The 144179-nt window shown below is 38.6% G+C and overlaps 1 pseudogene; it reads right to left on the bottom strand.

The window, feature by feature from the left end:
• Nucleotides 1-24840: 24840 nt before the first annotated feature.
• On the bottom strand, nt 24841-125405 carry LOC149257073 (glutamate dehydrogenase 1-like; annotated as a pseudogene).
• Nucleotides 125406-144179: the final 18774 nt, after the last annotated feature.

Genomic DNA, 144179 nt, shown 5'->3' with positions numbered 1-144179 from the left:
ATTCCTAAATTGATGTTTTGAGGAGCATTGTCAGTGCCTAGATTTATTAATTCAAACCTAAGGGTGGAACTTTGAAGCTTTGCATTAATTACAGGTTTAAACCTGTCTTTGATATCATAAAGGTCTTCAAGCTTCACCACGGGTTTGGGAATTGAATTTTCTTGAGGCACTTGTTTCATCTGTAGATCGTGATCATCTTCCTCAATGACTTGATTGTCATAGGATTTTTCCGAAGTTAGAAACTGCAAGATATCTTCGTCATGGTTAAATACTCTCCAATTAGTGACATTGTCAGGAATTGAAGGCCTAAAAAGTAATTCTACAGAAAATCTATCAAGGCTGTAGTCTTCGGAAGGTAGAAGCTTAGAAGCTACATTGGCTAGTAGGTCGGCTGCTGAATTTTGTGACCTAGGAATGGAAGAAATGTTGAAGGCTGAAAAGTGTGAGGTAAGATCCTGCACTAACGATTGATAATGCTTAAGGTGAGTCGAAAGGCAATGAATTGCATTTCTGACTTGTTTAACAATGATTTCCGAATCACCGAACACTTTTAGATATCGCACTTCAAGGCCGATTGCTTTATATAAACCCTGGACCAAAGCTTCATATTCGGCTGTGTTATTAGTACACTCAAATTCTAACCTACAAGACATCATTGTCTTTTCTCCTTGTGGGCTAACCAAAATGCAACCTGCTCCTGAGCCTTCACTGGACTTAGAGCCATCAAAATATAAAGACCAAAATAAAGAAGTATTAACAAAAATATCTACATTTTTCTCAGCATCATTAAAACATCTGGACTTATCTGTTTGTGAAAAATTTTCAATTTGAGATGTAAAATGATTAACTGAAAAAGGAGATGGTTGGGCAACAAAGTTGCCAAAGAATGATTCGGATGAATAGTTCCCCAAAATATTGTTGTTGAATGCCACAGGTTGGTTTTCTTGCTCAAATTCAGTAACTGTGTGGGTCATATGCTTCTCCTGATCGATCCTTATTTGATTCGGCTTTCCCTTGTAGGGAAGCCACATATGTGACCAATCTGTGGAAATATACCCATGTAGTTTTTTGGACCAATCTCTGCTTAAAATCAAACCATAAAATTCAGGTATGTCGGCAATTAAGATGTCAATCCTCTGAACAATTCTGGGGTCGGCTGACAACCGGATGGTTACAGAATTAATTTCTCCCACAACCTGCACCTTAGTCCTATCCAACTGTACAATATGAATAGCAGACTTCTGGGGTTCAATGTTCAGCTTAGAGCAAACTGAAGCTGGCATTATATTAGATGAGGCCCCTGAATCAATTAAGCAGTTGTGCAGGTTTCTATTATAAATCTCATAAGTCAGCAGGAAGGGTGGAGTGTGAGAATTTGATTTATCTCTGATTAAAACTGAATCGGTAATTTCAACCATACCTGCAGGAGGTTGGCCTGAATCGTTGGCAGCTCTTGCACTAGGAAGGGGAGTAGAGGGAACATCATTTAATTCTTTGAGAAGTAGCTTTTGTTGATGTTTCAGTTTACTAAGTTCAAACATGGTTATATTTGCCTTAGTCTTCTTCATGTCATCAACAATGTTATATTCCATTGAATCGGATACCACTAGAGTCTTGGATGTTGAAGGAGAACTAGAAGTTGAAGGCTGGTTTTGAGGAACTACTACAGGTGACTTTTTTGGGGGAACTTTTTCCTTTGCTGTAGTAGCACCTGCGCTTCTCTTCTTTGAAGTTGCCTGGGCGGGTTCAAGAGTACTTTTACTTCTTGTAGTAACCGGAAAGGCTTCTTCTTCATTCTCGGTATCAGAGTTTGGGAGTATAAAATCCCACATTCCGTGGCATTCAGCTACTTCTTCTTCATCATCGGTCTGTGAAGATGTTTCCTCTTCGTCTTCTTGTTGGTCTGAATCAGCGTTAGATATAACATTGGGCGGCTTTGATTCGGTTTTCTTAAAAGTTCTGAATGGTCTTTTGTTTGAAGTTTCGGCCACCTGCTTTTTTATCTCAACCATTTCGTTAGACAATGTTTTAAGGACCTTTTGTAAACCTTCCATGTCATAGGGGTCCTTCGGGGTTTTCTTCTTGGAATCTTCTTTAAACGAGACTTTTTTAGCTTTTCTATCCTCCAGAGCAGCTTTCTTTTCTAGAGCATTGATGCGCTTTTCAACAGCAAGTGCCTCTCTCATGTTTTCAGCTAAGGTAGGTTTTCCAGCCCTGTCTACAAAAATAGCTATGTTGGCAGGTAGGGCAGTGATATACCATTTGCTTCGGATTTGTTCACTTGGTTTAGAAGCGGTAGGGATTTTATTCAGTAGTTTATTAAATCTAGCATTAAACTCCTTTATTGGTTCCCTGTGCTCTATTCTCAAATTGGAGAGGTCATTTATTAAAGTTGCTAAGGACCTATCATCTCCATATTTGGTAAGAAACTGCTCTTGACATGTGTTCCAACTGGTAATTGAACCAGAAGGTAAGGAAAAATACCAGGATCCTGCTGATCCTTGTAAAGTGTAAGGGAAAAGTCTTACAACAACATCTTGCTCTGTCACTCCTTTTAGGTTAACTGCTAACATAAAGTTGTTGATGTGTTCTTCAGCCTGGGTCCCATCATCTGGATTGAATTTAGGCAGCCATTTTTCGGGATAATCGGGTAGATCATGCAAGGGTGCAGGCATATTGACTGCTCCTAGCCTAGTCCATGGATCTGCCATTATGATGGCAACAGCGGTTGAGACTACTGCTGGGATTCCAGATGTATGGGAAGGGATTAAAGATGAGGAGTGAGTGGATTGAGATATTGAGGCTTCTGACCCCTGGTGAACGACAATTTGTAATGGGGGAGTGGATGGTCGACCTTGCAGTGGAGAAAATGCAATGGAGGAGGTGGATGAAAGCCCTTCACTATCAGATCCTTCAGTAATTTTCTTTGCCCTTTTCCTTTTCGGTAAAGGAAACTCAGTGGTTTCAATACCGAGTTTTTCGCTCTGAAGTCTGGTGAGAGGGTGAGTGAGATTGAACTGCGAAGTCGCACTGCTTTCTGATACCTCAGATTTCTGTGGTGAAATCGAGAAGCTCTGAAGTTTATGGATTAGAGACTGAACTTCAGGTGATTCAAGACTTAATTGTTCTGTGGTATGATGGGTTTGAGCAGTGGTAGTTGATTCCTCTTCTTCTTGTTCAGGTACCGGCGAACCAGTATACAAATGGGAAGATCGAGGGGATTCGGAGGGCGAAGTACTCTTGGAATGGCTTATAGGTTTGGACTTATGTTCCATTCACAGCTGAGGCCCTCCTTCTAGCGCCAATTTTGTTGAGGCCTCGAAAATCGCTGCCACAACAAAGGGGAAACCACCCGGTCCGGACCTTAGTACAGCTCCTTTTCCGTTTGGAATAGTGGCTCCGACTGGGGATAATGGGACCAGTTTCCCAATAATGAATGAAAGTGGGATGGACGAGTAACTTAAGAGGTATGATAGTGATAAGGGAACAACTAAAACTATCAGCGAAATATATATTAACTATAATCTAATCCCGGGACTTATCAATCTTTCCAAGCGTAGCGTTTGATAATCTGTGCTTTAAGGCAGGCATATAGATGACTCTAACACTAAAGCATAGACGTTTAAACCATTTAAGATTGCTCTGCATAATTAGTTATGCAGAGCGATAATAGCGAATTACTACACATTGTCATTCATATCATTGCTACATGCATGATTAAAAGAAAGGCATATCACAAAACATCCAATAGTGGAATGAAATGAAGATTTGCTGTTACAGCGCATACATGTATTCAACAATAGCAAAAGATAATAACACAGCAATTCATATGAAAGGAGAGAGGACAGATGCAGATAAAAGTACCATGTAAGCTGCTCAACAATCCATTATGTAAATCGCTATGTCGCAGTCCTTCCTTCAAACCAGAAAGCATTCCAAACAAGAGACAATAGTGCACAAATGCATAAAACAACCTTCTCGTCAAATAAAGGACTATTGGTCGAGTTTCACAAAAGAATATAGGCTGAAGCACAGTAGTGCAAACTTCAACCTTTAAGTCTATTACAAAATTTTACGACCCTTTCCAAAACAATGAAAGGGTCTATAAATACTATTCTAATCTAAATATCTAAGAAAAACTGAAAAACTATTAAATTGGCATCAATAACTATTTCTCCATCTTTCTTGGCGATCTGGCAGTCGGCAGCAATGCTTCATTCGGTGGGCTCTTTGCCTTTAAACCTCAACTGACATATCGCCAGCATTGGCTCTACTTCCGGTGGAGTGTTAAGACGCGACGTGAGCTGGGCATCATATGTGGCATCCTGAAAGTCGGGGATTAGGCACTTGAGAGCATCTGTTAAACACTTAAGAGCCGACCTTTGAGTGTGCGGTTTGATTAGAAAGAGCCAATATGCGTCGGAGGTTAAAGTTTTTACTCCAGCGATTAACTTTCTCTTTTCCTCCAGTCCATGATAACTTGTTTGTTCAATCATGTTTGTCGTGGTTATGCTTCCAGGTGTACACTGAGAGATCATGTTGGCCCAATAGAGTGTATTGTTGACCAAATCAATCATATTGTTGGCAATCATTTTACACCTTGAAGCTGCCCTTTTCGCTTTCATCAACTGAGTGTTCCATTCCGTGAAGAGTATGTCTTTGAATGGCTCATAGATCCTAGGCAAGTTTGCTTCTTTCCCCACATCAGTATCTTGCCAATCAAGATATGAGGTTATGGTTTCTTCGGCCTGATCTAGCTCATTTCTGGCTTTTTCAATTTGCTGACATACTGCTGCAGATACTTCACATAATGGCTCAGCCTCAGTTAGTTGTTGGCACAAGAGTCTAACCTGAGAAATTAATGCATTATTTATTTGAGCTGCCTCTGCTCTGAAATCTTCGACTTTCTTAGTGCCCTTGATATCTTCGAGCTGTGCTAATAGTCGAGCGATTTGCTCATCCTTTGACTTCGTCATTAGCTCGTTTGCCGCTCTCAATTGTGCCAATGCCTCCGTTAATTCGTTCTGCTTCTGGATTGCGCTCTGATCAATCCTCTGTTTTTCAGTCTGCAGTTGCTGGGTTAATACATTGTTTGCTTGCTGTTGCGCCAGCAACTGCTCTTCTACCTGTGCTGCTTTGTTTCGCGCCTCGGCTACTTCTGCTTGCAATGCATAAATCTCATGGTCCTTAGTCTTTAACAAAAGACTTACCTCCGATGCTTTATCAATAGTTGCCGCAGAATAAGCTCCCGCATACTGCGATAGCTTAGTTAGATCATCAGAGGGGTCCAATTCTTCCTTCCAGACTACATTCCCTGTGACTGTCTGCTCAGGAAAGATGGAAGGTTGATCAAGCCTTCGTCTCTTCCTTGAGCGCTTAACAACTGCTTTGAGCCTAGGGCTGTAGAAAACGTCCAGGGGAGGAATATCTTCCACCTGGAGCACAATCTGATTGGAAGGGTCTTTGGTGATTACCTCGAGATCCTTTGAAGTGGGTGGGCCGCTGGTTCCGCTTAGAACTTGAGAAGAAGTGGTGTCTGGTGCGTCTTTGGAGCCTTCCTTTCCACTAATAATGGAATCGAATTGATTCCATTGTTTCAGCAATTCAAGATCTATGGAGGTCTGGGATTTACTCTTCTCCTCTTCTTGTTCCAACCTCTTTTGCTCCTCCAACTCTTTCTGCTGTTGTTCTTCTAACTCCTTTCTCTGTTTCTCTTCTTGCTCTCTTCTTTGCTTATCCGCTAATTCCTTTTTCTGCCTATCTGCCAGTTCTTTCCTTTGCTTTTCTTCTTCTTCCTTCTTCCGCTGTTCCTCCATCTGCTTCTGCTTTCTCTGTTCTTGTTCCTTCTGCTCTTTCTGCTGCTTATCCATTTGCTCCTTTCTCTGCTTTTCTGCCTGCTGCTTCTCTTGCCTTTCCTCCTGTTGTTTATTTTGTTCTTTATTTATAACAGGAGGTTGTCTTGTCTGTTTCTGAGCGGGCTCGCTTGAGGAGGACGCTGAGGTTAATGACGATAAATCCAGAGGCAGAGTTTGCAATCTCTGCTCTCTGAGTTTATTGAACTCAGTTAAATTCTCATCATTGTATCTCATCTTGGCAAGCTGCTTGGTTTGGCTGATTGAATCAGCAGCTGCGAACAGGTCATCAAACTCATCCTCTTGATGGTCAATCTTAGTCAGTTTGGCCTGTTCTAGGGCATTGTAGGCAGTTTTATGTGGATCATAGAGTCTGGCTGGCATAGTGGGCAGGGATAAAGCTTGCATCTTTATAGCCTCCTTTTCTGCATGCTGAAGATTATGCAGAGTAAAAACACCCATCCTTAAGGGAAAAGAGGGCCAGCCCCTCTTCTTCTCTTTCTTGAGTGTTTGGGTTACACTCTCGGCCATAATTTGGTAGGATATCTCTCGGGCTAACAGTTTGTCTGGAACATATAGAGGGAGAACATGTGGTTTGGCTTGGCTTCCATAAACCCTAATATAGGTAAAGTGTTCTTCTCCAAACCATCCTGCTACAGCTCGTAAGTCGAAGGAAGCGAGATAGGAGATTTTGGGAATAGGCCGATCAAAAATGGAATAATGAATTGGAACCATAAAACCATTGCAAATTTGATACAAATGGTCCTTGTAAGAGGACTTCCACAATTTCCGATGATACAAATGAATGGGCGAAGGGTCTTGGGTGGTCCATCTCCAACCGAGGATGGGAAACTCAGAGTTAAAACACAATGTATCCATAATGTAGGCACTATAATAAAATGGGGGGATTTTCCTTTCGGTGACTACAGATTTAGCTCTAAAATCCCGAACAGCTACAGTCAATTTATCAGAAAGAATGGTGGCCCAATCCATGATAAAACTATTAACAGTTTCTTCCATTAGGGGAACCATTTCTATATCGAAATTGGCAGAATCATGTAATCCCCATAGCCTACACATCATAATTACCGCATAGCAAGAGGGAGAAGCCAAGGAATCGACGGAGTACTTACCCGAGCTTTCGTGCTTGTGTTTGGCCGGGTTCTGCCTCCAATCCCGAATGGGCTCAGATGGTACTTCATTTTCAGCTGCAAACTTATCCACGAAGTCTTTGTTGTAGATTTTCTCTGGCTCAGGCAGATGATACATTTCCCTCAGGTGCTCTGGCTTGAACGACCCGAAAATCCGTCTGTCTCTTGTGTGGAACGTTCTGTCAATGATTGGAATTTCCTCAATTGCCCATCGCACTACATCAGTGTAGGGAAGGACTTGCTCTCTGGCAGCTATTCTGTGAAGAAAGGAATCGGCCAACTCTTTGAGAGTTGCGTCGGACTTTTTGAGTGGGTCTGCAGTAGCTACTGTCACTGAAACTTGTGGTTGTTCGGCCTCTAATAGATTATATGTGCCCTGCCATGTAGTCTTGTTAAGACCAGTTCATGTAGTATCTGAAACGAGGCCTTTCTTGCTATTTGTAGTAGCTTGACCTGCTACAGGTGTAACAGTAGAGCCCGTAGCCCTCTTGGATCTTTTCCCCATCATGATTAAGCTTCTTTCGAAAGACGAATTCTACACAACTGCAAGAGAAATCGTAATAACACAATAACAATAACGCTTCACGGTGGGATAGATATATTATTTGAAGCGTGTCAAGATTAATTGTCAAAAGTGGCTGCGGATCCAATCGCTAAGGGTATATTGCAGATGCATTAATGGTGATTTGAGGCCTGCTACCCATTAAATGTGATGATTACACCGTTATCCGGGTGAATGACTCACTTAAGCGTGCAACAGATATTCTGGCGGTTAAACGCAGGTGTTCATTAATCGAAGGGGCAAAATCTTTTAAATACACACGCATTACCTTATCTCTTGTATTAACGGCGTTTTGGGATTCGCGCTTTGTCAACCGGATATGAATATAAAATTAAAGCTTTAAGTGATGGCTTTTAAGACTTCCGACCACCGATGAGCGATATCGCATCGCTTCGGGGAATAGGTGCTGCACAATTATCACCAAATGATCGTGCCGACAGCCGATAAGCGATATCGCATCGGGTTGGGATTTAAATCATAAAGCGGTTTCACATGAGGTATCGCCGATAGCCGATCGCCGATATCGCGTCGCGTCGGGACATGAGTTATGTGCCGTTAGTGGTGTGCTTGTAACATTGCCGATCGCCGATAGCGATATCGCATCGGCGGAGATCAAAATGCCATTTGAATGCGTCTCTCATGTTGTTGCGATATGCGATCTTGCGATCGCTTTATCGCAATAACAAAAGATTATTTATTATTTGAAATATTGATATCCCAAAAAGGCTTAAATACCTGAAAACTCGTTTGATTGTGTGGCCTTCTTTGAACATGCAAGCATTGATGCCAAAATTTTAAAAGGGACCCATTCCATATGTTAATTTTTTGAAAAATAAGAATGATATGAAATGGGGGGTTGTTGTAGGGCACAACACATCCTTACTTGGTGTGCTTGCATGCTTACTTGGTTTGACTTTCTTGCTCGCTTGCTTTTCTTTCACTTTACTTCTACTATTTGCTTTCTTGTTTTCTTTGCTTGTTTGTACCCGTAGGTTAGCCCCACATGAAATTGTTTTCGGCTCTCATGAAAAGCCGAGAAAATATAAGAGGACTTGTACAACTATCAACATTTGGAATTGTGTTCTTGAGCTTTGCGCAGACCTATTCAACCTCTTTCCTGGTAGCTTGCAAGTTTTTTCCATTTCCTTGTTCTCGACCATCAAATACTCAGTGTTTGAATTTGTTGCACCTATGAAGTCCAAGTTGGCTGTGACAATGGAATTGGGATTCCTGCTAGTATCATCCATAATCATGATTTCTCTCATAAAAGCAAGAGATGCAAGGTCATCTGGAAAATGCTTTCTTTGTGCTTGTACAATATTCTTCTGAATTTCATCATACGACATATTGTACATTTCCATTACCATATCATCATCAAGTGGAACAATTTTCCCTTCCTCGCTTGGAGCTAACTTTTCTACTGGGGGTGGTGAAGACTGAATGATGACCTGCGGTGCAGTCAACACCAGGTCATCATCTTCATTTTGCGGTTCTGGTTCCGCCTCCATGTATTTGATCTCAATCAACTCTTTAATATGCTGAGAAAGTTGCTTACCCTACATATGTCTGCTCCCTTACTCTAACTGTTGGTTATGTTGTTGTTATTCGATCTATCTTTATGTTGTTGTTTCTTCTAATATTGGCAAAGATCTTCACCTTTCTTCTTCTTCTTCTTTATTTTTCTTCTCCTCTTCTCCCTTCCTCTTTTACTCTTGTTTTTCTCTCTTCTTCTGTTCTGCTCTCTACATCCTTTGTTTCATCTTAGCATATGTTTCTAATGCCACTTTCATAATAGCTAGATCTGCTTTTATCTTGCGACTTCATTCTCCCCTTGGACTATATGTAAACTTTCTCTTTCCTTTATCCTACACAAGATTGTTGCCTTCCGTTGGTGATGCCTCTCGAGTAGGTTCCCTCTACAGAGTAATCCATGGTGTACCCACAAAGATGATTGTCTCGGCGGACTTGGATGCATTATAAAAATTCTTCCATCCTTCCTCCCCATGCTAGTGGAAGGTCCCACTTAGCCACTGAAATGGATTCTTGCACAATGGTGTTTGCGAATTCAACTCAGATCATACGGATTGAAGCCTTTTGTACCAATTGAAAATTTATTTGTCGCTTTCCCTTCGGTATCTGCAAATGAAAAGTTCTTAATCTTGTACAATCTGATCTCCAAAGGAAGCACTGGCCAAGGTGATTTATTCCTCCTGTGCATAGATGTTGATAACCCTGTGGAGATATGATACACAACTTATTGCATGATGAACTTGTTGGTGGCATACCTTGGAAAAATATGTGGTGACTTCTATCTGCCGAACATTCGAAGGAATGTGCCATCCAGTGAGGCAAACCAATCTACGATATGCGACACTACTTCCATTACCTCATGCGACATGTAACGTGGCTCTTCCTCAAAGATCATCTTCTATAATGGAATGAGGAAGTGATCATTCAGCATATCCATTACTCCTTTGTGGCTAGAATTGGAGAGTGGCTTACAATGAACATACATGGTAGGTTCTCGTGGTGTCCAAGTCTATTCCATACCAAGGAAAGTATTGTGTGCACAGATTGCATCTAGTAGATATGCAAATATGTAGAATCTAGTTTTCCAACCCTTAGGAGGATTCAGGGTGTTAGCTACATGGATCTTCAATTGTCGATCCAACACATATGACTAGTTTAAGGTTTTTCCATTACTTACAACTTGGTTCAGAAAGAACAATCACCCTTCAGGGGAGGTCTCAATGCTCTGCTGACTGTAAATTCTACAAGCTAGGATGATCAACAACTGATAGGTCCTCCTAATTGATATTGTCTTGTAAGTGTTTGATGGAACTTTGTTGGTTGTTTCACCCAGCCTTGGACTATATCCTTCGTGCTCAAATAGATGTTAGTGGCATAGAAATACGAGTCCATAAGTGATTCTGGCTCGGGAAAATGGTACATAAGATGATAATCTTGTGCCAGAATATAAGAAAGCCTCCGTCCACTGGTACTTCTAAGTTTCATGGTATTTGGATCTATGTTAGACAGTATCCAGTTGATGACATCTACACGTGGAAATGTTGGGCACCTGCATGCAACCATGTGAAGCCCTGATATTTGGACATTGACATAAACCTTCCTATCTTCTAGATCCACCTTGAAGGTCTTTGCTAAAAAAATCTCATTCACCTTCTGCCATGTTAGATCTTATTCCTTTTCCACAAATAGTTGTGTGTCTGAATCAACTAGCAGGTGAACTGGCATGCTCTCAACTACCTCCCCAACACTGCTCTCTGTAGTATTCTTTGAAGAAACTCTCTTGTGTGGCATGTTAACAGTGACTATTGAAGAGAAGTGTTGAACATCTGCAATACCTGTGGGAGAAAAAGGCACTCATGGCAAGAATAAATTAGCTTTAGAAAATCAACTTTTAAATAAAGATCAAGGAGAAAACTGATGAATTGATGAGTAATATTGACCAATTTATGGGTTCAAGGGAGGAAGACTGGCTGAGGGAACTACGAATTATGTAGTCTCAACAGCAAGTGATGGAGCCTGAGGCTTGAGACTTCACAATGTGCAGTTCAACCTGGGCAGTGATAGGGAGAGACTACGCATTGAGTTGTCTCAGTGGCCAAGGTGATAGGACTAAGCCCTAGAACTATGAAATCCATATTTGGGCCAACCTGTACTATGCATTTTGTAGTATCAGAGGCCAAGCCTTGGCTTGAGCATCAGACATGCACAATGCCCAATTGGACAAGATGGTGCATGGCCACTTGATGAGTAGATCTACCCGGTGAGGGTGTGGGAAATAAGAATATCTAAGTGATGGTGCAAGTTAAAGTGCATATTTGACTAAGTATGGGTATATTAGTGTGAATTGAGTGCATAAAATGAACATGAAAAAGGAAAAACGAACATGCATGGAGGGTTGCCAAAATGATGACTTTCTAAAGGGAAAAAACAAGAAAAATGATGTGACACTTGTAAAAGGAAAACGACGGACCAAATAAACACTTATACAAGATGATATGAATTAAAATGACAAGAACCATGAAGAAAAATGAGCAAAACAACACTCACAGAAGCGAAACAACAAAAAGCGACGGAAAAGGCGATAAAATACGACAAAAGAAAAACTCACCTGGAAAAGCGACGTAAAGTCGATTGAAGGCTCCTTGATCTCCTCAGGAATACTAGAGATCCAAGATTGAATGTGTAAATGAGCTCTAGAGGTGTCTCTTATATAGATATGAATGAATTAGAGTTTACGACACGCATGCCTAAAATCAAGGAAAAAGTGACATTTGGCGGAAATTTCCAAAAAATAGCACTATGCCACTTCGGGAAACTAATAATAATTCTCTATTTTCTAGGGATGATTTTTCACTTTATGATTTTTACTTTTTTTTTTTTTTTTATTCTGGAAACTTGTGATGCACACTGTTAGGGAAGATTGCACAATTCTAGGGAACTGGGCAACTTTTTGGCTCAATGCATTGCATAGTTTATGAGCTCAAGAGATGGATTACATAGTTTCTGAGCTTAATGTTGGGTTGTCATCCATAATTGCACAATTTTCAAGCTTAAGGTTGAGCTTCTAGTCTGGATTGCGCAATTCTTGCCATCAACGCTAGCTTACCCTCAAGGATTGCCCAGTTCCTGGAGGCAAGCCCAAAACTGCTGTAAGGCGAAGTTAGGAGGTTATGTTGTGACTCAAAAAGATCATATAAGTGTGGAATCAAGCAAACATAAGCACATATGTAAAGAATAAGTCTTGAACAAATCAAGAACACTTAACGACAGTAAAAGGTAGGCTCTTATGGATAGAAGGGAGGCTCCAAAATCAAGGCATGGGAAAAATTTTGGAAGGTGCTTGTAGTAGCTATAATAGAACCGTATCAAAGAACTTAATTAATGTTAATTAACAGAAAATTAATTAACAAACCTCACAACTGCATGTGCGCATAACAACCATATTCAATGAATGGTTTGGATTAGCTCTGATGGATCCAACGATGTACAATAACACAAGGCTTGTCATAATTTAATGTGATGAGTGGTCCTGGGAAGCAATTTGAAGAAAAATTCTCAACACGTTAATCAATGGCTCACATTCATTATGGGGGCACCTAGACTAGTTTCAAATACCATGATGTATGGTGTCGGGGTGGTCTCCAAAACCACCAGTCCTGCGCACTATCAATTAGTCCCACACACTAACTCCGACCAGGTTGGATCCACCAACTCTGTAACTCATCCACCTCACACATTCATAGTAGGAACTTGTCCACCTGGCAAAATTCCAATGGAGTTCAAACCAGGCATAATGGATCATTACTCTAGCATTTTCCAAACCTCGCCGCCTTGATACCATTATGTAGGCCCATTGAAATCCATAATAAATCGTTATGTCATTAAGTGAAATCATTCAACATTTATACAAATAGAGGATAGTTACCAGATCACAACCATTTGGTTGTTTTTGCTAACTGTAAAACAAAGATATCTAAACTAATCAACTCTAAACTAATAATGTACAATATCCCGAAGGATTAGTTCTCTCTCTCTCTCTCTCTCTCTCTCTCTCTCTCTCTATATATATATATATATATATATATATATATATATATATATAACACTTAAACAGTTTGGACAATTGTAGCTCTAATCAATTAAAAAGCTCCATTACATTCCCCTCTCTCTCTCTCTCTCTCTCTCTCTCTCTCTCTCTCTCTCTCTATATATATATATATATATATATATATAGATAACACTTAAATAGTTGTGGACAATTGCAGCTCTAATCAATTAAAAAGCTCCATTACATTCTTCTCTCTCTCTCTCTCTCTCTCTCTCTCTCTCTCTCTAGTTCTATATGATATTTCTTTGAATTTAAAATTTTGATTGTGTGGAGAGGTTTTGCAGTTAACTATGAAAAATAAAAAATATTGTAATGTAATATTATGTTATTTAAATAAAAAATTAATAATAATAATTATTAATTATTAATAATTAAATTAAGAAGAGTCTTTTCAGTAGAAATCACATAGGAGAAAATTTTGTTGATGTTTTTTGAACTAGCTAGTGTGGTTGATCATTAGGACCAGATGATGAAACACACTAGCTAGTTCGAAACATATTGACAAAATTTTCTCCTATGTGATTTCTACCCGAAAAACTCTTTTTAATGTAATATGGATCACAAAACCCTGAATTCAAAAATAATTAAATAATAATAACTCATTTTTAATAACTACAATCATGAATCTAACATAATTTATATATCTTAATAAATAATATAACATAAATATAATTAAATCAACATTTAAATATATTAATATATTTTTAAAATTTTAAATTTTCATTTAAGAACATATTAATATATTTAAATAGATTTATTTGTATTAACATAAAAATAAAACAAAATTTATATCATAATTAATTTCCTTAATTTTCCTTAATCAATGAAATAATACAACCTTTGATTTTCATATATATTAATTTTAACTCAAATATAATTAAACTTAAAGTTAAATATATTAATCTACTCTTAATGTCATATTAATATATTTAATATATTTAAATTTATATATGTAAATCATTTAAAGCACGTCATTATTAGGAATGTAAAAATTTAACTTTGTTTTTGGATTATGATGATGTTGATGATGGTTAACGTCCACTAAGACCAAACTTTGGTCTATCAGACCTAAAGAAATGAATTATTTAGTTTGATTTAAGATTTTATTCCTATGCTCAAAAAGCTTGGAGAGAAGCCTTCTAAGCTCACTGTAATTTAGACGTCCTAAAAGGCTAGGAAGGTTAGTATTGCAATAGAGATTTTGAGACTGAGATCTAATGTGGTTGTACGTGGGGCACTCTAAGAGGAAGTGATTTTCATCCTCGATGTTCGTATTCTCACAAAGATGGCAGAACTTTTCCATCCATGGTGTTTTAGGAACTGTCCAACGACCCGTTTCACTCTGGAGCTCATGAGGGTTCGTTCTAATCTTGGCTATATTAATTTTCTTCTTTGATCTAGTTAAAACAGAGAGATACCTTTGATCTTCTAGGTTGGGGTTGATGACCTCCTTATAATATCTTAATTTTCTTTTAGTTGCTAAATCTTTCTCACACCACATTTTTTCTTTGAACTTAGAAGTAACAATATTTTTAATGTTATTAATGTTTTGCAATGCAACATTCTCATCGAACCCCCAATGGTTTAACCAGGACCTGGTGTCTTTATACCAGCCTCGCTTGAGCCTTAGGCAGTTTTTCCTGGAATTTAAAGCTAGCTTAGGAAGTCTATGGTCTCCTATGTTACTGAGTTTGTGCTTATACAACAGAAGCCTAGTCATAGCTAGGTTCTCGATAGGGAAAAGACCCACTTCTATAAGGAGAATATGATAGGGTGTGTTGCTTTTAATTTTGAGGTTATACATTATAAAACGCTTCTGGATTTGCTCAATCTTTCTCCAGGATTCTCTAGAGATGATACAACCCCAAACCTCACATCCATATAAGATAACCGGAGTGACTAAAGTTTCAAAGAGGAACTTCTTTCTATCCCACATTACGAGGTTTGTCTTTTTACAATTATTTTCAAGACCAAAATAAGCTTTCCACCCCCCATTAATCCTTTTCTCATTGTTATAGCTCTAGTTGAGCTTGTGATGAATATCAATTCCTAGGTACTTGTAGGAAGACACTTCCTCCAAGTTACTATTGTCATACATAAAATTAGCATAAGTGTACTTCTTGGATTTGATAATCATAACTTTTGTTTTTTCAGTATTAACAATCATACCCGTGGTAGATCAGAAATCCTTAAGAAGTCAAAAGTTCTTATCAAGGTCAGATGGTCACTTTGCAAGAAGGCTGATATTGTCAGCGTAGAGAAGAAGGATGATGACTATCCCAGCTAAGATCGTGCCAGCACATCGTGCTTCCTCTAAAAAACCTTCTAGCTTGTCGATGTAAATGCCAAATAGGGTAGGGGAGAGGGGGCAACCTTGTTTAACTCTGATATTACACTTAATATCTTTAAACCACCCCTCCTTGCTCTCAACTCAAAAGGAACCTTTAGCTCTTCTAATCTATTCCATGGGTTATTTCTAGGAACCATATCGAAAGCCTTTCTAAAGTCCACAAAGCAACAGAAAAGATTGGATTTATCATTGCGGCATTCCTCCACAATGATCCTAAGCATAGTGAGGTGGTTTGTTGTTGAGTGCTGCCTAGAAACCCCTTTGGCCTTTAGCCTGCTTACCTTCACTTTCAAGCCATATGCTCAACTTCTTTTCCAAAATAATACCATATAACTTGGCTAAGGAGAGGGCTGATCATAATTGTTTGATAATTAGAGGGGTTATTTGTATCCCCACTTTTAAAAATAGGGATAATGAGGCTTTGAGTCCATGGTTTAGGGTAACCTTGCTTGACCGCTTGATTGAAAAGCTTGTGGATGTGGGGGATGAGGATAGGGCTTCCAATTTTTAGGATTTCCGCCTGGTAACCTTCAATCTCCTTAGCTTTCCCATTAGCCAAACGATTAATCCCAAAATCAATGTATTCTAATGAGAAAACTTATTTTTTAGTGAGTAGGGTTTCAAAGTTATCCATGACATTTGGAGATTCATAAAGCTTTTTAAGATATGAATTCTAGTCGTGTAAAGCAATTTTATTATTATCTTTAGTTTTCCTGGTTAGAATATGCCTCCGGAATTTCTTAGGGGCTACCTTAGAGAGGTGTAAGATATTCTCTTGTCTTTTACGAATATACTGCCTTTTTTTCCTTTTAGTTAGGGCTTTGTATATTTTTATCTTGTCAATTTTAAGAGATTCATCAGCAGCTTCCTTAATTTCTCTCCTTGCACTTTTACAATCTTTGTCATACCATGGGTTGGTTTTTCTATTTCTTTTATTACTTGAAACTTCAATTGAGAACTTGTTAATAGAATATGAGAGGGTTGTAGTAAAACTATAAAAGAGTTCTTCTATGTTGTCTATACTAGATAAAGGAATCAAATTAGTTTTTAATTCATTTAGAAAGAGATATTTTTTTATTTCTATCAAAGATTAAGTTCTTTTGTCTATAAGTATTATCTTCAATGGGATCTCTATTCATGACAAAATTGAGAGTTATAAGTAAAGGCCTATGATCGGAGTCAGGCTCGTGGTTGTTTAAGATGTCAAAATTTATTATTTCGTTGTATAAAGGGAGATCAGAGATAACATAGTCTACCACGTTGCTACCAAGCCCATGGATGCAGGTCATCTGGCTAGAATTGGGCCACTTCTTTAGATTGTTGTAGATTATGAGATCTTGAGCACTACAGAGCTTGACTAGCTCTAACCCAAACAAATTCTCCACACGATCTTCAGAGCTCCTCTTGTACCGACTAGCTAGAGGAAGATCTTCGTCTAACCAAAGAGGATTAGGGTTGGAATGATTGCTTAGAAGGATAGCTTGGTTGCTTGAAGTTTGAGCATTAAAGCCACCCATTAAAAGGATATTACCTTCATTCCTTAGGCTAGAAATATCATTCTCTAAACCATTGTACGGACTATTTTTATCTAGATTCTTTTTCTTATAAAAGTCAGAATTGCTGGGGGGAAAATAATAGATTGTTGTGTATGTATTTTTATCATAAATGTCAGTAATCTCTATCCAACTATATTGGTTGTAAGGGTCGTTTTCATAAATCCTAGCATGGGGAGAGATGTTCTTCTTAATGTAACAAGCTATACCCCCAATGCCTCTACGGGAGGATCGCTTGTTCCAGGTAGACCATAGTGTAAAGCCATCTAGGTTAGGGACCTTAGATTCTTCGTGCTCCCAAGTTTCAACAAGAAATAATATCAACATCATTCGAGATCCAAGTTAGCTTGGGGCCTTTGTTCCATGGAAAGCCTCGACAATTCCAAGAAAGAGTCTGGAGCATGTTGAATTGCTATTTATTATTATCTTCTTGGTTTCTATCTTGAATAACGGCTTTTCTATTTCTAATTATTGCCCATTTTCCTTCCTTCCTAGCTTCCTTTACCTTTTGAACCTCCTTTCTTAATTGTGCTTGATCTTCTGGAATGAGATCTTCATTTATAAATATTCTTGTTCCTTTTAGACTTGAGGTTTTACTAAGTATGTCATACTTATGGTTAGTAGAGCTCACCTTTATTCGGATCAACCTTCCTTTATTCTCAGTTAGTTTTCCCAACCTTGTTGCTTCTGTGAGACACGTTGTTTCAATTTGTAATCTATTATGTAATTTTTTCTGGGCTATGGGTAAAGTATCCTCGTCTACGGTCTCCTCTTTCATACCGAATATTATAAGGTTCAAGGCCCTTTTGTTATGCTCATGGTCTAATTCTATCAATTTTTTCATTTCATCTTTAATTGGTTTGATACCTAAATTACCTGCCATACTATTTAGGGTGAGGCGGCTATTAACTTTTTCTTCTAGATCTTTAATCATGTTCTTCATTTTAAGACTCTCTAAAGTATCATAATCTCCTTCCTAGGATGTTTGGTTCATATCTTGGTTTTGTTTTTCTATAAACTGCAACCTAGTCTCCATTGCCTCCATTTTATTCTCCAATAGTTCTATTTTATTTTCTATTTGTTTTTGGATCTTGTCTTCAAGACATGTGAATTTATTTTCCAGCATGGCTACTAATTTTTTTTGTAGCTTGACTTCTCTTTCTTCTCTACGTTTCTCTAAAGACTCTATATACTCATAGAGGCTCTGTAGAGTAACTGTGCTAGGTCTACCTTAGGTAATCTTTGGTAGCTGTGGTGAATTATTCACACTTGAAAATATATGAGCAGATATGTATTAGAAAGGGATAAGAAATGTGTGCACCTGATATCAGCAAGCCGGACTGCAGACCCAGGTACCCCGAATTGGATCGAACCGCAGCCCACAAAACGGATTGGATCTCTGATCTCTGGTTGACAGAAATTGATACCGAATATCTTCATAGAATCTGCAAAAAAGCCCTTAAATTTTTCTTCAGGCGGAGACGTGGAGATTGATCCTCGCAGTGAATCTTCGCCAAAGAGAATGGTTAGGGTTTATGTGACTTTGAAATCTCTCCAAAGAAATTGCGAACAGTCGATAGTGGGCACTTTATTGACACTTATTAATGTTGAACAGTCTTGCAACTTCGTTGAAAACTTGATGCTGCGATATCTGTTGTTGTTTGGGATTATAACTGCGGTCTGAGGTAAACATGCCTGCCTCAAAAATTATGTCGAGATGGATCTTTCATGCTTGATTAATTACCGCTTCAAAAAGATATATTTGCCTCGACAACATCAAACACACTCGTTGACTATAGCTTTCAGGGCTTCTCAACCGCGCTTACTATAAGAACTATAGCTTTCAGGGCTTCTCATCTCTTTGCAGAGAAATGAATAGATGCTTATCTGTCCCTCGTCTTGTTCCCAAGCTTCCAGGATTTGATCGATACATATAGGAAAACTTTGATTCTATACCATATGGGCCCGCAGAAAAAGATATAATAATTTAAAATATAGTTTAAATTTAAATTTAAATATATTAACTTAACTTTAAGGTTATATTGATATATTTAAATATTTTTAATATATTTAAACTTATATATATAAATCATTTTAAACTCAAGATAAAATTAAAAGCAAAATATAAAATATAATATAATATAAAATAAGTAAAAATGTTAATACATATTAATTAATTATCATTCATCAATTGTTTATGACTTGTTTCTATTTTTTTTCTGCATTCTATATTTTTTTTTCAACTTTGCCTTGACTATAGGTTTTGGTGTAGACTCGAAACGTCAACAGTAAAAAAATGTTCCGATATCTCATAATCAATAATTAAACTAGTTTAAAATGTAAATTTCTTTTTGAGTATAAAATTTCACAAAAAAATCTACACAAAAATTTTTCTCTCACAATTTCCTAAATCATTATCTCTATTATAAAAAAAGAAATGATGTGCATATTGAAATTAAGAATGTATTCATTTTATATAATGTAAACTTTGAATTTATATATATATTAACGATGGTGTGAACTTTGAAACTAGGTAAGATCCTAAATCATTATCTCTAATATGAAAAAAAGAAATGATGTGCATATTGAAACTAAAAATGTATTCATTTTATGTGATGTAAACTTTGAATTTCTATATATATATGAACGATGATGTGCACTTTGAAACTAGGTAAGTATGGAATAATCCATGTATTTCCTTGTTGTTAATGGAGAAGAGTATCTACACGAACCCATAAGGTGTTGTCCAAAAGGTGATGGTGCCCCCTAGTTGCACCCGCACTCCTTCCTCCGCTAGGCTTCGGCCTCGCATTTGGAGCATTTTTGAATTACTTTATTTATATGCGAATGATGAAACCAAGTACATAATGATTAAAATGTACCTAAAACAACTTATATTATTAAATTATTTTTTAATATTTTAATATAAAGTTATACACGTGAAAACATCTCCTCTATAAAAATTTCATATAAATAATTAATGTTATGAAATGCGAGACAACAAAAGGCAATTCATCCAAAAGTAAAAAATATAAAATTACTGGTAAGTCACCATGATTCCCATAAAGGTACAACCCCTCTTTATGTATTCCACTGTTCCAATAATCCAAAACTATAATAATAATTAGAGGGTATGCTCCATCACAGTATGTAACACGAGGATCACGTCACTGCAACTTTCTTGTTTTCTTTTTGGAATATTAAATAATATTGAATGGATCGTCAATTATATCGAAAGGATTCTCATCAGGTACAGAAGTGCTCTTTTTAAAAAGCGTTCAGTTAGGTGTGTAATTCACCTTTTCCTACCATTCAAATGAGAATGTGATAGTTGTTAAATCTTGCTTTTCGTTTGAAGGTTAAAAAATAATAGATGGTCAGCGATTTTGATCACTATATACTTAGCAGTCTGCGTGTATAATAAAATTATTGTTAATATATAATTATTATTAATATATATTAACAATGGTATATAATTAATATATATTAACAATTGTATCGAGAGGTGCAAAGGAATACTTATAAGAGGAGTGGGAATGTGAATAGTAATAATCAAGTTAAATATTTCGACAATGAAATATAATTAAAGTTTGAGTCTTTATATTTCTTCTAAAAAATGTTAGAGGAAGTTAAATGCAAGAAGAAATTTATACAAACATAAATGTCTCATAACAATGACAATCATTGCATGCACAAGGTACATAGTATGGGGTTTTACTTTCTTTGGGTTTTTTTAATGGCATGAAATAAATTCTTGTAAGGAGGGGAGGGGAAGCCAAAGAGGAAATTAATTTGAGAAATTAATGATATGGGGAGGGTTTGTGGTTAAAGATTAAACATTTGAATGAGAAGCTTCAAGAATAGTTTAAGTTGTATCCATCTTCATGATTAAAGCTATCCAGATTTTGAGGGCTTAGTGGATGATTTGGGTGGAATGAAAGGGAGTAGGGGGTAAGGTTTTTAGCTTGTGGGAATCAAAACATGTCATTATTTCTTTAAATGCAAGTGGCCCTTGATAAATTAGCCAACTAGAGCCCATAACAATAGAGGATGTTATTTTAGGCCCCAAGAAATATGTTGGAAAACTATAAATTTGTACCCAATAACTACTAAAAAAATGGATTTTTGGCTTGAAAAACGATACTAGTAACTATCACATCATAAAGACTGATAATTTTGCTAGCAACAATATGATATTCAAAAGACTGCGAGGTTAAAATGGTATACAATGTGGTTGACATGGAGAAAAGTGTAATGAGTTGAATTATTGAAACTATGAGACATGAAGAAAGGAATCTGATGTTTATACTCGGATGTATTTTAAGCTTCCCGTCCTCTTAGGAGAGTGGCACGGGCAACAGAATTGACTCCAAGAGTGAAATCCCCCCTTCAGGGATCACAATCATGAGTTATACACATTTTTGTGAGATGTTGAAAATCACTTGTCATATAGTTTTTCAGCTCGCCATTAACCTTCTACTCATCCCACATAAAACACTCAATGTTCTACAAGAAAAAATGATAGAATCAGAAAGTGTTGAAAATGTAACTATGTTATGAAGTATCTAGGATTGATGCACTATTACCTGGGTCTAGAAGTATGGTAGAGACCTCAGGAGATATATTTGGAAAAAAGGAAAGTACATTATCAAGATGTTGTAGAAATTCGGGATGATGGATTCCAAGCTGATGACTACTCCTATGATCACCAATCTCCAGAAGTTGATGGGATCTTACTCTAGTCTTATGGATCCTACCTCCTATCGTCAGTTGCTAGGATACCTAATGTATCTGGCAAATACTAGGCCAAATATATATTTTTCAGTAAACATTCTTAGTCAATTTTAGTTGGAGCCTCGTCATGATCACTGGATAGCTTCCAAACACATATTGAGGTATCTTCGTAGCACTATACATCACTGCCTAAAGTATGATAGTAAGGAAGTCAAGTTAGTTGGTTATACAGATTCTGATTGGGGTGGCAGTGAGACCGATGGAAGAAGCACTACCGAAGCATGTTTTAGTCTAGGAGTTGTTATGATCTCATGGATGAGTAGGAAGCAAGATATCCTTGCTTTAAGTAGTGCTAAGGCAGAATATGTGGTTGCATGTGAAGTAGGAAAAGAGGTTTTTTGGTTAAGGAAGCTTCTGACAAATTTGTTCGAGAAGTCTCTGGGGCCTACTATGATTAATTGTGACAATCAAAGTTGTATCAAGATGTATGGAGATCCTGTGTTTTATGTTAGAACAAAGCATATCAATAATAAGTTCCATTTTATTAGGAACTTGGTGTACGATGGGATCGTGAAGTTGGAGTATGTCTCAACAGGTGAACAAGTAGCAGACATACTAACAAAGTCTCTTCCTAATAAGAAGTTTGAATATTTGAGAGACATGCTTGGTTTAGAAAATATTCTTGATTACATTGATGATAAGAGATTAGAAGAGATTTGTTGAGGCTTTGCGAGTGAAGCATTTCCTGGGAGGACATATGGCTGGAACTTTGTGTTGATGTTTAGGTCCCAAAGTAGGGAGGGTGGCATGGATCATAGAGCTTTGACCGTGGATATGCACCTAGGTCCTTAGGTTGGTGGTTAAGTAAGCCTGATGGTACCTAGAGAGGCTGAAAACTTGAGTCCACCTTATTCCCACTTAGATTGCCCTGGTCAGGAATCTAGTTCATGGCATTGCGGTGCCTAAACTGTTGAGAGACCAATGGATAGATTTCCCTGGTCAGGAATCTATTCCGTGGCATTTTGGTGCCTAAACTCTTCATTGTTCATATAGTTTAAGATCTTCCATTGTATTTGTATATAATTAATACCTCCCTAAGAGGGAGTGTTGGAAACTATAACTAGGTTTGGTCTTCATTAATGTATTTGAGTCATCATGAAATGTACTTGTAAAAAGAGTAAAGAAAATCATTTTTATTATTGTATCAATGACATATTAAAGCATGGTTTTCATGTTTGGGTCATCATTATATTAGTCAAAGTCCCCATTGTGGAATTTCGAGATTAATATTGAGTCTATATAGTCATTGTACAATTTAAAGAGACCCTTCTTGGGCTTTTGAATCATGTAAAAAGGTTTACCATTGAGGCAAAAATAATTTATGTAAGCTCCATACCAAGTCGGCCTAAAGGAGAACAATTTAGTCTAAGGACACCAATTTGACATCACTTAAAGCCTATAAATAGAAGGAAGTCAAATTCATTTGGAGTATCTCATCTCAAGCAAGTTGAATATCTCTAAGGAAGTTGGAAAAGTACGAAGTGGGTCAAAAAATTCTAAAGGAACTATGAGTTGGTTCAAGTCTAAGGAAAAGAAGGAAGTTGAAGTTTTGGAGCTACTCTCTCTCTGTTTCATGCCCTGGTTTGGGAGATCAAATTTTTCTAAGTGTTTTTGTTGCCATTTTCTGCCTGATGTCGTTAGTTGTTGCATAGTCAAAGTTGTTGGGGTGGAAGTGCTACTACAAAGAGGTAGAAGATCGTGAAGGCTGACTTGGTATGGAGGGAATGTTTGGTCTTTGTTTATGTTGAAAAGTCTCAAAGAATACTATTGAAGGAAGAGATTTTTTATTGGGTTTTTTGTTTTGTGATCTTCATACACACATAATATGGTAATTTCTTGATGAAAGATAAGATAATAAAGAAGTAAAAGAAGCTAACATAACTCATATGTAATTATCAAGAAAGAGGAATCAAACCCTAATCTAATTTCATTGATTTCTCAACAGAAAGAAGAACTAAAATTAAAAAACTCTCCCAAAATTCAACCACCTCACTCAGAACATGATTATGCCAACTTTTTACTGAAAGGTAGCACTTGAAACCCATCACCAAAATCCTTGTCACATAATAAAAAGCATAGATACAGGCGAATTAATGAACTTTGTAATTTTCAAGATCACTAATATAAATCCTTCACATTTATATGGGGTAGAATTGCAAGAATATAACAGTCAGTACTCAACTCTACAATCTTTTAAATCCTCAATTTACCCAAGCCAACATATATCACTTTTCAAGAACTGAAGAAATAAGTCCAGCAACAAAAACACGTCTACTTCAATCTAGTAAAGCATCAACTCACTAAACACACTAATAGAATCATTAAAAAATGGACAAATGAACAGAACAATAATGGTAAGAAGCATGTATTTCTGTTGGTCATTTTCGACATTGTGGGAAGCTTATTCTTAGATGGTAAGACAACAATTCTTTTAGTTGTTTCCTATTCTATTTTATATATTTTGTTTTCTAAAGAATATAAAAGGAGATAGACAGTGCACAACATTTCCAAAGTGCAGTCATGGAATATGTTTTTTGTGTATCATGTTATAAACATGTAAGAAACGTGATTTTTTTCTCTTTTGAATAAAAATTGTGATGTTTTTATTGGGATCAAAAAACAAATTGGCAAGTTTATCAATTCATATGAGGTAGTATTGCAAGAAATGTAATGGATCGTCAATATTCAATTCAGTATGCCATCAATGTACCCAACTCAACCTATATCATTGTTAGAGATTTGAAAATAATTCAAGCAACAAATACAAGTCTATTCCTATATTGTAAATCATCACTTTAGTAACCTCAATAAAAATATCATCAAATAACAAAAAGATAAACACAAGCAAACTGACAAGATAATCATATGTAGATGAAAAAGCATCATGACTGAAGTTTGTATAATCAAGTCCAAAAAAATAGTTTCCTCAAGGATACATACCTAAACCCACTCAAATTAGCTAGCATTCACACCACCAACATTTGCATATATTCCTGGTAGTACTGCAACACCTTTCTTGTATAGAATCTGAAATGCATGTGATGCATCCAAAATTACATAACAGAGATGAATTTAAGAAGCTCGAGAGAAGTCAAATTACTCCAAAACCTCTACAACTTTAACTAATTTTCTAATTCACCTCATCAAATTCTGCATCTGTGGGATGATTGGCTGCCTCTATAATGAATTTCGCGTTTACTTCACTAGCATTCTCCCTATGACTAGTATGCAATAGCAGTCAAATTACTAAATTAGCATCTCTAAATTTGAAATAAAACTGATTATGGAATGTATGTATCAAAACTAATTCTCAACAAAGTAGCATATGCAATGCAGTGCATTGTCAATTGAATTAAAAAGTATTTTGAAATCCCTGTCAACTTCCAAATTCTAGATGGTATTATGAAACTTAAATTGAGTGGATACTGACTTGTTTAGAACACCACTTAAAGCAGCATGGATGAGCACGTCACAATCTTCAAGCAAGACGGTTTTTGGATCAATTGAATCTACTGCTTCAAATCCTTTAAGAACACCATTAATCTTTGTGTGCTTCATTAAAGCTATAATGTCAAGGCCATTTCTATTCTTTGTAACTCCTAAAATGTCAATCACTGCTACAATATTTCCACCTTTTTCATGGATGAGTCCAACTGCCCAAGAACCGACATTTCCAAAACCCTAAAAAGGTCATAGAGGTTTTGGTTCAAGAATAATGTATTTCAGTCTGTAATGGTTCCAATCCCCTCGAATTGATGTTATTGCCATATTTATGGAGCCAATTTCATTTCATTTAGTGTCTATAGATATCCTTTAAGTAAAGCAAAATCATGGTAATGAGTTTCTTTGATGCAATTATTGTAAGTAGTAAATTCAAAGAAAGACAACCAAGATGGTGTTTTTTTTATGTGGCTAGACTTACATTCACAAAAAGGTTGAAGAGAAAAAAAATCTACCTAGATTGCAAAACATTTACCTAAGATTATTTTACCATACTCGAATAACAAAGCTTATGTTGCATACATAACACCTATACCAATTGCAACATCCCTGCCAAGGGATCCACTTAGATCCTACCCATCACAAAAGAATATCTCTAACATCAAAATGCTATGCAAATTTTAACACACTCAAGAGGTTAGAGAGGTATTTTGGAATAAAGTTTTGTATACTTACAATAGGTTTTCCACTAACAATTGTAGGTGAGTATCCATGGAATTTTGAATACTCATCCAACATCCAAGACATTGTTTGTTCACATCCACTATGTAAGCATAGTGGATATTAAAGAAATATGTATTAAATATCATAGCTAATAAATATAACTCTTTGCATAGGAATGAATGAAAAGACCTATGAATTTGTTCCCGTGTGAGGTGTTATAACATCTATGTGGACTCCAATCAAATCATGGATCTTCTGAGTAAAGACATGAGTAAGAATTTCTAACTCACTGAAACTTAAAATCCGTGGGTCGCAACCAATACCACCCTTTGTTCCTCCATATTATATGTTAGCTACAACATACTTCCATGTCATTAGTTGCGCTAAGGCATTTACCTCATGTGGATCAACCTGCATACCACAATGATAAATATATTATTTATAACATTCTATGAAATGATTTTTGCAAACTGGATGAATTGTAAAAAGGGTTATGTTAATAGCTCAAATTACTACTATCTTAAAATGGAAGTAAAATTCAAATTTTTCCTTGTGCTTTATACTTCCCATATTGCTTCATGTTAAAATAATGAGTTAAACAAGAAGAAATCCACCTTTAGAATTAGAAAAAGTACTTTAAAAATATAAGTCTTCCACTATGGAAAATTTAGTGCACAGACAACCATATATGTTTTTGAAACATCACACTAGAGATAGTGTAACATCAGGTATCTCAACCATAGATGTAGTTTCCTCACTAGGAGAGACATAAAAGATTGAACATGTAGATATTGCCAATCGTTAGCAATTACTACATATCAATGATCATAAACTCACCTTTGGATGGTAGCGTATCCCTCCCTTCATGGGTTGTCGGGCATTGTCATGTTGTACTCTAAAGCCTACATATGAGGCTAAAGTTCCATAATCTTTAGGAATGGTGCACTCAACCCAAGGTCCAGTTTACAAATGAGAAAATAAGCCAAAATAATCACTTTAGAAACCCTCAAAATGCCAAAAGAAAGAAAATGACCTAAGATGAAACAACAAAAAAATCCTTGATAGGAGATGTAGAGTCCAGAATTTCAAGCAATAAAAAGCAAAGAGATGGAGAATGAAATTAACATAATACAAATCTGTTTAGTTAATGAAGGAAAGGATAAATTTTATATGTGTTAACAAAATAAGGGTGTAGCATCCGAAAAAGTATAGCTTATGACTGTAATTATCACACTAAGGGATCAAAAGTTCAATCGATGAGTTGCAACACCTACATAGACTATTGTATATGGACCTCAACCACAATAAATGTACCCACGATATAGAACTAAGATCTAAATTTCTATGGAATCTCAGATCACAGTTGTTATACGAGATTTATGATTGCAGACAAAAGTATCTCCCCTAGGTCCATGGCTAACCTAGAACAACATAGAGACAAGGAACGCAATGATTTTCCTTAAAGTAAATAGATGGAGTGAGGCCTACCTAGAATCTTTCACACACTTCGCTCCTTCTTTAGCTTGGAAGCTCCAATCCCAGCTCTAATTGCCAAAATTAGACCCTGCATAGTCAAATAACACAAGGCAAGAAACTACGAGATCTATGCAACATCACCTAAGTACTTCAATCAATAGGTCAAGATGGTATTGAAATAAGTGAAATAACAACATCACATATAGGAAAACAATGAATTCTTTGCATTACTATAAATGGAAGGAAATTACTACCATAAGTAGTAGTTGATCTTGTAGAAGAGCTCCTCCAAGTTGTTGACTTGTCCTTTCCTTGTCACAATAAGCACCTCCAATCACCCTAAATGCATGAGAAGATAACCACTCACTACAACAGCATAAGGGAAAAATCACTCTCCAAAATCCAAAGAAAATTTTAAGGATGGAAAATTTTCTTGAAGTTTAAAAACATTGGCGAATCTCACTAATCCCTAATATGCAAACTATAAAATGTTTATTGATATATTTGTAAAATTATTCAGATTTATAATGATTTTATATATAGTATCTATATAATGTTGGTGATTTTTAAGGTAAAATAATTTTATATTCTAAAATTTGGGCGAATCATCATTTATAAAATTGGAAATTGGCGAATCTTTTTTGTGGAAAAATCATGGAAAATTAGCCCACTCAGAAAACATTAGCCCCTAAAATTTTCCACGCCAAAATCCAACCCCCAACCACATAGAAGGCTGGGAATATATAGAGAAGTATGTTAAGATGGGAGTTCTTATCCAATTACCAATCTAGGGTAAGAGATCCACCTTTGATGGAGGGATAGGATCAAAGGATAAGTGGTGAAAACTCCAATGTAGGGAAGGATAGGATCTGAATGTTTTTTCCAAGGTAAGTAGTTGTAACAACTTATGGAAACTCGTAGAAGGGGAAGCTTCCAGAATCCCGACCATTCTCTCAGATTTCTAAAACCAACGCATGTGCAAAGGGGAGAAACCTTCTGGTGACAAACGCAGGCCATAGTGGAGCAACTTGCTGGTGAACACACCCCAGTAGGCCTACATGGAGTGTTGGTCCTCAAACTAGCTCAGATGAAGAAGTTCAGGGTTGAAACTCTGAGAAATTAAAGGTACATGCTTAGGGCTTTGTGCAAGATGTTGAAAAGGGGGAATAAGATGTTGATTGATCCCATTAGGAGGCTCATTAATCAGATGTGACAAAATGGGCTATAACAGAACGCCCCCTAAAGCACAAAGTCAGAGGTGATGACTGATGACTGAAGTGCTTTACCTTGTGAAAAGTAGGGATCAAGGAAAACTGGCAAGCTTCGTTTGTTACAATACATTTACAACGTGACAACTTTGTTTTCTGAGGGAGGAATACCCATACTCAACTAATAAGCTAACATAACATGTATAATGATCAAAAGACGTGTCCATAGATGCAATTGGTGGACCCATAACTGGATGGATATGTATATGATCACGGCCATCATACATTATGATTTTTGCATAACTCGTGAAATTGCAGCCTGGATGGATGAAACTAGATCCAGGATCTTCTATCTCATTCAAGCGACAAACCAATGTAAAAGTATAACCATGTGAATCAGAGAGCTGGAGTCGAACATGGTAGACACCATCTGACATATGTGAGAGAAACCATCAATGATGTTAATGGCTCTCAATGTACTCAAGTACAATCTGTATGGTGTGAATAAATGAGTTGATGTCGAACACCACACATAATCTTTCAGTTGAAGGCCATTGATGTAAACATGTCGCTGAGAGTGAGGGAAATTTCCATTGATGTATGCAAGCACCAAGGTACCAAAGGTGTGTGTTTCTAAGTCAACTTCCTAGATGATGTGCTACCCGTCGAAGGAGGGCCTTGATGTATCCCCCATCAACGACACTAAATGGGTATGATGATTGAGATAGAATGATCAAAATGATGCTGACACGGAACTGGATCAGGAAAGGCAAACATGAAATGAAGTCTTAAGAGTATTGTAGCAAAGATCAACTGAATGACCTCTCTTGAACACACCAATGACACTGAATGGACTTGGCAGCATTGACCCAAAACCAAAATGGAGGCTCTGAAAATGGTATGATAACCAAAATACAAGCATATTACCCAGCCCAACATCCACAAAGATGAAGTGGAAGAGTGTTGTGTTCAAGAGCGACTCCCTACCATTAGCAAAATGGAATCCCTTTTTCTCCCAATTTCCCCAACCATACTGGTCAGTATCTCTTTATTTTTTAACAAGCTTGAGGCGGTGTCACACGGAAAGAGTCGTTAGTGTGGACACAACCGACCTTCCTAGAAGCCTAAGACTTTCTAATGACAAACAAGACAAATAAGAGCAATCCTTCCCTAAATATGCGTTTATAATATGAGAAATCAAGTGTTTAGATCCTACCTGTCATCCAACGCGGTTGTAGTAGTCCAGCTTCATTGATCCGGATGAGCTCCTCCTTCCCTTCGAAACCTGCATTCACTAACAATCAAACGATTAAATAGCACCTGAATATCACATAAAATAAAACATATTTAACATATAGACCAAGGATTATATGAAACAACTCATAAATAACAAATTGTTGAGAAGAATGGACTAATTTGTATTAAAAGGTAACAAAAGGAACCATTACAACCTGAGCCTTGGTGTTGTGCAAGCTCCTCCCAGGGTCCACAAGAGTTCTCCTTTACTCTGATCAGCTCACCCACTTCCAAATGAAACAAGCAAAGATGGTAATCTCTCCTCACAAGCTTCTACAAGGAAGTCCTAATTCCAGCAGCATCTACCCTTAGGAATGTTCAGCTTTCAACCTCCCCTCCCTTTGGCCCAATGCCTGTATTTATAGTGCTCTAGAGGAAGTTATTCAGGTCCACCATCAATGGGATAAGCCCCTCTTTGGATGGGATAGCTCCCCTATTGATGGGATAAGTTCCTCTTTGGTAGGGATACATGAACCATCTGGAGGCGCTTCATACACGTCAAACAAGCTTCTAGAAGACTCTAGAAATGACCACAAGTAACTTTTTTAAGATGAAACTCGTGCCTTTTGACCTTTACAAGGGTACGCACCCACCCCTTTACATACAAAGCGTACAAGTACGCAGGTATTGTGAACTTGGGTTGCGTACACGTAGGTAAGGCTAAGAGAAACTGCATACCAGAGATAATTGACTTTAAATGACTTTTCTCTTTTTCTTGAAGTTTGACATGAAGAGCAGAGGCATGAGACTTGCCAAGGAGGATAGTATGACAGTGGATGGAGCCATACTAACTACAATTAGTCATGGTGACATTTTTTAGTGTAACAGGCGGATAACATATTCTTGATCTATAAGTTCATCCTTCAGATGAATCCCTTTGAGTATATTTAACGAACCGTGAGAAGGAGTGGTTCGTCATTGTCATGTTTGACAAGTCTATCACTGTTTGATGTTTGAACGAGTCTAGTGAATGTAAAACTTAACATCTTTTTCATGTTTAGATATTTTGAAAAAGAGGCAAAAAAGAAAACTCCAGATGTCCCTTTTTGTAGGTAGTCCCTTAGGTTCGAAAAGGTAGAAAACAATACCTAAGAGAACCTCTTAGCCATGTTCGACTAACGTATTCCTTTTTCGTAGCTAGTCTATCTCAGTGTAGAAAAGGGTTAAACTTATACTGAGTAGATGTCTTTTCATTTACTTTTATGAGTTCAAAAAGATAAGTGTTCTAAAATCTTTTCATATTTTGGGAGTCTGAAAAGAGCTCAAAGAGGACATGAGGGGGGTTCCTTTTTCGTAGGTTCATAGAGCCCCAAAAAGTGATAAAAGTATACTCTGTGGTCAAAGTAACCTATTCAAAACATAATGAAAACCTGTTAACAGTCGTCAACCTGCTCAAAACACCACAAGAAGGATTAATCATACCTATTTCATAGTAAAAATGAATCATATCTAGGTCAAAACACTAAAAATGAATAAAATAATCAGAAAATGACCATAAATATTCAAAATGACTTGTTATTTTTACCATTTCACATTTTACCTTCAACATTAATTATTTGGAGACCTTTTTCCCTCGATCTTCTACAACTCATTGCGGCCAATCCAGGGAACCATTTCAAGTGTCGTTGCTTCCAGGTAGGAGTTGAAACCTTTCTCTATCTTTCTACAATCCATTTTTGTGCTTTCATGTAATAGTTTTAAGGTTTTGAGGCCCCTAGGGTTCATAAAAAATGCCTTGGGACCAATGCACCCCACTGTGTCAAAAATTGTGTTTCACCTAAGCAGGGGTACACTGCAGGTAGAGGTGCAACACTCTAGTAGACACTACTGGGGTGTGTTGGGTGCATTTTCCTAATTTATTTCTCATTTTTTCCTCAAATTTTGTCAGGTTTTATGCATAGGAAAGAGCCTAATGGATCCCTTGTTGATGTTTCAGGTACCCATCAACACAAAATGGCATTCATCTAGCGAGAAAGAGAAAATAAGGAATAAGATTTGAATGTGGCAAAGGACCTTGCTACCATCCAGGCGCTTAAAAATTGTGGGTTATTAAAATTCTTTTGGCTTCCTAGGATGAGGCAAAAAATGGAGTTGTTGAAGTACCTTGTCTGTTCATGGGATATTCAAGCATGGGCATTCAAGTTTGGGGAGAATATTCTCGAAATACAGGTAGAGTACATTTACTTCCTAATAGGATTGTCAAAGCGAGGTGCCCCCGTCTCTCTTCTAGGTGGAAGAAGTGGCAGTGAGATGGTGAAAGGCTATATCGCTACCTATTGCAAACCTCGAGCCATTCCTACTAGGGATGGGAAGATCAACATAAATAATGTAACCCAATTACCCTTGAGAATGATCTTGTTCATTATTGCAAGATTGGCAGGCAGCTTGACACTACATGTAGAAAGAAAATCATACATTTAGTATGGGATAGAATGTCTAGAGATGACAATATTCAACTGAAGTGAGTGTGTCTTGGTCAATTTGAAGCAACAACTTATTAAAGAAAGGGAGGGGAATTTTGAAGAACTTTGGTTATGGTGTGATCTTATTCTCTTTTTCTCTAGAGCAGGTGCCACTACTACGGCCTCAGTAGATTGTACTTGATCCCATTGATATGAGGACCCCACGAATGAGGAGGTGGATAGACCATATGAGTTGACATCCAAGCCCATCAACAATCAAATTTTCACCAACCTTCTTTGGGTGGTTATGTAAGCAATCCATCATCATTGATGATTATCCTTACGCGGGGATGGATTTCCGTGATGATCCCGAGCTCGAATTGCCTAAGGGTGAGAAATGGGATGCTTCAGGTAAGATAATTTGACCATTAAGTTTTGAAATTTTTATGATTTTTTTATGTTTTTTGATGTTCCCAAGACTAAACTATTTGATGTTTTCATGTAGAAATTGGACTTGTTCAACTAGTGGGTGCTACATATCTCCATCGCACAGAGAGACGGCCATAGGAGGAGGAAGTTGGACCAATATAGGTCATTGCAGTAGGATGGGATGCACTACGAGATCTAGATGTAACAGAGATCCTATCAGAGGTGGAGTGCCACATGGAAGGACTGACACATGGGATTGATGAGATCGTGGTTGATCAACTTCCATTGTGACTTCAACGACACACAATTAGAGTGCCTAGTCGTATTGGTCGATTACTGCGCAAGATAGCTCGTGCAGTGTCATTTTATCATGAGCACCACTGATTTGTCTACTTAGATGTTTTGCATGTAGTTTTTATATGGACGATGTAGCCATATGTGTCTCAGGGCACACATTTTGTAAAACCAAACTTAATGTATATATATATATATATATATATATATCAGTGTTTCCTAGTTCCTATTCCTCTTTCAATATGATGTGATGTGAATTGAAAGTTATTTACATCCTTTGCAAATGTCAATCTAAAAAAAATTAGCTAGGGCATCTGCTCATGTGTTCAAATTTCTAGAAATATGTTATTATCATATGAAATCGAAATGCCTTTCCAGAAGACGCACTCTCAAAAACCATGCAAAGGATGGTGGGATTTCTCACTGAATAGATGTTCATGGGTTTTAGTACTACGAGATGTGAGTCAAGCCTGATGACTATACAATGGATACCATGTGCAATAGCATAAGAAAGTAACTCAATTATTATGCTATACTCAACGATGTTATTAGTCGATCGACCAATGAAAATCCCTTGCATACTCACAAGTTCGCCATTTGGAGCAAAGTTAGCCCACATTGTGGAGGATAGATTCCGAGTACTATGGCTAGCACCATCGGCATAATCAATATACATTTCGAGAGAGGTTGACATCTTCAATCAAAAAGTAAACAGAATCAATAGAAACGATGGGAAACTCTGAAAAGCACACTCCAAAAACAATCAACACACCTATAGACAGTATGTACACAATGTACCATGCACGGGATCAAGCATAGTATTTTTTGAGGTCCAACCCAGTTTTAGGTTGTGCCAATGAAACTCCATCTAGATATACTAACTCATAAGCCCCTTTTGCAAGGAGTCGCTTGACAATGTATGAGCCCAGCCACATAGGTTGGAACTTTCCTTGAACTAATTTGTCACCCTCCTGGTCATATAAGAGAACGAGATCTCCTTCTGAGAAGATTCTAGACTTGACACTTTTGTCATATTGCACTTTTATGCATCTTTTATGGGCTTCATTGGCTAACGCGACATCGCATAGGGTTTCATCAAAACGAATGAGATGTAAAATATGCTCCTCCTCTACGGAAGTAGCAGGAAGAAGTTCAATAGCTAGTGATAGTGATGGAATTTTGCATTCGAAGGGGAGGATCACTTCCAGACTATACACCAACTAGAAGGGTGTGAATCCAGTAGCAGTCCTAACTGAGGTTCGATATGCCCACAAGGCAGCAAAGAGAAGCAATTGCTAGTGTGATTTGTGGACCCCTATCATACGTTGAAGAATAGTCTTAAGAACTTTGTTGATTGCCACAACTTGTCTGTTAGCCTGAGGATAATAGGGAGTGGAATTTTCATGTGAAATTCTCAGTTTAGCAGTTAATTAGGTCATCATATGATTCTGAATGTGCTTCCTGTGATCCATTACTATTGCTTGCAGAACACCAAACTTAGAAATCACGTGGTTGAAGAAAAAGTACGCAGTCATTTCGTTGGTATTATTGAATGTAGGCATCACTTCAACCCACTTCGTAAAGTAACCAACAACGACTATGATGTAGCCACCCCCCTCAACTAAGTGAGGGTTACATGTCATAAAATCGATGCCCCATTTTGTAAAGGGACCAAAATAGGATGCAAAGGAGTAGGTAAAGCGCAAAATTTTTGATCATAGACTTTTCTAGACTGCGAGGATACAGTCACAAAAAATGGTGGGCCAAAAGTAACCGACACACAATAGTTTTTGCATAGTAGCATAACCAGCTAAATGTCCACTACATGCCCCTAATTGGCATTCATTCAATACTTTCTCGACCTCCTCAAGAGTGAGGCACCTCTGTAAAATCGTATCGATACCATGACGATAAAGGGTGTCTCCGATAATCACATAGTTTCGGGATTGGTACCGAATACGCCATTGCTCTGAGCGAGAGGTATTAGGAAGAAAAGTCTAGGTCTAGAGATAGATGAGAAAATATATATACCATGGATCAGATGATGAGATCAAGAACAATGACTCATCTGGGATGGAATATTCAGATGTAGACTCAACATCAAGGGAAGGGAGATCGCACATTGGCTCGACAAAAGCTAAGGATTTCTTCAAATTGGATTTGATGAATTCTAGGTCTAACTCTCGGAGAATAACGATCCACTTAAGGTATTTCCCCCCCTAGCAATTGATGTGACAATATGTATGTCATAGGGTTGCAATGTGAAATGACCATAGTTTTGTGACGCAAGATGTAATGGTGAAATCTCTGGACAACTTGAGTGACCGCCAAAGCTAGCTTTTTCAAATGAGTATACAAGATCTCAGTATTGTTGAGGTTTCGACTCAGATAATAAATGGGATGTTCAGTCCCCATATCATCTTCTTGGACCAACACCATATCTATAGTCGAGATGGTGACAACAAGGTACAGGAAAAAATTGCGCTGATAGTTGGGAAGATATAAAAGAGATGCCTGAACCAGTACATCTTTCAAGGCATCGAATGCTTTCTGGGTTTCATCATCCCAACAGAAGGGAACCTGTTTTTTCAGTAAGCGAGTAAATCCTTTGGTCAGTTCAACGTAGTTAGGGATGAACCTCCTTAGGAAGTTTTCCTTCCCTTGGATACTTTGTAACCGAACAAGAGTGGAAGGCGTAGGCAAAATAATGATTGTCTGTACTTTTAAAGGATCAATACGAATTCCTTGTTTTGAAACTATGAAACCGAGGAGTCGACCAGAACCGACACTGAACACACATTTGTGTGGGCTGAATCGAATGTTATAATGTCTACAACGGAGGAAGATGGCCCATAAATGCATGGGGTGATCAACCCGATGCTTAGAGTGAGCATGGAGATTGTCCAAATAGGGTTGTATGATGTTCTTGATATCATGAGAAGTGTATTTCATCACACATTGAAATGTGGCCCCTATGTTCTTTAAACAGAATGGAATATTTTTAAAAGAAAAGGTACCCTAGGGACAAATAAATGTGTTTTAGGTTGGTATGCTCGAAGAATGTTGATTTGGTTATAGCTCGAGAATCCATCCATGAATGAATAAATATCATAGTCAGTGCAGTCATCAACAATCTAGTCAATAAACGGGGTTGGGTATTTGTCCTTTAGACAAGCTCGATTCATGTCTCAATAATCAACACATACTCAGATCCTGCCATGTTTCTTCATGACAGGGACAATGTTTGATACCCAATCACTTAAAGGAATGGGGTATATGAAACTAGCCCGAAGAAGCTTTTCAATTTCAACGTTTATGCCGGCAGCCTTCTTGGGATGGACCAAATGGAGGCATTGTTGGACAGGTTTGGCATCAGGGTATGTCTTCATTTTGTGCACTATGATATTTGTGTCGATACCTGGAATTTCCTCATATGTTCGAGAAAATATTTCTTCGAACTCACGAAAAAGGGCCCGATAAATCTCAACTTCATATGAAATGCAAGATGCTCCGATGTATAAATTTTTTATTATTCATGTTTAATCGAAATATTGAGAGAAATGGTTTCTTTGATATTCAAAAGGTTCTTTTCAGAGTCAATCTCATGAATGGAAATGAACTTTGTAAAGGGTTTGATAATATTAGGTAGTGTTGAAGCCCCAAAAATCGGGTCTACAAAAAGGGGGATACCCACCCAGTCCGGACCTTGGTTAGTAGCTCCTTTTCCGTTTGGTATAGTGGGTCCGACTGGGGATATGGGACCAGTTTCCCAATTTATGTGTGTGTGTGAAGAATTGATATTTCCTTTCTAACAGTTCCTAAGTGAGATGCTTTAATTCTAACTCTAATCTAATAACATGAAAATTGTATTCTAATAAGCAGAAATATCTAAGTCTACACTAACCCAGGGTGTAATCCTTCTGTTATGCGATCTAAAATGATTTCAGATAACAATTGGTAATAAAGATCATTCAACTGTTATGAGAAAAGAATTCAATACAGATAAACCACTTCATATAAAAAGTTAGACGAAACAGTTGTGAAAGGCATATAGCATAATAAGCTACTCATACATTAAGCATAAATAAATAGCTATCACCGTAAAAGTTCCAAATGATAACTCAAGCATTCGCGCATCAATATATAAACAACTGAACATGAATATCACTTTGACACAAAGGCAGAAATAGTTAAGAGATAAAAGTACCATTTATAACTAGTTCTACTCATGAGCTTCAAGCGATAATGATTTATCTCTTCTTAATCCAACATCCACTAAGAGTACAGAAGTGTAACATCAATAGCAGATATCAAATACAGATATCAATAAATCTTGTTCCATTCGTTCATCAAAACCTCCTCAAAGGGTACAAAAGTGCATGTTCTGGGGATAAGTTTTTGATAAATTTCAGGACCCTTCTCTAAATGCATGAGAAGGGTTTAAATACTACTAACTAAATCTAAAAATAACTTATTACAAAAATGTAGGATGTGGTTTAAATGACCGTCCTCATTTCAGGCAAAAATAAAACAAAATTAAAACTAAAATTGAATCTAAAATTAAAACTACTAACTAATTATTTATGTATCTACTCCTTGAAATCGCATGCATTCAGCATTTGCTTGAGAAGAGTCGGTTGGCCGACTTCCGATTTTAGCTGTGCTGTGAAAACAGAATCGGCAAGAGCTAGCGCCATCTTCTCGGCAGAATTGATGATACACTTGAGAGTCATGCACTGGCTGTGTGGTTTTACCAAGTATGCCCAGTAATAATCCCAATTCAACTTGGTTAACCTTTGGATTGATTTTTCCTTTTCTTGAGTCTTCTGTCTCCAGCCTGCTTGTATTTGCTGTGCATATATATATACCATTTTGAAGATATTTCTGACAAATACCAATGGTTTTTAGGATTCAAGTTTACTTTTTTACCTCTATCGTTGCTTTCTTACAAATTTCTGGGCTTACAAGTGACTGAGCAATTAGAAGCTTTCCTTTTCAAGAAGTTTTGCTCAGCGATGCGCGCATCAGAAACTGCCTCTGTTTCTTGATCCGGGCTTCCTTGATGCGCTTTTCGCCTTTTGCACGTTTTCTTTTAGCGGATATAAAGCTCAAATTTTGTGAAAATAATGATTCCGTAAGCTCTTGACCCTGAGTTTTAAATTGTCTATTTTTGATGTCAACGCTGTCCAGTACCCATTTCACCATGTCTGTGTATGGGAGAATTTTGGGCCTCGCCGCTATCTTGTGTAAGAACGAACAAGCTAGTTCTGTAATGGATGCCTCAGAAGAACTATGTGAGCCTGCAGTAGCCTCAACTTCCATCCTTCTGGGATTCTCTTCCTCAAGTAGACTATACATGCCTTCCCATGTAGCAATACTAGCGTCTCAGTTACAGGCGGTGTCTGTATACAAGGGCGCCATTTCTTTCTCTTCAGAGCTCGGGGCTTTGCCTTTCTTTCCCATACTTTCTTGCGTACTACTTTGTATATTTCTCTGTTCTCCATTCCTGCAATTTACAAATGAGATGAGAGTCATGATAAGGAAAAGGTGACGAGAAAGCTTTAAATGCTGAAGACACATAAAATATACCACCTTACGTGAAATGGCTCTTCGATAAGCACAAAACCATATTCCATTAATGACTGGAAACTAACTCAATAATTAGCATTAAAGCGCATAACCGTGTCTCGGTTTATGGAAAATACTTTTTAGAACGATGAGCCCGAAAGATCTGCGATGAAGCGATTTTGCGATTTGCTTCGCAATATCGCAGATCGCAACATCGCAGAATCGCAACATCGCAAGGTTGCTAGCTTGCTATATCGCAATATCGCTTTATCGCATTATCGCTTTGCTGCTCTATCGCAAAATCACAATATCGCAGGAGCGTGGCATATGACAATTTTTTGTTAATCTGTTTTCTGTGAAATGTGATTTACGATATGCACCATCACATATCAGCAGTTTAAGATTTTTCAACGTAAGCGGTCCTTTAGACATGCGATGCAATAAATGTTTTCTTAATGTGTAGTTTCGCATCGCGATCTCGCAATCTTAGACTTCGGCTTGCAAGGAGGTATCCATTATCTTTTTTGCGATGCGATATTTCCTAAGGAATAGTTCTACTTTATCATAAAAATTAGGTTTTTTTATTTTTTAAGGGTATTTTCCTAAGTTTATGATGGTAAGTTTTATTAAAAAGGAAATACAAGCACTAATTAATTTTTTACATTTTTGACTAAGGGTCCCCACTTATTTAGTATTAGTAATAACACCAAATAAGAAGGGGGGTTGTTGCTGGCCACAACAATTGGTGATTCACTTGGAAGAAACAATTATCTCTGCTTTTCTTTTCTATTTTCTAAACTTCCAAAACAGAAAATTTTCCAGAAAATTAAACTTTATTATAGAAAGACAAAGTACATTATGCTTTTACCTATCAATGATATTTTGTTTCTTCTATTTTCAACTTTGATTATTTACTCCCTCAAGCTAGTCCTTGCATCTACATCAATCATTACTTAGTTTATAAAGATAAAAACAAAGCCTTCTCTGTAAATCAGTTTTGAATATGCTCATTTGTCGTAGGTAGAGTCTCTGCTGCTAGCAATCGTTTATGGCCTCGACAGGGTTACCTGTTACTCAGCAATGATCCCCTATCCTACTTAGAGAAATTTACAACTTTCAAAGAGAAATCCATATCCACACTTATTGCTTTCATTTTGTTTTTTACCGTTAAAGAACAATGTCTTGGTTTGGTAGCCAATTTATGACATAGTCATTCACTTGATTTATAGCTTTGCTGAACAAGTTGGCTCGTGATGAGACCCCTTGCATTTTTATTGCAAAAATCTTAAGTCATTGCCCTGTTGTGGTATGCAGTATTGGCAAAGTCAGCAAGCTATAATATCTATGATCATGATAAGTTGGCTCGTGATGAGACCTCTTACTCTTTAAGTTAAAGTGTATCATTGGATTATTCTCTAAACGTTGAAGTTTCCTAGGTGGGGAGGAAGTCATTGTTTCCTTAAGATGGCTCTGGACGACAATGGTAGAGTTTTTGGAAAGATCTTTTCTACAGAGAATCTTCATTTTTGTTATTGATACCTTTCATTAGACTGATACAAAACAATTTCCCACTAAAGGTTGCTTTTTATCAAAATTTACAAAGTCGAAACTAGTATCATTTCTAGGCCTAGAGTTTTTTTAACTGTATCTTTCAATAATAACAATCAATTTTCTAAAAGGATTCTATTTATACAAGTGAAAAAACAAAATCTAAAATAGAATTTGTGTCTTTTTCGTAAATTCCTAATGTAACCATTTACAACTGGTTTTATTATGAAACTAAAACAACTACTCTACAAAATAGAAGAATGATCTCCTATGGAAAATATTTTTTGAGGATCTATCCATTAACAGGTAAAGAATCTCTTTTTCCTGTTAAATCCTGTAACATAAAAGTAGACGGACCTATGACTTCTACGATTCGAAAAGGGCCAAGCCACATTCGTTCAAATTTTGTATGTTTCCATTTTTCCTCATGAGCCTTGTCCCATTTCAAAACTAGATCTCCCATCTGAAAGTCTTTTCTGGATATCATGTTTGAATCAAAAGAGGCTTTTACTAATGCTTGATGATGAGCATGAGTTATTTTGGCCTGTTCTCGTTGTTCTTCTAACTTAATTATTTCCAGCTGCCTTAGTTGTAAGGAAGAAGTTGGGGATTCATCAATATATTGAACCAAGGCTAAAGAGGGAATTTCCAAATGAGTTGGAAGAACCACTTCTTTCCCATAAACTAAATTGAATGGGGAAGTGCCGATGGAGGCTTTCTGCGTTATCCGATCTGCTCATAAAGCATATATTAAAGACTTATGCCAATTTTTATGATTTTGGTCAATGGTTCACTTAATAATTCTGATTAAGTTCTTATTTGTAGATTCAGCTAATCCATTCCCCTGTGGATAGTAATTGGCGGAGTATTTAAGCTTGAAACCCCTTTTGAGTGAAAATTCAGTCATCGCATTACTAGAAAAATATGATGCATTATCAAACATTAAAGCAGAAGGCAACCCAAACCTAGTGATTATGAACTGATCTATGAACTCGATGATATGTTCAGCATTAGCCGTCTTGAGTGGAACTGCTTCTACCCATTTACTAAAGTAATCCGTTGTTGTAAGGATATATCTATGCTGTTTAGAAGAGTGAGGAATGATCTCACCTATTATGTCCAATCCCCACTGATTGAAACGCTGCTCAATGTTAACTGGTTGTAATGGCAAGGATGATTTCTTTTGTCTCCCAGCAGCGGTTTGACAGACTTGACATTTCTTCACGTAGTTATGTGAGTCTTTGAATAATGTGGGCCAGTAATAGCCTGCGTGTAAGATTTTATGAGTAGTAGTGTCTCCAACATAGTGTCCACCTGCTGGCCCATCATGGAGTTCCTGCAAGACTTTTTCAGCTTCAAATTTCTCAAGACATATAAGGAGAACATAATCATAATTTATTCTAAAAAGAACATCGTTCACAAGCTGATATTGTTTGGCTTTCAACCTTAGAGCTCTTTTCTTGGTATGATCGAGGTTTGAAGGAGCATATCCATTCTTTAAATAATAAATGATATCAGCGTATAATGACTCAACATCGTTTAGGCTTACCTCATACATTTGTGTCTCTGCAGATGGAATTTCGGACATAAGCGATGCTCCGGCCAGCATTTTCCAAAAGCCTTGACCTTTTACAATACTTGCTGGTTTGATTTCTACGTCATATTCCTGTAAGGCAGTAACCTAATTGGCTCTTTTCTCACCCACATCCTTCTGTACTAGAAGATTTCTTACTGCTGGAAACGGTACTATGATTTTTGTATGTGTTTTGAGTAAAAAAGGTCTGAAATATTTAATTGCTTTGAAAAGAGCATAAGATTGTTTCTCTACATCTGAATAATTCAACTCAGCCCCTTGTAAATTGGAACTGAAAAAAGCAATTGGGGCTTCTACCTTTTCTTGATTTGCTTGAGTGAGTATCACAGCATATGATTTATCAGAGGCAAATGTATATAAAATAAAAGGATCAGAAAAATTTGGAGTTGCTAAATATGGAGCATTAACAATTGCTTGTTTGATCAGATTAAATGCCTCATGTTCATCTTGGCCCCATTTAAAGTTTGAGTCCTTTTTAATCATTGCTTGTAAAGGAGACACGATTCTTGAAAAATCTGGAACAAATCTCTTTACAAAGTTAATCTGGCCAAGAAATGATTGCATGGCTTTCTTGTTGTGAGGTAGGGGTATCGCGGAAATATCCTTGATTCTATTAGGATCAATGTGAATTCCAGATTTTGACACTATGAATCCGAGAAGTTTTCCTTCACTTAATGCGAAAAATGATTTTTTCGGGTTAAGTGAAATTCCATACCTCTGACAACGTTGGAAGATTTGTTTTAAATCTCTAAGATGATTGTTTCATTTCTTGGAATATATAGTTATATCATCCAAATAGATTACCACTGATTTATTAACTAACCCCTTGAATGCGATGTCCATGGCTCTCTGAAATTTGGCACTAGCATTAATCAGACCAAATGGCATCTTTTGATATGCATATGTGCCCCATTTAGTTCTAAATGTAGTTTTTAACTAATCATCGGGATGTACCAAAACTTGATTGTATCCTGAGAATCCATCCAAGAATGACATTAATTCTGACCCCGCAACTGCCTACAGTATTTGTTCCATGGGAGGCAAAGGAAAATTATCTTTTTGGCAGGCTTTGTTAAGATTTCGAAAGTCAATGCAGATACTAATGTCTCCGTTTTTCTTTCTAATTGGGACCATATTGGAAACCCATTTGGATTGTCGAATGGGAAAATTTATTTTGGCTTTCAATAACTTATTGAGTTCAGATTTGATCTGGTTTTCTAGATTGGGATGCATCTTTCTCAACTTTTGTTGGACAGGTTTTTCTTCGTCTATCATTGGAATAGTATGTTGGATGATGGAGGTGTCGTATGTTTTGAGTTCATCGTAATTCCAAGCGAAGACACTTTTGTATTGTCTCAAGAGACAAATATATGCTAATTTTTCTTCAAGAGCTAGACCAAGGCCTAGATTGATATTCTGTGGTTTGGTATTAGTTCCTAGATTTACTAATTCATAGTTCAAAGTTGAACTTTGGAGTTTTGAATTGGTAGATCTTTTAAACCAATCTTTCAAATCATAAAGGTCTTATAACTTGACTATTGATTTAGGTATGGCATTGTTAGTGCTATCTTGTTGCAATTGTCGGTCATGTTGGTCTTCGTCAATTATTTGATTGGTGTAGGATCCTTCAAATGTGAGGAAACTCACGATATCAGGATCGTCGTTGAAAATCCTCCAATTGGTAATGTTATCAGGAATAGATGGTCTAAAAATTAATTCAGTTGAAAATCGATCAGGGCTAAATCTTCTGAAGGAATGAGCTTGGAAGCTACGTTAGCTAAGAGGTCTGCACTAGCATTCTGGAGTCTGGGAATTGATGAAATATTAAATGCTATAAAGTGTTTAGTCAGATCTTGAACTAAAGATTGGTAATGTTTTAAATAACCTGATAAACAATGTATAATATTACGTACCTGTCTGATTACAATTTCAGAATCTCCGAAAAATTGAAGGTATTTGACGTCTAATCCGATTGCTTTGTATAACCCTTGGACTAAAGCCTCGTATTCTGCGGTATTGTTGGTGCAATCAAATTTGAGTCTGCAAGTTAGCATAGTTTTATCTCCCTCTGGACTTATTAACATGCATCTTGCTCTTGCTCCTTCGTTAGACTTAGAACCGTCAAAAAATAATTTCCAAAATAAAGATTTATTTACAGGACTATCTATAAAATTAATACATTTAGAACTATCTATTTGAGAGAAATTTTCTACTTGAGATAAAACAGAATGTTCTAAGTAAGGTGAGGTATGAGCATTAAAATTTCCTAGGAGGGAATCTACTGAGTAGTTGCCAATGATGTTATTGATGTATGATGCTGGTTCATTTTCTCCCTCCAGTTCTGTTACTATGTATTTCTGATGTCTTTCCCGCTCAACTTTTATTTGATTTGGTTTACCATTGTAAGGGAGCCACATGTGCGACTAGTCAGTTGCAAAGTATCCATGAAGTTTTTCTGACCAATCTCTGCTAAGAATTAAGCCATAAAATTCCGGAATATCAGCAACTAAAATGTCGATAACTTGACATACCTTTGGGTTTGATGACAGCCTTATGGTAGCTTGATTTAATTCGCCAATCACTTTGACTTGCGATCGATCTAATTGAACTATGCGCATAGCGGATTTTTGTGGTTGAACGTTCAGTTTTGCACATATTGACTTTGGTAAAATATTCGATGAAGCTCCAGAATCCACTAAGCAATTATGAAAATTTTTAATGAAAATTTCATAAGTAAGAAGAAATGTGGGAGTATGAGATCTCGACCTTCCTCCAATTAAAGCAATGTCGTTTGGATCAACTTTATTAATCGCATTGGTTGGAGGTCTTCCCATGTCATGGGAAGCTTGAGAGATTACAATGGAGGACAAAGGTGCAACTGGTACACCATGTAATTATTTCAAAAGTATCTTTTGCTGGTGTTTTAACTTGCTCAATTCATAAAAAGTGATATTGGCCCTAGTCTTTTTCATGTCTTCTATGATATTATACTCCATTTCATCCGAAACGATCAGTGTTTTAGATGGAGTTGATGGGTCTGTTTGGACTGGGCTGGTTTGAGTCGCTTTAGGTGTTGTTTTCTTGGCTGCAACTTTATCCTTAGTCATCGAGCTTGCACTCTTTGGCTTAGGTGTAGGTTGAGGAGGATCAAGTTGATTTCTACTGCGAGTACTAACCGGGGATGCCTCTTGATCCTCTTCATCTGGGAGGATGAAATCCCACATGCCTTGTAACTCTACAACTTCTTCTTCATCGGTATGTTCTTCAGTAGCGATTTCCTCTTCTTCTTCTTCGGATTCAACACTTGTAATAGCGTTAGGGGTTTGGGAATCGGTTGAAGGGTTTCTTTTAAAAGGTCTGTACGGCTTTTTAGAAGAAGTTTCTGCCACTTGTTTCTTAATGTCGACCATCTCGTTAGACATGGTCTTCAAAACTTTTTGCAATCCTTCTAAATCGAATGGATCTTTCGATTGTTTTTTCTTGGGATCTTCCTTGAAAGAAATCTTCTTAGGTTTTCGTTCTTCTATCGCGTTTTTCTTTTAAAAGAAAAGGTACCCCAGGGACAAATAAATGTGTTTTAGGTTGGTCTGCTCGGAGAATGTTGATTTTATTATAGCTCAAGAATCCATCCATGAATGAATAAATATCACAGTCAGCGCAGTCATCAACAATCTAGTCAATAAACGGGGTTGGGTATTTTTCCATTAGACAAGCTTGATTCATGTCTCAATAATCAACACATACTCAGATCCTGCCATGTTTCTTCATGACAGGGACAATGTTTGATACCAAATCAGTTAAAGGAATGGGGTATATGAAACCAGCCCGAAGAAGCTTTTCAATTTCAACTTTTATGCCAGCAGCCTTCTTGGGATGGACCAAATGGAGGTGTTGTTGGATGGGTTTGGCATTAGGGCATGTCTTCATTTTGTGCACTATGATATTTGGGTCGATACCTGGAATTTCCTCATATGTCTGAGCAAATATTTCTCCAAACTCACGAAAAAGGGCTCGATAAATCTCAACTTCATATGAAATGCAAGATGCTCCGATGTATAAATTTTTTATTATTCATGTTTTAACCGAAATATGGAGAGGAATGGTTTCTTCAATATTCAAAAGGTTCTTTTTAGAGTCAATCTCATGAATGGAAATGAACTTTGTAAAGGGTTTGATAAGATTAGGTAGTGTTGAAGCCCCAAAAATCAGGTCTACAACAAGGGGGATACCCACCCGGTCCGAACCTTGGTTAGCAGCTCCTTTTCTGTTTGGTATAGTGGGTCTGACTGGGGATATGGACCAATTTCCCAATTTATGTGTGTGTGTGTGAAGAATTGATATTTCCTTTCTAACAGTTCCTAAGTGAGATGCTTTAATTCTAACTCTAATCTAATAACATGCAAATTGTATTCTAATAAGCAGAAATATCTAAGTCTACACTAACCCGGGGTGTAATCCTTCTGTTATGCGATTTAAAATGATTTCAGATAACAATTGGTAATAAAGATCATTCAACTGTTATGAGAAAAGAATTCAATACAGATAAACCACTTCGTATAAAAATTTAGACGAAACAGTTGTGAAAGGAATATCGCATAATAAGCTACTCATACATTAAGCATAAATAAATAGCTATCACTGTACAAAAGTGCCAAATGATAACTCAAGCATTCGCGCATCAATATATAAACAACTGAACATGAATATCACTTTGACACAAAGGCAGAAATAGTTAAGAGATAAAAGTACCATTTATAACTAGTTCTACTCATGAGCTTCAAGCAATAATGATTTATCTCTTCTTAATCCAACATCCACTAAGATTACAGAAGTGCAACATCAGTAGCAGATATCAAATACAGATATCAATAAATCCTGTTACATTCATTCATCAAAACCTCCTCAGAGGGTACAAAAGTGCATGTTCTGGGGATAAGTTTTTGATAAGTTTCAGGACCTTTCTCTAAATGCACGAGAAGGGTTTAAATACTACTAACTAAATCTAAAAATAACTTATTACAAAAATGTATGATGCGGTTTAAATGACCGTCCTCATTTCAGGAAAAAATAAGACTAAATTAAAACTAAAAATTGAATCTAAAATTAAAACTACTAACTAATTATTTATGTATCTGCTCCTTGAAATCGCATGCATTCAGCATTTTCTTGAGAAGAGTCAGCTGGCCGACTTCTGATTTTAGCTGTGTTGTGAAAACAGAATCAGCAAGATCTGGCACCATCTTCTCGGCAGAATTGATGATACACTTGAGAGTCATGCACTGGCTGTGTGGTTTTACCAAATATGCCCAGTAATAATCCCAATTCAACTTGGTTAACCTTTGGATTGATTCTACCTTTTCTTGAGCCTTCTGTCTCTAGCCTGCTTGTATTTGCTGTGCATATATATATACCATTTTGAAGATATTTCTGAGAAATGCCACTGGTTTTTAGGATTCGAGTTTTACTTTTTTTACCTCTATCGTTGCTTTCTTACAAATTTCTGGGCTTATAGGTGACTGAGCAATTAGAATCTTTCCTTTTCAAGAGGTTTTGCTCAGCTAGCGTGAATCGCGCATCGGAAACTGCCTCCGTTTCTTGATCTGGGCTTCCTTGATGTGCTTTTCACCTTTTGCGTGTTTTCTTTTAGCGGATATAAAGCTCAAATTTTGTGAAAATAATGATTCCGTAAGCTCTTGACCTTGAGTTTTAAATTGTCTATTTTTGATGTCAGCGCTGTCCAGTACCCATTTCACCATGTCGTGTATGGGAGAATTTTGGGCCTCACCACTATCTTGTGTAAGAACAAACAAGCTAGTTCTGTAATGGATGCCTCAGAAGAACTATGTGAGCCTGCAGTAGCCTCAACTTCCATCACTCTGGGATTCTCTTCCTCAAGTAGACTATACATGCCTTCCCATGTAGCAATACCAGCGTCTCAGTTACAGGTGGTCTGTATACAAGGGCACCATTTCTTTCTCTTCAGAGCTCGGGGCTTTGCCTTTCTTTCCCATACTTTCCTACGTACTGCTTTGTATATTTCTCTGTTCTCCGTTCCTGCAATTTACAAATGAGGTGAGAGTCATGATAAGGAAAAGGTGATGGGAAAGCTTTAAATGCCGAAGATATATAAAATATACCACCTTATGTGAAATGGCTCTTCGATAAGCACGAAACCATATTACATTAATGACTGGCAACTAACTCATTAATTAGCATTAAAGCGCATAACCATGTCTCGGTTTATGGAAAATAATTTTTTGAACGATGAGCCCGAAAGATCTGCGATGAAGCGATTTTGCAATTTGCTTCACAATATCGCAGATCGCAACATCGCAGAATCACAACATCGCAAGGTTGCTAGCTCGCTATATCACAATATCGCTTTTCCTCTCTATTGCAAAATCGCAATATCATAATATCGCAGGAGCGTGGCATATGACAATTTTTCGTTAATCTGTTTTTTACGAAATGCGATTTGCGATATGCACCATCGCATATCAGAAGTTTAAGATTTTTCAACGTAAGTGGTCCTTTAGACATGCAATGCGATAAATGTTTTCTTAATGTGTAGTTTCGCATCGCGATCTCGCAATCTTAGACTTCGGCTTGCAAGGAGGTATCCATTATCTTTTTTGCGATGCGATATTCCCTAAGGAATAATTCTACTTTATCATAAAACTTAGGTTTTTTATTTTTTAAGTGTTTTTCCTAAGTTTATGATGGTAAGTTTTATTGAAAAGGAAATACAAGCACTAATTAATTTTTTACATTTTTGACTAAGGGTCCCCACTTATTTAGTATTAGTAATAACACCAAATAAGAAGGGGGGTTGTTGCTGGCCACAACAGGTAGGTACACACCACTAATATTATCTTCAATGGTATCTAGGAAGGAGGAATGATGATGCTCATCATCACACGACACATCATCTCACATCATGATCTCCATGATGCTTTTGTTGGTAGAGAATGTACATGAGAAAGGATGAGAGGCCATGCCATAATCTTGTGATCTATCTACCCAATTAATCGAAGAAAAACTAAGGGCCACACAAACCGAGTAGATGGTTTCGTAATCTTGCTCAACGAGGCTAAGCGGCATCCGGTTGTCGAAACTTTTGATGCTAGTTCCATCAGGAACAATCCATGGATTGGCTAGGATCGTAGATGATGATATCATGTTGATATAAGCAACCGAAGTGGAAGAGCTGGGAAGGGGAGGGGGAGGAAGAGAAAAAGTTCCCATAAGTGATGAATCCTTCAATAAACCAAATCCAACATGCCGATAGGAATGTAGGGCTTCACCTACAACAGGGACACTTCCAGTAACATTGGAATCAAAGGCGAAAAAGGTGAGTTGATCTATGGCCATGATCTTGCCTTTATGGGGAAAGGTGATCATGCAGATGTAAGTTGAAACGATGATAGCTATAACATAAACCCATGTACATCCTAGTATAATATTATAATTCAATGTTGCATCAATAAATTATACTTCAACGGAGACGGCTTTGCCCCCTAATTCCACTTGGAGGAAGTTCATAATCCCACAGGTTTTGTATGTCCTTCCATAAAAGGATTTTAATGTGGTGGTTGATTGACTCAAATGGTGTGAACCAATCGTCTTCTAGGAAGACAAAGACATGATGCAGTTCAAGGCTCCCTCAACCACAATAGAACGATGAATGTTTTTACCATGGACAACAACCTGGATCATAAAAGCTAACTGAGCCGGAAGTCGAGGGGTATTGTTTTCATGAGAGAAAACCACTAGGTTGGAATCCGATGGATCCACACATCCGATAGTTGACAATAAGGCATTATTTTGGGTGGGGAAGCTTTGCAACACCTCAAGAGTCAACATAGCCGAAGGGGACTAAGCCAATTCTTCAACTATGTTGTAATTTTGAGTAGCTCTCGAATGAGGGTTGAAATCAAACTTATGGATAACACTCTTTAGACACTTGACAGTCAATTTCGTAAGTACCAAAGGTGCAAAAAGATAAAATGAAGGTGGTGTTTAATTGGAAGGTTGATCAGTAGCTTGGTCGTTCGATGGATTCGCATTACCATAGTCCTTATTCCGAGTGGCCACCATGACATCATATTTCAGCTTTGAGGAGGAAAGCATGAAAACTGTGTTAGAGGAAGAGGCATCTCGGACAACCATACGAGTCTCTTGATTGGGAAATGGGTCGGTCAGAAAAATGGGAGAAGTGGATGATTTAAGGAACTGATTCACTTCAGTGCAGTGTGGACAATCACATGTAAAGTGATCCTCGTTACAAATCAAACATGGGTATCGAGGCTTTCGTTTCTCATGGGAAGAAAAATTTGTTTGTTTATCCTATGGTGAGGAATCTTTCTTTTTCTTACCTTTACCTTTCTTCTTTCTTCCAATTTGTTGTTGAGACTTTCCTTTATCATATGAGACGACATTTATCTCGGAAGTAGAAGCCGTAGGAGGATGTGATGGAGGGTTTTATGCAGGAGCGAAAGGAACAATACCAGATGGTTTATTCACTGACTATGAACTAAAAGAACCTATAATGCCATCGATAGCATAAGAGTATTTACGAGGTGGAGGAGGAATAGTATTCAAAGGTCTCAGAGAATTTGATATTTTATCATAGAGTGTGTCAATTGGGTATAGACAATATCTAAATATTGAGCATGAGAAATAACTTTCTCTTCCATCCCGACTCCACCTTTGGCCACATCTTCTGTTATGGGAACTAACAGATATTTGAAAAACCATTCCTCTAACAACTAATCATGAACATAAGTCTTGACCAACCGGCGACAACGTCTCCACTCATGAATGTGATCCAAAACGTGAGTAGAGTCTGATTGTTTAAAGTTAGTCAATAGTTTTGTTCTAGTTTTGTATTTGATGGGCAACTAGAAATATGTGAGGAAGGTAGTGGCTAAAGTGCTAAAGTCATGAAACGATGCTCCAGGTAATTCAATATACCATTTAGTTGCGGTACTCATAAGCATTCATTGGAAAAGACGAACTTGAATGGAATCATCATTAACTGAATTGGATGAACACAATCGATGATACGTCATAACATGCATCGACGGGTATTTTCCAGCATTCCCATTGAATTTTTGGATATCATAGGGCAACTTAGTGGGAATAATCAACCACCATGGCGAATGAGTAATGGGGTCGTTAGTAAGACGAGTTAGATCTTGTAACTCAGGAGTAGCCACAAAAGGAAACTGCTTGTTAAAGTCTCGAGGTAGATGACCTGGATATGAAGGGATAGCCTGGGTAACATGCACCTACATTCCTGGATAAGGAGGGTTTTGATGATAAGGAACTTGGTTACCAGAATATGGGGGGTTCTGATAACCAGCATACAAGTGGGGTTGTTCCCCAATCCCAGGATGGCGATAAAGTTGATGCAATGGTTGGGTTTGAATTTTTTAGCCTTGAAAAGGAACTTGATATGATCCATATTGTTGCCTGATCGGGGTTTTCATTGGCCCCTGGTATGGTTTCGATTGAGAGTCCACCAAATTTTGAATAATTTGGCCAAACGAAACTTGAGGAGTACCTTGTGCAAGTAATTGAGAAGGTGAGGAACCTTGTACACGTTGATGAATCGGGATCTGGGGAGTACCAGACACTGTTGGAATGGTCTGTATAGGTTGGCTCACATTTATTTGAGCTTGTTGAGGTGTTGATGGATAGGTAGGAATTTTCGATGAAGATGGTACAGTTTGAGAATTCAATAATCGATCCTAATATGAACCAAGTTGTACGGGTAAAGTAGGTTTCCAAACATTGGAAGCCATTCTAGGATGAGGAGGACTATAATTAGGTGGATTACCATATTGAGGTATACCAACAATAGGTTTCCCCCTAGCCATGGGAGGAGGGGATGATGGAGGCAACTGGAGTCCAGATGGAGGATACCCAACATAAAGAGGGTTGGGTTGTTGAGGGTAGCTTTCCCAACTGGCATAATGGCTAGCCTGCTGCTCTATTGTAGGTGTAGATGGAGGAAGACAAGTAGACTATGTGGCATTCATAAGATAATTATGAGACATTATTCCCGAAATGGATGTCATGGGACAGGTCCAATGACTGGAAGCCATAATAGAAAAGGTACCAGATAATGACTGATAGCTAGGTGGGATAGATAGGCCACCATATAAATGAGCTTCTGTTGATGTTACAAACATATATGAGGATGTAACGCTTGATGTCTCAACCATAGTGGTGGACACAGTCTGGGAGTCTGAATCAATTCTAGTCATGGTTAATAATCCCAATGATGATTGCTGCGAGAAATCTGTAGGTAAGCCCAAAGAATCAAGTAAAGGAAAGTGTGTCTGAGGTTGAGGAGATAGAAGAGGATTGGTTTGATAAAAATGAAGTCCTTCACAATGAAAAGAAGTAGAAGGAAGAGACTCTTCTTGAGGGATCTCTTCAATACTCAAAAGTCCATATGGAAGAGGTTCACCTTCAAGCCCAAGATATATTGGTTTTGTCTAAGACAAAGGAAGAGAGGAGGAAGGTCCCAAAGGCTCAAGTAAATATGGTTGAGGCTCCTCAGGTTCAATAATCTTAGGAAACAAAGTTTCCAACTCAGGGAGATCAAACTCAATGACCTCAGGTAACAAAGTTTTAGGGACTTCTGTTTCAATTTTGTCAGTGTCACCAAAAAAATAGATGTAATCCCGGGTTTAGAAATCAAAGGGACAGATATTTCTACATGATCAATATTTCTACATGAATGACGGGGAGGGGGATTTTGTTCTTCCATGTTGGGCAATAAATTTTATTAACAAAAAAAAGAAAAAAGAGGGTATTCAAGGTATAAAGGGTTACCAAGCAATTGTGAACTGCAATATACACCTTAGCGAACAAAGGACTTAACGTACGGAAACAAATCTCCCCAAATGTTGTGTTCAGTGTATTATGATATACAAGGTGGAAAACTCGGTTACCTATGTATGGATAGCAACCTATTGGGGACTCCCAAAATATACACGATGATACATGGGAGTGTAGTCTATAGTAGTGTTGTCTAATGTGTAACCATTCAATGAGAGAATTCCCATATACTTTACGTTCATGGAGTGCCACCAATATAGCCGAAGGTATGTGGAGTACGGTCCTATACACTCACATACATGGAATAGGATTTCACCCTTGGGATGAAATGTTGAAAAATAATGACAACTACTATGTTTAAAGATGTCAGAACACATTTCTAGCCTAGACCTCTAAATGTTTACGTTAATGTTACAAATTCTCCTTAGGTTGATTCAATAAATTTTACTGTTTATCTTTGATTATGTTTCAGTTATAGGGCTCACCATGAATGTCACATGAATATCCTAAAATGAAAATCTACCATGAGAAAATAGAAATCCTTTCTCTTTCAATGAAAATCTAGTCAAGGAAGGGAAGAAACAATCAAGACGCAACACACAATATGCAGCAAACAAAATTCAAGATGCAATTTCCTTTCCAACGCAACTGTTCCTATGCTAATGCACATGCAAACCCCTAAATGATGATGCAAAAATTTTCTTTTCACTACACTAAATTTTCAAAATGGGGAAAACTAAGATGCAAATGTTCAATTACTGATTCAATTACACTTTTCAGAATGAGTAATAAAACAAAAATTCATCTAAGCAATCAACAATCCAACACAAATGAAAACCAAATGGAGGCTTTAGAGAGATCACAAGACACTGAAGACTTGGGGAAGTTCAGTTGGAAGTAGGTTGACCAAAGAGAGGCTCAAGAAGCAAGTAAAAATTATGCAAAAACAAGGGCCAATGCTGGTGCAGAAGAGGCACTATTACGTTGCAACATTGATTCAGAGTGGGACAGGGTGTGGTGCAACGCTCATTCAAAGGCACGGTGGGTGCGTCGGGCCTAGGAAAGAGAATTCTGGGACAAAAATTGAAAAAAAGGCTCAATGAAATCACTTCCTAGGTTTGTTCTGAGTTGGATGATACAACAAATGTCTATCAAGGAGGTAATCAAACATAATCGATAAGGAAACCACCAAAGGAATACTTCGCTCCGAGTATGGTCGCTAATTTGTTATATGGGATTTACAATTGCAGATAAAAGTATCTCCCCTAGGTCTGTGGCTAACCTAGAACAATACAGAGACAAGGAACACAATATTTTTCCTTAGATGATGGAGTGAGGCCTACTCGGAATCTTTCACACACTTCCCTCCTTCTTTATCTTGGAAGATCCAATCCTAGCTCCGATTTCCAAAATTAGAACCTGCATAGTCAGATAACACAAGCCAAGAATCTACGAGATATATGCAGTATCACCTAAGTGCTTCATCCAATAGATCAACATGGTATTGAAATAAGTGAAATAACAACATCACATATAGGAAAGCAATGAATTATTTGCATTACTATAAATGGAAGGAGATTACAACCATAAGTAGTAGCCGATCTTGTAGAAGAGCTCCTCTAAGCTGTTGACTTGTCCTTTCCTTGTCACAATATGCAGCTCCAATCACCCTAAATGCATGAGAAGATGATGAATCACTACAACAACATAAGCGCAGAATCACTCTCCAAAATCCAACCCCCAACCACATAGAAGGTTGGGAATATATAGAGAAGTATGGTAAGTTGGGGGTTGTTATCCAATTACCAATCTAGGGTAAGAGATCCACCTTTGATGGAGGGATAGGATAAAAGGATAAGTGGTGAAAACTCCAATGTAGGGAAGGGAAGGATCTGAATGTTTTATCCAAGGTAAGTAGTTGTAACAACTTCTAGAAACTCCTAGAAGGGGAAGATTCCGTAATCTCGATCATTCTCCTGGATTTCTATAACAATTGCAGGTGTAAAGGGGAGCAATCTATTGGTGAACGTACACTAGTAGGCCTACAGGGAGAGTTGATCCTCAAACTGGATAAGATGAAGCAATTCAAGGCTGAAACTATCGGAAATGAAAGGCACATGCTTAGGGATTTGTGCAAGATGGTGACAAGGCGAAATATGATATTGATTGATCCCATTAGGAGGCTCACTGATCAGATGTGACAAAATGTCCTATAACAACAGTGGTTCCCTATTATGAAAAAGGAGAAGATAATTTGTTAAGATCCATGCATTAATAGATAATAAATTCAACTACGAAGTTGAAAATTTCATCCTAAAAGGGATATTTAAAGAACATCTTACTCAAAGGAACCACATTAAGCTTGAGCTCCTCAGCCAAATCATTTCAAGTATTGTTTATGCTATGTTGCATTTGCAAATGATATAGCAACTAGAGTCCTGTAACTACCAATTGGCACATATATCCATGAACTAACAAATCAAACCCACTCCTACAAAGCTAAAGAATAAATATTTTATGCCCGATGAAGACCATGGATTTAGATGAATTACAACTTCCCTTGATATTATGAGAGACAATTAAACCAAAGATATCAGACAGAGTGAAACTTTGTAACTTGTAACTGACATGAATTCTATCCTAACACCATAGTTGCAGATATTTGAATATCCAATGCAATTATTATGTAGCTCATAGCTTAACATGAATTCAATTGAACCTTAAACTTATTTCATATGCATTTAGCATGTGGCTGTAAGTATGAGATTTTCTGCAAAGTTATTTTGTTGGGAAAAAATACTGAGAGGGGAGGTGAATCAATATTTAAAAACTCACAATAATAATTTTCTTTTCTGAAATGTATACATGACTTTGATGAACCCACCTGCTGAAGGCTACAACCTTCATTTGTTCTACAACTCCTACTAGAAGGGAGCTCCAACCCCCTGTTAACGGGAAAAGTGTCTATTTAGAATGACCCTATCCCACTAAGGTGTGACAGTGACCTTAGAAACAAACGGAGAAAACTACTTTCGTATTCTTCTTCATGAACTATAAATGAAGAGGAATAGGATGAACCAACTTGTGTCTTGCGCTAGTCCTTTGATCCAATCTCTCTCCTCTTTGACAGCTTCCAGCTACCTGCTCCCTTACTTGCCCGGCTTCACCAAGTTACTGTAAGATCACAGAAGAAGAAAACTACACAAGGACATGGATTTATATTCATAAACAGCTTAGGATCAGATTTAAGCTAAACATACAAATGTAGCAAACATCAATGATACACAAGCATGTAGGAGAAACTCAAATACTTTTATTGATATAACAAGAAGATCCAGGAGGAGTTACAACCCATGATTCCTGATCCAGCATCAACCTCCCAGCAAAGAAGCCCCTCTTCACCTCCAACCAAGCATAAATCACCCAATACTATGATATCTATCTCAAAACCAACAACAATTCTCTGCCATGTACAAAATTCCAGCCTCTGGATCTCTGGGATGAGGGATCCATATATAGATGTATGCAAAGAGGATGAGTCAGCTTATGATTTGACTAGTGGCTTCCCTCTGTCATTTCTTGCTTCCACTTGGAGACTGAGAGCCTCTTACTCATCCTTGGTCGAACTCAGTGAGGCAAGCGTCATTGGGGAAGATTCTGGAAGCTTCCATTATCTTTCCACCTCGCAGAATGGCACTGCCATTTGTCATTTCCCGCTCAACGCACCCTGGTAGTGCATTTAGGTGCGTTGCAACGCACCTAGCTAGTGTATTTGGGTGCTATGCAACGCAGCTAGCCAGTGGAGCAGCTGAAATGATCCTGATTTGACTGATTCTGAGCAGTTTCTGGTGGAGAACTTCTGGGAGAAGCTGTAATTTGTTGACCTTGTTCCTTTAGGGGTCGGAACAACACTTTTAGGGACTTAGGATCCCTTGGTTTATGGACATTTCATGCTTAGAGCTGTAAGGTACAAAAATGTCTATAACAGTTGCCCTCTAAAGTATGAGGCCGTTTATCGGGTGAAATGCTTTATTAGGAGGATCCGAAGTTCTTTCAATGCTGGGAGGAGACCTGTAATAAGATACAATACAATACATTATCTTCATACTATTTTTCATGATCTAGCTGAGGCGGGCATTCCCATGCTCAGCTTTATAAATTCATTTTCATGTACATAGGACAGACAATCGTCTAATGGTAGACTGATGATTCTGATAGAGCCATCATCCTTTTGGTAGGATGATTATCTGTGCTGCAATTCTGTACATTTCAATGTCTTTATTTTCCATGAATATATATCGCAGCCCGTATGGATGAAACTAGATCCGGGGTCTTCAATCTCGTCCGATCTTCACTCGAAGTACAAGTCGATCCATGTGAGAAATGTTTTGAAGTCGAACATGGAAAGACATCGCTTGATTACCAGTCAATGATGTAAACCATTAACAAGCGCGAGAGGAATCACTGATAATGATGATGACCCTCAAGGTACTGCAGTACAATTCACGTGGTGTGAATAAAGGACTTGGCGTCGAACACCACGCAAAATCTTTCGGTCGAAGGTCATTGATGTATACCTGTCGCCGGAAGTGAGAAACTTGCCATTGAGGCATGCAAGCTTCAAAGTACTAAATGGGGTGTTCCTAGATCAACTTCTTGGATAATGAGCTGATGTCGACAAGAAGCGATCCGTCAAAGGAGGGCCTTAATGAATCCCACATCAATGACACGGAACAGAGCAAATGATTTTGATGGAGGTGAAAACAATCTGATGATATACGGTTCAGGATGGCGGTCATGAAAGAATGAAGTATAATGTATGGTAGTGGATGGGACATAGGTGACTTCTCTGGATGACTTCTCTTAAACATGTCGGTGACACTTATGTGATGGATTGGTAGCATTTACCCCAAATGTGGATGGTATCGCGTGACCATGGTGATGTGACCGGTGAATGAAACAACCCAACCCGATTCGGACACGGAGTGGAAGTGTCATGTTCAAGAGCGACTTGCTACCAATAAAGATTCTTTGAGTTTTCTTCCCAATTTTTCCCCAGTCATTGCTGACCAGTACCTCTTTATTTTTGTCAAGCTTGAGGAGGATAACATATGCTTGTTCTATAATTTTCCCTTCGGGCAAACCCATCGCTATGTTTTAACGAGCCTAGCGATAGTGAAACTCGTTCTCGTCTAAAGACAAGTTTGTCGCTATTAATCTTTTTAACGAGTCTAACAACAAAGATAACTCGGTCCTTTTCATTTTTAGAGAGTCTGAAAAGGTACGTAAAGTTAACTCCAAAATTCCTTTTTCGTCATCTAATCCCTTAAGTCCGAAAAAGTATAAAACAATACAGAAGGGATGAATTTTCGATAGTTTTAACGAGCCGAACAAAACAAGCGCTCGATCTTTTTGTGCAATAATCCCTCAGGTCCAAAAAGATTAAAATCTAGAGGAGGGATAGCACTTCCGGTCGCTTTAACAAGCTGGAAGGCCAAAACTCGGCAATCTTTTCATATTTTACGAGTCAGTTGAAAAGAGCTTAAAGAAGACTCGTCTTTTGAGGAACGAGTGATAAAATGGGTAGCAGCTGATTCCAGGTAAGGGTTGGAATTTTCCAATCACGGCAGTGTCACAACGATGGCTAGTGAAATCACTCTTCGCAGCTGTTCCTCAAAATGGGTAAACAATCAAATGGAGGTGAATGATCGACCAATGGAAAAGTGGAGGTGACGGTGCAAACACGACCAAGGCTTTAATGGCTGAAATGCTACATTCACGGTGGTTATTTACCGGGGAATACTCCATTTTTTAACGAGCTTAAACGCGGGTGGAAACATTTGCTCATGTATTATGTTTATTTTTTAACGAGATTGAACTATGTGTTAAAACTACTCGATTAATCCAGTCATATGATAAGAATGTCTCATATAAAAATGGCAATTTTTAGATTTTTGCCCCACATCCTTTCTTTATGCAAGTTAGGTGACGACTAATCCTACGAGTTTAAAGGGTTAGAGGTCCTAAAAATTTAAAAAATAAATAGCCGCCCCTCGCTTGCACTCCAAAAGGTTTGCATGCCCCCAGGTATAAAATATGGTTTCAAGGTTACCCCTCAATTTGCAGACAAAACATTTGTTCTATCAGGAAAGGCCTACCTCTTACAGGTTACCCAAAGATTGTTCTATTCGCGGTGCAAACAAAACACTTCTTCGGCAATGTCTACCGAGATAAACAATGGTGAGCGACGATGCCCGCCAACTCACATAACTTTGACAAGAGAATCTTATTCTAGAATAACCCCTCTTCCACTGACGGACGGGGTATAGACTAGTCATATTCTCCCGCGGAAACCTACCCTATACCCGAAGTTTTCCTGCCGAAGCAGACTAGGACGCATGCCCCCTGGGTTTCAGTCATATCCCTTTGAATTACTCGCGCTCATCGGGAGGACGGACTGGGGATTGAGACATTTCTTGCGTGAAGAGACCATTTAGGGATGGTATATGACTATTTGCTATGCGTGATCTGGGAAATGAAAGCTGGTCCACGAGCTTGACCACTCTTCCTTCGTGCGGAAAACACATTACTCTAAAGAGTGAGGAGACGATGGCTCCCATGCAATAAATATAGTCTCATCCAAGGAGTAGGTTATAATCCAAGGGTCCTTGAACTACCATTACGTTCATGCGAACTGTCTTCCCTCTAAATGTTATGGGCACATCGGGAAGGATCCCTAAAGGTCGACTGGTTCCTTTATCAAAGCCTGTCATATTTCTCATCTCAGGAAAAAGCGATGGTGAACCAAGCACTTTCCAAGCAGTGGAGGAAAGGATACTCACAGAATCCCCCTCATCTATGATGGTACCAGCCATGACCATTCTATATATTTGAACGATAATTCAGAACGGTATGCTTGCTGGTAAACAGGGTCTGCCTATTTGATTCTAGTCGAAGGAGACAACTAGGTTGCTTGGAGGTGGGACCGAGTAGATGGCCGGGTACAGCTCTGACGAACTTCCTTCTTGCGGTAAAGGAATGGGTAGATTGCCCCCATGTTCGTCGAAGTCTGTGTTGATGAAGAGAATTTGGACAGTGTCATCCTTGTTCTCTTCAGTGACTGTATCATCCGAAGATAAAACCTCTGAAGGCAAGACCGGGTCAACTGCCGCCTCAACCTTTTGACTTTCGTCTGGCATGGATTCAGTTGGTTTATCTTCAATGATAGGCACTTCAGCCGACCACTTGAGCGGGCTAGCTGGATTCTCAACTAGCGACGGACTCGGCAAGAGTTTTTTATATCCAGGAGGAAGTCGTAACGGTGAAACCGGACGATCATCCAAAACTCTTTTCGCTTCGTCTAAGAAGGGACAACGGTGGATGGCATGATTGCCTTCGCACAGTTTACAAGAAAATCTAGCTTTCCCTTTTTGTCCTGGGGCTTCACTTTCGCTAGTTGATGGTGTGCTTTCAACATGATCATCAGAGGTTGATGACACCGGATTGTGCAAACGAGGAGACCAGTCCCTTAGTATCCGAGGGATGCAAGGACAATCTCTGTGAAAGTGGTCTCCTTTGCAAATGACACATGGCGATTTAGGCCTGGTTGGTGCAGTGTGTGGATTTTCGTTAGACGTCACTCGTTTTCCCCCATTCGCCTTTGGCTCCTTCTTCTTCTTCTCTTTCTTCTTCTTTTCTTTCTTCTCCTTAGGAACTTGACTTTTACCAGTTCCATCAAGCGAAGAGGAAGGAGGAGAGGAAGAATTAGAGGAAGTAGAAGGATGGTGGGCAACTCTGGACTCGTCTAATTGCTGATTCGATTGTTCAGGAATAGTGGTGTTCTGAACGACATTGGTTGAGAAGAGCCATACCGGCAAGCCAATTGTCAGTCCTGGAAGCGACATGTGGCCATATGGGGTGCACCAACATCTCCCCAAGAGGAGAAGGGACTAGGATTTCCACCAAGGGGAGTTCCTTGGTTGGTAGACTCCATTTTCTCAACCTAAGATCAACGTAGGAAAAGGGTAATGAATATTCCGTTTAAAATAAATTTTTAGACGCTTTGACACAACTTGTTTTTTCAGTTTTTAAGAGTCGAGAAAAAACTAAAGATGACTCTAGTCTCCTTCGATTTTTAATGAGCCTGAAGTGACAAGTGCTCAGATGGACCTTTTCCGTTAAGGAGTCTGAAAAGGAACGAAAGGGACTGCTCTGGAGATCTAGGTAGAGGGAGTACCAAACCAATCGCAAAACTGCAGAATACTTTTTACGGTACGGCAGTCAATCTTCCCGAATGCTGTGTTTCGTGCATTGCGATCAGTAGGGCGGCCGACATGGCTTCCTATGGATAAAATGTTTTAAGCCTATAGGGGTCTCCCAATATATACTTGACGGTACGTGGGAGCACAAGTCCGTACTGGCACTTATCGTCTCAAAGTGGAGGAATCACCCAACCATCAGTGAGGACAAGAGTTACTAGGCTTTACGACGCCGGAATACGTCTCTAGCCTAGACCTCTAAATGTTGTGCGTTAAGTTCCAAAGCGTTGTTAAGTTCATTCAATTTATTTTAAGTTGATCTTTCTTATGAAGTTTGCCTTTTGGGTTCACCACGAGATGTAGATGTAATTCCTAAAATGCAATCTAAAGATGATAAGCAAACTTTTATCTCTTTTCAGCAATGAAAATCCTAGCTACAAGGGGAAAAGAAAGACACAATCTTTTCACAAAGAGCAAAGAGCACACTATAAATGCACTTTCCTAAATCAAGCCAAACAGACTGTCAATATGCAAATGCACATGTGCATGTATTTGTTTTTCACTTTCTTAATATTGATGCCTAAAAAGAAAGTTGATGTACAAATTTAAATTTGCTTTCAAGTGACAAACACAAACAAGTTTTTTTTTTTTTTTTTTCGAAATCAAAAGGTAGAGATGATTACGACACTTTATGATTTTGAAATAAATACTCGTTTCGACACTAGAAAGTCACAAATTCAAACCAAAGGCAAAAGTAAAAGCATAATCGACTGTCAACAGCAAATAAAATTTCTCCTAAGATCAAAATCGACACTTGTGACAGATCTAAATCAAAGGAAGACAGTATGACTATTCTACTTTTGCAATGGAAAACTGTAAATGATGTAACAAACACACAAAAACATCTACAGTATTTTTGTACAAAGGAGGCGGAATTACGGCAAAGAAAAGGGGTTTTTAAACAGACACATACATTGATCACAGGCTGCAAAAATCAGAGACAAAACTGAAAAAATGAAGCAAAGAACCTCAACTGCACAAGGCAAGGCTGATCAGCGCACCTGTTATACAGAGAAACTGGATTGTAGCGCAGGTAGCCCTCTCGGGAACTGCGTTGAAATGCAGAACCTCTTCACAGAGCCTGCGCTGGGGCAGAAACGAGAATTCTATCCGGGTTCTGGGTCACGGTTTGCAGTTTAATCTATGGTTTTTGGCCGAGTAAAAGCAATCAGTAATGCATAATCAGAGGGTAGATTTAAAGGAGGTCTAAGAGCTATCACAAAGGGCAATCAGATCATTTCTGAATCAGCTGTTCAAATCATAAATAGATCCAGTGAATGGATTGAAGCAATAGATGTCTACTTTGCATTTGTTAATGGCAAATGCAGTTCGATTGCTACTTCTAAGTTTATGAAACAAACAACAAGAGAAACACAAACAAACTAACTAGACAATCGCTCCCCAGCGGAGTCGCCATTTTGTTAACGGGAAAAGTGTCTATTCAGAACGACCCTATCCCACTAAGGTGTGACAGTGACCTTAGAAACAAACAGAGAAAACTACTTTCGTATTCTTCTTTATGAACTATAAACGAAGAGGAATAGGATGAACCAACCTGTGTCTTGCGCTAGTCCTTTGATCCAATCTCTCTCCTCTTTGACAGCTTCCAGCTACCTGCTCCCTTACTTACCCGGCTTCACCAAGTTCCTGTAAGATCACAGAAGAAGAAAACTACACAAAGACATGGATTTATATTCATAAATATCTTAGGATCAAATTTAAGCTAAACATACAAATGTAGCAAACATCAATGATACACAAGCATGTAGGAGAAACTCAAATAGTTTTATTGATATAACAAGAAGATCCAGGAGGAGTTACAACCCATGATTCCTGATCCAGCATCAACCTCCCAGCAAAGAAGCCCCTCTTCACCTCCAACCAAGCATAAATCACCCAATACTCTGATATCTATCTCAAAACCAACAACAATTCTCTGCAATGTACAAAATTCCAGCCTCTGGATCTCTGGGATGAGGGATCCATATATAGATGTATGCAAAGAGGATGAGTCAGCTTATTATTTGACTAGTGGCTTCCCTCTGTCAGTTCTTGCTTCCACTTGGAGACTGAGAGCCTCTTACTCATCCTTGGTCGAACTCAGTGAGGCAAGTGTCATTGGGGAAGATTCTGGAAGCTTCCATTATCTTTCCACCTCGCGGGATGGCACTGCCATTTGTCATTTCCCGCTCAACGCACCCTGGTAGTGCATTTAGGTGCGTTGCAACGCACCTAGCTAGTGTATTTGGGTGCTATGCAACGCAGCTAGCCAGTGAAGTAGCTGAAATGATCCTGATTTGACTGATTCTGAGCAGTTTCTGGTGGAGAACTTCTGGGAGAAGCTGTAATTTGTTGACCTTGTTCCTTTAGGGGTCGGAACAACACTTTTAGGGACTTAGGATCCCTTGGTTTATGGACATTTCATGCTTAGAGCTGTAAGGCACAAAAATGTCTATAACACCCCCTGATCTGATCACCAGCGACTACTGGAAGGAAGCTACGACTTCCTTACTAAAGGCTCCAACCCTCAACAACATCCATGGACCATGTTTCATAAATTTTCACAATGGATCCAATATCAAAATTTATGCTAAATCATCACTGTAATAAAATCATCAATCTCTGACACACATAATCAACCAATCATTGAAACCCAATCAATTAACACCTAATCAAAACTCAACCAATGAATTGGAATAGTCGGATCACTGTAACCAATACACAGAACTGAATTCAGAATACTGCATCAACACACAGAATCAACTGCAACCTTGATCATTAAAATGACAAAATGTATCATCTACTTCTCTTAAGGCAACCTGCATGCATACGAGATTTTCTATAGAGAAATCCGTGTACAGATCTTAATATACTGAAAACTGGAAAATTGTAATTCTGAATCAGACACAGAGTTGACCAGAGATATTTTGAAATATTATGTTAGCTTACAGAACGCTCATACAGTCAATAACATCAATAAACTTTTCAACCAATCAACATGTAAACAAATTCAACTTCATCATTCAATCAGTTCTACTTCAGACATTATCACTCAACCCAGATCAACATGCAAACATCACTGACAAACAAAAGAGAAATAACAACATTTATCAGGTTGATCATTCATTTATGAACGTAAACCCCTTACTTTATATACACGACTTTAAAGAATAGAAAATGCGTGTATACACACTTTTCCCCAGACCAACCAGTGTATAGATCTGCAAATTATTGTGCAGCTCTTCAAAACTTTAGAAAGACCCAGATCATAATATTCAGAGATAAAAACATGAGTAATTTCTGAGATCTAGTCAATCCATCAGCAGATCATACAATGAAAAGTCATTTTAGGTCTCATGATCTTGATCCATCATTGTATTCATTGGTGCATAATTATTTAAGATCTATGTGACAATTATGGCTCTTACAATGCAAATATACTTTAGATTTAAGTATTCATCAAAAATCATTTCACTTGCACACTTAGCACTTTGATCTTCACCTCTTAATATAGTTTAGACCTTTTGCAATACCATGGGTCAAAAATACACTAGTGTTGGTGGTAATCTTTGATGGGATCAATATCCGTTGTCACACTCATTGCTATGGGCCAATACCATGGTAAGGAACCTTGGTATTTAGAATACCATGGTGAAAAAATCATATGCTACGTTTCTTTACTAAACTCGCGTCTATACATGACTTGGCCTTGATGAACCCATGTATAGATTCTTAAATATTCACCTGTATCAAACTTCTGATTCTTATTTGTAAACCTTTGGCCCATCATTCTGGCATTCTGTTCCATCATTCTATCACCTCTGAACTGACCTATGGATTCATCTAGTTACCATATACTTGTTATGTTACAAGTGAGTTGCCATCAAGGACAACACATGCATCATAATGCCAACAATATCCCCCTTTGGACTTGATGGAAACCATGTTGGTGTTGATCACCTCAACCTGTAGAAACCTATTAGATACATCAAACACCAAGATATTCTCCCCCTTTGACATCAAGGGCAAAGGGTGGACCAAAGCTCCCCCTTTGGAGTTGATTTGCACTATACTATCCATGCTCCCCCTGAGCACATGCTGAATCTTCAGAAAGATTTTCAAATGAAGAACATGACTCTATAACTCAATTGAGTATGACCTTTCTATCACCAAGGACTCATACTTACATCAATTACCCAAACAAGTGGGGATATAGATTTGACTCAACCACCCAACCAAGTGGGATTACATATTTGACATGGCCTCAAAAAGTCCATACATGACTAAATATGACAATTATTACATCATAGGTCTCCACATGACCTTTACATTAAATGACAGATATGACATTAATAACTGAGACAAAATATCTTAAATGTAGCATAATTCAGCAAAAAAATATATTCTGCAAGGTTGATGTTCCCACTAAACCTGTGCTACCTGTTCATTTTCAAAAAATCATTCATCAAAGCATATTCATCAATAAGATAAATATCGATGAGAAAAACAAAACTCAATACCATATCGACAAACTGTACTCCTCAACACCAAACCAAGAAAATTCAAATCATAGCTATTAGAAGTATGTCACAGGCTGATCTAGAGTCTGTCCCACTATTTTTCTATTAGAGAAAGACATACGCAACTGTCTGCAAAGAAACTCGTGTATATACGCGACTATACCTCATGAAACCCATGTATAGCCAACAACTTTTTCAATTTTCACATGTGGACTGAGCATACTGAATTAATAGCAAAATGAGGCAGAGATAACTCCCAGTTTCTGTCTGAGATATTCAAATGCTTCTCTGCGAAGGGGTTTAATAAATATATCAGCAACTTGTTCTTTGGAGGGAACATACTCCAGTTTAACCTTTTGTCCAAGCACTTGTTCTCGTAGAAAGTGATACTTAATAGGAATATGCTTGGTCTTGGAGTGCATAACAGGATTTTTTGAAATACTAGTAGCACTTGTATTATTACATAGGATGGAGATGGGTGGAGAACATTTGATTTGTATATCATGTAATGTTTGCATCACCAGAGAAGTTGTGTGCAGCAAGATGGAGAAGTTACATATTCTGCTTTTGTTGTAGATAAGGAAATAGAACTTTGTTTCTTACTGAACCAACATACCAATCTAGGCCCCATGTAAAATGCACCTCCACTAGTGCTTTTCTGGTCATCAACATTTCCAGCCCAATCCACATCTGTGTATGCATGAAGGGTAAGATCTTCATCTTTAGGATACCATAGACCAAAGTCTTGGGTTCCTTGGAGATATTTAAATATTCTCTTTACTACCTGAAGATGTGATTCCTTTGGATTGGCTTGGAAATGTCCAACAATCCCAACTACATGCATGATATCTGGTCTAGTACTTATTAGATAAAGCAGATTGTCAATCATAGATCTATACTCTGGTTGGTTTATTGTGGGAGAATCATCATTAGAAATAAGGCTGCATCTTGTCATCATGGGAGTACATAGAGGTTTGCAATCTTCCATCCCATACTTCTTCATAATTTTCTTGAGATGTTTTGTTTGTGAGAGAAAGATGCCATCTTTTGCTTGTTGTACTTGTAGACCAAGAAAATAGGTTAGTTCCCCAAGTAAATAGATTTCAAATTCTTGTTTCATAACAAACGCAAAGTTTCGACTCATATATTCTTCATTACTACCAAATATGATATCATCAACATAAACAACAATAATTAGCAGTTTATCACCCTCAATGTTTGTCTACAAGTTGTTGTCTGCGGATCCTTTTTTGAAACCTTGTTGTTGAAGATATTTGTAAAGACGATAATACCATGCCCGCGAAGCTTGTTTTAGCCTGTATAAATACTTTTTGAGTTTGCATACAAGGTTTTCATCATTCCCCAAAATGAATCCTTCTGGTTGTTCAATATATACTTCTTCTTCTAGATCTCCATTACGGAAAGCAGATTTTACATCCATCTGATAAACTTTGGAATTTCAAAAACTTGAAAATGCAAGAAACATTCTTATGGCTTCAAGTCTAGATACTGGCGCAAATGTTTCTTCAATGTCTATACCTTCTTATTGAGCATAACCTTTACAAACAAGTCTAGCTTTGTTTCTAATGACCTCTCCATTTTGATTCAACTTATTCTTGAATATCCATTTTGTCCCAATAACATTTTTATTATGAGGCCTTGGAACCAATTACCAAGTATCATTCTTTTCAATTTGATCAGGTTCTTCATTCATTGCCTTAACCCAACATTCATCTTTACTAGCTTGATTTACATTTTTTGGTTCAATGGTGGATAATAAAGCTAGATAACAAGGAGATCCTACAAGGGTTCTTCTTGTTTGTACCCCAAATTCCTTTTCTCCTAGAATTTGAGTTTCTGTATGATTCTTTTGAACATACCTAGATGGATCCTTTTCTTATCTGATGTATCTTCTTCAGTTGCTTCCTTAGTTTCTTCTTCTATATCATTTTGATTTGATGTGGGAAATCATTCATCATGATCATCCTCTTTTGCTAATGTTACCTTTTTGGGCCCTATGCATGCTTCATCAATCACAACATCAATGCACTCAACAATTTTCCGAAGTTTCTTATTGTAACATTTGTATCCTTTGTTTCTAGATGAGTAAGCAAGAAGTATTCCTTCATCTGCTATAGATTCAAACATACCAAGTTTTTCATCATTATTTTTTATGAAACATTTGCTTCCAAAAACTCTGAAATGCTTTACAGTGGGAGGCTTACCATACCAAAGTTCATACAGAATTTTATCACTATTCACACGAACATGAGCCTTGTTGAGAATATTTATTGCAGTATGTGAAGCTTCACCTCAGAAGGTGCCAGGAGTTCCAGACTCATCAAGCTTAGCATGAGCCATTTTTTGAATAGTTCTATTCATTGTTTCTGCCATGCCATTTTGTTGAGGAGTTTTAGCTACATAAAATTGTCTTTTTATGCCATGTTGTTCACAAAAATCAAATAATTCATTTGATATGTATTCTCCTCCTTGGTTAGATTAGAGACATTTAATTTTTAAATCTAATTCATTTTCAACTAATGCCTTGACGACTTTAAATTTATCAAATGCTTCATATTAATGTTTCAATAAACCGATCCAACACATTCTAGAAAATTCATCAATGAATAAGATATAGTATTGTTCTCCATGAGGTGACTTTTTCCTTACTGATCCACACAAAGCAGTATATATAAGTTCAAGATGCTTACTTGCTGATCCTTATTTGGCATTGAATTGAAATATGGTTTTCTTACTAAATTGGCTTCTGATATGGTGATGTACGGTAGATTACGAACAACTTTGAGCCTGCTTGATTTTCTTATTTGAGAGAAGCTTAGATATACCAACCTTTTGTGCCATAACCAGTTTTCTTTTGCCTTTCCTAGGTAACGTTGTTCTTGGCTACCTTTCAATATATACAAATTTCCCGAGGCTACTGTTCCTTTTATTATGGTCTTTCCTGTGTCAAGTTCATGAACCACACATTCTTGTGATTGGAATACTACCTCATTTCCTTGATCACACAGTTGGATAACACTCAACAAGTTATGGTTTAATCCATCAACATACATAACATTACCAACTTTAACTTTTTCTTTTAGAAAAACAGAACCTTTACCCTTAATGATAACTGGCGAGTTATTTCCAAAACTGACATTCTTTTCTTTCTCTAAAGCATTGTATGAAATAAGTTTATCTTTATCACCTGTCATGTTTTTTGAGCATCCACTATTAATGTACCATTGATTTTCTTTTCCTTATGCAAACAATTCTATGCCACAGCTTTCAGACTGTAACTCCTTCCTTTTCCATACCTTAGAATTTGTTGATATTTTCTCCTTTTGAGATGTTGGTTGTAATTTTCTCCTACATTCAGATTCTTCATGTCCAAATTTATTGCAAAATGAGCATTCAATTTCATCTATAAGAGGTAAGAAGATATTATAAGTGTTCTTCTTGAATCCTTGCTCATTCCTTTGTTTTCTTGCTTCTCTAGTCATGATAGTTTTGTATGCAACACATTGAGCAACCTTATGACCAAAATTATGACATGAGAAATATTGTCCATTAAAGAATAAATTTATGTGATCATAGAATATTATGGTGTTTTTTACCTTTTGATTGGTGCTTCTGTTGTTTTTCATCCTTGGATTGGAGTGAACATGATTTACTTGTGGGATGCCTTTATTCTTTTGTTGAGGACTGAAGCTTTGCTTACTGGTTTTCGCTGCATTACTAAAGCTTTGCTGACTGATTTTTGTTGCATTACTGAAGCTTTGTTGACAGGTTATTGTTGCATTTAGATAGCTTCCGGTGGTGTCTGAAGACGTTTTTGTTTGATATGTTTCTCCAGTGTATCCAAGACTCGTCTTCATAAGAGGAGAGCATTGTACCTTTATAATTTCATCTAAGGTTTTAGATATTTTAGCAAATCTAAGATTCATATTTTTTATTTTCTCAAGTTCCTTTCTTATACTTACTACTTCACATTCTAACTTCTCATTAGCTTTTCCTTTTATATGAGTTGATGCTTCAAAGTATCTATGGATAATCTTTTTTCTTCCAAGAAAATTTTGAGTTGAATAATTTCTTCAAAGAAATCTTTTTCCTCTAAAGCATCCACAAATTTATCATTAGTCTCATTAGTATTTTTTCAAAAGCCATGAGTAATTTAAGATCTTGATCAGATTCAAGTTCTTCACTATTTGACACGCCATCACTATCTTCATGAGTATAATAACTTCTTCTACTGTCAAACCGTCTCCTATTACCTTTTGCAGTATCCTTCCCTTTGTAATGGTTGTCTTCATGAGGAAATTTAGCAGCATAATGACCAACTCTACCACAAGAAAAACATTTGAAGGGAAGCTTACCTCTAACTCTTCTGGTGCCCAATTGAAGTTTCTTTACAAAGTTCACACCATCTTCTTCTAATATGTATCCAGATTCCTTGCATTCTTACTTTTCTTTTCCTTTTGTAGATGCCTTAAATGTGGCTTCTCTAACTTCTAAGGCACCTCCTTTCTGTTGGGCCTCTTTTTTGCCTTGCTTTATATCACCTTTTACTCGAAATCACTCATGCTTTTGTCTAACTTGACTAGTCATTGTCATAGTTTTGTGCATTCTCGGAGATAATAAGGAAGTATTTTCTATTCCTTTGCTTTAATGAGATTTAAACATTAAAGGCATATTTAATAATAGATTGTGTGTTTGCAGGTTTGAAAGTTGGTTATATGTTTATTTTGATAGAGGTGAAGTTCCTGCACCACACATTCTTACACTAGTACCGAAAGGATTCCTGCAGAACACATTCCTACACCAGCATTGCAAATTAATAAGTCTGCTCAAAATCCACATAATTTCTAAATGGCCAAGTTTGACCTTGGTTTTTATGCAAATGGAAGTGAATTATGGAAATCTGAGCAAATGGGTTCTTCACAAATATAACCAATTACCCATAACCGAAACCGTTTCCTAAGATTCAAAGTATTCCAAAAGTTACGAACAAGTCTTTGAAGCACTTTTATAAAAAAGACTATTTTTTCCAGAATCCTAGAAAACACAGTCAACAAGTTTCCAGACTACCAACTTCTACCTCGGTTTTTATACAGATAAAGGTAAATAAAGAAATTCCACGACATGGTTGTTTTTCCCAGTATAGGAAATTGAGTAAGACACGAGCCATTTTCCACAATACGTAATGGTTGAGGAGATACGAAGGGCACTCTAGAGGAAGTTTGTTAAAATTACCAAATTTTCCAGAATTATTCTAGAAAAATCCCAAAATTGGAAAATTCGTATTAAATCTTCATTCTTTTAATAGGGGAATCGTTGTACTATTATACTATGTAATTAGAATTGGTTAGGATTCAATCCCAATATTCCTTGCAAAGGAACAGCTTGTTTTAATCATTATGAAAGATTATAAAAGGAGGAATGATGCACATAGAAAGGAGGACGGTGGAGGAGCGACGCTACAACAATATTGTTTTGTTTTGCTGGTATTGCCCAAATCTGGGCTGGACTCTGTAATTCATCATGTATTTGCCTTTATGATTTAATAATAAAGGGAGCTCTGCCTTATGTTCATAAATCATGTTTTCCTTATGTTTGACAACTGATGAATTGATATAGTGCTGAGCAGCGTTTCTATTTGAAAGGGAAACGTGCTGGTTGGCTAGGGCCTAGCCAACCTAGTACTTTCTCCCTATTTTTTGTTCTTGTAATTTATGTTTTAAACTGCCAAGTGTGATTTAATTTACAACATCTGAATTTCTGTTTGAGTGAAAGCAGATCTGCAGCGTGAAGTAGTTAAATTTCCTTTCCCTACATCTAATTTTGGATTGGTTTTCCCTGCCTGGTCTGAGCAGGAGAAATTACCTGCACCAGTGCATCTTGGTGTGCTATTCACTTTCTGCACGTTTGGATTGGTGTTCCCCACCTGGTCTGAGCAGGAGAAATTACCTACACCAGTGCACATTGGTGTGCTATTCACTTTCTACACGTTTGGATTGGTTTTCCCCACCTGAACTGAGTAGGAGAAATTACCTGCACTAGTGCACATTGGTGTGCTATTCACTTACTGCAAGTTTGCTTTGGTTTTCGTGCCTGGTTTAAAATAGAAGAACTGAACCTGCACCAGTGTAAGATTGTGCGATGCAGTAAGCCTTTTTAGTTTACTTATAACAACTTTCTTGCTTTCACTAATATCTCATGACATGATAAATTATAAAGATTGTTTCTCTATTTTTTGTACTTTGATAAACTCAGAAACATTCATCTTTTTGGTATGCAATTTGGCTTCATAACACTTGCAGTAATTAAGCATTGATTTCAAGAATTAAAAGTTAAAGTGTAAGAAGCTCTCATCTGGTACAAGAACCAGTTTCTTGTTACTAAATCTGGGTGATTTGGACTTGAGAATGTTCAAGCCCTTGCACGAAGAAAAAACTCTTTTAGTACAGACATCATTTTACACCTTCTACATAAATCATTATTCTTGCACTAGTGCAAGATCGATTCTTGCGAGAAGGATATCTTTACATAAGCAGGTTTGAAGGGCCCATCTATTGAGACTGCTAAAGTGTCTCTGCTAAACAGAAAACACACTCAATAGTTAATCAATAGTCAGCTAGAGTGATTGCTCCCTTATTTCTAAAATCTCTTTTGCAAATGCATTCTTTCTTGTTCCAGCACTAGATTACTTTGATGATTCAATTATCTTTTACTCTTTCGATTTTGCAAGCTTTTCTTTAAAGTAGGAATTTCTATCCGGAAAATTCATACCATCTCTGGCATTGCCTGTGCTTCGTCTCTAAGTTTACAAATCCCCCGGGTTGACAATTAAGTGTTGAGGAGCTTGCTTAAGTGCAATTCCTGCACCCAACACTTTCCTCATTTCAAAAGTAGTCAGGATCCCATGAAGTTGAATAATGGTAAGATTCTAAAGATCTTTCTTTTCTTCAATGGCAGACACTTTTGACTTGAATTTAGGAGTTAGAGATCTTACTATTTTCTCAACTAAAGTAGTGTCCTTCATATCTTCACCCAGATTTCTCATGTGATTTACAATCTCATCTATATGTAGAAAGAAACTGGAAATACTTTCATCATTATGCATTCTGAGAGTTTCATATTGAATTCTAAGAGTTTGGAGTTTAACACTTTTTACCTTAGTATTTCCTTCATAGCTTTGAATTATTTTGTCCCATATTTCTTTTGTTGTGTTTAGCTGCATAACTTTGACAAATTTTGATTCTGTTAGAATTCCTAATAATGCATTGACAACTTTGGCATTGGTTTCATATGTCTTCTTTTCTGCTGCATCTGTAGGAACTATAGCTGGATATTGGTAACCTCCTTCCACAATTACCTAAACATCTGCTCCAAGAGACTGAATATAGGATCTAGTTCTTGTATTCCAATATATGAAGAGTGGTGGTCTGATATATGTCATTCCATCTTGATTGCTCATCTTGGGAGATCTTCCTTCAAGTGATCAAGCTTCTTTTGAAGGACCTGTTCTAATACCAATTGTTGGGAAAAAATACTGAGGGGGTGGGGGGGTTGAATTAGTTTTTTAAAAAATCACAATAATAATTTTATTTTCTGAAATGTATACGTGACTTGACTGAACCCAACAAGCGTATATACACGACTGTTGTAAAAGAAACTATCGTATGTTCAGTAAACTTGTAAAAACAACTAATTATTTATCTGTTAAACTTGAACAAGAATGTAAGATATTTATCAGGAATTTGATAAGCAGTAAACATTAATAATATAATAAAGTATCACACATAAGTAACACACATGAACATCGGGATTTAAGGTGGAAACTCAGTGTGAGAGAAAACCATCGATGTTGTCATCTCAGTCTTCAAAACTTATTAATATCAAAAACTTCTTACATTCTTGTACTGGTGTAGGCTCATACCAGTACACAGGCACCCACCTACTAAAGGTTACAACCTTCATTCATTCTCCATCTCCTATCGGAAGGGAGCTCCAACCCCCTGATCTGATCACCAGCTACTACTTGAAGGAAGCTACGACTTCCTTACTAAAGGTTCCAACCCTCAACAACATCCATGGATCATGTTTCATAAATTTTCACACTGGTTCCAATATCAACACTTATGCTCAATCATCACTATAATACAATCATCAATCTCTGACACACATAATCAACCAATCACTGAAACCCAATCAACTGACACGTAATCAAAAATCAACCAATGAACGAGAATATTCAGATCATTGTAACCAATACACATAACTGAATTCAGAATATTGCATCAACACACAGAATCAACTGCAACCCTGATCATTCAAATGCCAAAATGTATACGCTACTTCTCTTAAGGCAACCCATGTGCATACATGCTTTTCTGTAGAGAAACCTGCGTACAGATCTTAATATACTGAAAATTGAAAACTTGTAATTCTGAATCAAACACATAGTTGACTAGAGATATTCTGAAATATTCTGTTAACTTATTGAACCCTCATATAGTCAGCAAGATCAATAATATTTTCAACCAATCAACATGTAAACAAATTAAACTTCATCATTCAATCAGTTCTACTTCAAACATTATCACTCAACCCAGATCAACATGAGGACATCATTGACAGACAACAGAGAAATAACAACATTAATCAGGTTGATCAGTCATTTATGAATGAAAACCCCTTACTTTATATACGTGACTTTGAAGAAGTGAACCCGTGTGTATACGTGCTTTTCCCGAGACCAACCAGCGTATAGATCTGCAATTTTTGACCTAATATTGTGCATCTCTTTAGAACTTCAGAAAGACCCAGATCATAATATTGAGAGATAAAAACATGTGTTAGGTCTGAGATCTAGTCAATCCATGATCAGATCATACAATGAAAATTCATTTCAGGTCTCATGATCCTGATCCATCATTGTATTCATTGGTGCATAATTATTTCATATCTATGTGACAATTATGGCCCTTACAATGCAAATATACTTCATATTTAATTATTCATCAAAAATCCTTTCACTTGCACACTTAGCACTTTGATCTTCACCGCTTTATATAGTTTAGCCCTTATCCAATACCACGGGTCAAAACTACACTAGTACCGGTGGTAATCTTTGACATGATCAGTACCTTTTGTCACGCTCATTACTATGGTCCAATAACATGGTAAGGACCCCTAGTATTTAGATTAGCATGGTGCAAAAACTATACGCTACTTTGCTTTACTAAACTTGCGTGTATACACGACTTGGCCTTGACAAACCTGTGTATAGATTCTCAAATATTCACCTGTATGAAACTTATGATTTTGATCTGTAAACCTTTGACCCATCATTTTGGTATTTTGTTCCATCATTATGACACCTCTGAACTGACTTGTGGATTCATCTAGTTACCATATACTTGTTCTGTTACAAGTGAGTTACCGTCAAGGACAACACATGCATCATAATGCCAACATATTTAATCTAGTCAAAGGATGCCACAACCAAAAGAATTTAATCTGAAAAGTACATAAAAAGATGTGGAGTAATCGAAGAATTCATGAAAGGATTCAAACATAAATAAGTTTTATACCTTGGATATCATGTGAGGTTGATGAGATTTTGACTTGCAATTTCTAACAGGACCTCAAAAGCTTCCGACCATTCCATCCCATCCACATATACCCAACTGTCCAATAATAAATTACGCTATATTTTCTACCTTTGGGAAATGTCCCCAGATCCAAAAAGTATTGCTTCTCCTTACCACTAAGGATATCTATACTTGTTTCCAAACGACTAAGAAGAACGTCTTTTTGATCATTAGAAATAAGTTCAGATTCGGAAAGCTTATCCTCGTAAAATTCCCAAACATGTTGGGGATTACTGTGCAAATAATTTCCAATCACCTTGAGGGCAAGTGGTAAACACTTACACCCTACTGTTTGCGAGAGAAATCTCCCTTAGGTAAGGGTTGACAACCTCAACAGGTCGAAGGTAGACTATCAACAAGAAGAAATCATTCAAGCAAGAAAACTATGAAAACTACTAAAGTTGGGTTTGTGAAGACTACCTGAAGGTCTTACATTTGATGTTGATCCCGTAGGGTCCAAACCCTCTGCTTCCTCCAAAGTGTTCAGACCTACAACACAAACCAGAGAAGCATATACATAGCAATTAGTTCAAAGAATGTGCATAATAAACATGTTAGATCATTAAGTATAGATATATAAAGAATGATATATTAGACATGAATTAAAAAAAAAATGAGATGACAACATTTCAAGAACAAGATAGAGCTTCTTTATTGATATCACCAAATAGGAGTGGAATAATACAACTTGATCTGACCATGACACCAACGAACCTTCCTCTGGATCCATCCAGCCCAAGCCTCCAAGATCACCTGTCAACATGTGCAAAGAGATGTCATATAATGGAATATGAACATCTCTGCAAGGAAACAAGGGTTTCCTATGACTAGGAGTGCAATATGCACAGGGAAAATCAGACTTGATCTGGGGACAAAAGGACTATAATGTCGATATCCTATCTCCTTCTATGTTTTAGGCCTTCCCATGAGGTGTATAAATACCACCAGAAATCAGTTGGTTCAGTTAGGCCACGGGCTTCTATAGTGTTGGACACCTAATCCTCAATGGGTTAGTGTGGAAGTCGAATGGACAAAAGGAGTCCAAGAGACCTTGGGATGTGAAACCCAACGGTCAGATATTGTACTATAAATGTAAATCATTTGTTAATAAAAATTGTACTGCATGTTTTGTCTTTCATATCTCTCTTGTTGTCCATGTGTGTTTAACATGGTATCAGAGCAGGTTTATTCCTACCCTGCATAATTAATTTGAGCCACTAGTTGTGGCCTCTCTGTGCATGTCAGTTCTGCGTTCCTGAAGATAGAACTGTCATTATTGTATGCATCCCTATTTCATGCTGCAAACTGTCTGGCTGATACGCACCTGCACGCCTGCCTATTCTGCCCATGCTCTGCATTTCTGTAGCCTGACACATCTGCCCTCTGCGTGATAATTAGGGTCTGCCCTCTGTGCTATAATCTGGGTAACGCTTGAGACTGTGCACTGCCTGGTTTGAACGTCGTCGGGGATATGGAAACCATTTCCGTTTTCGTCCGCAATTCCCACGCTCTTCCTCCTTCCCCTCTTATGGAGATCATGGAAAAGAGGCAGTAAGGATTTGAATCAAATCACATTTTGAGTGCGGTGAAAGTGGAACTTAGTGTTGAGGAAGAAAAGGAATCGGCCATTCTCACGGCTGTGGTTGTTGTGAGTCTTACGCTCTATACATTCTGGGCAGCAAGGAAGGGGCATCTGCAGCTTATAACAAAGCTGTGACACGGCTACGTGAGTACCAGTTGGTGGATCCTCACTTTGATAACATTGCAAGGCGATACCATGATCTAGTGAAGAAGCTGGAAGGCATCCAACGGACTATCCGTCAAGTGGAAATGGATTTAAATAATGCTGGTGATCAACCAGCATTGTAGATCTGCTTATAAATGTGCTATTGTTTACTTCATTTTGCAAGCCACTGATGTAGTTTTTTGTTGTAACTTTATATGTAACTAATAAGTGAATTTCTCTCTGTAGGAATTTACAGGGTAAGTTCCACAGAAAGAATACCAAAAGGACACCGCTCACAACCAGATCTCAAATCAATACACCAGTATTTTTGACGTGGTTAAAACCCTCAGAGTGCAAGGAGGGAAACAGTCCACGGCCTGTCCCAACGTGGGTACTACAGGCAATTTATTAATCAAAGAATGAAAATTTACATAAGCTTCTCTCATGCACGGATTACCCGAACAATGACCCTCCATGCGCTTTAAATAGAACTCATGGACCAATCGGGTGTCAAGCCACGGATCAAATGTCGGTAATACCGAGGTGAGAGTGAACCGTCGGATCACTACATATCATGACCGTCGGATTGTAAGTTACAAAATGTACAACGGTAAAGAAACACACTTTACCTAACTCTAACCTAACTCTATACTAGACCAAGTTGAACTTAACTATATCCTATGTGTCGGAATATCCTAACATCCCCCCTTAAGAACAACTTGGGATAGGATTGAAGGATTTACAAATATGACACAATAGGAGAAGGAAGGAGGCACTAGAGCCTATCCCCCCTTAGTGACAACTTCCTGAACTCCAAGCATATATCGAAGTTTAGTGAACTTCGCCTCTGTGAGAGCCTTTGTGAAGATGTCTGCAACCTGATCATCTGTTGGACAATATTGCACTTCAAGAACATGGTCATGAATGAGCTTTCTGATGAAGTGCATGTGTAGTTCAATGTGTTTGCTGCGCTGATGCTGGACTGGATCTTTGCATAGCTGAATGGCACTTTGATTATCACACCAAAGTGTGGTTGAATGCTGCTGCTCAAAGCCAAACTCTGATAGGATCTGACGAAGCCACAAGGCTTCCTTACTAGCTTCCACGGCACCACGATACTCTGCTTCTGCGGACGAAAGAGAAATGGCAGCCTGTTTCTTACAAGCCCATGTAATAGGTCCTGAACCAAGAGTGAAGACATAACCGGCAGTAGACTTCCGATCATCAGGGTCACCAGCCCAATCAGAATCAGTGAAACCAACTAACAGAGGAGCTGCTTTGGCACTGTAATGAATCCCAAACTGTACTGTACCTCGAACATAACGAAGTATTCTTTTAGCTGCTTTCCAATGACTTTCACGGGGGTTTTGCATAAAACGCGCAACAAGGCCAACAGCAAAGGAAAGATCAGGACGAGTATGGGTTAAATACAAGAGTTTTCCGACAAGTTGACGGTATAAGGTAGCATCAACTTCAGGAGAGGTACAAGAGACTGAAAGTTTGACTCCAGACTGAAAGGGAGAAGGGGCTGGCTTACAGTCTTCCATGTGAAAATGACGAAGAATATCACAAGCATACTTGGACTGGGAAAGGAAAATACCCTCTTGGGATTGCAAGACTTGAAGACCGAGAAAATAGTGTAAATGTCCTAAGTCTGTCATTTCAAATTTCTTTTTAAGGCTGGACTTCACATGGTTTATAAGGTTGGGATCACTACCAGTAAGAATAAGATCATCAACATAAAGAACAAGGATGATAAGAGAGTTGCCCTCTTTCTTGGTGTAGACAGTATTGTCAGAATGACACCTAGAAAAGCCAGATTCTAAAAGAAAGCTATCCATTTTGGCATACCAAGCCCGAGGAGCTTGCTTGAGGCCATAAAGGGATTTCTTAAGTCGACAAACAAGGCTGGAGTCTGTTTGTATGAAGCCAATGGGTTGTTCCATATAGATTTCTTCCTGCAAGTCCCCATGCAAGAAGGCAGATTTAACATCCATCTGATGGACTTCCCATTTTAAAGAGGCAGCAAGGGAAAGAACAAGGCGGATGGAGTTCATTTTGGCAACAGGAGAAAAGGTTTCAGTGTAGTCAATGCCTTCAACCTATGAAAAGCCCTTAGCAACGAGACGAGCTTTATGTTTATCAACTTTCCCATCTGGTCCATACTTGGTTCTGTAAACCCATTTACATCTAACAAGTTTGCGTCCCTTTGGTAGAGGAACAAGATCCCATGTATAATTTGTCATCAATGAATGATATTCTTCATTCATAGCTGCTTCCCAATGTGGATGGCCTGAAGCTTCTGCAAAAGTGTCAGGATCATGATTTACTGGAGCTTGAGCCAGTAAAGAAGAGGCTCTTTCAAACTGAGAACGTGTACGTCGCTGATCTGTAGGATCACCGGCAAGATCACCTGCTGCATCCCGAGTGGCACGGACCCATCTTGGAAGTTGAGGATCCTGAGAAGGTGGGGGAGGATTATCATCCTCGCTTTCATCATCTGAAGAAGAAATGTTTTCAAAGATAGAAGAGATAGGAAGAGGTGGCACATCCGCCGGACTAGGCTCGCAGGCCGATTTATTTTCATCAAATTTTACATCTCTTCTAATGATAACATTTTTGGACTTAAATGGAATAAGTCTATAACCTTTTACATCTTCAGAATATCCAACAAAAGTACATTTCTCACTTTTAGGTTCTAAAGCTTTATGCTTTTCATCTGGAATATGGGCCCATGCTTCACTTCCAAACACACGAAAGTGACTTACATCTGGTTTAATGGAACTCCAAGCTTCTTCTGGAGTGATATTCTCTAGAACCTTAGTAGGAGTGCGATTGATTATATAATTTGCACAATTAATTGCTTCGGCCCAAAAACTAAGACTGAGTCCTTTAGATTGCAGCATACAATTAGCCATTTCCTTTAAGGTGCGATTTTTCCTTTCAGCTACACCATTTTGTTGTGGAGTGTATGGAACAGTATGTTGCATTTGAATTCCATTTTCGGTGCAAAAGTTGATAAATGTGTTTTTAACATATTCTCCACCATTATCAGTTCTTAGCTTTACTATTTGATGTCCAGATTGTTTTTCAACAAATGCTTTGAAGGCCAAAAAAGTGGTAAATACTTCGCTCTTGAGTTTTAAGAAGTATACCCAAGTGCGTCTGGAGAAATCATCAATGAAAGTTAAGAAGTACTTGCAGCCAGAGAATGAAGCAACAGGAAGAGGACCACATAAATCACTGTGCACAAGCTGTAAAGGGGCTGAGGCGTGCCAAGAGGCACGTTTGTCAAAACTGTCCCGATGATGTTTTCCGAGTACACATCCGGAACAAACACCATCTCTGCAAGATACCATAGGAAGACCTGTCACCATATTTTCTTTACATAGATGCTGAAGGGAGCGATAGTTTAAGTGACCAAATCGCTCATGCCAAAGTTTGCTCACTTCATCATTATGAGCAACAAATACTGAGGGAAGATTGGATGACCCAAAGTTGTGAAACTTATACAACCTTTTGGAATCATCAGCAAGACCAGTAGCTAGAATCTGTTTAGGATCTTTTAGATCCTTGATTACAACATCATGAGGTGAAAATTCAACAATTTTACCTTCACCTGAATGAGTTATCTGATAGACAGATAGAAGGTTGCAGGATAAGGTTGGAACACATAATACATCATTAAACTGACCATTGTCTAGATGAACAGTTCCAGTCCCTACAACATTAAGAGATCTATCATCACCAATATATATATTTTTGGTGTTACAATCATTTAAAGAAGAAAACATGGCTTGGTTTTTGGCCATGTGACAAGAGGCTCCAGAATCAATGAGCCACTCATGAGAATGAGAAGAAGAAGAAGATACATTTAATGCATAACCAGACTGAGATGATTGACAATGAGATGCAGAAAGTGCCATTCCGGAAGTTGAAGTTGAAGTAGGCTCCACATGGATGTTATGTTTCTTCATTGCGGCTTCCAAGGCTTCCATCTTCTTAAAGCATTTAGATTCTAAGTGGCCATCTCGATTACAAAAGTTACAATGTCTGTCAGTCTTCTTCCATTTGTTTTTATTGGTCTTATCATTTTGCTGAAATGATCTTTCATTTTGAGGCTGAAATGGTTTAGGACCATTCTTTTGAGGATATGACTTCTTAGGATTCTTTGAATTTGGTTGCTGCTGGGCGGCTAACGCTTTTGTGGAAGAGTTTCCAAGATTAAGAAGACCAAGGTGTAAGAGTTTTTCTTGTTCTCTTATTAAGGAATCACAAAAGGAGTCAAAGGAAGGGGGCTTGTAGTCTTGTCCTTGACAAATGAAAGCTTCTCTTGTAGAATGGAAAGTGGAAACAAATACAGAGTAGGCTGGTCCCAACTTAGTAAGGATGGAATAAATAAGGTTACCATCATCTTTCTTAACTTTAACACCTTCCAGGAGATATCTAAGGTTCTTGAATTTGGACAAGAAATCTTCAATGCAAGAAAAATTATTAGGATCCAAAGTAAGCAGCTCATTTTCAAGTTGATGGGCTCTAATTTCATTTTTAATCCCAAAAACTTTAGCAAGTTTTTCTAATGCTTCATGAGGAGTCTCAAGTTCCGCAATGTGGAATCTAAGATCAGGAGAAATAGACATCCCTATCAAACCACGTGCTTGATCTTGTCTATTTTCCCATTTTGCCGCCTTGTCTTCATCTTTTGGTTTCTTCTCTTGGTCTGTGGCTATTCTGAAGAGACCTTTACTTCTAAGTAAATCTTCGATGTAGGCTACCCATTGGAAGTAGTTAGTGCTGTCAAGAATGACTTGGCATGGGCTTTCCATTTTTAAAAAAAAACTGAAGCTGAAGATGCTGAAAGTAAGTGTTCCAATGGATAGATCTCGAAAAAATAGGTGGTTTTAAAAAAAACGGCTCTGAAAAAGGCTTCCGGATGAAGAAGATATGGCTTTTTGAAAAATAATTGTTGAAGTAGCCGGCAAAGTGCGCGAATGTGCGGGAATGAAAAAATCCGCCCCCACAAAATGGAGACTTGAACCCAAGACCTCTACTCTCTTAAAATAGCTTTGAACCAATTGATCTATACAAAAAATTTGAGAGAGAGAGAGAGAGAGAGAGAGAGGGGGGGGGGGGGGGGGGCTCGGTTTGCGTGCTTGCCTTGAGAAAGCTCTTTTTCCCTACAAAACACAAAACCCAACACGAATATGCAAAGAAAAACGAACCTTGCGGCTCGAAGTTAGCTTTAGCCAGAAAAAAAATCTCAAAGTTAGCTTTAGCCGAAAAACTAAATATTTTTCTCAATGTTTCTGATTTTCCGAGATCACACTAAGGTGCAGGGAAAAGAGCATACGCATGAGAAAAATCCTTCCTTTCTGTTTCTGATTTGCCCAGATCGCACAGAGTCGCAGGGCAAAGAGCATACGCAGAAATGAAAGGTATAGATCCGGTTAAAAAAAAAGGCTAAATAAACTGAGACCGAAATAAGCAGAGAGAAAATAACAGTAAACTGCAAAAAAAACACTGTATACCTCCCGATCTGAAAAATGACGCAGCTAGGGCTACCGGAAACCTTTTCGCGTGAAACGAAAGGGGTTCCTCACTGGAACAGATGCTCCGAACGCAACAGAGCAGTCCTCTCGGCCCGAAAGCAATCAGAAACAACAGATCTAGGAAACGACAGCCGCATGCAGTTCTACCGGCTTCAGATTTGGATCACCAACGGACGCGGCCCTCAAATAGCTCTGATACCATGTAGGAATTTACAGGGTAAGTTCCACAGAAAGAATACCAAAAGGACACCGCTCACAACCAGATCTCAAATCAATACACCAGTATTTTTGACGTGGTTAAAACCCTCAGAGTGCAAGGAGGGAAACAGTCCACGGCCTGTCCCAACGTGGGTACTACAGGCAATTTATTAATCAAAGAATGAAAATTTACATAAGCTTCTCTCATGCACGGATTACCCGAACAATGACCCTCCATGCGCTTTAAATAGAACTCATGGACCAATCGGGTGTCAAGCCACGGATCAAATGTCGGTAATACCGAGGTGAGAGTGAACCGTCGGATCACTACATATCATGACCGTCGGATTGTAAGTTACAAAATGTACAACGGTAAAGAAACACACTTTACCTAACTCTAACCTAACTCTATACTAGACCAAGTTGAACTTAACTATATCCTATGTGTCGGAATATCCTAACACTCTCTACTCACATTAAAGGAGTTATGAAATCTTGGAAGTTTTCACTTCTGGGAATGTGGAAAACATAAATGTATGAGCTTCTACTGATTTGTAGATGCAACGGGTTAAAGGTGGTAGATGAAATTCTTTGCCTTCATCATAAGAGGCAGTTTTTTCTTTCAGAAGTTCCAGAACAGAGAAGAACACAAAGACGGGAGGCATGAAGATGAGGCGGCACCATGGATGGACTGGTTGAGAAGCCTCTTTGTACGCCGCTGAAAACTGCCTTTACTTTATTGGTTTATTTGTCCGTTTCCAGCTGTGTTATGTTAGCGATAGAATGGGATTTTTAAGACTTTATGACTGCCATAAGCATCTTATTTCTGCTGAGTGTTTTGCACCTGCTCAGTCTCTGTCTAACTGCTGATTGAAATCTATGTCTTAAGTTTCTTCTTCTTCGCCTTTTTTGGAAGAGAGTCCTCTTTTGCAATATTAGATGCATCATTAATTCTTTTTCAAGGAATCCGTGGTCAATACCATTGCTCTGTGAATTGCCATACTGCAATTCTCCATTGACACTATGGCCCAATCCAGATGAGTCAATTTGATCAGAATCTAGGATTGTTGGGAGACAGCAAAGACCTGAACCATAACTGCTTTTGAAGTGATATATATATATATATATATATATATATATATATATATATATATATATATATATATATATACGGTGATATATATTGAATGTGCGCTGTTTTAAATATTGAATGCGCGCTGTCCATGGTTATATACAGTGATATATGAAACGATTCAATAATATTGAATGCGCTGTTGAATGTGCGCTGTTTTAAATATTGAATACGCACTGTCCTGGAGCTACGCATTACCTCTTTACAAAGGGCCGATACCGTTGTTTGCCTGGGCCGTGTACCATTCAGTGCTTGAGCGTGGCCACTGAGGAAAGGTTATTCATCTCCATGGGTCAAGTTAGGATCAAGAAGTGGACATGAAGAGACCCTGCATATCAGTCTAAGGCTCCACATATATCTTTGCTGGCTTTGTGTGTTTGCAGTGTTAATTTGGAGACCGTATCAGTGGAGATAACACGCATTATCGTTGGGTTCGGCCACCTGGAGATTGCACTGCTGGAAGTTCCCTTGGAGCGGGTCAAAAATTCTGGAAGACACCTTGCCACTCATATGCCAGAATCCCAAAAAGAATGGACCCATAAAACTCGGAAATATATTGTAGAACAGAGGTATTCTTAAGGAGTGGATTTTACAGGACGAGTCCATATGGCTGTGACAAACCAAGTTTGTACCTGAGTACCACGTGGTTTTTCTGCTGAGTAAATCGAGTTATGTCTACAGCCTATCCACTACCCTAGTGCGAGTTTTCTTCTGTGACTGAGCTGTGTATGTGGACTGCCATTGACTGTCTATTTCTCAGGAGTAATATCGGAGAGTACTATCTCTTGATGAGCTTCTTGCTGAGGAGAAGAACAATATCAACATAAGAATATTATATGGCAGTATTGAGTATCGAATGAAGTAACTGAGTAAAGGAAAGGAGTTGGAGTTGCACAAATTCACCCCTGGCACAGTTGAGAAACCCTTTGTGTCCATAACCAAATCAGAAAAAGGAATCTGGATGATGTTGGATTCTCTCGGCTAAATATTGAAGGATAATATCCTGGAGATTTTCTGAAAAATCTCAGGATATCCGTGGCTTGCCCTGCATTTTTCTTTAATCTGCAGGATTTTCTTTGTGTAGCTTGAAGATATTTAGCAGCTGATAGTTTTGCAGCAGTCGAGGGATTTCTTCAAAATATTAGAGGATTTGGGTAACTATCGGCTAAATATAGAAGGACTCGGTGATATTTGTATAATTTTCATAGTTTCAAGATATCTCTAGTTGGTTTTTTCCCTTTTAGCTACAGGGCTTTCTTGTGTAACTTGAAGATATTTAGCATCTGAAATTTTTCTACGCGATTTTGGAGGATTTTTAAGGTGTAGAAGAATGGCTAAGCTTGAAAGAATATTAGAGTTATTGAGAACTCTAATCGTATCCACTGCTGACAGCGCAATCATAATCAATAAAGACATTATTGCTGACATTCAAAAATGTATACAAAATGCACAAGAAAAGATAGAGTTTTTGCAGCTTGAGACAAAGCTACAACAGGAAGAACTACAGCAATGGAGTCATCATTCTGAACCTGTTTCTATTCAGAAGATTGAAACAGACTCCCATAAACAGCAAGTCAATAATGTTACAGTTCATTCAAATAAAGCAGCAGTTGTACATGCAGATGCAGAAACTCAGTCTGCACTTCCCAAACCCATCATCAGACCTTGGGAACAACTTGTCCACAACAAGCACAGAACCGGTCTTGGTTATGACAAGGACTTGTCCTTTCATATCCCAGACTACTCAAAACCCATTCAGTTTCAGAGTGCTGGATTCATTCATGACAGTTCACCACCAGCTGTTCCAGACTCTGCCCCTCTTCCACAGCAACAGATCGTGAAATGCCAACACTGTGACCGAGTTGGCCATATGAAAGATCACTGTTTTGATCTTCATCCATGTAAGCACTGTCATAAAACTAGTCATTCTTCAAACAGATGCTTCAGAAACAAACGTCCTGCAAGAACAAAGATTCATCTAGGATGGATTGCTTCTTGGCAATGGGCATCAACAGCCAAGAAGATATTCCAATCACATGTCAGAACTTGTTCTAGAGTATTGAACAATCTTGCAGTTGAGTTTTCTCCATCATCTCACCTTGTATCTGACAGGGGGGGAAATGATGATCATCTACAAGATTCAAAGCCACATCAAGCGAGCCTGAGCCACAACCTGCCACACCAGTTTCAGAGTTGTAGCCAGAGACAAAGATGCCTGAACATGCCTTCAGTTGGCAATCTGGGACACTTCCTCTAGCAGAAGACTTCAGCTTCTTGCCAGTTTTGGAAGAGTTCCAGGAACACAATTGAGAACACTTCCTCTAGCAGAAGACTCTAGCTTCTTGCCAGTTTTGGAAGAGTTCCAGGAATTGCATTAAGCATTCCAGAGTTGTTGGTCATCCTTAAACCATCACAGGTTGAGACTTCCCTTTTTAGGTTGAAGTTTTACCTTTTATGCGGGGTGAGACCTCCCTTTTATGGTTGAAGGTTTCCCTCTTTAAAACAATAGGATCACTTCCTCTAGCAGAAAACTTCAGTTTCTTGCCAATTTTGGAAGAGTTCCGGGAACTGCACTAAGCGTTCCAGTGTTGGTGGTCATCCTTAAACCACCACCCTTTATACCAACATTTCAGAGAGCACATTCAGCCTAGTGCTGCTATGCATATTTGCACATTTTGTATTACAGCTCTCTTCTTGGACTCATACATAACCCTTCAGATTCAGGGGGGGAATGTTGGACACCTAATCCTCAATGGTTGAAAAAACACTATCGGGAGGCAAAAACTAGAGAAAACTGTGAAAAAACATAGTATTGTAGGTGTGAGCAATGAATGCACAGTAGCCGTCAGATCTGGCCGATCAATGGTCCAGATCTGATCGACGGATATCGTCGCAGACTATATGGAATTGGTGATGGCGATCTACGGAGTCAACGTGGACCGTCGATAAAGCGCGCAGATCAATGGCTCACGTTGCATCGCATGTTCGCTATCGGAGATTACAAAGCGTGCTTGCAAACGGCCCGGGGCATGAGCGACATGCGATTGCGATCAGATCGCATCACTATATCGCATCGGAGCAACACCATGGAGTGGGGCCTATGCACATGTATATGTGTGGTGCAATTAGCCGGACCCGATGGCTGTATAAATATTATTGCATAGATTTTGAGATCTGTCAAACACCATTTTTAATGTATTTTCGCAGTTTTCGTTTATTAAACGAAAGGCGAAGGATGAAGCGTCGATGCGATAAGCCGAACCTGAAAGGGTTCCTTAAAGCCATTATATACTATTTCAGATCCATCGTAAGCCATTTTTATGTTCTTTTCATGATTTTTAACAAATTTTAAAATACAAAGGAAAGCCTGGGAACAGGCCATTAGTGACTTGCGATAGCGATTGAGGCCAGACCCAATAGAGGAATAAACAGTGTTTAAGGACTTTTGAAGTCTAGAATGAACAGATCTTGGCCGGATTTCACAGTGTTGCAGCATTTTTCTATGTAAAATAGAAAAAAATCATTTGGTATTCGAAAGGATGTCAAATGCCTGAAGACCCATTCCTTTATAGAACGGAATCCAGGAAACAGAGTCTGGGAAACAGAGGCCGGGAGACAGATGGCCGGAAAGGGAAAAAGGGCCACAACACGATGCAGCCCACAACAGTAGTGATCATGGAGCATCGCTAGCATGAGCGAGCTCCCTGACAACGTAGCGAATTACCAGAATGCGATTACTCTGCTGTTAGAAAAGAAACCTCAAAGCTCATGCGTGCCTAGTCATGGCATCAAATAGTTAAAAAGACAGAGGGGATAGATTAAGACCTCTCGAGCCTGCACCTCTCGAGCCTCAAAAGGATCGAGAGCATTGTAAAAGGCCTATAAATATTTGAAAGTTCATCGTAACAAGGGTTCAACTTTTGGGGACTGTGGATACTCTGCTACTCTAGCTTCTCATCTTCATTCTAGCAATATAAGCTTCTTTTGTTGTTACATGTTCAATTCCCATTTTCTCTTCTGTTCTAAGCTTGCACTTGAATAGGTTATTCATGTTTTCTTCTGTGTCTAATGCTAGATAACTGTCATCTTATCTCTGCATTGATAAATTAGATTTGCAAGCTTCATTTACTTCCTGTAGCTAGCCATTCATATGTGTTTATGTATGCATTTGTTGGTACAGTCAGTATTCTCCATCTATCCATTGAATCTATAAACTATTGAGCATTAGTGATCTAAAGCCTTGTAAAGTTGAGGGTGTTCATGCATGTCTTGAGTGAAAATAGAGTTGAAACAGTCATCTAACTTGATCCAAACCATCATCCATTCCAATAGTTCAAAGAACAATATTGAAGAGTTATATGTTACCAGGCATCTCCAAGCTACAACCGAGGAGAGCTTCCTGGAGTGATAACATAATTGGTGCCACTGCCGGGGAGAGGAGATTGAAGCTCAACTTCCCTGGGAGACGACACAGATCCAGCTTTGATGATAGGCAAAGTCTGGGCACTTTTTCAGTTGTAATCATTTATCTGGCAACTCCACTTGATAGTTCTGGCTCAGTTTGTGAGGCATACTCGGAGAAATCCTTAGAAGCCACAAGTTGACCCAATATCTGACCCTAAAAAAATCATCAAAGAGAGAAATGCACTGCATAAAGGAGCATCAGGTTCAAGTAGCTCTAAACAATATTCTATATCTCTTCAAGAAAATCCTGTAATAGAACAAATACATGTTGAGAGCATAGCATCTAATACTAGCAGTGAAGAAAATATCTCAGAGATTCATAAAGCTCCTTATTCTTTAGGTTCTCCTTTTGTTGCAAGCCCAAAGGAAACCTCTCCTCCTATCCATCATACTCCCTTAGTCCTATCAATCACTCCTCAACCCTTTGTCATTCAGACTTCCAGTAGCCTTATAGCCACCACAGCTATGGCAGGTCCACAACCTACCAAAATGGAAAGAATCATAGCTAATAGGTATGGACCTCTAGTACTGCCCACTCCTTTGAATGTCATGCCTACTAGAAAATATCAGAAGTATAGGCCCAAGTTCATAGGGACTGAAGGTGTTACAGCTGAGGAACATCTTGAATCATTCTATAGCTATGCTAATAACCTGGACATTAGTGAAGATGATGTGTGGATGAGAGTCTTTGTCCAAAGCCTAGATGGAGAGGCTAGAAAATGATTTAGAGAACTAACCCCAAGATCTATAGAAGGTATTGAGGCTTTAGATGATGCATTCCTAAAGCATTGGGGGGATAAGAAGGATCTACTCTACTACCACACCGAGTTTGGTAATTTAAAGAGGGAAAATGGTGAGTTGTTATCTGATTTTAATAAGAGGTTTAACCGCATGTACAACAAGATACTGGCTTAAGTAAAACCCACCACTACCTCTGCTAAACTCACCTATGCCAGTGCCTTTGATTCTAACTTCTGTCTACTGTTGAGGGAAAATGTTGAAACCTAATCATCAGGATTAGGTAAATAAGTGTAACTGATGTAAATAAATAATGGAAAACATGAAGAGTCACTGGGAGATGAAATGAACAGTCTCTCCCTCATGTATATAATAAAGACCAACCTGAATGAATACAACAAATTGATTTTTGAGGAGTTACTACCTGGCCTGACATGGTATCAGAGCCAGCTCCATTTTTGGCATTCCAGTTTGCCCTTGTAACTCCCTTCTACCTATGTTCTGCCTATTTTGCAGAACTGACACATCTGCCATGCTCCTGAGGCTTGAACCCACCTTCCATACACTGTCATATATGTTTTTTATTCCAAGCCTGAAAATTGCCTAAACGTTGGCCCAAACATTGTTGGTCTAAACCTCCATACCTAGGATACTCCAACGTATTTTGGCAACTGCATATGCGTTGGTACTACCAGGACAATGACCAAACAACTATTGGGACTTCTCGGGCTTCCATTACGCCTCTCCAAAATTGTGGAACAAATGCTACAAATGAGCTTAAAGCTCCTGTACGGTCCTTCAAATTCTGAATCATCTTTTCACTTAAATGTAAAGTTGAGATTTCCAGTTTTGTTTCCTCTGATTTGATGGGTTTCTGTATAAGAATGTCTGCTTTTTAACTCTATATGTTGTGTAATTTGGTTATACCACGTTGTTTAGTTCAAAATGGATCTGAGGAATTCACACCACTTCATCCAAATGCTGCTCTCTCCCATATGTTGTTGAAATTCCAGTCCTTGAAACGCTCCATACGATGCTCCATACGCAGCACTCATATATAGCCTGTTCTAGTTCTTGAAACGCTCCATACACAACACTCATATATAGCCTGTTCCAGTTCTTGAAACGCTCCATACGCCGCTCTCTCCCATGCACAAACCTCCCTTAACTACATTTATCACTGCTCATATGCAACACTCATATACACAGCTTGTTTACATCTTCTCCCTAGTTCCATTCTAGTTTTATGGGGTTTTGAACAAAAACTCTAAGCTACAGGAGTCATTTAAAGCCATCTTCTGCTTCAGCTAATAAGGCTTGGTTTCAGAGCTGCGTGGGATCAATTGATATGCTGCTCCACATTGCTAAAACATTCGCTCGCTGTGATAATATTCGAGTGATTGATTTCTTGATTTGAAGTAGTGGTAAGGCACACCGAGAAAGCTTTGAAGGGGTTCAAATCAAACATACCCATAGGTTGGGATGCAGTGAGAGATACATTGTCAAAGATCAAATTCCATGAGAACAACGATGAGCTTGAGACCTCTCCAATTCAACACGAGAGCTGACGCCATTGGTCATGTTTCCCAAGTGTGTTGAGAGCAGGATCTGTATACAGTATATGCTTCTTGTGCATTAAACATTTTTGGAGACTGCATTAAACATTTTTTTTGAAGACTGTGTATGCATGCTCTGAATGCCTTTTATTTGGTGCATTGGATTTTTAAATATGAATGCATTGGCTCAGAAATATGTATGGTATCCATGGTGCATGTGTTGAGAAAATACGTCATTAAAAATTGGTTGAAATCTTTTATATGTTGAGCCATATGTGATCGATATATAATGGGCATATAATATATGAAGTGCACGTCAACTTTAGAAAAAAAAAATAAATTCTATCAGCAAAAGTATTTTTTCTCTCAGCAGAAGTTTTTTTTGCCAACAGAAGTATTTTTACAGCACTCAGATTTTACAATGCATTCAATCGTATCTTCTTCTAAAGAGGTTGTGTGCCTTGCTCATAAAGAAAATAATCTTGCCCAAAATTATTCCAGAGGAAGAGATGGTCGAAGAGGAAGAGGAAGATATTTCAGAGGCATGGGGGGCACACACTCTCAAGGAGAAAAGGCAGATTTGCACTGCATATACTGCAAAAGAAATGGATCACATGATGCCTCCACATGCAAGTTACCTTGGGACAAAATTGAGCAGCAAAGAAACCAACCCAAAGGTAAAACTAATGACACAGACAAAGGTAGAGCACCTGAATCCGCTCATTACGTTGTGGCACAATGTAATATCGGAGTAAATGAAGATTTATTTAATGGTTTGCTTTCTTCTTGGAAAAATGATTGGTTGCTTGATTCAGGAGCAACTTGCCACATGACTCATAGAAAATATTTTTTTGAAGAATTTACTGAAAATGTTGGTGGAGAAGTATACTTTGCAGACCAATCAAAACTCAAGCCATTAGGGCTTGGCACAATTAGGCTCAAATTGCCTGGTCTTCCAAACTTTCTTCTACATCATGTTCTATATCTCCCACAACTAAAGAAAAACTTGTTTTCCTTGGTCCACATCCGCTAGCAAGGTCACTCCATTCATATGTTTGATGGCAAGCTTGAGGTGTGAAAAGCATCTGACCACTCACTTGTCATGAGGGGGATAGAAGAAGAAAGGCTTCTCAAGCTACAAGGTACCTCTGCTCGTGCACAACATTTCTCATACAATTCTCATTATGAAGAAGGTACACTGCCATCAAGTTTATTATGGCATGCTAGATTTGGACATTTGAACTATGACAGCCTCCACTTGTTGAAGAAAAATGGTGTTGCTGGTTTGCCTACAATTCCTAAGAAACTTAAGGAATGTGAAGCTTGCATTCTAGGAAAGCATAGCAAACAGTCTTTTCATGATTCACATTCAAGAGCACATAGAAAACTTGAACTCATTCATTCAGATTTATGTGGTTCAATGCCTGTTCCTTCTGCAAATGGAAACAAATATATGATGACATTTATTGATGACTACACCAGAATGTGTTGGGTTTATTTATTGAAGAACAAATGTGATGCTTTTCAAACATTCAAGAAATTTCATAAATGGATTGAAAATGATGCACAATCTCATATTGGCTCTGATAATGGAAAAGAATACACTTCAAATGAATTTGAAAACTATCTTCGCCAACATGGGATCAAACATCAAACAACTGTGCCTTATAATCAACAACAGAACGGTGTAGCTGAAAGAATGAATAGGACAATCTTAAATATGGTGCGCTCCATGATGTTTTTCAAAAATGTAAAATTGATGTTTTGGGCTGATGCAGTTCTATGTGGTGTATATATAAAGAATAGATGTCCATCTAATGCTAACCAAAACAAGACTCCCTATGAAATGTGGTATGGGCACATTCCTTTGGTAAAGCATCTCAGGGTCTTTAGTTCCACCTGTTATGCCTTGATACCAAAGGTACATAGAAACAAACTTGGTGCAAGAATTCGTAAGTGTGTCTTCCTGGGGTATTCAAGCACCTCCAAAGCATACCGTCTCTATGATGAAGTCAATAAAAAGTTTGTTGTATCTAGAGATGTAATCTTTCTTGAATCATCCAAAACTGACAATGTTATTGAGCAGCAACTTGATTGCTTGGATAGATTCGCAAATGCAAAATCATTTCAAGAATTTGATAATCAGATTCCACATCTTGAAGGGGGGATTCCTATACTAAATCAACCTGTGGAATCTTCTTCTGAAGAACTCTCTCCCCCACATGAAACTCCAACAACGGATGATACTTTAAGTGATGTGATTGATAGAATTGGGAGACTCAATCTTGATTCAGTCCCAACTCAATCAACATAGCAGCCTGGACCATCTGAGAAAGGTCCCCCAAAGTGGCTGACAAAGACACTTGAAATTGTTCATCCTGATGAGGTTGGAAAGACAGGAACTAGAAATTCAAACCGGAAAAATGGAGGTGATGTAGATGACTCTGATTCACTTGTTGATATGGATGTTACTTATGATTGTGAATTAAATATGTCTACAGATTTCGAACCAACTTCCTTCAAAGAAGCTTCTTCTCATGATGAATGGAAAGAATCGATGCAAAAGGAGTATGATGCCCTGATAAAGAATGGCACTTGGAAGTTGGCTGATCCTCCATTAGGAACCAAACCAATTGGCTGCAATTGGGTCTACAAGAACAAGTACAAAGCAGATGGCTCACTTGACAAGCACAAAGCCAGGCTTGTGGCAAAAGTTTTTGCGCAGAAGGAAGGGGTCGATTATGAGGATACTTTTGCCCCCACATCAAAATGGGCTACCATCTGGACACTCTTTGCTCTAGCAGCTCAAAACAGTTGGAAATTCCATCAAATGGATGTAAAAACTACTTTCTTGAATGGAGATCTAAAATAGAATGTTTTTATGTCCCAAGGTGAAGGATTTACTGTGAAAGGACATGAACATAAAGTATGCAAACTTGTGAAATCCTTGTATGGCCTCAAACAAGCACCGTGAGCCTGGTATGAAAAACTAACTGAGCATCTTCTGAAACTCAATTTCAAACATTATGATCTTGATGATGCAACTTTATTTGTTAAGAAAGTTGGAAAAACAGTTGTATATCTTGTGGTATATGTAGATGATCTTTTGATGATAGGGAACAATGAAAGCTACATTGCATCCATAAAGAAGGAATTGAGGAAAGGTTTTGAAATGACTTATTTGGGTTATGTTCATTACTATCTTGGTATTGAAGTAACTCAACATCCGAAGTCCACATTTATTTCTCAAAAGAAGTACATTGGAGATCTGTTGAATAGGTTTGGCATGACAGAATGCAATCCTCTTACTACTCCAATGGAACAAAACTTAAAGCTCACATCCATTGAAGGAAAAGAATTTGAGGATGCAACAAAGTATAGACAGCTTGTAGGAAGTCTCAACTACCTAACTACTACCAGACCAGATGTTGGAAATAATACTGAGAGGGGGGGGTGAATCAGTATTATTAGATCAATAAAACTTTTTCAATGCTCAAAAACATATACGCTACTTCAGTTAAGTGAACCCGCGTGTACACGCTGCTGTGTCTAAAGCAACTAGTGTATATCCAGAAATCTTATGATTCAGTTAGCTTATCTTCAGTAAATGCATCAGAACATTATTAACCATATTAACAGTAAACAGGTGCAGTATAACAGAACAGATCATCACACAAAAGCCACACACATGAACACAAAGATATAAGGTGGAAACCCAATGTGGGTGAAAACCACCTGCTGCAAGTCATCTCAATCTTCTTCTTAATAAGAAAATACTTTTACAATATTTGTACTGGTGCAGTCTTATACCAGTACGGGAGCTACAACCCCCTTTGCTTTTGTACTAGCCGATACATTTACTAGTACACAGGCTGCTACCTGCTACAATGCTCCAAAGATCTCCCTTAGCTTTTGTACTAGCTTAGATACTAGTACGTAGGTGCTTGCCTACAATCTTCTCTCCTCCAGGTACCACGTTTCATCAATTTTTAGACTGGATACACTGAAGCACAACACATACTCTGAAAGGCCACATTTCATCCAATTTTCATACTGGACCCATAACTATCATTGAAGCTCAAAACAATCATCAAACTCTGAATCACTGAAACCCTGTTAACAACAGTCACCAGAACACAGAGCAGACACAGAACTCTGTAATAACCATCAGATCCATCTGCAACTTCAAATATCAAGCTTTACAATGTATACGCTACTTCGATGAATCAAACCCGCGTGTATACGCGCTTTTGCCAAAGACAACCCGCATACAGATCTAAAAATAATTTCTCATAACTTGCAGCTGTACCAGACATCAGTCATACTCATAACATTTATAGAACAATACATGCGTCAGTATGTAGATCTAGAATAAGCATCATAAAGATAGTTCATTTCAAACCATTTGATCCCGATCTCTCCTTAGATCTAGTTCTCCATCAACCGGTGAGATCTCTCCTTAGCTCAGATCAAGCAATGCATCATCAACCCATAACCCTGCATACTGGATCTAATGCTTCATCAGATATTCAAGACATTTCAGATGCCCTTGCCTAATGATTTCCTTCTCCTTATATAGCCTTAGGCCTTGTTCAATACCAAGAGCCAAAACCATAGAAATCCAATACCATCAACTTCAAAACTAGGGATCGACACGCCCGTCGAGACACAATGGTCCGAAACCATAGGCACAACTTCCAAGGACTAACCGCCATGGACCAAAGGTACTTTTCCACATACACGCGCTTTTGCTGAAGCCAACCTGCGTGTACACGCGACTTGGGCTTAACGAACCTGCGTGTATGAACTTTCTCTTCTTCTTATAGTCTGATCATCAATTCCTTGCTGCTGACCTTTTGTACTATGATTTGTCTTCAGTGAGGTTTGCCATCAAGGACAACACTTATCTCATAATGCCAACAATCTCCCCCTTTGGACTTGATGGCAAAGCTAACTTGTCACACTTAGAACTATCATCTGATTCCTTTGAGCTGTCCTCCATCAGTCACATCTGATATCTCTTCTGAAGATTCATCATCTGATTCCTTTGAGCTGTCCTCCATCAGTCACATCTGATATCTCTTCTGAAGATTCACCCAGTTATACATAAGTGAGATATTCTTCTATGAGAGGGTTGCCATCAAGTACAACACATGCATCATAATGCCAACAATCTCCCCCTTTGGACTTGATGGCAACAACACCAAATCACTCTCCCCCTTTGACATCAAGGGCAAAGGGTGGACCAAGATATTCTCTTCCTTTGCTGAATCATTCCACTGTCCATACTCCCCTTGAGTACCTGCTGAAATCTCTGAATAATCTCCCCCTTTGTATATGCCAAGGTGTACCAATCTGTCTATGCTCCCCCTGAGTACATGCCGAGTCTCTGTACTGCTGAAGTGTGTTGTTCATGCTCTTCCTGACTGTAGGCAAGATCTACAAAAGATGTTCTTCAAGAAGAACATGACTCTATACATCATAAAAGATCTTCCTATCACCAAAGACTCATACATTCATCCATCTCTCAACTAAGTGAGGATATACAAAAATTGACTCATCCACCCAACCAAGTGGGGATACATCAAAAGTTTACATATGACAACCAATCACATTGCATCAATCATCCCAGGCATAGTGGGGAAACCAAAATAGGCCGTTACATGACCTCGACACGATGAAAGAGATACCACAAAAGAGATATATGACATAGAGACGTAAGAACTAGACCAAGACTTATGAAAGTCACCAGCAGCATCTGATAATCACCATTCAGATCAGCAACCAAGAGATCCTTCTGTTCTCCTTTCGCCTTTGTTCCACCTGAAACCAACAACAAATGTGAACCAGAACCAAAAGCTTTAAGATAATGCCAACAATGCATCATTGGAAGATTATCTGCTCCCCCTGAACCTGTGCCAGATGATCTCTGTCAGACCCATATCAGACTTTCTGCAACCAACATCTGTCCCTGCTGATTTCCTTCAAAAACTCCATATACGCGTCTGCATCCACATAAACAAGCGTATATACGCGGATAGGCCTTATGAAACTCGCGTATAACCATTTTCATATCAGCAACCTGTAAATGTCCTGCAGCAAGGTATGTCTGAACATAGATGTCAACTCCTCTTTTTAAACATCATCATGAAATCATTCACATTAGATGTGAAACCACCATAGCCATTACATCAACGTCAAGATCTACATGATCCAAGTATCATTACTTGGGAACATCTGCATCAATCAACATATGTAAGTATCAACCTATCATCATATAGATAAGAACTCATCACCATGTCTCCAACAAAGCAACTTTGAGTAGTCATCCATGTATCAGCACTATGTATCTTGAGCTCAAATTCTTTTGACAAAGATTCTTGATATCATCATCAGCAACAATCCTTATCCGCATGAGTGCCTGCATCATAACTGTATGATATTTATGCATATGACAACAGCAGTATATAAGTGACTCATCATCAAGTGAGGAAGATGTGTATTCAAGCTTTGTACTTCTCCTTGTTCTTATGAAGATCACCATGTAAGCACCATATATGCATCATCAAAGAATCAACCATAAATCTGATCTGAACATCTTCTATGTAACTTCAAGGATCATATGAGAGTTTATCATAGACAACTCACAACCACATCATAGCAAGATATATCATTTAGCCATATAAGAATCATCACCAAGGATTATTAACCATAATGCCAACAATGAATTACTAAAGGCATATGCTCCCCCTCAACCAGTGCCATCTGTTAGATCTGATCATGCATATATCAGCAATAAGCATCAAAACATCATCATCCTCAAGTTAGGATCAAAACACTTCTAGACATCATACAAGTAACAAAACATTTCCACACATCCTCAGCAGACTGTAACCAATAGAGCAAATAATAGACTGAATCATATCAGATCCTTTTTCTGATCCTGTCCCCACTGCTTTTCCTCAAACTGACATATACGCGACTTTGCAGTGTTTAACTCGCGTATATATGCTACTTCCCTTTAAGGAACTTGCGTATGAGATTCAGGACACTGAAGTTTTACACTTTCAGCTCCCTCTGAGTCTGATATGTCTGTGCTGTGCTGTGTCTCAGTACATTGTGCTGACTGTACTTCATTCTTCCTCCATATCTTCAAGTGTGATGAGGTTTTCTCCTTTTGGTGTGATGTCCATCCTTTGTTCCTGCATTCCTTTGCTATATGTCCAAGCGTGTTACATGCATAACATCTTACATATTTCATATTCCTCCTGTAGCAATCAGCAGCTTTGTGACCAAACATATTGCAAGAAAAACAATATCCATTAAAGTACCTTGATTGAGATGACCTGTTCGCATAATGATCTTGAACTCTTCTTCTTCTACATCTAGCTGCAACATGTCCAAGATTATGACATACATAACATTCAACATTATTCATAGGAGGAGTAAAGGATTTTCTTTGAGGAGTCTCTTTCCTTGCTTGTTGATGGGATTGACCTTTCATCTCCTTGTTGATCATTTTAAATTTCTCTTTAGAGTTCCTTGCCTCACCTTGTGAGCTAGATTCACCTTCAACAGATTCATGAAAACCAAGACCAGTCTTGATTGCAGGAGACCTTTGACTACTAAGAATATCATCCAAGGCTTTAGTACTATCTTGAAATCTCAAAAGTTTATCCTTTTCTTCTAATTTACCTTTCAAGATATTTACCTCAACTTGAAGTTGTTCCTCCTTTTCTAGACATTGCTTCTTCATGTCTTCTCCATCTTTTCTTCCTTCTTCCATTTGTTGCCTTAGATTGAGTATCTCCTTTTCTTGCTTTTCATACAGATCCTGCTGAATTTGACGAACTCTGAAGGCACATTCCAACTGTGATTTTAAGCTGATGACTTCGTTGTCTTGTTTTTCAATTGCTTGGTGTAGATCTTCATTCTGCTTCTTGGATTCTTCAAGATCTTCCTTTAGTGAGAGGATCGTAGCTTCAAGATTTTCATAGTAGCTGGATCTATCTTTGAGTTTCTTGATGGTTGTGCTTCTTTCGTTGACTTCTTTTCTTAATGATGTCACTTCATGCTGCAATTTTTGACATTGGTCTTCCTTGTCCTTGAGTAGCTTTCTTACCTTGTTTCCTTCTTCTAGTTGGGCCTTTAGTTTGGTAACTTCTTCTTTGAAAGCACATTCCCTTTTGTTCAATAGATCTTGTTGATCTTTAACTTTGTCTGTAAGCCTTCTAAATACTGCCTCTATTTGATACTTTTCTTGCTCACCCATAAAAGCATGTTCAGTAGTTTCACTATCACTTCCATCAATTTCACAAGGAAATATAGCAGGAACATCAGAGGATAACACATTCATACATGATAATGATTCTGAATCTGATTCTGAATCTGAAGAACTTCTTATACCTAATCCCCAATCGACTTTCCCACTGTCATAGATCTTCTGAGATGTCTTCTTCTGCTTATGAGCTTTCTTCTTAAGCTTCTTTCCCATTGTTCCACGGATCTCCTTCAAGCGATCAAGCTTCTACCAAAGGACCTGCTCTGATACCAATTGTTGGAAATAATACTGAGAGGGGGGGGGATGAATCAGTATTATTAGATCAATAAAACTTTTTCAATGCTCAAAAACATATACGCTACTTCAGTTAAGTGAACCCGCGTGTACACGCTGCTGTGTCTAAAGCAACTAGCGTATATCCAGAAATCTTATGATTCAGTTAGCTTATCTTCAGTAAATGCATCAGAACATTATTAACCATATTAATAGTAAACAGGTGCAGTATAACAGAACAGATCATCACACAAAACCCACACACATGAACACAAAGATATAAGGTGGAAACCCAATGTGGGTGAAAACCACCTGCTGCAAGTCATCTCAATCTTCTTCTTAATAAGAAAATACTTTTACAATATTTGTACTGGTGCAGTCTTATACCAATACGGGAGCTACAACCCCCTTTGCTTTTGTACTAGCCGATCCATTTACTAGTACACAGGCTGCTACCTGCTACAATGCTCCAAAGATCTCCCTTAGTTTTTGTACTAGCTTAGATACTAGTACGTAGGTGCTTGCCTACAATCTTCTCTCCTCCAGGTACCACGTTTCATCAATTTTCAGACTAGATACACTGAAGCACAACACATACTCTGAAAGGCCACATTTCATCCAATTTTCATACTAGACCCATAACTATCATTGAAGCTCAAAACAATCATCAAACTCTGAATCACTGAAACCCTGTTAACAACAGTCACCAGAACACAGAGCAGACACAGAACTCTGTAATAACCATCAGATCCATCTGCAACTTCAAATATCAAGCTTTACAATGTATACGCTACTTCGATGAATCAAACCCGCGTGTATACGCGCTTTTGCCAAAGACAACCCGCGTACAGATCTAAAAATAATTTCTCATAACTTGCAGCTGTACCAGACATCAGTCATACTCATAACATTTATAGAACAATACATGCGTCAGTATGTAGATCTAGAATAAGCATCATAAAGATAGTTCATTTCAAACCATTTGATCCCGATCTCTCCTTAGATCTAGTTCTCCATCAACCGGTGAGATCTCTCCTTAGCTCAGATCAAGCAATGCATCATCAACCCATAACCCTGCATACTGGATCTAATGCTTCATCAGATATTCAAGACATTTCAGATGCCCTTGCCTAATGATTTCCTTCTCCTTATATAGCCTTAGGCCTTGTTCAATACCAAGAGCCAAAACCATAGAAATCCAATACCATCAACTTCAAAACTAGGGATCGACACGCCCGTCGAGACACAATGGTCCGAAACCATAGGCACAACTTCCAAGGACTAACTGCCATGGACCAAAGGTACTTTTCCACATACACGCGCTTTTGCTGAAGCCAACCTGCGTGTACACGCGACTTGGGCTTAACTAACCTGCGTGTATGAACTTTCTCTTCTTCTTATAGTCTGATCATCAATTCCTTGCTGTTGACCTTCTGTACTATGATTTGTCATCAGTGAGGTTTGCCATCAAGGACAACACTTATCTCATAATGCCAACACCAGACATTTCGTTTGTTGTTGGAATCATCTCCAGGTTTATGCAAAAGCCTTGTGAGGGACATTGGTCTACTGCAAAAAGAGTTCTAAGGTACTTGAAGGGAACTCAAGACTTTGGAATCAAGTATACACAGGTGGACGACTTCAGCTTGATTGGATACTCTGATTCAGACTTCGATGGAGACAAAGAAACTGGGGTATCTACTTCAGGTTATGCTATGAGTCTTGGATCAGGAGCTGTCTCTTGGAGATCACGCAAATAATTAGTTCTAGCAGATTCTACAACAGAAGCAGAATATGTGGCAACAGCTGAGGCAACAAAAGAAATTGCGTGGCTCAGGAAAATTCTTGAAGATTTGCAAGTAAAACAAGTACAATCGACTCCACTCATGATTGACAATACCTCAGCAATAAAGTTGGCAAAGAACCCAAAGTTCCATGATCGAACGAAGCACATCAATACTAAATATCATCTGATTCGACATCATGTTGAGGCCAAAACAATCCATCTCCACCATTGTTCCACAAATGAGCAAATTGCAGACATCTTCACCAAAGCGCTTGGAAGAGAAAAGCTTGAAAGATTCAGAACGATGCTTGGACTCACCAACATCCCTTCAGATTAAGGGGGGGAATGTTGACACCTAATCATCACGATTGGGTGAATAAGTGTAACTAATGTAAATAAATAATGGAAAATATTAAGAGTCACTGGGAGATGAAATGAATAGTCTCTCCCTCATGTATATAATAAAGACCAACCTGAATGAATACAAAGAATTGATTTTTGAGGAGTTACTGCCTGGCCTGACAGAGGCAATGTGCTACTTTGGCTGATATGCAGGATGCAGCCTTGGAAGTAGAATCAAATATCATGGCTGCAGAGAAGCTCAAGGGAAATGTTGATAGAAGGAGACAGAGCGGCGAGTCTTCATCATCTTCAAATCCCAAGATAGATAAAATGATCAAGATGATAGAGTCATTAGCCTCTGAAATCTCCAAATTGAAGGTTGTGTGGCACCCTGGGAAAGGAAGAGTTCCTAATACATTTGCCCCTAGAAATCCAAATCCATATAGAAGAGCTAATGAGCAGTTGCAGATTTTGCAAAGAAGTAAAGATGCCAATGAAGACCAAAGGGTGAAGACCCCTTTCCAAAATGTAGTCATGGAAGAAGAGCAATTTGAAGAAGATGATGAGATCCATTGTATGGAAGACAAAGGCAATGCCTCCTTTTTTACCTCAGCTGCCTATGAAAAGTCATTATTAAGTGACCAGATCAACCAAGAATGGGATGGTGAAGCTGTTTTGCAAACTGAAGATTGGCACAGATATAATCTGAGGTCAAAGATGAATAATGCCAACGAAACTTCTGTTCAAAGAGTTGTTGTCCCTGTAGTATAGCAAGCTAATAAGCATAGGTGACCGGCAATTGATCCCATCATCCTCAAAGCTCCAACTCACGAGGTAAGAGGCCTGTTATCACCCATCCTAGGTTGTATCTCAGAGATGCTCAGGAACATTACAAACTCAACAAAACGTTGGATAAATGGTGGATGAATGAAAGAAATGCTGCATATTCAAGCCAGATAACCACTTCTACTATGATTGACCCCAGACATGGGTGAACAGCCCTAGACTACAAGGCTTTTAACCACCAATTACTCACAGTTTGAGGATAAGGTGAAAATGGAGAAGACTGACCACACCAACAGATGCACAGGACCCTGTGATGGCCGGCTGCAACCAATTAATAGGTCTGTAAATTTGTTTTCTAATACACAGACAAGATGATAGCTCTCTGGCATTAAAACAACATAAACCTGCAAACAAATTCAATGATACATGCTAAATCCTAACACAGAGGTGGGATGACAACCCCTCTAATGCTAAACATTAACAACACATGAATAACTACAAAACAAGAACAACCTAGAACAAGAAGAAGAAGTGGACAGTGAGCAATTAACAGCAAAAGAAGCTTGCATTAGCTAAAAATGAAGACCAGAAGCTACAAGTATCACAGCAGTTACAATCCCCAGAAGTTGAACTTTATAGCAAAATAACACTCATCAACCTATTACATTCTATTTCTGGATATATATAGAGTTTGTTCACAAAATTGCTCTGCTAGCTATGCGTGGAGGTGTCTTAATGGACCACCAACTGCATTTACAAATTGAAATGGGCCTCTGCAACAACTCTGAATGTTTTAATGGACAAATCGACCTTTTTTTATATTCTAATGTCCTTCTCTGGCAGCTGGAGTGAATTATGGATTAAATTCCATGCCTGATAAATGCTCTTCACTGCTCGAGGTCATCCTGTTTGTCCTTCAGCCATTCTGTCTGCTAAATGCAGTTGTTGAGATATTACTGTGCAGGTACAGGGTAGCTGGTGGCTTCGTCTCTCGAGAGTTCCAAACAGTCAACGGAGCTAAGATTTCATGGCAGAAGAATGAGCAGGCGGGGACCGTTAGATCGCGTGGATCAACAACAATGATCTATCGGAGGAATATATCCGAAGGAAACGGGCAGGGACAATCGTCAGCCATCAGATCATATGGATTAACGGTGGAGATTACACCAGAGGTATCGAGGGACATATGCGTGGGGGCAACAAGGGCCGTCGGATCTGGACACACCAGATCCTACAGTGATCACTATCGGAAGGCACATATAGGTTAACGGCCGGGGGATCGTACAAGATGGCGGTTTTACACGGCGGGCGGTTTCCCCGCACCGCCTTTGGGCTGCTGGCGGTTTCCGTATCGCAGGGCGCAATACAATTAAAACATCACATGTGGCATAATAAAACCACCACCCCTACGTGTTAACGGGCAGGCAGGTTCGTGGAGCAGGGGCTGCGTCAACCATCTGATCATGCGATCGACGCGATCGATGGTGGAGAGGAGATCGAGGTTTAACAGATGCGATAAGACAATGAAGACCATTAGATCTGAACGATTAATGGTGGAGATTTAAAAAAAATGATAGAGGGCTATTTTGGCGTGGTTTCATGTGTTAAATGCCCGAGCCAAAGAAACATAGGTTTATGCGGGTTCATGGAATAAGATAGAGATGGCGAGGGTTATAAGATCACAACTTGCTCTATTAACCTTTACTTCCAGGAATGAAGAATAAAGGGGTTAAACAGGGTTTATAGAAGACGACAATAATAATGGAGTTAAGGGAATAAAGAGAAGGAAATGGAGGAAGGGGGCTATAAAGGCATAATGAAAATGAAGGAGAAGGAATGCAATGAACTGCTGCGAGCTCCCTTAAGCACCAACAACACTGCCCAACATGAATTTTCCCTTCAAACACTGAAACTTGATAGCAGAGCTAACACTGTCTCCTTCTGGGGATGAGATCCTCCCTGTGAGGTCTCAAGAACTGCAGATCAATGCCTTCATACAAATCTCGGCTTTTAAAAACATTTGCCTAGTATCCATTGGGCATGGAGTCAAATTAATCCTGCTCCTAAAACTGAAAAAGAAATTGCTTACAACTACTAAGGTCTGAAAACCCAAAGCTTCAAAAACTGCCCATCTGTTGGGCCATCAAAATTGCTTCCTGTCATCTGGTTCATCATAGATCAACAAGACAGGATTTATTTGATCATATACCTCAAATAATTTAGAACATTTGAGCTTAAGAGGTAGATATTGATCAAATTTCATTTCCCCTCTGTGTATTTTCCTCCTTGGATGTTCTTCACAGGAGCCTCTGTACACCTGCTGGATAAACATTGTTGCTGTGCACTTATCTTTATCTTCTCTGGCCTGCACAACTAATATGAAAGAGGCAGCATTGAACTCTTGTGTAGGGGACATAGAAACAACATCTTCTCCTGAATCTTTCTTCGAACAATCCTCATCCAAGGAGGAGTACCATGACTGTACATTTTCTTCCTCTGTCATCTGATAAGCTGCCTTTTCAATCTTTGTGGAGGCCATCTGAGCAGGTTTCAGAATATCAAGACTGAGATGATTAGTTTCAGCCTTGAGCCTTGAATTTTGTTCTGCCTCAGTGTTCGATGGGCAACTTAGAGGGATTGTCTTTTGAGCAGACAGAGAAACATAAGATAATGGATAGCTTTCCTCTTCCTTTTTAATCACTGGACTGGGGACCAAAGTAGGCTGACTAATTTGTAGATCTGCATAGCCATGCGAAGATGAACAAGCATCGAGCACAGATTCTTGGAAGAAGAAGGGATCTGCTGCTGGCTGCCACTGCTGGTCAACTTGTTGTTCTGCAACTACAACAAATTGCTGAGCAGTGCCTCTGGATATTGCTTTCTCATAAGTAGCCCTTGTTAGGAAAGGAGCACCTTCCAAAACATGGACCTCCTCTTCTTCTAACAGCTCTTCTTCCATGACTATATTCTGTAAAAGGGGCCTTACCCCTTTATCTTCGTTTGTAATCTTATTTCTTTGCAAAATCTGCATTTGCTCATGTGCTCTTCTACATGGATTTGGAGTTGGAAAAGAAATTGAACAATGAGCTCCTGCTTCCTCAAAATGTTGCTTAGCCTTTAGCTTGGAAACTTCAGAGGTCAAAAACTCAATTATCCTAGCCAATTCATCTATCTCAGGCTCTGAGGATGATGAGGATACACCTCCCTATCTTCTGGTTTCAGCATCTCCTCCAAGTCTCTGTGCAGCCAGAATGTTCGATTCAACTTCAAAAGCTGCATCTTGCATATCATCTAGAGAAGTACATCTCCTTTCTCTTAACAGCAAGCAGAACTGAGAATCGAAGGTACTAGCATATGTGAGCATGGCAGAAACAGGGGTGGGTCTTACTTCAGCTGGCATTCTGCTGTACATATGATTAAATCTAATGTTAAATTCAAACAGCAGCTCACCATCTTCTCTCTGCAAGCTCCCCAATTCATCATGATAAAAGAGCAGGTCTGTATTATTTCCCCAATGCTTTAAAAATACATCATCTAGAGCATCAATGTCTGTAATAGACCTAGGGGGTAATTTTCTGAACCATTTTCTAGCTTCCCCATCTAGGCTTTGAACAAAAACCCTCATCCAGACATCCTCTTCATTGATATCCAAGTTATCAGCATAGTTGTAAAAGGCCTCTAAATGCTCTTCAGCTGTTACTCCTTCTGCACCAGTAAACTTTGGCAAAAACTCTTGATAATCTCCTACAGGCATGGCATTCAAAGGGGTAGGCAAGACTAGGGATCCATACCTAGCAGCAACTATTCGTTCTATCTTTGTGAGGGCTGGCTGACCTGCCATGACTCGGGTGTATGAAAGGATACTGGTGGACTGAGTGGAATGAATCAATGAAAAGAATAACAGAAACATAGGAATATGATGGATAGCATGGAGGCTTCTTTCAACTGAGGTCCTAAAGGGAAATGAATGGCTAAAGAGCTGTATGAATCTCTAAAGGTATCTCTACACTAGCAGAGATACATAAAAATTTCAAGGTTTACTTGATTCTGATGCTCCTTTCTGCAAAATCTTTCTTCTGCTTTAACGATCTTCTCAGGATCAAGCACTGGTTCAGCTGATGATTTCTGAAGATATCTCTGAACATGCCTCACCAACTGCACCAGAACTGCAATGTGGAGTCGCCAAGGATGGTCTTCCATCAGTGGAGTCGCCAGATAGATGATTACAACCAACATATGTGTCCAGACCTTATCTATCATCAAAATCTGGAACTGTGTCGTTCTCCCAGGGAAGCTGAGCTTCGATTCTCCTCTCCCCTTCAATGGCACCAATTAATGTTATCAACCCAAGAAACTCTCCTAGGTTGTATCTCAGAGATGCTCGAGAACATTACAAACTCCCAAAATGTTGGATAAATGGTGGATGAATGAAAGAAATGTTGCATATTCAAGCCAAATAACCACTTCTACTATGATTGACCCCAAACATGGGTGAACACCCCCAGACTACAAGGCTTTTAACCACCAATTACTCATAGTTTGAGGATAAGGTGATAATGGAGAAGACTGACCACACCAGCAGATGCACAGGACCCTGTGATGGCTGGCTGCAACTAGTAAATAGGTCTGTAAATCTGTTTTCTAATACACACATAGGATGATAGCTCTCTGGCATTAAAACAACAGAAACCTGCAAACAAATTCAATGATACATGCTAAATCCTAACACAAAGGTGGGATGATAGCCCCTCTAATGCTAAACATTAATAGCACATGAATAACTGCAAAACAGGCACAACCTGGAACAACAAGAAGAAGTGGACAGTGAGAAATTAACAGAAAAAGAAGCTTGCATTAGCTAAAAATGAAGACCAGACGTTGCAGGTATCACAGCAGTTACAATCTCCAGAAGTTGAACCTTACAACAAAATAACACTCATCAACCTATTACATTCTGTTTCTGGATATATATAGAGTTTGTTCACAAAATTGCTCTGCTGGCTATGCGTGGAGGTGTCTTAATGGACCACCAACCGCATTTACAAACTGAAATGGGCCTCTGCAACAACTATGAATGTTTTAATGGACAAATCGGCCTTTTCTAATATTCTGATGTCCTTCTCTGGTAGATGGAGTGAATTATGGATTAAATTCCATGCCTGATAAATGCTCTTCACTGCTCGAGGTCATCCTGTTTGTCCTTTGGCCATTCTGTCTGCTAAATGCAATTGCTGAGATATTACTGTGCAGGTACAGGGTAGCCGGTGGCTTCATCTCTTGGGAGTTCATGGCAGAAGAATGAGCAGGCTGGGATTAAATCTCAGCCATTAGATCGCGTGGATCAACGAAAATGATCTATCGGAGGAATAAATCGGGAGGAAATGGGCAAGGACAATCATCAGGCATCAGATCATATGGATTAACGGCGGAGATCGCACCAGAAGGAGGTATCGGAGGACATATGCATGGGAGCAACAAGGGTCGTCAGATCTGGACGCGCCAAATCTGACGGTGATCGCTATCGGAAGGCGCATATAGGTTAACGGTAGGGGGATCGTAGAAGATGGCGGTTTTGCACGGTGATCGATTTCCCCGCACCACCTTTGGGCTGCTGGCGGTCTCTGTATCGTGGGGTGCAATACAATTAAAACATGACGCATGGCATAATAAAACCACCGCGTGGAGCGGGGGCTGAGTTAACCATCTGATCATGCGACTGACGCGATCAACGGTGGAGAGGAGATCGAGGTTTAACGGATGTGATAAGACAATGAAGACCGTTAGATCTGAACGATCAACGGTGGAGATTTAAAAAAAAACGACAGAGGGCTATTTTGGTGCGGGTTCATGTGTTAAACGCCCGAGCTGAAGAAACATAGGTTTATATAGGTTCATGGAATAAGACAGAGATGGCGGGGGTTATAAGATCACAGCTTGTTGTATTAACCTTTGCTTCTGGGAGCAAAGAATAAAGGGGTTAAACAGGGTTTATAGAAGACGACATTAATAATGGAGTTAAGGGAATAAAGAGAAGGAAATGGAGGAAGGGGGCTATAAAGGCATAATGCAAATGAAGGAGAAGGAATGAAATGAACTGCTGCGAGCTCCCTTAAGCACCAACAACACCGCCCAACGTGAATTTTCCCTTTAAACACTGAAACTTGATAACAGAGCTAACAAGGCCTTGACAAGTCTCCTTCTCCTTTCAGTTTTCAATCAGAAATTTAGAAGCTAAGAATACCTATACCTCTGATTGAACTAGTGAAGAATGAGTCCTTCAAGAGATCTATCCTCGAGGCCCTTGAGCCTAATGCCATCCAAGCCTCCACCGACTATGTAAATCTACAAGATGACAAGGAAGAAGTTGTTCTGAGCCCAATGATTAAAAATTATGATGACAACTCCCCATAATTCTATTTCTCTCTGACTATTCATGACAAAATCCTTCACAACTGCCTTCTGGACACTGGACCTAGCCATAATCTAATGCCCAAGGCTATCATGGATGAGTTGGTTCTTGACATTACCAAGCCTTATCATGACTTATTTTATTTTGACTCTAGAAAAGTTAAATGCCTGGGATTAATCAAGGATCTAGCCATCACTTTGTCTCAGCTACCCATGAAGAGAATGATGATGGATATTGTGGTAGCAAATGTACCCCCCAAGTTTGGCATGTTTGTTTCCAGAGGTTGGATCAAGAGATTAGGTGGAACATTACAAAATGATCTATCCTATGCTAATCTCCCAGTTTTTGGAGGTGAGAGCAAGAGATTATGCAAAGAAGCTCGATTGGCTTATATTATCAGTGATGAAAGGAATCCCACTAATCATCCCATCTATGATGTCGACACTAATTTTGGAGCTTGTATTCTTCAGATTGAAGAATCTCAGTTGGTCTCCACGCAGCTTAAGAAACCAGTTTTCCAGATCACAGAGGAAGAAGGCCCGCAAATTTGGGACTTGTTCTTTGATGGAGCTTGCTCTAAGGAAGCTGCAGGGGTAGGTGTAGTCCTTGTGTCCCCCACACGGGAATGCATTCATTTATCTTTCAAATTAACTTTTTAGGTCACAAATAACATAGTAGAGTACGAAGCCTTGATGTTGGGCTTAAACGCTACTAATGAAATGGGCATCAAAGGTCTGAAAGTGTTTGGAGACGCATACCTTATCATCCAGCAGGTCAACAAAACTTTGCAAGCAAAGCATCCAAGGCTGAAAGCATACAGAGATGAGGTGTGGAAGCTTAGGGACTCTTTTAATGTTTTCAGCATTTCTTACATTCCGAGAGTGAAGAACCAGCTTGTTGCTTCCCTTGTTGTGTCTGCTAGCATGTTTATTCCTCCTTTGCCTCCTAAATTGACTTATGAAGTTCAGGTGAAATATAGACCATCTCTCCCTGACAATGTCAAATACTGGAAATTTTTTGAAGATGATGATGAATTAATAGATTTTTACAATTCGTTGGTGAATTTTCTGAAATGCACATCAACCAAGAAAATGAAACCATGGAAGAATGCAACTAGTCCAAGCTAAAGGACGAGATTGGTTAGGACAGCATTGTTCAGTTGCCTAGTAACCATATACCCAAAGGATTGGTGCCCCTAGAGAAGCTGTTTGATCATAGTGATGTACCTTATAAGCCTGCCAAAAAAGAAAATGAGTCTGTTGTTCATAAACATAATGTAGGGAGTCAGCCCATCTAAAGCATATAAATCTGTCCACTCACTTGTCTTCTTCCCAGAGTTCCGAGTATTGCACCCTGATGAAGCAATTCACTGATATTTTTTCTTCGGAATACAGTGATCTTAAAACCTATGACACAAACATCATTCATCATAAGATTCCACTGGAAAAGAACACTATCCCTTTTAAGCATAAATTAAGACCTATCAGCCCTCTCTTATTGCCTTTGATTGAAAATGAAATCAAGAAGCTATTGGATGCCAAGATCGTAGTTCCCATGAGGTATTCAAAATGGATAGCTAACCTTGTGGTAGTAAGAAAGAAGAATGGAGAAATCAAGCTTTGTGTTGACTTCAGGAATCTGAACAAATGCTCTAAAAAAGACAACTACCCCCTACCTAAGATGGAACACTTGCTGCAAAAAGTTTCAGGGGATAGAGTCATGTCTTTCTTAGATGGATTTTCAGGTTACAATCAAATTGTTGTACATCCAGAAGATCAAGAAAAGACCGCCTTCACTACTCCTTGGGGCACTTTCATGTACTCCAAAATGCCTTTTGGACTGATGAACGCTGGGGCTACTTTTCAGAGGGCCATGGACATAGCCTTTGTGGGAGAGAAGGAAAAGTTTGTCCTTATTTACTTTGATGACATAACAGTCTTTTCCAGCACTCATAAGGACCATTTACAACATTTGAGGAAGGTGTTTCTTAAGTGCCGACAGTTTGGAATTTTTGTGAACCCAAAGAAGTCACAGTTTGCTCTAGAGGAAGGCAAACTTCTGGGACATATTATTTTTGCTGAAGGTGTGAAGATTGATCCGGCAAGAGTTCAAGAAATTTAGACATTGTCTATCCCAAGATAAAAAAGGGACATTCAATCTTTCCTGGGTAAGATCAACTTTGTCGGGAGGTTTATTCCAAACTTTGCAGAACTAGTGAAGCACATCACTTCCATGCTGAAGAAAGGACCAGAAATAAAATGGACAGATGCTGCAAGAAGCTCTTTTGAAGCCATCAAACAAGCCATCATGGAAACTCCCACCCTAATCAGCCCAGATTACACCAAGGAGTTTTATATCTTCTCTTTTGCCTCTTATGATACACTTGCAGTAGTTCTGTTGTAGAAAAATGATGAAGGCATAGAGCACCCCATGGCCTTTTTCAACAAAACTCTAAGGGATGCTGAACTAAGGTATGACCTTATTGAAAAACAAGATTATGCTCTCATAAAATCTTTAAAGGCATTCAAAATTTACATTCTGCATTCCAAAGTGGTTGCATATGTACCTTCAGCCTCAGTGAAAGATGTCTTAACTCAGCCAGATATTGCTGGAAAGAGAGCTAAATGGGTTGCAAAATTCATAGAGTTTAACATAGAGGTGAAGCCCACTAAGCTTTTTAAAGGCCAGGGCTTGGCTAAACTTATGGCTGAGGAAAATTGCAGTTTGTTAGACATAAATTGCATGGGTTCAAATTCAGGTGATGAGCAGACAGAGGAAGAAGCAGAAGAGCAAGAGAAAAATCAACCTTTGGCTGAAAATCTAGCCACCTGTGAATGGTACTCCAATATATTTCATTTCTTGCAGAAGCTAGAAGTCCCTCTAGGGCTTAGCTCAAGTCAAGCCCGGGCCATCAAGCTTAGATCAGCAAAATTCTGCATTAATGAAAACCTGCTCTATTAGAAAGACCCATCAGGGATCCTCTTGAGATGTCTAGACAAAGGACAATCTATGGAAGTCATTTACCAGTTCCATTCTAGCATCTATGGAGGGCATCATTATTGGAAAACCACAGCCCAAAAAATCCTGAGAGTTGGGTATTATTCGCCTACTCTGTTCTCTGATGTGTTTTATTTTGTGAAATCTTGTGACAAATGTCAGAGGTTTGCAGGAAGATAGCAGCTAAAATATTTGCCCTTGAAGCCAGTACATGTCGATGGTCCCTTCCAGCAGTGGGGCTTGGACTTCATAGGTGAGATTAATCCACATTCCAGTGGCCAGCATAAATAGATCTTGGTAGCCACTGATTATTTCACCAAATGGATTGAGGTCGTACCCACTAAAAATACTAATCAGCAAGTTATCATAAAGTTCTTGAATGAGAATATTTTCACTAGATTTAGTTGCACAACCAAACTAGTCACTGATAATGCAACAACTTTCAGGGCAGAAGAATTGGTGGACATGTGTGAATCCATGGGCATTCAATTGGTGCATTCTACCTCATATCGTCCTCAAGGCAATGGGCTGGCAGAATCATCTAACAAGAGTCTTGTAAGGATAATCAAAAAATTGTTGGAGGACAACAAAAAGAGTTGGGATTCCAAGTTGAAGTTTGCACTATGGGCTGACAGAGTTACCAACAAGAAGTCCATAGGAAATTCTCCATTTAAGCTGGTTTATGGTGCTAATGTTGTTTTTCCTATCCAGCTGATTCTCCCTGTGGCCAAATTATTTCAAGAAGAACAAGATGAAACAAATGACATGGTAAGGAGAATGAATAACCTAGTTGAATTACAGTAGATTAGAGAGCAGTTGGTTGAGAAGTCAAAAGTTCATCAGAAGAAAATCAAAGAAACCTTTGACAGGAAGGCAAAAGTGGGCAATTTCCAAGTTGGTGACTGGGTTCTCAAATGGGATGCATTGAAGGAAAAGAAAGGTAATCATGGTAAGTTTGACTCCTTATGGACAGGTCCGTTTGTCATCGTTCAAATTCAATAGAACAATACCTTTATTCTACGCAGTCTGGAAGGAGAAGATGTCTTTAGTGGCCCAGTCATTGGGCGGTTCTTGAAACTTTATTTCATTTAAGGCTTTAAAGCCTTGATATTGTAAATATGTTTTTCAGTTTTTATTTTTTATGCAAAATAAACTCCATGCCCAATGGAACACTAGAAGATAGATTTGATTTTGGTTTTACAGGAAAGGTATCAATCTGTGATTCTTGAAACCTCACAGGGAGGCTTTCATCCCCAGAAGGAGCCCAAAATGGATCCAAATATGCTCCCTAAGTCTTCAAAAGCTAGTAAGATCATCCAAAAGATCAAAACAATCGCATGCCAAGAGCCCTTAGAATGGCTGAAACAACACTATCGGGAGGAAAAAACCAAAGAAAACCGTGAAAAAACAAAGTATTGTAGGCGTGAGCAATGAATGCATAGTAGACATCAGATCTGGCCGATCAATGGTCCAAATCTGATTGGCGGATCGCAATCGACATAGGCAATCGGCAAATATCAGTGTAGACTATATGGAACTGGTGATGGAAATCGGCGGAGTCAACATGGACCGTCGATCAAGCACCTAGATCAACGACCCATGTTGCATCGCAGGTTTGCTATCGGAGATTACAAAGTGTGCTTACAAACGGCCTGGGGCATGAGCAACATGCGATTGCGATCAGATCGCATCGCTATATCGCATCGGAGCAACACCATGGAGCAGGGCCTATGCACATGTATATGTGTGGTGCAATTAGCTGGACCCGATGGCTGTATAAATATTATTACATAGATTTTGAGATCCGTCAAACACCATTTTTAATGTATTTTCACAGTTTTCGTTTATTAAACGAAAGGCGAAGGATGAAGTGCCGTTGTGATAAGCCAAACCCAAAAGGGTTCCTTAAAGCCATTATATACTATTTCAGATCTGTCGTAGGCCATTTTTACGTTATTTTCATGATTTTTAACGAATTTCAAAATACAAAGGGAAGCCTGGGAACAGGCCATTAGCGACTTGCGATAGCGATTGAGGGCAGACTCGATAGAGGAATAAACCATGTTTAAGGACTTTTGAAGTCTAGAATGAATAGATCTTGGCGGGATTTCACAGTGTTGCAGCATTTTTCTGTAGAAAACAAAAAACAATCATTTGGTATTCGAAAGGATGTCAAAAGCTCGAAGACCCATTCCTTTACGGAACATAGTCCGGGAAACAGAGGCTGGGAGATAGATTGCCGAGAGACAGATGGCCAGAAAGGGAAAAAGGGCCACAACACGATGCAGCCCGCAACAGAAGCGATCATGGAGCATCGCTAGCACGAGCGAGCTCCCTGACAGTGCAGTGAATTACCAGAATGTGGTTACTCTGCTATTAGAAAAGAAACCTCCAAGCTCATGCGTGCCTAGTCATGGCATCAAACAGTTAAAAAGACAGAGGGGATAGATTAAGACCTCTCGAGCCTCAGAAGGCTCAAGAGCATTGTAAAAGGCCTATAAATATTTGAAAGTTCAGAGTAACAAGGGTTCAACTTTTGGGGACTGTGGATACTCTGCTACTCTAGCTTCTCATCTTCATTCTAGCAATATAAGCTTCTTTTGTTGTTACATGTTCAATTCCCATTTTCTCTTCTGTTCTAAGCTTGCACTTGAATAGGTTATTCATGTTTTCTTCTGTGTCTAATGCCAAATAACTGTCATCTTATCTCTGCGTTGATAAATTAGATTTGCAAGCTTCATTTACTTCCTGTAGCTAGCCATTCATATGTGTTTATGTATGCATCTACTGGTACAGTCAGTATTCTCCATCTATCCATTGAATCTATAAACTATTGAGCATTAGTGGTCTAAAGCCTTGTAAAGCTAAGGGTGTTCATGCATGTCTTGAGTGAAAACAGAGTTGAAACAATCATCTGACTTGATCCAAACCATCATCCATTCCAATAGTTTAGAGAACAATATTGAAGATTTATATGTTACCAGGCATCTCCAAGCTACAACCTAGGAGAGATTCCTGGAGTGATAACATAATTGAACAAAGAAGACTGGAGAATACATAGTGGATCGTCTGATCATAGCTGCAAAGGAACACAATGGAGCTATGTCTCAATATCACATATATAATAACTGATCAATGATGCTCGAAGAATGTCTGACCACTGAAACTGCATAATTAATCCTCACAATAGTACCACATCATATAGATGGAATAGTGGTACTGTATAAAACTCGGGTGTCAACATATAGAATGCTGCTAAAATGAAGTACAACATATAAGGGTGGTTGGTTACACTGGCTGAAAACTTAAAGGACTGACAAAAGAACCAGGACGCTGACACAACCTGAGGTCTTCACCAACCGCAGATGGTACATTTCTACACAATGGGAATAAATGAGCTAAATTCGACCATGTGAGAAATCATTCGATTACCGACCATTGATGTATACTGTTAACAAACATGAGACAAATCACCGATAATGATGATGAGATTCAAGGTACCCCAGTACAATCTAACAAGTGCAAATAAATGTGTAAAGTCAAACACTTGAGAGATCTATCAATCAGGAGACATTGATGTATTATCCCTGTCAATAGTGAAGGAGTCTTCCAGTCATGACTACAAACCTTAAGGTACTGAAAAAAGGACTCTAAATCTTATTCCTAGAGAAATGAGTTGGATTCTGTGGGAAACTATCTACTGGAAGGAAGCCATTAAGGCATCCCACATTAACCAGTGCAAGTGTAACCCACAGGCCAATAATTTGGAAGAACTCAGATGATAAGAGATGAAGTAACCATTCTGAAGTATGTTTCTGGCATACAAAAGACGTGGCTAGCGCGTGACAGAAACCCTTTGAACCAACCAATAATGAAATCTAACACAAAGGTGAGGAATCCACCAATAGGTTCAAATGGAAAACAAGGTATTGCTTGAATCCCAATGTGTGATAATGTAAGTTGATGTCAAACACAAGGGAAACCACTCAGTCAAAGACCCATGATACTGATCGATGATGAGCACAAGGTCAGCTATCAATGATGTAAACAGGGTCAGGGTGCGGATCTAGGCCTATTCTCAGAGCAATTTGTCGGAATCAATAAAAGTAGACCCACTAGAAAGAAGTCAATGTAGACCTTCTTAACCAACGTGAGAAAAGGACCAAATAACTGACGTGATACTAAAGATAACTAGGACAAACTAGGTATGGCCGACTGAAAATGAGCCAAGAGACACCGCAGAATGTCCGACACAGGTTGACTTCCCTTGAACAAAAGCATGCCTCATATGTGACTATATGGCAACATAAAATAACTTTGTATAAGTTTGCAATGCAGGAGGAATTAAAAAAATCTCCATATGATTGGATGAAAAGGTTATGGCTCTCCTAAATTCAAACTAAGTCCCATCCCAAATGGAGGAAAGACTCGTTTAGAGTGCTCAGTTCAAGGGTGTGATAACTGACTCTTGATGCCATCAAGTATGGAAGTAAATGTCCCATTCCCACTCTTTTTAGAATATATATATATATATATATATATATATATATATATATATATATATATATATATATATATCTTTTTCATATTTAAAGTCTGAAAAGGAATAAAAGAATGCCTATAGTATAGTGGAAAGAACAATTGTCCAAAAATAGATGCTCTTGTTCCTGGGGTTGGAACATTCCTATGCTCAATGCAAGGTGGCAAAACTTTTCGTCAACACTCAAAGGAGTGTCCTTTCCATGGATGAAAGGTGTCAAGTCGCAAAGGCAAATGAATGCATGGTTTTCAACTTGCAGAAAATTCATGGTCAAAAGTTGCTTATACACGAGTCTAAATGAATCTGGTTTATGGGAAAAAGGAATCAAGTAGTCAATATGCAATGCAATGATACAACTTAACACATGGGAGCCTCTAGGGTATAAAGCCATAAAAATAGCAAAGAAGAAGAGAAATGAGGCTCATCGCAAAGTCATGGTGAGACTAAAGAGGACTCCCACCATGTACAATATTTACAATACAAAAAAAATGCTAGGAAATAGGCTAGGGATAATAATTCTTAATATGGAACCCATTTCTAGGCTCTGACCGCACATTTCCATCAAAGTCAACCAAGTCATAGGCACCTTTCTTCAAGACCGTTCTAATGATGAACGAAATTGTACCACATAGGTTTTAACTTGCCTACCCCCAAGGTGTGTTTATCTTGGTTATAGACCAGGATAAAAGGTCACCTTCAGAGAAAACCCTAGGACGCACAATCTTGTCATATTTGGTCTTTACTCTCTTTTTATGAGCCTCATTTATTGTGGCTACATCTCGACGTTGGTCATCAATATGTTCCAAATGAATAAGGCGTTCTTCAAGACTATATGTGTTTGGAAGAAGTTCAAATTCTAATTTGAGAGATGGAATCTCACATTCTACAGGGAATATTGATTCCAAACTGTAAACTAACTGAAAAGGAGTAAAACCTGTGGCAGTATTAACCGACATCCAGTGTACCCAAAGTGCAAGATATAGCATGATGTTCCAGTTGGATATATCTTTATTGATCATCCTTTGCAGGATAATTTTGAGGGATTTGTTCATGGCTTCAACCTAACCATTAGCTTGAGGATAGTATGGAGATAAATGCTCTTGGCGGAATCCCAATTTTAAAGTGAAATTAGACATCATCTTATTCTAGAAGTGACTGCCATGGTCAGTGACAATCTCCTTTGGAATACCAAAATGAGAAATGACTTGGTTGAAAAGGAAAAGAGTTGTTGTCTCACCATCATTTGTGAAAGTAGGCATAGCTTCGACCCACTTTGTAAAGTAGTCCACTGCTACGATAATGTACTTGTGACATTTCATCAAAGTTGGGTTACAAGTCGTAAAATCAATACCCTACTTTGTGAAAGGACCGAAAGTGATGACGGGGAAAAACAAAGCTGGATGAAAGCACATTTTCCAAGTATATATTTGACAAGGATGGCACTTTTTGACTGCTTCCATACAATCTTTAAAAATCGAGGGCCAAAAATAGCCTGCATGCAAAGAAATTTGGGTTGTAGCAAGCCCAAATAGATGACCTCCACAAGCTCCACTGTGGTAGTCATTTAAAATGGAATCAACTTCTTCTAAGGTTAAAAAATGTCTAAGGATTGAATCAATCTTGCGACAATACAAAGTGTCACCAATAATAATATAATTTTTGGCTAGTTGACACAATTTTCTACGTTCATCCTTCGAAAAAGCTAGAGGAAACTTCGAAGTCTGGAGATATACTATGATGTCTCCATACCAAGGATCTTGTGAAGAAATGAGGAAGAGATGTTCATCAAGAAATGACTCTTCATAAACAACATCTTCTTCACAAGGCAACTCTGAGATCAATTCTACGAATACTAAATATTTTTTTGATTTGGCAAACATAAATTCGAGATCAAATTCCTGTAAGATAACAATCCATTTGTTATATTTTACCCCAATCACTTGCCTACTAAGGAAAAACTGAAATGGGTTGAAATCAGCCAACACAAAATTCTTTCTAAGAATAATATAATGACGAAGTCACTGGACAACGTGAACTGCTACCAAAGATAATTTCTCTATATGAGAATACCAAATTTCAAGACCAACTAAGCCTCAGCTCAGATAGTAAATCACTTTCTCTCTAAGAGCATGGTGTTCCTGAACCAGAGCCATCCCAATGGTTGATTATGTCACAACGCGATATAAGAGGAAATCCTTACTATAATCGGGTGGACTCAAAAGAGGAGTAGAGATCAATTCCTTTTTCAAAGCATTGGAGGAGCACTGGGCAAAATCGTCCCAAACAAACGAGACTCCTTTCTTCAGTAATCTCATAAATCCTTTTGTAATCTCAGTGTAATTTATGATAAATATCCTTAATAACGTGTCTTTACCTTGGAGACTCTGAAGTTGATGAACTATTGATGGGGGAGGAAACTAAAGTATTGCCTCAACCTTGAAGGGATCAACATGAATCCTTTCATTGGATACTATGAACCCTAATAACTGACTAGATGTAACATCGAAAACACATTTATTAGGATTCAAATGGATCTTATAGTAATGGCATCGTTCAAAAACCATTTGAAGGAAATGTGGATGGTCAATTCTCATTCGAGAATGAGCAACTAGGTCATCCAGATATGCTTCTATAACGTGCTTGATATCGTGGAAAGCATAAGACATGGCCCGCTGAAAAGTTGCTCCAGCATTTTTAAGTCCAAAAGGCGTATTTTTGGATGAAAATGTACCCCAAGGGAAAATTAATGTTGTTTTGTGGTGATAATCAAGACGGATAGTTATTTGATTATATCTTGAAAAACTATCCATGAAGGAGAACACCTCATTTCCACCACACTTGTCAATGATCTGATCGATAAACGAAGTGGGGAAAATATCTTTAGGACAAGCCTTATTTGAATCGCTAAAGTCAATCCATACATGGATCGTTCCTTCCTTTTTATCAACAGGGACTAGATTCGAGACCCATTCAGTTAATGGAATGGGGTATATGAAACCCGCCCCAAGCAACTTTTCAACCTAAGCCTTAATAGCTACTGCTTTCCTAGGATTTACTGATCGAAACTTCTGCCATATATGCTTAGCATTTTTGTAAGTCTTGATCTCATGTGGAACTATCGATGGATTGATTCCAGGAATTTCCTCATAAGACCAATCAAATACATCTTGAAATTCTTTAAATATGTCAGTATAGATCTTGATTTGTTCAGGGGAACATGCAGCTCTGATGAAGACATTTTCGATAATATTGGGATTCCTAGAGATGTTCACTAGAATAGTTTTTGAAATATTGGACATATTACCTTCAACAAAAAAATTTTGTTGGGCCCAAAGGATTTAATATTTTTTTAGCACTTCCATTTGAAGAAGGAATGGAAAAATTTGACTCAAGTTGATGCAAGTTAGGGAGAAAATATGGCTGATGATGCAAGTCATCCCACAATCTTTCTATGCCAGTCATTTCTTGTAGGATTTCCTCTTCAGATGGTAAGACTATGTTAAGGCATTCCATAGCTGAAGTAGTGTCAAGAGTCCATACTGGAGCTAGATCTCCATCCACATCCTCCGATGAGAGAGGAATAGGATCATAATCTGCAGAAGTGACATTAGATTGATACTCAATTTCTATTGCAGATATAGGGTATGCCATTACACCTAATTTCCCTTCCTCTAATGTGGTGGTAGAGGGGGGAAAGATATAAGGGTCAGAAAAATAATGGGTTATGAAAGAATCTCTTCGAGGAGTGACCTTAGAGGATGAAATGAAATTAATATGAGCAATAGGAGAAGGAAGATCAAAAGTACCCATCAATGAGGAATACATTCCAACTCGCAAATTCTCCATAGGCTGCTTGGTATTCTTCACTAAGGGGAGCGTAGAATCATAAGATGCATTAGGATCATTAGGAGAATAAGTCATCCGGTGCTCAAAAATGAAAATTATCAGATTGATGCAAAACCTAAATGACCACGTAGATTTCATCTTCCTTAATCCGGTGCAACTCGTTTTGCGGAAAACAGATGTCTTATGCTTCCGGAAACGACTTCTGATCTATTTGGAAAACAAACAAAATTTTGTACAGGGTTGCCTAGTCAAAAGTTTGTACTGTTGACATGGCATGCTAACTGCGCCTGCTTATTTGTAAAATGACTAGGCTTCAAAAACAGCCAATGACAACACACCACTTGTCAAGTTTTTAGCGATGTTGAGTTGGCAATGTTCTATTGGTCAATTTGTTGTTAGTGACGTGGACCAACCGAAGGTCGCCACATGGCCCAGGTAGAGGCTGTCACGTGGTACCTCGGTGGCTAGTAAATTTTTTGGGCAGGTTAGATTAACCTTCGTGGGATTCAAACTTGAAAACCTCTTACAAACTAAACTCCGCTCTTACCAATCCACCATGGGTGAACCTTGGGTAAAGGACCCACATTAATGGTATATAAATTTTATTTAGTCAGAGGTTTGGGGTAAATGGGCCGAGTGCTAGCCCCAACCCTAGAAACCACGCCCATACAAGCCAGGGCCAGGGCTTAGCCCCGGCCCCCAAACCTTAATTACATGCCATACGACCTCATGCCCGCAACCAAGCACGCGTCGAAAGATGGCTAAGCCATAGGTTCCAACCCCCAGTCCCATGTTTAGTCCATGTGACCAGAAGTGCACGCACAAGGGTCAGTGGGAAATTTAATGAACCCACAAATTGCTCTGGAATTGAACCGATTTGTTGCTCCATTAGCGAAAAATGGGGCGAAAATATAGGACAGTTAGCCAGACTTGGCGAAATTGTGGGTCAACTAGCAACAAAACTTGGGAAGCTCATAACTTTCTCAGTTTTTGGTCTTTTTGGGAGCAGAAAGAGGCTAGACAGGGGTTTTTGATAGCTCTGAAGTTATTGGAGAAGGTTTTGAAGTGATTTGAGCAATGTAGCTCATTATAATAACCTTTTTTTTTAGCATAATGAAAGAGGGACAAGCATTGGAAGCTGGACTAGGAGATGTAGCCCAGGAGGGGTGAACTCCTTCATATCTTATTGTTTTGTGGTTACTTTTATGGCTTTATTCTCTGTAATTTTATGCAATTTATGACTTAAATTCATATTTAAATGTGTTAAATAGTTTAACTTAAGCACCATAAAAACTCATTTTATTCACTTGCAATTTACATAATCCTCAAGCAGTTTCATATAAAGATCAAGTTTGGTATCAGAGGATAGTTTCTCTTTGCCGCTGTGAGGATTTATTTGTTTGCAAGTGTTTCTGATGCTTACAAGGTTGAAGCTTAAAAGAGGGTAAGGAAAGCTTGTGGTTTTAGGTTCTCAATTTCGGACAAGGACAAGGAGAGCACATTTGCCACAATCTCCACCACAAGTTTCACCTTGAGTTGTTCCCAAAGATTCAGTAAACATGTCTCATGAAGGAGGAGATCATAGTATGTCAGAAGATGAAAATGATTTCAGAAAAGCATTCTTTGACATGAACCACATGGTGAAAATTCTCTATGAAGAGAGAAATTCAAGATTGCAGGGTGAGAGCTCCAAGCCTTCAAAATGGAATGGTGACAAACCACCATATTCTCTACCATCATCTTCACCTCCATCCTCACCTTCATCATCATCGTTTTCCACAACAACCCTTACAAAAGAGGCTAGTGTAGAAATCCCCTCAAAGAAGGAATATGGCCAAGTATGCACCTTTTGTCTACGTGATGATGAGGATGAGGTTCTATCAGTGCCAAAGTCCAAGGAGATGAAAGAAGAAATACCAAGAGTCCAAGAAGAAACCTAAAAGAATTAGGAAAGATTTTAAAAGAATATTTGTCCCTCAGTCGAAAGATGAGGAAAATGGTAAGCATTTACATGCAATTTCTTTAGATGAAAATGTTGATTTAAGCTTTTTGCAACCTTTGATAATCATAGAAAAGGCATAGCAACAAATCTCGTGTCCAAGATGGGTTACAAGGGAGGAAGCCTCAGAGTGAACAATCAATGCATTATCCATCCAATTGGGGAAAAGGAGAGACCTTGATATGAAGGTTTGGGCTATGTTGAAAAGGGAGAATGGTCTTCCAGCGATAGCTCTTGGGTATCATGTTCTTTTTGTCACAAGAGAGGACATAACGAGCTAAATTGTTGGGATTTGCATCTGGAATTGGTACCAACTTGGTTTCTCAAGAAAATGAGGACATGAAATGCCATACCCCTCCAAAGAGAGATGAGAAAGTTGAAGAAGAGACTAAGACAAGTTCTTTTCGCCATTCAAGTTCCTCGCATAAGAAGCATGGTTCAAAGGATAACAAGGGAAGGTATAAGCCTCACTCAAATAGTTTCTTTGATTTTGAGCCACATGATAAATTGAATTATTTTTTATGGAATATGATTCCATGCACTTTTTTTCATTCACCTAACCATAGTGTGAAGAAGTGTAGCAAAGGAAAGAGTTTCTTGAATGTGGGAATGAAACAGGGAAGAAATACTCTCTTCTAAGTTCGAAGACAATGTCAACAAGCAGCAAGTAAAAACAATTCCACACCCATTGTAGTATCAGTGGGCATTGAATCAAGAAGTGCTGGAAATTGCATTCGCAACTTCATCCTAAGAAGGGAAAGAAAGATAAGGCAAGACAAGCTAAACATCATCATGTCGACAGTGTTCGAGGTGAGAAGAAATTCAAGTTGATTAAGTTTCCTTTGATTGAGAACCAGGGAGGGAATATGTTTTTTCCTTCAAGGACAACTTGTTGTTCTGCAAATTCTGGGAAATTGCAGCAAGATCGTATCTACAACAGCAAGATAGGGTCTCCAGAATAAAGGAAAAATATCGGTTTTCATGAAAAGCTCAAATTGTTGAATTCAGGAAAATTCCAGTGGATTGAGACTAGAAGGGTGAAGGGGTTGTACCCTCATCCAAATGTTCAGTAATAAAGAGCTTTGGGGTCCAAAATCTTCCAATGGGGAGGAGTGATCTAGTGCTAAAAAATATGCTCAAAAATTAAAGTTATCAGATTGTTGTGAAACCTGAATGACAGTGTAGATCTCATCTTCCTAAATCCAACACAACTCATTTTGCACAAAACGAACGTTGTATGCTTCTGAAAACAAGTTCTAATTGATCTAGAAAACATGCAAAATTTTGTGCAGGGCTACCTAGTCAGTAGTCTGTATTGTTGACGTGCCATTTTGACTGGGTCTGTTGAGTTGGCAAATGACTAGGCTTCAAAAAGAGCCAATAAAATCACACCACTTGTCAATTTTTTAGCGGTACTGAATTGGTTGTGTTTTATTGGTCAATTTATTGTTGGTGATGTCAACCAACCAGAGTACTCCACGTGGCCCAGAAAGAGGCTGCCATGTGGCACCTCAGTGGCCACTAAAACCTTTAGGAAGGTCGGATTCACCTCCATGGGATGCGAACCTAAAACCTCTTGCAAACCAAACTCCCCTCTTACCAATGCAGCATGGGTGAACCTTGGGTAAAGGACCCACATAAATGGTATATAAACTTTATTTGGGTAGAGGTTTGGGGTAAAGTGGTCGAGGGCTAGCCCCAGTCCTAGTCATTGCACCCATACGAACTAGGGGTGGGACCAGGTGCTAGGGCTTAACACTGGACCTCCCAACCTTAATTACATGCCATACGACCTCATGCTTAGAACCAATGGCGCGCCAAAAGAGGGCTAGGCCCTAGGCGCCAGCCTCCAGTCCCATGGGGGTCCATGTGACCAGAAGTGCATGCACATGGGTCGGTGGAAAATTTAATGAACCCACATATTGTGCCAGATTAGGGTGATTTTTTGTTTCACTAACGAACAATGGGGTGAAAGTGTAGGACAGTTGGTCAGACTTGGCAAATTTGTGGGTCGACTAGCAGCAAAACTTGGGAACCTCATAACTTTCTCTATTTTTGGCCTTTATGGGAGCATAAAGAGGCTAGACAGGGGTTTTTGATAGCTTTGAAGCTATTGGAGTAGGTTTTGAATCCATTTGAGCATTGTAACTCATTTTAATTACCTTTTTTTAGCATAATGAAAAATTGCCAAGTAATGGACGCTGGACCAGGAGACATAGCCGAGGAGGGGTGAACTCCTTTATCACTTGTTGTTTTGTGGTTAATGTTATGGATTTGTTCTCTATAATTTTCTTCAATTTATGAGTTAAATTAATGTTTAAATGTGTTAAACAATTTAACTTAAGCACCGTAAAAACTCATTTTATTCACTTGCAATTTATATAATCCTCAAGTAGTTTCATATACAGATCAATAAGCCATTTGATCAATCATAAAAATTATCCCTTCATGGGGGAAGCATAAGACAAAAAATATTGAGGAAACAATAGCATCCATTGCATAAACCCAATTTCGATGTAACAATAGCTTATAATCCAAATTGGCATCAACTATTTCTACCTCGACATTGACAACCTTGCCCGCAACACAGATGGGAAAGGCTGGAAGAATTCCATGAGGCCTATAAGAATGACCATCGAATGCAGTAAGGAGAGTAGGGGAAGGAAAATTTTCCAGATATTCGATAGCCTTCCAACATGACATCGACATGACACATTTGGAAGCCCCTTCATCAACTATAGTTTGAAATATATTCATTTTCCGATATGTAGATTTAATCTAGAAATCCATGTGATGGGGGAGTCACTTTTTAGCATTTGACATATCAAATATTATAACAAGAGAGTTTTTCAAATCCACTGCTCTGATTGTATTGAGCAACGCACTCCTTTGTGTAGGACACGATTGGATTATCTCTAACACTAACATCATGCAAGTGATTTAAGCCAGTTCTTCAACAATAAAGTAGTTCTAGGCAGCCCTAGCATAGGAATTAACAGTCAGAATGTTTTGTAGATATTTTCAACATTTGACATATAGGCTCATCTATGAGCCTCTCAATATGGAGTGGCTCTGGAATATCAGAAAAAATATTAGCCTTAGAAGGTTGTGGTTCACCATAATCATGTGATCTTGTAGCAACATAAACATGGGAACTTACCATATAGACATTCAATGTAGATTCCCCTTCCTGGTTGCCCCCTGTGGAGATTCCAGTACCAATGTTAGCGCCATAAAACATTTGTTTCCCTTGGGGAAAAGGGTTAATCAACACAGCCTGGGAACTTGAAGAACCCTGCTGAGATAACAAGCACTGAGCATCCAGAATCTTAGGGAAAAGATGGGTAAGACGATCCCCACTACATAGCTTGCATGGGAACTTTACTTTAATTTTCGATTCCTTCTTTCCCTCTCCAATATCATTACTAGATTTATTCACATTCCCTTTCCCAGCCTTATCTTTCTTCTTACCACGTCCCTTCTTCTTCCCATCAGATTTTTGGTCTCCTTTGGGGTTCGAAGATTTGACAAAATTAGCTACTAAAGGTTGTGAAGGCATAGGAACTAACGGTGATGCTTGCGTTGGAGAAGCAGATTGTAAAGACAACTATTGCAATTTATTTAGAAGGTTAGTTGTGCTACTATCGATTGATCCTGCAATTCCGTTGACATGGGGTCTTGTCTCGGGTTTGGCTAGATCGATCTTTGATCAAGGAGCATCAGGAAAAATCTTATATAGGACTCCAAATTGAGAATATATAAGATATAACTGTTGGGCTCTGAAGATGCCATGTTCTTCAATGAACACTCTAGAGAACGACACGTCCTTAGAAATTTCTGGCTTTAAAGATTTCAAAAACCATTCGATAAGGAACTCATTAGAGATGTAGGCCTTAATGAGCCTCTTACTTCTACGCCACTCTTGGATATGGTCAGAAATATGAGTTGTTTTGTCTTGTTGGAAACTTGATAAAATCTTAGTTCTGACATCATATCAGACAGGCAACTAAAAATGGTTTTAAAACATAGTATCCAGCTCGCCAAACATAGAAAAGGTACCCCGTTTTAGCTCAATATACCATTTTTCAGCGTTTCCACTTAAGGTGCATTGGAATAATATCAACCTGATCGAATCACTGACCAAGGAGTTCGATGAGCATCATAAGTGGAATGTGGTTATATGATAAGCCTGATCTTCCCCAGACTTTCCTTCAAATTTAGGAATATCAGATGGAAGTTTGGTGGGAACTAGAGGCTAAGCTAAATTGTATCAGATCAGATCATTCATCAACTTCGAAATATCTGGAAAGTTTAAAGTTTATAGGAACGGTAAGCACAGAGGAGCCAAAGAATTCCACCCACCAAGAGAAAACTTTATGATATTATGAAAAGTGTATCCTGGATTTGGAGAGGCACCAGGTTTCCCTGGATTGGCCATAGAAGGAGCAAACCATAAGGAAATCCTTGTGGCCCAAAAGTATTCAAAGGGTATCCACCTCCTATCACAGGGTTACCATACATAGGATAGTTTCCACCTAGGGGGACATTGAAAGAAAGGGATGATCCCTGATAAGGATTCCATGCACCAGCTAGTGGAGGAAAGACCTGTGAGATCCCAATGGAAGGGAAGGTCATACTCCCCTGCTGACCAAACTATCAGACACATATATGGAAGCAACAAAATATGAATGATAAGCATGAGAGAGTATCTATTATTAACAAATGATATACATTTATAGTACATTCATATGACCTTTGGTTTCATATTTCAACATCTCTTGGACTTCCGTAGACTATTCAGCTTCCATACCAACCCTTAAAGGATTAGGTGTCCAACATTCCCCCCCTTAATCTGAAGGGTTATGTATGCATCCAAGAAAAGAGCTGTAATACAAAATGTGAAAAAATGAATGGCAACACTAGGCTGAATGTGCTCTCTGAAATGTTGGTATAAGGGAGGTGGTTTAAGGATGACCACCAACACTGGAATGCTTAGTGCAGTTCCTGGAACTCTTCCAAATCTGGCATGAAGCTCAGGTCTTTTGCTAGAGAAAGTGCAAAAATGCATGGTAGCACTAGGCTGAATGTGCTCTTTGAAATGTTGGTATAAGGGAGGTGGTTTAAGGATGACCACCAACACTGGAATGCTTAGTGCAGTTCTCGGAACTCTTCCACGTCTAGCATGAAGCTCAGGTCTTCTGCTAGAGGAAGTGCTCCTGATGTTTTGAAGAGGGAAACCTTCAACCAATAAAGGGAGGTCTCACCCTGCATAAAAGGGAGAACCTCAACCTGAAAAGGGAGGTCTCAACCTGTGATAGTTTAAGGATGACCAACAACTCTGGAATGCTTAATGCAATTCTTGGAACTCTTCCAAAATTGGCAAGAAGCTGAAGTCTTTTGCTAGAGGAAGTGTCCCCAATTCCTTGAATAGGTGTCACCAACTGAAGGCATGCTCAGGGGCATCTTTGTCTTTGGCTACAACTCTGAATCTGGTATGGCAGGTTGTGGCTCAGGCTTGCTTGATGTGGCTTTGAAGCTTGTAGATGACCATCACTTCCCCCCCTATCAGGTACAAGGTGAGAAGATGAATATATCTCAACTGCAAGACTTTTCAATATCTGAGAACAAATCTTATTGTATGAGCGAAATATCTTCTTAGCTGTTGAAGCCCATTGGCAAGAAGTGATCCATCCAAGATGAAGCTTTGTTCTTGTAGGAGGTTTGTTTCTGAAGCGTCTATTTGAAGAATGATTGGTCTTATGACAATGCTTACATGGATGAAGATCAAAACAATCATCTTTCATATGGCCAACTCGGTCACAGTGTTGGCATTTCACAATCTGTTGTTATTTCTCTGGAAGAAGAGAAAAATCTGGAATAGTTGGAGGTGAACTGTCATGAAAGAATCTAGCACTCTAAAAGTGAATGGGCTTGGAGTAATCTAGAATATGAAAGGTCACATCCTTTTCATATCCAAGACCTGTTCTATGCTTGTTGTGGACAAGCTCTTGCCAAGGTCTGATGATTTGTTTGGGAAGTGTAGGCTGAATTTTTGCATCTTTATGCGAAACTACTCTTGAAATTGACACTTGATGGGGATCAAACTCAACATTAATGACTTGATGACTTGCTGGTTGTTGATAGGATTCTGTTTCAAAGTCAAATAAGCGATTGTTCTGAACAAGTTCAGAAGGATATCTTTTATGTTGTAACTCCTCTTGTTGTAGCTTTGTCTCAAGCTACAAAAACTCAATATTCTCCTGTGCAATTTGCTGACACATTTTAATATTGGAAAGAGTGGTTTTGTAGATCTTAACCATCTCATCAATAGTGGAATGTATCAGAGTATTTAACAACTCTAATGCATTATCAAGTCTGGTCATTTTCTTCATTATCAAACTTACACTTTAAAGAAACCGATCACAACTATTAACCAATGAGGAAGAAGCAACAATCACTCACAATTCAATGTTACTACAATATCCTCTGTAAATGTGCACCAAATAAACAGTGTGCAATAGCTCTATTCAATGTACATACCAAGACTTAAACACAAAGACTTAATCCTCCCACCAACAAACAACAATGATTGTAATGCATTCACAATCCACTACATATGCATAACAGTTCACTCATGACCAGCACATAAAAATAAATAGAGGAACCACCAAACATCCACGAGCTTTAAACAAAAGGAGCCATGACCACCAATACAAGACAAATCTTAAACCGTGGTGACATAGGTTATTTTTCTCTGCTTTGCAAGTCAAGTGAGCGGTGGCTTGGGCTTAAAGTTGTCCAAGTTTATAGAAAGACATGCTAATAAGTTCGATCCCAGAAGAATAATAATGCCACAACAATAGAAATAGTCCTTCCCCTTCACCCAAGGTCATAAGTCGTATGTGTCCAACACTTTTTTCATTGTTCTGATTCAAAAAGGCTCAAAAACAATCCAAACTATTTGTTGAATGCCTAATTCTAATGTTCTCTGAATTAGGCCAAATCAAAGCTGAAAGATCTGAGAAAATGTAATTTCCAGTCTGTGAATGAGCAATTTGTAAAGTGGAAGGTTCGAATTCTAGTGCAATCAATTTAAATTCATGGAATTCACTGGCTAAACACCCCAGATTTCTCTATGCAATGTGGCTGACGCGATCAGGTTAGATCCTCATTCGGGCACACTTGAAAATGGGAAGAGCGTATATGAGGAGGTCTTATATGACGGAGTATGGGGATTCAATGTGGAGAGGAGTCAATGAAATAACACAATACTGTCAGCTCTGATAATCATGGAGAGGAGTCGATGGGTGGTATGGAGAGGAGGCAGTATATGAGAGGCGCAATTTCATTCCGGAATTACACTTGGAATTAATTCCAGTGGAACAATCGAAGAAGAAAAATACCATCAGTAAATATATAGTGATGTCAATGAATCATATTCAATACCATTTTTCATATGTAGGTAGTGTGGTATGCGATGAGAGATGGAAAATGCAGTGCTGACAGGCTTTAGCAATGTGGCAGAGCTGACATGCTAAAAACTCCCAGGTCTAGCTTGCCCACATACATTCTCCACTTCCTTTTGCTACGCTGACTCTCTTGACTCCTTCTATATTGTGTACTCTCCTTCGAGGTAATCAGATCGATCCTCCTACATGGTTGTGTGGAGTATTGAAGAAGGTATGTTTTCATTGACTATTTTGTCATCTTTTCTTCAAAACTCGTAACATCTTTGCATCATGAACTAGGTAGATTATGAGAAATCATGAAAAATATATAAAGATTTATATGCAACATGAAAACACTAATGATTTCCATTTCTTATGCAGGAAAAGGGAAAAAGTAAAGATTGCCGCTCCAAAGAAAAAGACAGGGCCAAGCTAACCATTGTCCCTTTGGTGGGGAACCATATGCAAACAAGATGATCTAAATTAAAACATCTCAGCCAAGGAAAGGAAAAGGAGATATCGACTCGGCGTAAGAAAATGATCGGATAACTGAGGATTAACATCTTGGCGAAGCCCTCAGGATCCTTTGATCCTGAGGGATCGTTGCTTTAACTATTTTTGCATCCTTGATATCTCCGCTTCAGCTATTATAAGTAGGGGAAACACTGATAGCCCGGGGGAAGACTGTTAATTTTTCATGTAACTTTTCTCTGTATTTGAAACCTTGATCATAGACTCTCGTGGAGAAGTGATCCATTGTAACTTTGTTTTAATGTTTTAATATAAATCTGGTTGTTGTTCCATCTGTGATTCTAGAATAACTTCAAGCGGTGTATCCTTAGAGGCTGAGGGCCCGGCCCTGGTGGAACACTTGCTCCTCTACCATTACCTTTAGTTCGTGTGTGGTTTGTATTATCAGCTTTAATCAGTAATCTGGTGTGTTCTGTTATCTTATATCACAGCTCTGTTATATTTACAATATCTTTCTCTGCAACAGGAAAGTCGTATTGTGCATTCTGATCTTATAATGTATTGTTGTTCTTTTAAAGTCATTAATGTAACATTAATGTTCTTTACAGAATGTTATTGCTGTTCAATTGCAGAGTAACCAAGCTGTAATCTTCTTAAGTTGGTATTACTATATTTGTCTATGGTTTATACTTCATACGATTGCTGTCAATTGACATTGCTGTTCCATTATGAACTGTGATTGTTATCCTTTCTAACCAGGAACAATACTTGTGATATCAGACTCAGATTACTGTTTTTCTTAATATCTCTGTGTGTTGTGTGTATTATTTATTTCGGTACCGTGTATTCACAATTGGCTTTAAGTGTTGTTCTATATTTCCTTGCTAATTGGTTGTCGTTCTATTTCTATTTGCTGTTCGATTTATCCTTTAAGTAAAGATTGCCATTTGATTTCTGTAGGATGAAATTATTTTATTTGTTCCTGTAGATTAAGGTGTGTTGTTCATCAGACTTAGTTGCTGTTACATTTTCTAGTTGTTGTTCCATTTCCCGTTATTTGCGTTACTGTTGCTTTGGTGTGCAGAACGATCTGAAACTGTAGTGGGCATTGGCATTTGCTGTCTAGTCCCCAGATTGATGATCTGTTCCTTGGTTACCTTTAGTTACATTAGTTTCCAAAGGGAGGAGTTACTATTACTGGACCCTTGACTGATAAATTGCTTAGATTTAGGCTTTAAAGTATTTCGCTGTAAGTAGATTTTCTTTCAAGCATCCGTTTACTCTTGTATTTCCTTGAGCACTATACTACTAGCATTACTCTGACAAATGACAACCTAAAACTGAGTACACTCTTTGAGATAACAAAGCGTTCCTGGATTGACAAGTTAATGTGAGGTAATTAGAGGTTAAAAATACCCCTTTTACGGCTCGACATTTTGGCGTCGTTGCCGGGGAAGAGTGTAGCCATTTGTTTCTTTTTCAGAGTAGTGTAAGAACCTGTTAGGAAAGAACTGGGTTTTAAAAACAGAAGGTAAGAACCTGCGTGTGGAGTATGTAATAGCCCTTCTCCCCTGCCCGCTTTCCTGCAGATTTGTTGCTGTTTTGTTTGGGTAGAACCTACCAATTGATTTGTGTGCATGATTAAGCAGAAAAAGCCAGAAAAGAATCTCAAACCTCTACCCAAGTCTAATAAAGCTAAGGGGCCGGTGACCCTTGGCCGATCGACCTTTATAGACGAAATTCTTAAGAAAGCAGAATGTCAGCCTTCAGTAGGACCTAGAAACGTTACTTCTAGACAGCCTACTAGTTCCCTTTAGGCCACAGGATCACCATCTGTAGCCTTTCTGAGGTGCACAGTCAAACCGAAGAGCAAGATTTTCAAGAAAATGAAAATTCTAGCCCAAAATCATTGCAAGAAGGGAAACTTAGGAATCTCAGTGAAGGAAGGGGAGAAACAGGAGAAGGTGAAGAACCAAAATCTCCTCTTAGGGTAATTCAGTCATTAAGCAGCCCAGATAAGGGAAGTGCTGCAAAAATCATTTATAACGAAATTCAAGAATCTAAATCCCCTCAGACATTAGGCACTCTCATCATCCCAGATAAAGGAAGTGTTGTCAAGGCCATTCCCATTAGACCTATTCGCCCTCGACAACCTAGGAATACCCTCCTAGATATCCCAGAAGGCTATTGGCACATATTTGACCAAATGGCCCAGAATCAGCCTAACACCCAAACCTCTACACTACAATACCCCATTGTGGATACTACAGCCAATGCACCTATGAAAGCAATTCCCCTCCAACATATCCCTACATTCCATGGCCTTACATCAGAAGATCTAGATGCATTTATGTTTGAATTCGACGTGCTGTGTAGAGGATATGACTATAGCATCGATCTCCAGAAACTGAAATTATTTCCCTCTACATTAAAAGGGGCTGCTTTAAGATGGTTTATGGGATTAGGTGGTGGTGTTATAAATAATTGGGATCAAATGAAAGAGTCTTTTCCAAAAAAATATCAGGACTATTGCAGGTCTCGAGAGTTAAAAGATGAAATATTTCAGATGGTAGCTAAACCAAATGAAACATTAGAAGAGTATGTTGAACGATTCCAGTATAATCTTCAAAGATCTCCTTATGCATCATTACCCTTACCTGATAATGTATTAAAAACAGCATTAATTAGGGGAATGAAGGAACAATGGATTGAGAGATTAAACATTATGGGGAAAGGAGATATTTTTCAAGAAAATTTTGCTGGCATTATTGATTTATGAATCAGGAGCTCGAGAGGCAGCACAAGACTAAAACCAGCAGAACATGATCGATTTATAAGAGATAATAGAATTTCGGCAGAAGGAGTAAATCGTGCAGAAATTGGAAATTGATTAGAAAATTTTAAAACTGACATATTGGGGATGCTGACAACACAACTTGATATTATGCAGGCTAAACAAAAGCAAGCAGAAGCATAACAGAATTTGGCAATCTTCTGTCCCAGATGCAGAAAGAAACACATCCACAAGGAGTGTCCATTAGAAGCAGTTCAAGTTTGCATCATTTGTACAAAAGACCACTCCACAGAGAGCTTCCCCTCACTTCCTGGATTGAAAGAAGTATACAAGGAAGCATAAGAAGAACCAGAAACAGTGTATCTACTTAATCAACACCGTCAGTGGAAGCCACGACAAATAGGTATGTTTTCAGAACCAGCTTCTTCTTTCCAGCCTCAGCAATACCATGCTCAACAATATAATTCAATGTGGCAAAATCAACCTCCCTTCCCAAATTGGTCACAACAATCATTCCCTTCATCATCTCCATGGCCGAGTCAAGCAAGCCAACCCAATTGGCCAAATTTTCCCTATACCCCACCATATTGGAAAAACAATGTTTTTCCACCACAATGGACTCCTCCTACTTCACAGAGTCAAACCTAGCAGACAAACTGGCAAAGACCGATGAATCAACCAGTAGGAACCATCCCGATCCCTCAACCTACACTGCCAGCCCTACAACAAAACCCCCAGTCTAACTTAAGGCCGCAACTCCCAGCCCAACCCAATCCCAATCCAAATAACAGACCGGTCCAGTCCATTCAAATAATTGAAACACCAGAGACAGGAACCGATCTAAGGGAGTGTAATGACCTTCAATTAAGATCTAGGTGTATCATTGAAACAGAGGGAGATAAAACAGTTCAAGTTGAAAATCAGTTGCCTGTAGAACAACCATTACACAAAGAGGACGTGACCAGACAACAAATTCATGATCCAGCAACCACATCCTCTCCTCCATTCCCAGAACGTTTAATTATACCTTGACCTAGACAATATCCTGATTTTGACATTCTAAGAGAATTACGAAACCTGTACATAAAAATCCCGCTCCTCCAAGCTATTCAAGACATCCCGATATATGCAAAGACTATCAAAGAACTATGTATAAAGAAACCAAGGAGGACAATAACAAATAACCAAAGGTCCAAGTAGTTGGCACTTTATCTAACTTATTATCAGGAAAAGAAACACCCATTAAATACGAAGACCCAGGAAATCCAATAGTAACCGTACAAATCTATGGTCAAACCTTCTCAAATGCCTTAGTTGATCTTGGAGCTGCAATTAACATCTTAATAACCACTACTTTCCAAAAACTGGGCATTACATCAATAGAACCGACCTCCACTTTATTAGAACTGGCTGATCAATCTGTAGTTAGGCCAGAGGGCACACTACAGGATGTCATGGTATCTGTTGATTCCTGGGAGTATCCGGCCGATTTTCTGATAATAAATCCCAAAAACCGACTTGATGGACATCCATTGATCTTAGGTAGACCTTGGCTCGCAACTGTCGATGCTTATATTGGCTGTCGACAAGGTAATATGACCATTACTAGGGGGAAAAATATTAAGAATCTAGGTTTATACCCCCCAACGCAACCAAGTGTCACAATAATAAAAACTAAAAAGCATCCCGTATCATACCTCACCAGAAATATTAGATCTCCATTAACCATACAATAGGCCCTCAATTTCAAAGACCAAACAGAAGATGATGCCATTAATAATTTCATTAGCCAAGCTGAACCCAGATCCCACGTACAATGTCACATGATAGAAGCAGCATTTGATAATGAATTAGAAGAGGATCTCCTTAAAGATACACATGATCAAACAATACCTACTACCTCTGTCTTGAATAGAAAAATTGTGGAAATTGAGCCAGGAAAGACTTTAAGCATTAATGCCAACCTGACTTCTGAACAAGAAAAGAAACTCATCCAATTATTGAAGAAACATAAAGAAGCATTTGCATGAGACTACCCTGATATGAAAGGAATTGATCCCCACTTATGTACGCACCACATTTACATAGAAAAGGATGCGAGACCTGTTCGCCAACCACAAAGGAGACTTAATCCTCATCTAAAAGACGTTGTAAAATTTGAACTCCAAAAACTTTTAGATGTTAACTTCATCTACCCTATCTCTTATAGTAAATGGGTCTCTCCACTTGTTGTGGTACCGAAGAAGAATGGAAAGTGGAGGATTTGTGTAGACTATAGAGAATTAAATAAAGCAACACAAAAAGACCACTTTCCTCTTCCATTCATTGACCAAGTATTAGACACTCTAGCAAGAAAGAAATTCTTTTCTTTCTTAGATGGCTTCAGTGGATACAATCAGATTCAGATTGCCCCTGAATACCATGACAAAACCACTTTTACTTGTCCTTCGGGAACATTTGCCTACAGAGTTTTACCTTTTGGCTTATGCAATGCTCCTGCCACATTTCAAAGAGCTATCCTCAGCATTTTTTCAGACCTAATAAATGAGGGGCTCGAAGTCTACATGGATGATTTTACACCATACGGAGATGATTTTGATCCAGCATTGGACACACTGGAAAAAGTCCTGCAGCGCTGCATTGCCACTAGGCTTTGCTTAAGCCATGAAAAATGCTATATGATGATGACTGAAGGACTTATTCTAGGCCATTATATCTCAGCAGCTGGCATACAAGTAGACCCAGCCAAAATTCAAATAATTTTGCTAATTCCCACTCCTACCACTCAAACAGAGGTACGCAGTTTTCTTGGATTCTCTGGTTATTATAGAAGGTTTATAGAACATTTTTCACATATTGTTGCACCTCTATATGCACTAACAGGTAATGTTGACTTTCTTTGGACAGAAAAATGTGACTGTGCTTTTCAGGATCTGAAGAAGCTCGTGTCCATGGCTCCAGTCCTTCGAGGAACAAATTGGGACTTTCCATTCTAGATTTCATCAGATGCCTCAGATACAACTATTGGAGCAGTCCTTGGGTAGGAAGAAGATAAAAAACCATATGCAATTTATTATATTAGCAAGAACTTATCCCCTGCTGAATTGAATTGTACTGTTACTGAAAATGAATTTCTAGCTGTAATACATGCTGTCAATAAGTTCAGGCATTACATTACTGGATATCCTGTTATTTTGAATACAGATCACTCTGCCATAAAATATTTATCAAATAAACCAATCACAAATGGTAGAATAACTAGATGGCTGATTTTATTGCAAGACTTTGATATTACAATCAAGGACAGGCCAGGAAAAGAAAATCCTGTAGCTGACTTTCTCTCACGAATGCCAAAACCAGTGGATGCAGCAGCAGCTGAAGATCAATTTCCAGATGAGCATTTGTTTGTTGTTACTGTTAAAACACCCTGGTATGCTGATGTTGCGAATTACTTAGCAGTAGGTAAATTACCAAAACATCTGACCCCCAATGAACAAAAACAGATTGTCCAGAGAAGTGCTCGATTTTCCTGGATTGGGGGCTACCTGTTCCATACAGGAGCAGATATGCACATCAGGAGATCTATCCAGGAGGATGAATTTTTTGATATTTTGAAAGCCTGTCACGATGGACCTGTTAGGTTCCTATACCAATAGGTTTCATTTTTCATGATTGACCTGGGAAGTGCCAAATATGTTCATCTTTTCATGCTGCAAAGGTTCCATATTTTGTAAAAGCATTAGAGGAAAATTAAAAAATGTAAAGAGGGTATGCCCTAAAAGAAAAATCAGAGGGCAATAAAAGTCAATTGGTCAGAAAAAATAATAGAAATGAACCCCAAAGAAAGACCAGGAAAGTGGCTAGCCAAAATGCCACTGCTAGCTTGATGGATGGCCCAACAGTTCAATCTGGACCATGCCATGTTTTAAATTGCTTGTTCTAGACTAGAGAATGAATACCTGTCCAAACAGTTCAAGCTTGGCAGATGAATAGATAGGCAGAGAAATGAAGGAGCCCAACTGCTTAATCTGGGCCCTTGGAAGAAATAAGGGTAGATTTAGATAGGAGGACAGTCAAAAGAAAAGAGGACAATCAGGGTTTGCTAGTTCAAATGCACCCAATCAAATGGAAGAAAAAATGCTAGGTATATTAGGTTGGGTAGGTAATTTGAGGTTGCAGAAGCAGGTGGGTGCTCATTATTGACTTGTCAAGGGAGACTCAAATCATCAGTGACATAAGCACTAAGGCAATTGTTTGAACTGTGGAACAATGGATGCATGACTAACCTCCCCTTTCCTCCCTCACAACAAACACTCACTAACATCCCTTAAAGAGATTGAGATCTGCTCAAAAACTCTTAAACTTCATTTCATATCCATGAAAAACTTAAGTAAAACTTCTGGTTTGCTTAAAGGCTCAAAGCCACATTTCTTGTGTAAAATCATCATTCCAACTTCCTCTCATGCCTAAGTTCACCTTATAAGCTTGGCATTCATCCATACAATTTCAACCCATAAAGTCATATTAATTTCTAACTCTATTATTTAACTCCCTAAATCATTTTCCCTACCCCTAGTTCTACAAAAATTATATAAAAATCCAAAAATAGTAAATATCCCACCCCTTGGCACTATAGCCATATGACCTAAGTTCGGGGAAATGCTAAGTTCATTCGGGGCTTGCATTAACCCCTCGGCGTCCACTTACTTTGGGATTAGTTTAACTTTTGGTTAAATTAATAACCATGTTAACTCTCCCTCCGAAACCATACTTTATCTAACCCCGCGCTCATATTTTGTGTTGGGTTGATTTAATACAATGTTTTTAACCAACAACCATGCCTATGCTATATATAACATATAAAACCCGCTTTCCAACGGCCCTTGTCGATTTCGGAGCGACCCCTACGTACGGGAGTTAGCGCCTGATAGCACAGCGGTTTTCCCGTCGTACAAAAGACGCATGTCCTTTTTTGATTGCATTGGGCGGGCTCTGACACATACCGCCCCCGTACCAAAGGCGGTCCGATAAAACCATTTACCGCCTTTTGTACCCACGCCCCACGTCATACACCGCGTCGGCGCTTGCATCAGCCCCCAGGACATTGTTCCGTCCGATGAGGAGATCATTATAGAGCTGGGACATGATCCCACTAATCCCAAGGGCGTGCAAGCTTTGATAAAAAAGAAGGACGAAGACATAGCCGCCCTTAGAAGACAAATCAAGCTGCCATCTACATTGCATCCTCAAACTATAGAGGTAGCACAACAAAAATAAGAGCAGGATGTGGTAGCTTTGCTTATGACCTTGCATAAAAGGTTGATAGAAACAGAGAGTGCCCTGGGGGCATCATTATAGGGAAGACAGGGAGAGTTGGCCTCTCAGCCAATTCAAACGGCTCAGATCCTTACAGCTGCTCCTCCTACGGCCACCACAACAATCCCTCCCATTACTCCAGCATCAGAAGTAGGTACCTCAAGTTCAGCACCAATTTCAGCAACCACTACAGCACCTGCAGAGCGAGACACCGGCCTGAGAATGGACAATATGATGAAAGAAATAGAAGACCTGGAATTGCAAATGGCAGAATTGAAAGAGACCAAAGAAAAGCTGGTTAAAATTGAGGAAAAATATGACAAATCAAAGCAGGATGTAGCTGAGAAGACAAGGGAAGTGAAAGCCCTGGAAAAAAGGATAAAGGAACTCGAGAAAGAGCTCACTTTTGATAGAACTCTAGCTGATATCAAGAAAATTCTGTGGGCCAAGATTGGCCAATCCATTACAGACCAATGGCAATCCATTGAAACCATTCATGAACAAATGGATTTGATAGGCATAGCTCAATTTGAAAATCAAAAGGCTAGAGCATCTTTGGGTAATATGCCTGAGCAAGCTAATAGGATGATCCAATTCCTTAACACTCACACCAAAGAGCAATTGGCAGCAATAGGAATCAGGAATAGGACTGACACTATCTTGCTAGTAAAAAGGGTGTTGACCCTAAGGAATTTTGTGCAGACCTTGGAAAGAAAGTGCCAAGAGATGCAAGCAGAGGTAGATGATTTCAGAATAAAGATCACAGCATTACAGAGCAGAGGGCTACCCAGCCTAGTAACCAGTGCCGGAAGACTGTTGTCACATGAGCATTATGCCAACAAGGTGAACAATTATGCTTCCAATCAAATCACAGCTTCCTCAAGCACAACAGAAGAAACAAGGCCTCCATCTGGCCAGAGTGTCTTCGATAAATTAGAAAATCTATTCTACATTGCACATGAGATAAACCATCTCTTTGAAGTCCAGCCAAACTTTTATAGATACACTGAAGCTGATGAGACACTGATCAAAATACAAAGGCATCAACTACCTACAGAGGATTGGTGGAGAGGAATGATGGAGACATTGCTCAGGTGATTTCGATTATTGATTCTTTTGTAAGCTACAGGTCAACACATACAGATGGTATGCTCCACCTGTCAAAAGGGAATAAAAAGCAGTGCAAGGCAGAAACAGAATGACCACTATAGCTCATTGAATGCAAAGAAACTGAGCGCCGATAATGAAGACAAAGACAAAGACAGCAACAAGAAGCATACCAGCGACAGGACAACACACGTAGAATAAATGCGCAACAAGCAGCCAACTCATTCAGCCCAGAAAGTCAAAACTCCTCTGACAAATTAGACAGCTAGCGCATTCATATTTACTACAGCATTTATTCCTTCACTTACTACTTCTTAAATAGTTGGTAAAGAAAGTTATGAGTTGAAAGCTTATCCTCATGATATTTTGTATCCTCCTTTTGTATAAATACCCCCCATAATATGTATTTGGGGTTGGTAATTTCATTTCTGAACTGCGCTGTAAGTTATCAAAGCTATATAATACAAAGGTTGCTGGAATTTCACTGTGCCGAACCATCTGAATGTGGAACTGAAGCTCTGGGAACGCTACAGAATTCTTGCATCTTTTATGGATCAATAAGTCCCTCTTCTCTGTGTTTTTTATGTTTTCTATGTGTGCAATTTCATGTATGTTCCATAAACTTGGTAGCAGAGAAGAAGAATAGCACAGAATTTGCTTAAGGGTACTCTGTGTTCAATCTCAGTTACTGTATATGTTTTCTTCAGAATTAATCATAAATAGGAATTCTTAATTGCTCCTATTTGCATTAGTTCTTTCATTCTGAATATTGCTTAGGAATTCTTCATTGCTCCTTAGTAGTCTTCATGCACTTTCCCTCTGCCAGCATAATGAAAGATCCTTGAGTGCCTTTCATTCTCTGACTTAATTTCACCATTTCAGATATCAAAATTGCTCCTAAATTGACTACCCTGCTCTGTAGCAAACTCCTTTACCCAAAGAGAACTTCACCAGTTCATTCACTCTGACTCCATCTACCCAATGGAAGAAACTGTTCCCTACTTACATTCCTGTTCCACCTGAAATTACCCTCCAACAGAATCAAAACAAAACTTGTGCATAATAGCTAGCCTAAAATACTCCAAAAACAAAGCTAAAACTACAAAGAGAGAACCCTCTCTGGTTGTAGGTAGGCTAGGACCTACAGCTAAAAGATTGGTTAGTGGTTACCTCAGTTGTATTCCCTTCAGGAGGCAGGGAACAACCTGAGTGATAACATCATTGGCAACTCCGCTGGGGACTGAATGTTTATTTGTAACTACTGTCTATTTTCTAAAAACTACAGATGGAGCCTGAAGTTAGCCAGGTAGCCTCCGAAACTGTTCTTGCTGTGCATTTACAGGAGTAAGTAAAAGCTGCTTCAGTCAATCTCCAGCATAGTTCTAGACTGTAAACAGTTGTTCCAAACATCTGATCAATTTCCCTATTTTAACATATTCAAAGGGAAAACCCAAAGCCTCCCATATTTCAAAGAAAATACCAAAATAGATTTAGAAGCTGGCTCCAAAGAAGAAAACTCGGTACACCAGGTCAAATCCTGACCTAGATCCTCCAGTTGTTTTTGAAAATCCCAATTTGATCCCCAAGACCCTTAGGAAACAAGAGGAACAAGAAGATTTTGCTGATTCAAGCCCTGAAACAGTTCAGCAAAACTATATTCCAACCCCTGCTAAAGCTTCAGTCCATCCTCACATTTCTCCTACTTCTCCTTCTTCCTCATCCACCTCTCAAAGCACTTTCCCTACACCTCCATCCACTGCACATATTTCAACTCCATTCCCCGCAGTTCCAGCTGTCCCATTTCTTCCTGTTGTCCCATTTGTCCCTGTAAATATGGCAAATAGATATGCTCCTTTACAGTTACCTAGAAATCTTGGGGCTATGCCTCAAGATTATCAAAGTAAGATTACTTATTTTGATGGTACTGGTACATATACAGCCCAACAGCATACAAAGAAAATGCAAGACTATTTTGAGAACTATGAAATTGACGATGATGATGTAAGAATGAAGATTTTCGTCCAAAGTCTAACTGGTGATGTTAGGACTTGGTTTAGAGCACTTGCTGTCAACTCTATAGCCAATCCTGATGCCCTTTATCAGTCATTTTTGAATAGGTGGGAAAAGAAGAAGGATCCATTGCATATCCTATCAGAGTATGACAGTATAAAAAGAGGCCCACAAGAAACTATCCTAGACTATTGTGCAAGATTCAACAATGTTTACAATGCCATTCCTCAAAACCTTAGACCTCCACCTGATTTAGCTTTGATCAAATTCCCTGATGGATTTGATTCCGACATGGCATATCAACTGAGGGAAAGAGCCCCTCCAACCTTAGCAGACATGCAGAATATAGCTGTTAGTGTAGAGGAAAATCTCATTGCCAAACGAAACCAAGCAAGAGCTGAAAGAAGAACAACATTCAAAGAGGAACCTTCAGCATTTGAGCAAAATCTTGATGCAATCATCAAAGGCATGGACAGACTTGGGGATAGGGTGGAAACCATCGAAAGAAAGTCATCATGGGAAGGTCAACCAAGTACTGCAAGGAACCCAAACTTTAGAAAGAATCAAAATCCAAATGTTGGAAGGGTTGGTCCCGACCAGAACATCAGACCTCCCTTTCAAGAAAACTATGCCGAAGCCTCAACATCTAGTGAACCAACAGAGGACCCTCATATCAATTTGATGGGTTTGGACAGTGAACACCAAGTCTTTCTAACACAAGAAGATCAAGAGGCCCATAATTTCAATCAATTTCAAACCAAATCAGGAGAGTCATTCGATTTTAGAGAAGGCTATGATGCAGTAGTCTATGAGGTTCATAAACAGTAAAAATTAAGAAGTAGAACCATAGATGTGCCTGAACCTACCAAGCTCAAGGATACTAAGCAGCCAAAGAAAGTAAAAGATAAAGCTGCGCTCACAGAATCCTCTGATAAAACAGACCCTAACCCAAGAGAAGTTACTGTGGAAGATATAATAGATGTACATACCACAAAAAATCAGACATTTACATGTCCTCCCTCAAAAGCAAATTCAAACAGTGTTCCTGAAAATATTTCTAAAACAGAGGTACTTCTAAACAACATTCAAAATCAAGAGAAGATCATTGAAAATGCAGCTGAAAAAGAAAAGTTTGTTGTCCACAACACAAAGCTGCAGACGGAAAAACCCTTTAATTTAGAAACAAAAATTGGCAAGCTGAAAATAGCTATTCCTCTTTTCGAATTGGCCAAACATGAAGTATATAGATAGCAAATCAATAGGTCACTCCAAATACCAGACAATAGGGATGTTGTAAATGTTTTAGATGATCAACCTGAATTACTTTTTGGTCCTGAGGTCAATGGTAAAACAGCAGATGGAGGAGTTCCTCCATTTTATGTGAGTTTAAACATTCATGACAAAGTGCTCCATAATGCAATGTTTGATTCAGGAGCTTCCCATAACCTAATGCCTAAATCTGTGATGGAAAGACTAGACCTAGACATCACAAGACCCTACAAAGATTTGTTCTCATTTGATTCCAGCCAAGTCAGGTGTCTAGGCCTAATCAAAGACCTTTGTGTATCCTTAGTCCAATATCCAGCTAAGACATTCTTGATGGATGTGGTAGTAGCTGACATTCCACCCAAGTTTGGCATGCTTTTATCCAGATCTTGGGGTGCAAAACTCCAGGGATCTTTGCAGCTAGACATGCCCTATGCCACTATTTCAGTATTTGGACAGCCAAAGAGATTTTACCGGGAAACAATGATGAAATATGTGGTGAGCAGTCAAGAAAAGCCCCAAAATTTCCCCATCTATGCAATACATTCTGACATGGATTCATTCATTTTATATAATGCTAACATGTGCCCGAAAACTAATGCCAAACTCCTGATAACAGCACAACCAGAAAGCATGAATGAACAATCTACTGCTCAAGATCAAAAAATTGTCAATATGACTAATGCGATAAAAAGAAATGACATATCATGTAACATACAAAAACTAAATCTGCCCACTAAACAAATTTCCAAAACTCTCAATGCAAGTCATAACCAAGAAATCTTATGGTACTTAGAGTTTGATGGCTCAGTAAACAAATTAGGAGCAGGGGCAGGGGTTTGGATACACAACATGCAAAATGACCATGCTGAAGGTCATGCATATAGATTAAACTTCAGATGCACAAACAATATGGCCGAGTATGAAGCCCTTTTGCTAGGACTCAAGCTGATCAGAGGACTAGGTGCAACAAAAATTTCTATACTAGGGGATTCTGATCTGATCATACAGCAGATAAAGGGAAATTTCGTTACTAATGATCTTAGGTTGAGGGCTTACAGAGGGGCAGCCATTGAAATACTTAACACTTTCTTAGAATCTCAGATAACCAAAATCCCTAGAAAGCACAATTTACATGCACATAGCTTGGCAACTTTTGCCAGCACTTGCAAGCTTCCTTTTGAGCCCAGTCACCATTTCACTGCCGAAATAAAACATAGACCTATTGTCCCTGATAATGTCAAAAATTGGCAGATCTTTGAAAATGACACACAGATAAATAACTTCCTGACTTTGAAGGAGGAATTTTCTAACATCAACATTGATACCAGCACTATGGATGACCAACAACAGATAGACAGAATTGAACAAAATATATCAGCTGAAACAGCAAATCTGATCTTGCACCCAACCATTTTTGATGTCAAAAATGTACAAAAACTGAAGCAAACAGATTGTGATGAAATAGCTGAGGCAGAAGCTGAAGTAATTGAACTAAAAGACAATTTTTTGCCCATAGGTTTAACCCCTTTGGAGGATTTATTCGATTCAAATGACATTTCAAGGAAGCCAAAAATGCAACCACTGAATGCTGAAATTGAGGACTGTAACATTGGAACCACACAAAATCCCAGAATGGTAAAACTATCCAAAGCATTGCCTGCTGATCAGAAATTGAAATACATTGACTTGTTTAAGGAATTCCAAGATGTGTTTGCTTGGGGTTATGAAGACCTCAAATCCTATGATACCTCAGTCATCCAACATACTATACCTTTGAAAGAGAATCAAAAACCGTTTAAACAAAAGCTTAGAAGGGTGAACCCTGTCCTTCTTCCCTTGATTGAAAAGGAAGTTAAACGAATGTATGAAGCAGGGATCATTGCTCCAATTAGGTTCTCAGAGTGGATTTCAAATCTAG

The sequence above is a fragment of the Pinus tabuliformis genome, chromosome 6, assembly GCF_031772625.1.
Source record: "Pinus tabuliformis cultivar Carrire ecotype Pingquan chromosome 6, CPIR1, whole genome shotgun sequence".
Lineage (NCBI taxonomy): Eukaryota > Viridiplantae > Streptophyta > Pinopsida > Pinales > Pinaceae > Pinus > Pinus tabuliformis.
The sequence above is the reverse complement of the archived record's forward strand: the minus strand, read 5'-3'. Positions and strand labels throughout refer to the sequence as shown.